A 111,634-nucleotide genomic window follows, 5' to 3' on the forward strand; every position below is an offset into this window, starting at 1 on the left:
TGTATTTTGAATGGCTACACATCGGTTGGAGAATTCTCAAAATTGTAATTTGCTAGTGAGGCTCAAGATTTAAATGAGACAAAATGAGGTCAAAAACTGGTGACTACTTAAACAGATGAGAAGGGACTGATTTTATGTTGAAATCCTTGTTTGAAAAAGATTTGTCACTATTTACATACCTTATATAGTTGTAGATATTGAAAATGGGATAATTTATATAAAGTTGTTTTTAAGCCATAAAACATGATGCTAACATTAGTGTAACATTATGGAGTTTTGACAAGAGAGTGGGTGAGGCAAGAGAGAATGAAAGGGCCTGATATAGATTATGAAAAAAGGGACTTGAGGTCCCTATTCATACATTCATTTTTTCTTTTTTTCTTTTTTTTTTTTTCAAGATAGAGTCTTGCTTTGTCACTCAGACTGGAGTGCAGTGGCACAATCTCTGCTCACTGCAATCTGCACCTCCTGGGTTCAAGTGATTCTCCCACCTCAGCCTTCTGAGTAGCTGGGACTACAGACGTGCACCACCATGCCTGGTTAATTTTTGTTTTTTAAGTAGAGACAGGGGTTTCACCATGTTGGCCAGGCTGGTCTCGAACTCCTGACCTCAGGTGATCTGCCTACCTCGACCTCCCAAGGTGCTGGGATTACAGCTGTGAGCCACTGTGCCCAGCCCATTTGACTATTATTTAGTAGGCATAGAATATATACCAAGGACTGTGTGAAGTGCTGGGAATAAAATGTTGAACAAAAACAGACATGGCCCTTGCTTTCATAAAGCTTAAATCTAATAAAGAAGGCAGATATTTACCAAATAATGACATCAATGAATAGCTAAGTACTAAACCTAAGAAAAATATTCTGAAGCAAAAGAATATAGTTCCATGACAGCACAGAACAAAGGAACCTATTCTAGATTGGTGGAAAGAGGGGAGTGAAGAGGAAAAGAGGGAGGCTCAGGAGGACTTCCCTAAGAAAGTCTTGCTCTAACTGAAATCCGAAAGATGAGTAGAGGTAAATTTGGTCAGGCTGGAGGATGAGGGGTTGGAGAGGAAAATTTATAGACTGAGGAAAGAGTGTATAAAGGCCCTGTGCAGAAATGCAGCATGGGGCCGGGAGTGCTGGCTCAAGCCTGTAATCCCAGCACTGTGGGATGGTGAGATGGGTGGATCACTTGAGGTCAAGAGTTTGCGACCAGCCTGGTCAACGTGGTGAAGCCCTGTCTCGACTAAAAATACAAAAATTAGCTGGGTGTAGTGATGGGTGCCTGTAATCCCAGCTACTTGGGAGGCTGAGGCAGGAGAATCGCTTGAACCCAGGAGGCGGAGGTTACTGTGAGCTGAGATCACGCCACTGCACTCACACCTGGGCCACAGAGCAAGATTCCATCTCAAAGAAAGAAAAGAAAAGAAAAGAAAAGAAAAGAAAAGAAAAGAAAAGAAAAAGAAATGCAACAAGGTGTATTTGAATTAAAATCAGGCCAATGTGACTGATTGACAAGAGCAGAGACAAGACTATATAGGGCCTTGCAAATCTTGTGTGTATCAATTAGAAACTGACTGCAACTCCTAGTGCCAGAAATCCAACTAGTGAATGTATTATGTAAAGATTTTGTTCTCTTGCATAGAAGAAGCCCAGAAGTAGAAAGTCAAGTCTTGTAGCATGGTTCTCCCAAGTCACTGGAACCCACACCTCTTTCATCTTTCTACCTTACCATTTCTGGTTCTAGCCTCTACCTTCAAGGTCTCAAGGTGGAGACTGGAGTGCCAGTGATCACAACCACATTTCAAACATGAAGAACTCAAAGGGCAAGGGTAAAAGGATTTTCCTGGGTACTCCATTTAACAACTTCTGCTTATATCGCATAGGTTATTCCTCTCTGTAAAGGAGGTTAGGAATTATCTTTTTTTTAATTTGTGTCTGAGATATATTGCTGTCCCAATAACGAAAGATTTTTGTGAGATAGAAGGAGAAAACAGATACTATGGAAAGGCTGTCTTTGCAACACAGTGTTAAAGATTTTGATCATTTTCCTGTGATCCATAGGAAGTTATTGGCAAGTCTTAAGGAAGGACATGGTGGGACTGGTTGCAATGTGGAGAAAGGAATTGGGGCTGGGAAAGCAGAATGAATGGAGAGAAAACCCAGGAGAATAAAGAGATGATGGCAGCATAGATTGATGCTACAGTGACTATCCTATGGTGATGACTATGGAAATATTGGAATCAAGATTGTTTTGAGAGACGTTTAGGAAATGAAAGAGATAGGCCCTAGTGATGAATTAAGTATGGTGAGTGAGGGAGAAGAGGGCATCAAGAATGATATATGCTGGCTGGATAATGGTATCATTAATTGAGACAGAGAACAAAGGAAGAGGAGCAGGTTTGCTGAGGAAGATCATGAACTTGGTCTTAAGCAAACTGAAGAGGAATGCCTTCCAAATGGAGATGTGGTAAATAAATAATTGGACATCTGGGTCTGGAACACAGAGATCTGGTCTGGGCTGGAGATGTAAGCTGGTATCACATAACTGAAATCATGATTCATAATGATAGTCAGGAGAGTGCAGTATACAAAGTGAGAAGAGGGTCTAGGACTGAGACTTGGGGAACTTCAGTATTTAATGGAAGGCAGAGGAGAAAGAGGCAGAAATGGAGACAAAACAGGAGCAGTCAGAGACTTGGAAGGAAAACCAAGATGTAGTGTCAGAGGCAATAAAGTCCAAGCAAGAGGGATTGTGCCCAGCATCAGCAAGAGGGCCAATGAGATAAAGACCGAAAAAGTTTTTTGGATTTAGCAACATGGAGACCACTAGAGATCTTTGTGAGGGCAACTTGGAATATTTGGGCTAGAAATCAGTTTGTAATCAGTTTGTAATGTGCTCAAGAGTGAGGCAGGCTTGAAAAAAATGGCAGCAGTGAGTACATAATTTGTTAAAAGACTGGCTTTGGAGGAAAAGAGAGAAATAGAGTAGAGATAGGAGGGATATTATTTCATAATATGGAAAGGCCTAGAGTGATCTAGGGCTTGATTACTTATGGAAAGGACCTAGATGAGAGAAGGGGTAACTGACACATGGAAAGTTTCTGGAAAGGTGGGAGGATATGGGAACCAAAGCACAGGCTATGGGATGACCCTAATGAGGTCTAAGAGAAGGTATAGTGAGAAGTGCAGGATAGATAAGGATTTGAAGCCAGAAAGTAGGATATTGCAGTTCAGGGTAACAATTTTTCATCTTACACTTTCCAAAATACTAATAATATATTATCTTGGGGAAAATGAAGTCATACAAGTGTTACAATTTTTAGGAAATGTGCAGATCACGTTAAGGTTGTCACAAATGTTAAGCACTTCCCTTTCATTTTCTCTCTCTTGGGTGTCTAATTCAATGAGACCTCAATAAAATAATGTAGTAGGAGTTAGGATTTACTAAGCCTTCATGAGAGCATGTAATCCTTCCAACATTCCTGTGAGGTAGATGCTATTATAGTCTCAACAGTAGAGATGAGGAAATTGAGGTTTAGAGGGGTTAAGTAGCTGGTCTGAGGTCACTTGCTATTCTGTGGTAACAGGATTCACAGGATTCAAAGCTTTAACTGAGGCATAAGTTCTGGTGATCTATTGCACAGTGTAGTGACCAGAACAATAATGGATTGTATATTTCAAAATTGCTAAAAGCCTAGATTTTAAACGTTCTCATTGTAAAGAAATGAGTATGTAAGGTAATGGATATGGTAAATTAGTCTGATTTGATCATTCCACAATATATGCATGTATTGAAACATCACATTGTACCCTGTAAATATATACAATTATTATTTGTCCATTAAAAGTAAAATTAAAACATTTTTAGAAAGCTTTATCTGCCTGCTGCAGGATTCTTTGCTGCCATGCTGGGCTACATGCCTCATCAGAAAAGACGCTGATAGGCAAATCCACTCAGACATAAACCAGTCTGCAAGGGAGGCAGGACTTCCCTGGGGTAAGATTAAAACCTGTGTTTGTGACTTGGAGGTTATCACAGCAACATCCCTTGGTGAAAGGTTGTCTGTTCTTAAAGTATCACAGAGTGAATGAAACTTATTATAAAATAGAGGAGAAAAGCAAGAGAAACGAAACAAGAAATACCATATCAAAATGGAACACGTTTATTTAAGGTTAATCTACACAGAGAGACAATTTTCCATAGAACCTTAAAATACTCAGGCAAATATGTAGCAGGTGGGATTTCCAAGTTGCTGCTCTGGGATTTCCAACTTTTACTGTGCAGCCTGAGGGTAAGTTTCCTTGGTGACTGTATACTTCAACTTCACCACAGAGTACTTCACTTTGTTCTGCGCTATGATATTTTTCAAAGAGTTGCCTATTTCAGGGAAATGCCATATACAACCGAGAGACGTCCGGAACTACTTTACATCAGATCTGGGCAGTTTCCTTGAGACAAAATGGCTGCCCACGGGGTTTTCACAGGGGCGGGTCTTTGGTCATTTTTAAGTGACGTCAGTGAAATTTGACCCGTGGCTAGAGGTTACCAGGATGTGCGCTTGAGTTTACTTCCCCTTCTTTAAGCTCCAGCGACTCCACCTAGCAAAACAAGCGATGGAATGATTGACATCTGTTTGCCGAGGGCCCTCCCGGGAACTTCAGGAGCATTCTATTTCTAGGAAGAAAGCAAGACCCTAGGGTCGAGATTTTCCATTACTGCTTCTGGAAGTCTAAGAAATGCTTTTTAGTCTCTCTTCTTCTCTTCTATTCCACCGAAAAGAAAAACTTTCCCCCAAACCTATAAACCCTGAAAGTGAAGAGATAACACAAACACACATTTTTGTTGACGTTCCTTCTTTCACTTCAGCTTCTTTGTTGGAAGCAATTCGTGGCCTTTGAAGATTGAATCAGGAAAGTTAAAGGACTGTAATTATTCAAAGTGTACTTTTCTTCCGGGGATGCTTGGGGGTTGACTCTCGGGTTCTACAACCTGGAAATTTAAGGCAATAAAGAGCAAATGACAGTGACTGCCTCACGAAAAGTTTGCTTTCTCAATGCTCTGACAGGGGCTATAGAATAAAAAAAATCCTTGCATGTCACTTATTCATAATCTTATGAAGTAGATTTCTTTGTCCTATTTATGTTTCTTTAGATTATTGGGGAACAGCCTGAATCCAGGGAGGGTGATGTTTCTGGCTTCTTGCCTTATAACGAACTTTTTAGCAACTCCCAGTTTGTTGATTTCACTAACCTTTCCCAAGGCCTTAAAATCTCTTTCTAAGATATTGAACTTTAACTGACAACAAGTATATTTGAAGATAGGGCTGGTTGAAGAAAATTATAACTATATAAAAAGAGTAATTATAACTGTATGAACTATACAGTTTATAGAAAATTATAACTATATAAGCAGTAATTATAACTATATATGCATATTAACAATGGCCTACATATATTTTCTAGCCACTGGGGCTAAGCTCCTTATAGGAATTGTCTTGTATAAAAAATTTACAATAATCCTATAAAGTTGGCACTATTATCATCTCCTTATTTTCTGCTGAGGAAATTGAGATTTAGAATGATTGAACAGCCACTGCAAAATTGTAACTGAGATAGTGTAAGAGGTTTGACCTAACCAACTCCATCTTGCTTCTAACCTCTCAGCTGTCCTTGTTCATCCTGGGTATAGGCCGAACTAACTTTGGGAGAAACTTAGTTTATAGTTTAAAACAAAGATGATAACAGCTCTTTCCCAAAACAAACCTCCTTCTTGCCTGGGGACTAGACTGCCATTGTAGGACTAAGAAATTAGCCATAAGATTAAAAATTATGATTTAGAAGTCATGCAGCTGGAGGTTACAAAATTCTGACCCTCCCTAAACTGCTCCTGTGATTAGTGCTTGAGATACTTTGCAGACCCTGCACTTAATGGATCAGCTGGCACCACCCAATCGATAAACTGGATCATATGATCTTATGGCCCCCACCCAGGAACTGCTTCAGCACAAGAAGACAGCTTTGACTCCCTATGATATCATCTCTGACCAATCAGCATTCCTGGCTCACAGGCTTCCCCCCCACCCACCAAATTGTCCTTAAAAACTCTGATCCTGGGGCGGGCGCGGTGGCTCAGGCATATAATCCCAGCACTTTGGGAGGCCGAGACGGGCGGATCACGAGGTCAGGAGATCCAGACCATCCTGGCTAACACAGTGAAACCCCGTCTCTACTAAAAAAAATACAAAAAACCAGCCGGGCGAGGTGGCGGGCGCCTGTAGTCCCAGCTACTCGGGAGGCTGAGGCAGGAGAATGGCATAAACCCAGGAGGCGGAGCTTGCAGTGAGCTGAGATGCGGCCACTGCACTGCAGCCTGGGCCACAGAGTGAGACTCCGTCTCAAAAAAACAAAAAACAAAACAAAAAGCAAAAAAACGAACTCTGATCCCAGAATGCTCAGGGAGACTGTTTGGGTAATAATAAAACTCCTGTCTCCGGCACAGGCAGCTCTGCGTGAATTACTCTTTCTGTATTGCAATTCCCCTGTCTTGATAAATTGGCTTTGTCTAGGCAGCAGCAAGGTGAACCCATTGGGCGGTTACATGTAAACCAAAAAAATTGTCTCAATAATAGGAATTCCAATCCAGACCCTATTCTTGACAGTTATGCTATCTTGCCCCTAGGAAATGTCACTCGTTAGGCATGAATTGCCAAGCAGAGAAGGAAGATGACAAAGTTTACAGGAAGAAAAAGTGTCAAGGCTCCTTTCACCAAACAAGGAGATCCTGGAACTCAAAGCTGGAGAGAACTTAGTATCACATCTTTCACATCCCACTCCAGGCTTTCAAACATAAAATGGGAATTGGCCAATTTAAGGCTTCTAGAATCCACAAGACTCTATCGCTTCATTTGTCCCCTTCATTCATGAAATCATGCCCAAGCACTCAGCTCTCAGGGATATCCACTCCCATGATTTTCCTCAGCACTCTCAAGGAATGAAGCTCATAAAGAAAGTTGCATAGCACATTTTAGGTTTTCGTTTTGTTTTGTTTTAAGATGGCGTCTTGCTCTGTCACCCAGGCTGCAGTGCAGTGGCGCAATCTTGGCTTACTCCAACCTCCTCCCGGGTTCAAGCAACTCTTCTGCCTCAGCCTCCTGAGTATGTGGAATTACAGGCTTGCACCCCACACCTGACTTTTTTTTTTTTTTTGTATTTTTATTAGAGACAGGTTTTCACCCTGTTGACTAGGCTGGTCTTGAACTCCTGATCTCAAGTGATCCACCTGCTGTGGCCTCCCAAAGTGCTGGGATTACAGGCATGAGCCACTGCACCTGGCCATAGCATGTTTGTATAGTTACTGCATTTCATCTCCACTAAACTTTGTGAAGTAGGCTAGGGAATACATTAACTTTTATTTTTATTATTTCTTTTCTGTAGACATGGAAATTAATCCCCAGAGAGGTAAGTTAACTTGTCAAAGGCACTGGACAAGTTTGGGGTAGTGCTGGGACCAGTACTCAGGACCTTCAGCCATAAGACCTGATTTGTTCTATGACACCATGTCCCTCCCGTCAGAATCAAGAGATGTTTGTCCAGAGCCTGGGAGGTATAGGCCTTTGAGCAAAGCTCTCAGGATAGGAAAACAGATGTGGTCTCCACCCTGGGAAGGATTACTATTTTCTTTGGGAGATGGCCCTTATTCTAATCCAATTACTAACCACACAAATAGTTCATTGATTTTTTGGAACTATCTTGCAAGCACAGTCAAGTTTATACTTCTTTTCTGTGCCCCCGGGGATTTTATACATTGCCCCACACCCAGCAGGTGCTTTGTGAGTTGGTTCAATGAAGCTTACATTAGAGACTAACAGTGGCAGCTTGGTAGAAAGAGTGGAGACGTTGGAACCTGGTCAATCTGCGTTCACGTCCTGCCTCTGCACTTTCTGGTTGTGTGACCTAGGCAGGCACCTGATCTCTCAGTGCCTCAGGTACCTCAACTATAAAAGGAAGATCTTAGTACCTACCACACAGAGTGATGCAAGAACTCTGACATAATGCAGGTATGGTCTTGAGTATACTACCTGGCACAGAGTAAGGAGGCAGGAAATGTTCTCTGTTAAGTTACTATTATTAGGATGTATACGTTATCATTTTCCTAATACTTTCAGTTTGTCATTGTTGAGCCTGCAAAACTTCCTGTATGTATTTCAGCACATGCTTCTGTTGAATCTAATTGCAGGTGGTTCTCTTTTCTTTTCATTCAGGCGAGGAGGATGATCACATTCAAAGCTATAGTTCAACCAAGTGCAACTTAGCACTGTAACTTCCTTAGCTTCAGTGGTGCGTATTAATAGGATCAACCTGGGACCTTCTTGGCAGGTGTCAACTCCATCCACAGCCAAGTTCACCAAAAACACAAGTTAAATTTGGAATGGGAGGCTTTGAACAAGATGCCCCTGTTTGCTATGTGTGGTACCCTTACCCTAAATGCAGTGGCTGAGGAAGCTGCATTTTAGTGTTATGGATACTTCCAACAGGACCAGCAAATACTAGAAACTGCTAGAATCCTATTCAAAGGATTCCTGGAGCTCCTTTAATAGAGCACATTAGTGTGGACCAAAATCATTTTTCAAAGAGTGGGACCCCCCGGCCCCCTGTGCCAAAGTTGGACCCAAGGGCTCATAGAGTCCGTCTGCTATCTCACGAGATGCCTCTGAGCCCAGATGATTTCAGCTCAGTAATGTCTGATCTGCCTGCTTGTTTTCCCTTTTGCTTTCCCTTAAAGCAGCCTCAGAAATAAGGAAATTTTGCCTGTGTTGAAATAGGGCCTTTGTTGAAAAAAATAAAACACAGTTTCACTGCAGGTCAGCATACTCAACCCTACGCTCTCCTCATGATGGAATATAAAGCAACGAAACTCTTTCAGGTTCATGACTTGGAACTCTACCAATTTGTCTCCAATTTACTCATTCCTTTGATTCAGGTAGGAGAGAGCAATGATGACCTTGACTTTCAGAGTCACCTCCCACCTGGGACTTCCCAGGCCCTGAAGCACACTCCTTTCCGTTGCTTCAACTCTTAATTCCTCTCCCCTGCCCCATTGCATAGAAATTAGCATGAGCAGACGTGTCTATCTCTACTGTGGACTATGTACTTAGCATAAAATACCTTTAAAATAACTTGACAGCAGCTTAGCTGTCTCTGGAAATATACCCAGTTGAGCCTTTTAATTATAAGATGTTTGTTGTTCTCCCTGGCATTTGAGCAATTGCTTTTCTAATTTCTGAACCTACCTTAGCTATATTTGAACTCTTAGGATATGCTAGGCTCTGCACTATCTGACTTAAACCTGACAAAGACCCCATGAGGTAGGTACCATTGTTATATCCATTTTACTGTTAAGAAAAAAACAAGGGAAATTAACCCATAATGCTAACTTTTCTGCCTCAGTGCCTCTCAGTTATAAAAGGCTGTGGGCTTTGTTCTCTCTCTCTCTCTCTTTTTTTTTTTTTTTTGTTGTTGTTGTTGAGACGGCGTTTCACTCTGTCGCCCAGGCTGGAGTGCAATGGCGTGATCTCGGCTCACTGCAACCTCTGCCTCCCAGGTTCAAGCAATTCTCTTGCCTCAGCCTCCTGAGTAGCTGGGATTACAGGTATGCACCACCACGCCTGGCTAATTTTGTGTTTTTAGTACAGATGTGGTTTCACCATGTTGGTCAGGCTGGTTTCGAACTCCTGACCTCAGATGATCCACCTGCCTCAGCCTCCCAAAATGCTGGGATTACAAGCATGAGCCACCATGCCTGGCCAGGCTTTGTTCTCTTCACGGATGAAAGTACCTTGAGGGTGGGGACCAAGCCTTAAAACTCTGTGCCAAGTTTTCAGTTGTATTACAACTGTATTCAGCACACTCCTTTCCATTGCTTCAACTCTTAATTCCTCTCCCCTGCCCCATTGCATAGAAATTAGAATGAGCAGAAGTGTTTATCTCTACTGTGGACTATGTACTTCGCATAAAATACCTTTAAAATAACTTGACAGGTATTTTAAATTTTAAAGGTATTTTAAATACCTTTAAAATAACTGTATTCAGTTGTAATACAGACATATTACCAGGCGGGAGTTTCACAAATGCTAGAATCAGTCCACTTCTCAACAATAATTTATACAAAGTGCATATCTATTTAGAACTTTCTAGGTTTGAAACTTAGTATCAATCCCTGTGGAGTACACAAAGGAAGTACATCATCTATTTGGGGGGTATTAGTCCCTATGAAACAGGAAAACCAATTAAATGTTTAAACTAAAAATAAATGTTTCAGCCTTCAGAGAAAGGGGAGACCAGAACCCTGGGGAGGTGGTGGGATTTCAGGTGGCCCTTGAAGAACCAGGCCAATGTCAAGAAGCGGAGAACGGGGAGAATGAGGAGTAAGGTGTGGGAAAAGGCAGTTTTGGGGGAAGGAAAACGAGGAGTTGGCCTGTAACAATAGAATATGCACATTGTAATTTCTTTCACCATCAAGGATGAGAATTCTAGGCGCCTTATAGAGACTTCTCCTGATTAGAAAAACAAATACTTGTTAGCTCACCAAACAGATTTTCCTCCAGGGCCTGGTATAGGAGGCAAAGGACCCCTATAGGGCAAGTTCCAGACACACAAGGAACTGGTCTTCGCCTCCTTCCGGTTCTGGTGTTCTCTTTGACCACTCTTTTCTATTTCCAGTTATTTTTCTCTGAATTTAGTTTTTGCAAATGGAACATACAGAAGCTTTACGAGCAGAATGAAACAACCAGGGTTGGCAGCCTTGCTCTCAATCCTCTAGCTGTGTGTGGTCTTTGAGGAGAATGATGGCAAACCTTGGTTCAGCGTGTCTTGTGTGCTAGGTAATGTGTTAGATGATGTGCCAGGCATTGTGTGTGTGTTAACTCATTGCATCTTCACAAGTAAGGTGGGTCATGACCTATTACCACTGCCCTTTTGTGACAAAACAGAGGCTTAGTAGAGACAGGGTTTCACCCTGTTTGCCAGGCTGGTCTCGATCTCTTGACCTTGTGATCCACCTGGGTCAGCCTCCCAAAGTGCTGGGATTACAGACGTGAGCTACCACGCCCAGCCTGTGATTTTTTTTTTTAAATGACACACAATTATTTTTTAGCTTCTCTCTTTCTCTTTTTCTATTTGTCTTTTGCGTTGCTTATCAGATCTCATAGAAGGTGAAACCAGGATAGTACTTCACTCAGGTGAGTGTATAGGCAATAAATATGTGGAACAAGACTCTATTGTCCTCAGGTAAAGGTGGGTAACCCTGGGTGCCCTTAGATAAGCTATTAAATACTGTTCTACCAAATACTCACATACTGGGCAGGTGTTTGAGCAGGTGTGGCAGCCTTGGGGCAGACGCTGAATGTGGTACACAAGAGGTTAGTGGATATAGTTACACCTTCATAAAATGAATGCTGGACTATCTCCCCTGCTGCGTCTTAGCTACAGGGGCGAAAAAAAAAGATTTTAATTAGTTTCAGCTTCCAAAAGAGTCTCAGGCCAGACTTCCGAATCTGCCTCCTATAGGGAAAACACTTTCAAATTCTAACACTTGGCAACAAATCCCTCCCAAACAAAACCCCAAAACAAAAAATTACATTTCTAACTAAATAAGTAACTGTGCTTCTTAGATAGACAGCTTCATTATGCATTCAGCAGCTTGGATTGACACAATCTTGGGCAAAAGTGGAAGAGGCAAGAGGTGAAGCTGAGCTGTTTGGAAGTACAGCTCAGAATGATGGCAGAGAGATTGGAAGGGGTGGGGAAAAATCAAAGCTGATTCCTATTTTTTTCCCCCTGGGCAACTGGTTAGATTATTTGGGTCAATGATGCTTTTAGGAATTAACATTTTGCATTGTAATGTCACTTTCACTTTTTCAAAGAGCTTTCATCTCTCCACCCTTGTTGACATAAATGATCACACTGAGTTGTATCTAGGTTAGTTTTAGAAGAGACTAAGTTCAGGGATTTCTGAGATAAAGAGAGGATTTTTATTTTACTTCTTTGCCTCAGGTAGCATTCAATATATAAATATTTCTCTTCATTAAGTCCCAATCAAGTTTAACTAAACTTTCAAGACAGATGGGGAGATGTTATTTTAATTATAAAAGGTACCCACACAAACTTCTCTAAAGCAGTGAAGTTTTCTTGGTATTCATTTATTTATTCAACAGATATCTTTGAACTCTGACAATGTCCAAATACTGCACTGAGTGCTCCATGCACAGTGCTGTAGTGAGCAGCCTCTGAAGCTGTGTGTTAATCATGCAGATACGGTTCTGAATCATGATAGATAGAAGAAGCGGGAATAATGGTGGGTGGAGAAAAGCCCCTTTGTTTTGGGTGGTCAATCAAAGCTTCTATGAGGAAAGAACATCTATGCCAAGACTTGACAGATACCGGGGACCCCGTTGGGTAAAGAATGAGGCAAAGAGAAGACAGGAGAGCAGGAACGCATTTCTGGAATAGTGAACAGCATTTGTAAAATTCTGGAGGTGTAAAAAGTTTGGCAAGTTTGAGAAACAAGCAGTGGGGCTGGAGCGTAGGGAATTGGGGAGAGGTGAAGATGAGGTGGAAGTGGGGCTACACTGACACGACCTACTGATAGATAATCACTTGACAGAGGATGAAGGAAGTCACGGCTATCTCATTAGGGACCCACTGCTCATGTAAGAACTATCAGAAATGAAATGATCATTTTCTCTCTGAAATTATAAACTCAGTCAGCAGAGAATTGATTCGATTTTCATATAGTCATTTTACCACACTGTTGAATAAAATGTGGCAAATATTTCTATGCAAGTTAAGAACTTGTTGGGTGGCTTGCTAGCAAAATTTTTCACCCTCAACTCTAGGGAATAATATCTGGGTCACAGGTTCCAAACTGGTGTTCCATAAGCTGACTTTGGTCCGCAAGCATAGCTTCTTTGGCCTGGACAGTATTTTTACAACATCTAAATAAGTTGCAGACTGGGAGCAGTGGCTCGCGCCTATAATCCCAGCACTTTGGTAGGCTGAGGTGGGCAGATCACTTGAGACCCGGAGTTCAAGACCAGTCTGGCCAACATGATGAAACGCCCATCTCTACTAAAAACATAAAAAAATTAGCTGGGTGTGGTGGCACATACCTGTCATCCCAGCTACTCAGGAGGCTGAGACAGGAGAATCATTTGAACCCTGGAGGCAGAGGTTGCAGTGAGCTGAGATCATGCCACTGTACTCCAACCTGGGTGACACCTTATTGAGATCTGTCTCAATAAATAAATAAGTAAGTAAGTTGCAGCAGCAGAAACTGCTATGTGTTCAGCAAACCTATTTCCTTCTACAGTTGATGCACAGCTGCACTACGTTTCCCAGCGTCCCCAGCAAGTAGGAGGGACCATATGACGAGTTCTGCCAATGGATATGAACGGAAGTGCTGGCCACCATTCCCAGGCCTTGACAGTAAAAATCCTCCTCCCAGCCCTTCACGTTCTCTCTCTGTCCCCATCTGCAACTGAATGCAGAGAAGGAAGGTGTCATAGAAGATGCAGAGCCACATTATGAAAGGAGCCTGGCTCCCTGGATGATGGAACAGTTTCCACAGTGACCCTCTTTGGATTGTGATGTGAGTGAGTTTGAAATGTCGTTGTGTTCGCCACTTGGATTTGAGTTTGTTTGCTACAACAGTGTCTTTGTTTGGGTTCCTCCCCGGATCAGGTTCTGAGATATGGATTGGTGTCCAAGTAGTTTATTGAGAGGTGATCCCAGGAAACATCAGTACACAGGCAAGTGGGAAAGTGAGAAGGAAAAGGGATGGATTCCAATGAATGGCACATTATCTACCAGATTGTACTGTGGCAGCTGGAGCTCAGTCACACAAGGAAACTCTGGGAGGCAATACAGAACATATCTCAGAGCTATCCTAACTGAGAGGTAAGATTAGCATATTTATGTACTTTCCTCTCATTGTTTGCGAGCTGCTTGCAAGGGCATTAGCGTTTTGGCAGTCCCACATGCTTGCATGCGGGTCAAATGTGTGCACAGTGTCTTCAGGCAGAGTTGAAGGCAATCACAGTAGGCAGCCTCACCTGCAGAGGGGAGTGCTGAGTGGATATGAGTGGAGCACCAATAGCATCTGCTAAGAATGTTTAGCACACACTGTGGCCAAGACTTAAAATTAGGTGACTTAACATAAAATTGGAGTTTCTAACTTCCTCCAAAAAATAAGAAGATGGTCAACATTGAGCCTACATTTTTGTATGGCGATAACTGGCTGGAGCTGACTAGTTGGGGGTAGGGTCTCTAATCTCCATAGTCCTCATAACCCACCACCAATCCTCTCCGTTACCCAGGCTGGAGTGCAAAGCCACAGTCTTGGCTCACTGCAACCTCTGGCTCCTAGGTTCAAGTGATCCTCCCACCTCAGCCTCCTGAGTAGCTGGGATTATAGGCATCATCACACTCAGCTAATATTTGTATTTTTAGTAGAGATGGGGCTTCATCATGTTGGCCAGGCTGGTCTTGAACTCCTGATCTCAAGTGATCTGACCGCCTTGGCGTCCCAAAATGTTGGGTTTATAGGCATGAGCCACCGCGCCGGGCCTACTGGCCCACCTTATGATTCTTTCTGTAGGCATTTGAATCTGTAATCCCAGGCCTTTTACTAGAACAAATCTTGTGTTTCGTTCATTTCCTCCCTTCTTTCTCAATCCAGTTGCATTTTCTTCCCTCTGTACCCCACTTCAAAAGCTCCTCGGACTGTACTTTCTTGATGAGGACTTCCCTGACCACTTCACCATACTTCTATGGCCATCCATAGCTGTGACGTCCAATATGGTAGCCACTGGCCGCATCTGGCTATTTTAATTTAAATTTCAGTTAATTAAAGTTAACTAAGCTAACAAAGATAATTAAAATTTAAAAATGAGTTCCTCCACCATACTAGCTACATTTCATGTGCTCCATAGCCATAGGTGGGTAATATATTGGATATGTCACATATTGGACAGCACAGATATAATACATTTGCATGATGACAGAAAGTTCTGTTGGACAGTGCTGACCTGTATCATAATTCTTTTAGTTTTACTTGTAGGTGCTTTTTTGTTTTCCGTAAGTTTTTACCTCTTAAGGTGAAATCATCTTTAAAAAATGAGAGTCAGTATGTTCTACTTGTCTTGTATTCCTGCTCACAGTCAAGTACCTAAGCAATGGCTTGTAATAATATTGCTGATGTATCTCAAGTTGCTGAATGAGATGTGGTTACCGGAGTTCCCTGTAGTCCCATTCAGGGAGACATTGCTCACTCTTCTGTCCTCTTCAGGCTTATTTGAAAGCCTGAAGACGCTGCCTAGGGGGAAAAGAGACAGGGATTTCAACATTATACTCTTTTAGGATTGGAAGGAAACTCATTAAGGCCACTTATCAGTTGCCTACTTTTTAAAAAAAAAAGTAACCCATACTTTGGTGATTTAATTTTTTATGTCTTTATTGTATTTAAAATTCAGTAGGAATTGGGACATGACATCAAGGTAAAACATCCTGATTTGGGAGTTTGACAAACAAGGGTGGCATCCCAGCTCTGTCATTTATTAGCTACAAGACTTCACACCATTTACTTGCCTTCTCTAAGGAGAATAATAAAAATATCTACCCAATGGAGTTTTGATGAGGATTAAATGAGATGAATGCCATAGGAATTATTGTTATCAACAAAAAATCAAATCCAAAGGAAAAGCAAGCAAGAATAGACCTCCAGTTGTGTGCCTGTTGGAAGGGACCAAAGCAGATAATGCATTCAGAAAATTCCTTCCAATAGAAACGTGTGTACAGTTGCAGGGGATCCATTTTACAAACACCAATTTCCTTGGAAAATAGTAATGTATTTTCATTAGCATGAAGACTAGAGACTAGAGTTATGGGGCAGGCATTGCACTCTCCCCTTGCCCTACTCTGCCAAACAAATGATATCTCAAATTAAATCTGCCTTTTGGGGGAAAAAAAAAAAGGATAATGGAAATAGGATGACCAGGAATAAAAGGACTGGAGAGTTCCAATCACTCAGTTTTGGGTCAGAAGGTAAAATCATTATGCGGAATGTCTATCTCTTTTTCTGTCTTCACTGTCCATATGTTTTATATGTTTGTAAATAATAGAACATTCTGAATGCAATTATTGCTTTCTTTGTCCAAAGAGGTAAACAATGCCTTGGAAGGTTAATGTTCTCAAGCACCTCTGAGGCATGACTGTGTCCTTTTCTTGGTCATCAAGCTGTGAAAAGTCACAGTGCTGTCCAATAATCTCATGGAGAAACAAGCTAAAGGCACTTCCTTCTGGACAGAACAGATCATGCTAGGCCTACCTACAAATGGCATTTTGGCTGGTGGCCATAATGTCATGATGAAACTTGGTTTGGGCAGAGGCTCAGAAGTGGCATTTGGGAGATATTCCTTTTTAACTGTGTACATTTGATTGTTTGGGAAAGATGCTCAAAATCAGTTGCAAAGTGAAATAAAGTAGATCACAAAAGAGGATGTGTGATATGATCACATACTGTTAAAAGAATGAGAGACTAGTTGGAAAGTGTCTAATAGAGTTCTTTGTAGCTATAGAAATTCACACAAAAAGGAATTTATCGGAAAGATGTGGAAGTTCATAGAAGTATGAGTTAGGTATTGCTGCATAACCTACCACTTCAAACTCAGAGGCTTAGAACATTTATTTAGCTCGTGATATAAGGTAGTCTTCTTCATGTATCTGAAGTCAGCTGTATCTACACAAGGTGGTTCTGCTTCTGAGAGTTGGCCGAGACCCCTGTGCTCTCCTCCAAGTGGTTTGTCATCGTCCAGCAGCTGACACCAGTTTTGTTCTGGTGGCTCCAAGAGAGACTGGAAGCACACAAGCCCTCTAGAAGTTGAGGCTCCGAGCTGACACATCTTCACTGTTCCTGCATTCTATTGGCTAAAGCAAATCCCAACGCATCCCAGATTCAAGGGGTGGGGAACTAGACTTCAGTTCAGTTGATGGGCCTCTGTCTCTTGCACAGGGCATGGTATGGAGGCCACTAGTTGAGGCCATGAATACAATCAATTTACCATATTAGAATTGAAGGAAACGGTGAAGAATTAGCTCTCAGGAGGCCCAGGACCCAGAGCTGCTCCAGGTGTCTGGGTGATACGTGACAATGAGTGATCTCATTAGTGTTCCCCTCTCAGGAGGAAGAAACTCCAGCATTTTCAGTCTTCAAGGGTCACTTAGCTACAGACTGAAATCACAGCTTGGTCACCTGCCTACTGCTTTGCCAGCAGAGGACCTGACACCTAGGTTGGTAGTCCCACTAGAGATGATATTCCACTGATTGAGTGGCTATCTCCAGAGCAAAATGTGGGTGTGGCTCCCTGAAGAAGGCAGAATGAATGCTGGATCTTTCACACCAAAGTACTTTCTCTATACGCTAAAATGTTAACAATAGTAATATCTGCATGTTGGATTCATGGAAGAGGTTTTGTTTCTTTGTTTGTTTGTTTGTATGCAATCCTGAATTTCTCTAATGAATGTGTATTATTTGTGTACGTTTTTAAAAAGTTATAGGAAAAACAGTTGTAGAAACCCATAATCGTGTAGCAGGACAGGTGTAGTGGAAAGGTATTTGTACTTCAGGTCTTTTTGCCTCAGTTTCCTTCCTCCCTCCCCTTTTTCCCTCCTCCTCCTTCTCCTCTCCCTCCTCCTTTTTCTCCTTCACCATCTCCTTCTGCTACTACTGTTACTACTACTGCTAGACTTATGCACACACATGCACACACACACAGACATGCACCCCTTCCATCACATTCCAGAAAGGAAACTGCTTTGAGTCTCTGTCTTCTCATTTGTAAAATGATAGGAAGAGAGGAGATTGTCTCCAGAATCATTTCCATTTATAAGTAATCGTTACATACATAATTCTGATTTTCCAGATAATTTATTCCTATATCCTATTTGACACTTTCTGTTTGATTGTCCTAATATGCTATATTTTATCTCTAAAAGCAACTCATCTCTGTTCTAAAAGCACATAGAGGGAAGGGTTTTCTTCAGCACCCTCCTCATTGGTCCCCGTCACCAGATGCCATGATAGTTGGCTGGAAGACCGTAGAGATCTAACAGCTGTTAGTGCTCAAGGCTCAGGTCTTACCTATCAGAAATCAGTCTCTGAAGAAAATACACCTCCTCAACCTCCATGACACCCCAACATTAATGAAAGAGCTCTCTCTCCGCATACACTTTTGGAAGCCACTGATGAGGGCTTTTGCCTTGTGGGTTGTGATTAGGGTTGCCAAATAAAAATACAGGATGTTCAGTGAAATTTGAATTTCAGATAAGCAACAATAGTTTGTTAGTATGAGTATATCCCATAAATTGCAGATATTGCCAATTTGAATCGGGGCATACTTATCCTAAAAACTAACTCGTTTTTATCTGAAATTCAAATTTCATTTGCTAAATCTGCCAACCCTTGTTGGAATAGATTCCTACTATTCTGTATTTCCCCTTTACCACCCCAGACTCAGGAAGAGAGAAAATATATGACCTCAGCCAGACTTTGGCCAAAGAAAGTCCTAAAACTTCTAAATATTTTGAAGCATCTGAAAGAAATCATGAGGAAATATTTCTCATTTCCTTGTAGTCATGACAGTCTGAAACAGAAATTAATATCTGGTTCTAAATTCAGAAATAAAGCAGTTCTTTTTTTTTCTTGTTTATAATTTTTTCCTTCACAAAGGTATCACATATATATTTTTTAAATTTAAAGCAAGTAAAAACTATAATCAACCAGATGAAGCACAAGGGAGGCCAAGTGAGATGTCTGCAGTTTCTTGGACACTCTAATATTGAGAGTGAGTTGCCTCGGTTTAAGGATATAAATAGTTCCACCTGGACATCAATGCACGCCCTAAAGAAAAAAACACATAGATGTTAGGTTTCATGTCCCAGTTGCATGTGAACTCCACAGGAGTTCATTACTATGTGTCTCCTCATTTCTGAGTGTTATAATGAAGTTATTGCTGGACTGGGAGGCCAAGGGTCAGATCTCAGAGTGTGGGATAACATGAAGACAAAGCCAGCGCAGTCTTGGCAGTCTTCCTCTAGGTTCACCCACCATATCTTCATGCTTTTATCTTTCTAACTTCAGCTTGCACTTGGACACCTCAACACTTTGAACAAGAATAAACTGGGGGAAAAGTGTTGCTGTGAGCACTCTAGGATAAAGTGGGCAGGATATGTACAGAAAGACTTGAACTTCTTTAATTAATAATTATTGGTCATAAGTTTACATTTTTCTAAAATCTTCATAACAATCCTGGAGACAGGATTTTATAGATACATAAAATTGAGTCTTAAAGACCTTCATTAACTTACTTGAGGTCATACCACCAGTTTAAACATAGGCCAGTTTAACTCCAAAATCTATTTTCTTCCCCTCTACCATACCATATTGCTCTTTATTTCTGAGAGTTGCAAGCAGGTGTTTTGTAGGTTAAATCTCGTCCATGAACTAATCTGACATTAGGCAATATTGTTTCACCAGTATCACTTTTTTTAACCCTTGAATTTGAATGTGTTTAGGCTGGACATACACTTCCTACTTTGTCAACCGTCATCACCACTCTCTGCAGTGTTACACTTTCCGCTAATCACATATTTATGTTACCTCTCTGGCTGCCACAGGCATTCGAGTTTGCAATTCCAGGTTTGGTGTACGAACAGTGTTTTTACCAATACCATTTGATACTCAGAATGACTGTATAGGAGAAATTGTAGATTTTATAAAGATTGATGAAGAAATGTGCTCAGTAGTGCAAGATGGTTTTCCAGAGGAGTCCCCCACCAATAATTAGCAGAACCAGTGCCCTTTTCAATGCATCAAGATCAACATCCTACACTGAACATTCTTAGCGCCCCATAGTCTGGGTGAAGGTCATTACACTCTCAGGGATTTGAATTAGAACACAGGAAAAGCTAAAGAAAGTGGGAGAAGAACTTGGAATTAGAAAAGACACAGTTCAAGGATAATTTGTATTTTACTGATATATTCAGCATAGTATGAACTCTGGTTCTGCCAAACATCCAGTTTGCCTCCTTCACAAAAGTTGCTGATCCATTGCAGGAGAAAATTATAGAGAAATGTACTTCAATTGTGTGCCCTAGATAAACTCTATGGGGCCCCATGTACATGAAGGAATGGCAATAACTAGGAGTGGTAGTTGTTTCCCTTTCAGTCATTGTACTTTTGAATGGGATTCATTGTACCAACCGTTTAACATATTCATATGTTCCTGGTACTAATGAGGTTGGTCTATTTTAGCCTTTATTGACAAGGAAGAAATGGCAGGCAGGCAGGTGTCCAAAGCACTAATCTATGAAAGGACAATTTCCTCTGTGTTTGCAACAGGTGGAATACTTCAGCCGATAGAACTCTATTCTTTATTATGTTTCCTAAACAGAGCACAGTTTAATCCTCAAATTTGCCAAGCAGGTCCATTAGCACACCTCTTGTTTACATTATTTCCTCTGACCATTCCAGTCAGAAACCATGAAATCAGTCACCTCATTTGTTTTTTGTTTGTTAGACACTTAAGTAGCATATCTTATGTGCCAGAGACACTTTTAAAGGAACAGCTCATTTAAACCTTGTGTTAGCTGTATGAAGTAGGGACCACTATTATCCCCATTTTACAGATAATGAAACTGCGGCACAGAGTGGTTAAGAAACCTTCCCAAGTCACACAGCAAGTATGTGGAAGAGCTGATCCTCTTGACTGCTTTGCTATGCGTTCTTATCTTGGTCATGTGCTGCCATAACATCCTTATCCTGGCTATACCATTGTTAATTCTTCTGATTACCAGGGAACATTTTCCTACTATTCCCTTTATACATTTTCCTTGCTGTTCTTCTCCTGAGTTGACATTGATAAATCAGCCAGGTTTTATAAGTGTTGGGGAAGCTCGCCATGGTGTTCTGATTATAACTGCAAGCGTGTCCTGCACACCTGCTTTCATCCATCACCGATGCATGAAATAGAGCACCTTTAATATAGCACCTGAGACCCCAAAAACTTAGGCCAAGTTGGTGCAAGAACACAAAGAACCATGGACTTGCTAATTTTCAACAGATGACCAACTGCCACCTGAACTTCTGAATGGGTTTTCCTCTGAGCCCACTTGATATGCTCTACTTCACTGGGAGGGGGGCAGTGACAAGAAGTCAAGAAGACTTGAATTCCTGCCAACTGACAGACAGCTGAAGGAAATGGGAACATTTATCTTGCAGAAGAGAAATATGGAGGCCTCAAGGACTGGCATCAGACAGCTGACTTGCTGCTATGTGCAAGAAGGAGTGGGTTTATCTTAAGTTGTCCAGAGTGCAGTAGAAAATGGAAACTCTGGGCAATCAGATTTCAGCTCAATGTAAGTGATTTCTCTTTTTTGTTGTTTTGTAAATTTTTGAGAAAATGGTTTTCAGTGATAAAAATAGCAACATACTGTTTCTTTCTTTAAAAAAAAAAAAATCAAACAATAACAAAATATCTAAGGTGGAGAGTAAAAGCCTCTTTTCCTTTACCCACTCCCAATCCCTAGGAATATCCTTGATATCTATCCTCCCATGTCCCTATCTATGCACATGCAAATGTTCTATCCATACATACACATATGCCTACTACGTGTCCATAGAATTTTCCTCTATTTTTGTTTGTTCAAATATATGGCCATAAAATGGGTATATCTCAGAACGTAATGAACAAGAAAGGCCCTTTAAGAGTAAATTTCTGTGATTTCCAAATGTTATTTTATAGAGATGCCCTGCTGAAGGATCTGAAACATATGACTTTAGTTATTGACTGTAAATATTCAAGGTGTTCCACAGTTTTAGTTAATCTGACTTGACTTTTTTTATTAAAAAAGTTTACCAGATACCTACAAAATGGAAGTAGGCATTTTGTACTGATACTTATTTTTAAGAGAAAGGATATCCAAACAATTTAAGCTATTTAAAAATGGGTGAGCTGCTTAGACGTTTTAGCCACTGGCTATGTTCAAATAGAGGTTGGTTGACCAGTTGGTTACAACGTTATAGAGGTGATTAATGCCACAGATGGGAAGGTGGGGAGAGTTGGACTGGGTGCTTTCCAAGATTCATTCAGTGCTCTGATTCCCTGACTTCCTGCGCTCTGCTCACCTGGGCAGTGAAAGATCGCAGGTGGTACCCTGTGAAGAGGAGCAGCCAAATGGCTCCTGCTCCCCATGGCAGGAACTGCAGGTGCACACACAGTGGCTGGGTCCAGGGCCACTCACTGATGCATGGCTGGTGGACAGAAGCGCCTGCAGGCAGCAATTCTTGTTCCAGCTACTCTCTGGACATTCGGGGCTTTCAACTTTGGTACCTGGATTTAAAAGAAAACAAATTCCTTTCTAAACAGTGCAGGTTGGAAATTGAAGCAAATACTGTACATTCTTATAAGCCTGGCAGTGCAGGAAATTACTCCTTCACCTGTTTCCTATTTTGACGTTTCATTAAGATGGAATTTAGTGGTTAGAAAAAATAATATTAAAATATTTGACCTTAAAAATAAAAACAACACTGGTTAGAGTCTTCAATGTTTAGAACTCCCTCTGCTTGTGCTTCTTCTCCTTTTGAAAAAAAAAAAACAAAACAAAAAAAACATAACTCCCAGAAAAGCCACGAAAAGAATACATCAAACACTTGTATACTCTCACCTACCTTCACTAGTTATTGACATTTTGCTATATTTGCTTTCTCTAGATGTACATTTATTATTATTATTATTTTTGTTAGGAACTATTTGAGATAAGTTGCAGATATCATGACCCTTCCCACCTAAACATATCGGCAAGTGTTTCCTAAGAACAAAGACATAGTGCAATGATCAAATTTAGGAAATTTAACACAGATATGAATCTCTTACTGAATACAATCATATCCAAGTTCTGCCAGTCTTTCCGATATTGGGGTTTATAACATGTTTTCCCAACCCAGGACTTTGTATTTCTACTTAGTTGTCATGCTTCTCTTTTTTTCTTTTTTTGAGACAGAGTCTCACTCTGTTGCCCAGTCTGGAGTGCAGTGGTGCGATCTCGGCTCACTGCAACCTCCGCCTCCTGGTTTCACGCCGTTCTCCTGCCTCACTCAGCCTCCTGAGTAGCTGGGACTACAGGCGCCCACCACCACGCCCGGCTAATTTTTTGTATTTTTAGTAGAGATGGGGTTTCACCATGTTAGCCAGGATGGTCTTGATCTCCTAACCTCGTGATCCACCCACATCGGTCTCCCAAAGTGCTGGGATTACAGGCGTGAGCCACCGCACCCAACCAGTTGTCATGCTTCTTTAGTCTCTTTTATTTGAGAATGAAAAGGCTCCCAAGTTTTGTCTTTTAAGACATTGGCATTTTTGAAGAGTGCAGGCCTATTGTTCTCTGACATGTCTCTGGGATTTGTCTGGTGTGAGATTCAAATTATGCACACACTGTGTCCTTCTCAGTGTGTCATATTAGCGGGCACCTGATGTCAGTTTGCCCCACTGGTGGTGAAGGTAAATGTTGATCATGTGGTCAAAGTAGTATCTGTGTGATTTTTCCACTTCTGGGGAATCTCTCCCTCTTTGTAATAAATAATCTATAGGGAGGTACTGGTGGTGTTGCCCAGATTTCTTCACTCTAAAACATTTTTCCTTTGTGGTAATCATCTTCAGGAGGATAATTTTAGACTGGGTAAATAGCTTGTTTACAAACAAACTTGTTTTAGCATCCATCAATGGCCCTTGCCTGAATCAATTACAATATTGCTATAGTGGATCAATGCTTTTGGAAATGAGAATATTGTCATATCAAGGTTTCCTCGCTGCGCTCCCCACCCCAACACATTATCTCCCCTAACACCAAAAGGGATTCCCCAGCCAAACCATCTGGGCCAATATATGCCAGCTATGACTAAAGATCCCTGATAGCACCTCCTCCCCTCCATCCCCAAGTCTGAGATGTGCTTGGGGCATAAAGCAGCTATGGAGCAGCAAAGAGAGCCCTAGACTGAGAATCAGAGAGCTGACAACCTGCATCTCTACTTGGAGGTTCCATGGGTTGCTCTAAGTGAGCATGTCCTAAACTGAACTTCCTGGCTCCTACCAACCTGTGCCTCCACCAGAGTTCCAATTTCAGTGAATTCACTGGCATTTACTCAGATGCCCCAGCCAAAAATCTGAGCAGCATTCTCTTACTCCTTCCTCTTCCCCATTCTCCACATCTAATCAACAACTTAAATCCAGTGTGATGAGACTTTCCAAACATCTCCAAGAATTTGTCCCCCTTTCTCCATCTCTATCACCACTGCCTGGTCTAGGCTACCTTCACCTGTCACTCAGTCTTCTGCAGTAGCCTTCTGCCTCTCCTCCTGCCTCTAAGGTTTTCTGTGCTGTAATCCATTCTTCTCACTTCAGCCAGAGTGACCTTTCTGAAGTATAAATCTGATCATGTCTTCCCAAACCCAACCCCCATTAAACCCTTTGGTACCTCTCCATCGCTTTAAGGACCATTGGTTAAAGTGGTAAGTCTAAACTCTCTAACATGGTATACAAGGTCCCTACAACCTTGTATACCATGAAATTTCTCACCGGAGAAATTTTCCATCATGGCACCTCTTTCTTGCCTCGTTTCTGGCCAGACAGATCAAGATGGGCACAAGCTGACATACGTCTGGAATGTGTTTTTGAAAAAACATGTGCAACTTTGCATTGTAGGCATACAAGGTAATCATCTCTTAGGAAATCATGGAAGCATTCTTGGCTTGGTCATTTCCAGAACTCTAACTGGAGAAAGCTGCCCCCAAGCTGTGGATCCTCTTCTTAATTGAAAGAGAAGTACCTCAAACAGTTGGTTCTTCAGGACAGGTGAAGCCCTTGAAAATGATAAGCAACCATGGGCTGCACCATGATCTCACAACAGGCTTGAGTAAGAATGGCTACCACATTTATTACATCTTTTTTTTTTTTGAGACAAAGTCTTGCTCTGTTGCCCAGGCTGGATTGTAATGGCACAATCTCAGCTCACTACAACCTCCACCTCTCGGGTTCAAGCGATTCTCCTGCCTCAGACTCCCAAGTAGCTGGGATTACAGGCGCCTGCCACCATGACAGCTAATGTTTGTATTTTTAGTAGAGACAGGGTTTCACCATGCTGGCCAGGCTGATCTTGAACTCCCAACCTCATGTGATCCACCCGCCCCAGCCTCCCAAAGAGCTGGGATTACAGGCATGAGCCACTGCGCCCAGCTCACATTTATTATATCTTGAGAGAAAAGATATTGCAAACACATTGGACATATTTGTCTTTTTTTTTTTTTTTTTTTTTTTTTTTGAGACAGAGTTTCTCTCTTTTGCCCAGGCTACTAGGGTGAAGTGGCTCGATTTGGGCTCACTGCAACCTCCACCCGCCAGGTTCGAGTGATTCTCCTGCCTCAGCCTCCCAGGTAGCTGGGATTATAAGTGACTGCCACTATGCCTGGCCAATTTTTGTACTTTTAGTTGGCCAGGCTGGTCTCAAGCTCCTGACCTCAGGTGATCCACCCGCCTTGGCCTCCCGAAGTGCTGGGATTACAGGTGTGAGCCACTGTGCCCGGCCTATTTGTTTACTCTTTCTGACTAGCATGTGCATCCCAAATCTCAGAGCAAGCACAGTCCTCTATTTTTATGCTGTATTTGTGGTTTCGGGACAAACATGCTGAGAAATATGAAGTCTTGGCTACTTTTTCTCTCCAAAAAGTCAGACTACATTTTACTTATTCTCTCCTTAGGCCAGAACTCTTCATCCATTGAAGAAACTTTTAAAAATCGATAAGGCAGGGAATTTATATTTCTTATAAATATTTAAAAATCCTAAAGAATATTGAGAGCCAGGCAGAATAATAAAGTATGATTAATAGCTACCTCTTACTGACTATTTACTGTGTCCCAGGTACTATGTTAAGTGTTTTCTTTGTATTTAACTCATACAATAAGCTTTAAAGTTAATTATTTTGTTCCCATTTTGCAAATGAGAAAACTGAGGCCCAGAGCTCTTCAGCAACTTGATTAAGATCACAAGATTCGGATTTTTTAAATTATTATTTTTATTTTGGTGGTGATGGAATCTCACTGTATTGCTTAGACTGCTCTTGAACTCCTAGGCTCAAGTAGTCCTCCTATCTTAGCCTCCCAAAGTGCTGGAATTACAGGCTTGAGTTACCATGCCTGGCCCAAAAAATTAGGAATTAAAAGCAGGACTATCAGATGTCAAAGACCATGTTCCTACTCAGTGTGTTGTATGTCTTGGCAAGTTCTCATCTTTCTCCTAGAAGCCCACCTCCTTCATTTTAGGACTTTCTTTCCTTCTTTCCTTCCTTCCTTCCTTCCTTCCTTCCTTCCTTCCTTCCTTCCTTCCTTCCTTCCTTCCTTCCTTCCTTCCTTCTTTCCTTCCTCCCTCCCTTCCTTCCCTCCTTTCTGCACATTTACATTTCTAGGTGTGACTTCAGAAGCCATCTACCACACTCTATTTTTGCTTTTTCTTTTCTTTTTTCTTTTTTTTTTTGACAGGGTCTGTCTCTGTCTCCCAGGCACCATCTCTGCTTACTGCAACCTCCACCTCTCGTGTTCTAGTCATTCTTCTGCTTTAGCCTCCCGAGTAGCTGGGATTACAGGTGCCTGATATCACGACTCGCTAATTTTTGTATTTTTAGTAGAGACGGGGTTTCACCATGTTGGCCAGGCTGGTCTGGATCTCCTGACCTCAGGTGATCCACCCACTTTGGCCTCCCAAAGTGCTGGGATTACAGGCATGAGCCACTGTGCCCAGCCTACTCCACTCTAGATCCTAATTGTCCCACTGTTTTCTAGATTTTACCTTCTATTCCCAATCAAAAGTGGCCTATCCTGTGCCTCATTCTTTTAGGACTACTGTTTCATGCTATAATACCTTTAGTGTCTGGTAGTCAGGTATTCAATTAATACTTATTGAACATCACTGTGTGAGACCACTGTGATTCCTATTCACATGGGGCTTAGCAAATACTTGCTGGATAAATGAATGAATCCTGGAATAATCAAATGAGCAAACAAATACTAATATGCAATCAGTGACAATAGAGGAAGTTTTGAGAAGACAAAACATGAGTTCTGGAATAAGAAAGTTGGATTTGGATTCTGGCACTACCATTTGGGTTGTACTTATTTCTATTCACCAAATATTTCTGGCTGTGGTCATTTCAGGCGTTTGGTAGTACTCTATCTTGCACTGCTTAGTGTTTTCAAATTTCCAAGAGGCATAGATCTTTGGGATTGGGGAACAAGTCAGGATTTTTAGTTCTCAGGAATCCTGAAATCATAAATTATTGTTTTTCATGATCTTTTTTTACATGTATTTATATAATAATTAGCAGCCATTATAGTGAATACTAAGTCATCTTTCTGTGATAGGGTTATGCTATCGGAAGTTTTCTATTAGAAATGACATAATAATAAATGCATGGCTTATTATTACTGTGAATTGCTTTATTGCAACAAGAATATATGTTTCAATAACATGTAAAAATAATCTTCTTTATATAGACATCTGATACTAGAAAATATTAAAAGATGGAGACAATACCATAAGATAAATAGCAAGTAAAAATTATTACTAAAATGAAATATATTACCGCAAATATTTCTATAAGTTATCATTATTAAAATGAAAATGTAGAACACACAAAGAATTATTTGTCTAGCCAATTTCCTGTCTTTCATGGACATTTGTTCAATTGTGAGGAGTGCGTCCAAAAGCATCTTCAAGCTGAGCTTTAGAACACCTATTGTTTCATGTAAGTTATTTGCTTTTTAAATAATGAAAATAAAAATATTTGTTTTTCTTGTCTGCTCATTCTGGTTTTGATTTTGCCGTTGAAATTGATATCGCTTTTGCTAATTCAGGTTTTTGTTCAGTTTCTTATTTCCTGTCGGAGTCTTCACAACATTCATATCATCTGCTCCTTGCATTTCTTCAGTTAAAATATTTACAAAGAACTGTAGCCTAGAGGGAATATTCAAAAACTGAAAAACACCAGTCAACATTACTGGATTATATTCAAATAATATAACCCTCAGATCCCTTAGCAAAGTTAACAGCACTAAATAGAACCATGCATTGAAACTGCCAATTTAAGGACATTTGTTTTCAAAACTGGTTTCTTAGAACATCACTCATAGGATTTGTTTTTTGTTTGTTTGTTTGTTTGTTTTTTTTTTGAGACGGAGTCTCCCTCTGCCACCCAGGCTGGAGTGCAGTGGCCAGATCTCAGCTCACTGCAAGCTCCGCCTCCCGGGTTTACGCCATTCTCCTGCCTCAGCCTCCCGAGTAGCTGGGACTACAGGCGCCCGCCACCTCGCCCGGCTGGTTTTTTGTATTTTTTTAGTAGAGATGGGGTTTCACCGTGTTAGCCAGGATGGTCTCAATCTCCTGACCTCATGATCCGCCCACCTCGGCCTCCCAAAGTGCTGGGATTACAGGCTTGAGCCACCACGCCCGGCCTATAGGATTTGTATGAAGTACACTACACATACAAACTTAACGATGTTTATTTTATTTGCAAGAATGAGTCATCCAGCAGCCAAAGTCATGAATACACACTTACAATATAACAATGCTATAAGCAAGACTGATTAGATGATTCTCACTTCTCTAGTCCATCCTCCTACCCTGGTTCCCGGAAGTGTTGACCTTAACCTTTGATTTTGCACATTAGCGTTTTTGGTCTTGCTTTTTAAATCAACATGAGTAACATGTCTATGTTGATTCCTATTCTTTAATTTTTATGGAAAAATCATAATACTCGTTTTCTGTTTTCCCAATTTGTCAACTAACTTTCACTGGGACTTGGGATTTGGAAAAACATATATATTTACAGAAAACTGCCAGGAAGGCATTCCCTCGTGGAAATACTACCTCTCCCTTTAAAGTTACATGTGGCCATGTCACAGGGTTTAGGCAACTGGACATGGAAAGGAGTGGCCTGTGTTACTTTCAAGCAGAAACTCTGATGACCATTAAGTGATTTGCCATGTTTCCTTTTCCCTGCAGCATTGAGCATGGATGCACATGTTGTTAGAACCTCCAGAACTAGCGTTCCTGACTGACTTTGATAAGCTGAGACTGCTAATAACTCATGTCAAACATATAATATGCATGAGCAAGTTGTGTGAGGTTTTGGGGTTGTCACTACAGCATAATCTACAGTGACAGGCCCCATGCATCAGGCAGATTACATACCGTCCCTGAGTTTCAATTCCATTACTGAAAAAGAGGAAAAGTAATTTTCACTTCAGTTTTGTTTTGTTTTTCTTTTTGTTTTTTTTGGTAAGGACTATCAAGAAAAGTGCATCGCTTTGAATTAGGTCTAATACATAATAAATATTCAATACATTTTTCCTCTCCAAAGGGATAAAGATAATATTCTGGAAACATATTATATTTCAAAAAACGGGAATCAGAATGACATCAGAATTCCGAAATGCAACACTGGAAGCTAGATATCTAAGGAGCAAAGCCTTCAGACTTCTGAGGGAAACGTTTAGACATAGTTAAACTATCAGTTAGGTAGAAAAGTCTATACCTAGCCAAACTATCAATTGAATATGAGGGTAAAATGCAGTTATTTTCACAAAAATGTGTATGCTGTGCATCTTTTCTCTGGCAGTACTTCACCAAAATGAATGAATAATTTGTCCAAGAAGAATACATGTGGTCTAGGAAACGGGAGACTTCAACCTAAGACAGAGGGCATTTCTGTGAAGGGTTTTCCCAGCTCGAAGTCTGGGCAGAGCCTTGTAAGTAACTGGCTAGTCTGCAGCAGGAGAACAGGACTCAAAGGGAGACATAATCAGGAACAGTGTTAAAACTGGTAGGGAACCACACGTGTACAGAAAATAGTGCTGAGAGGGAGAGTACATTCTGTTGGAGAGTTTGAGAAGAATTCATGACAGTACACAGCTAAGCAAAAGGAAAAATATATACATAAGGCAATTACTAACTCCATAAACAAGAAAAAAATTCAACAAGAAAAAAAATGAAGTCATAATAGACTCAGCAGAGAAGATTTGCAGGGTTGTAATAATTTATTTACTAATTACCGATTGAATCAGAAATTTTAAAATAACTGCCAAATATAGGTAGAACAGGGGAGGAGAAGTTAGGAGAAGCTAACTCTTCATTTTTCAAATTAGGATATCAATAGATTATGCCTAAAACTGGTAAAACAAGAAATCTACTCTCAGCAGGTTATTTTAAAATATGGAGGCAGCCATGCATGATGGCTCACACCTGTAATCCCAGAACTCTGGGAGACCAAGGCAGGTGGATCCCCTGAGGTCCCGAGTTCGAGACCAGCCTGGCCAACATGGCCAAACCTGGTCTCTACTAAAAATATGAAAAATTAGCTGAGATTGCACCACTGCACTCCAGCCTGGGCAACAGAGCGAGACTCCATCTCAAAAAAAAAAGCGGGGGGGGAGGCATGTGTCAGAGGAAGCATGGGACAGATTTGAAAGGAGTTGCCCCTGAGGAGCTGCATTTAGGGTTTGAGACCACTGTTTTCTGTTATAAACCACATAGTGCTGTTTGATTCTTTAAAATATGGACATGTACTTACTCTGAGATGAAGATTAGTTACTACTTAAAAATTAATAAACACATACCTGAACCCATAAATATTTACATATTTACACAGAGCCCTGGGCTCCAGACCTAGGTCAGCCAGTGGCAGTTTTTGTGACCTGGGTAAGTCCTTTCATCTCTCTGGGTCTCAGTTTCCCAGTTTGCAAGCAGAAGGTTTGAACTCTCTGGCTATTGCACCTTCACTATTATCAAGTGATAATATTAGATACCACAAATTCACCATCATCAAAACACAAACTTGTAAAATATCTTGAAAATTTACAGACACACTCTTTTTATTTTTATTTTTATTTTTTGTTTTTTTCTTTTTGAGACGGAGAATATCGCTCTGTCACCCAGGCTGGAGTGCAGTGGCGCAATCTCGGCTCACTGCAACCTCCACCTCCCAGGTTCCAGCAATTCCCCTGCCTCAGCCTCCCAAGTAGCTGGGATTACAGGCTTGTGCCACCATGCCTGGCTAACTTTTGTATTTTTAGTAGAGACAGTGTTTTACCATGCCAGGCAGGCTGGTCTAGAACTCCTGACCTCAGGTGATCCACCCACTTTGGCCTCCCAAAGTGCTGGAATCGCAGGCATGAGCTACTGTGCCTGGCCCCAAACACATTCCTTTTCTTAGATAGAATACTAAAACAAACCAAAACATCTTAGATTACAAAAAAGGAAGTACAAAGGCCTGGACATATTGGCCATGATTTTTTAATGAAGTGCTTTCAGTAGCCAGGCAAGCTTTGTATGAGCTACACTTTTCACTCTAGACAATGCGGATTAATATGACCTTGAGTGTTCTCATTTTCACATGCCCCATTTTCTCTCAGGACAGTTTTAATAGTGATTAAACCAGAATTCAGTGTCCAGATGAGCACACGCGGAACAATCTTTTCACTGAAGAGCCCGTGTGTCCATTGCACGCCTTGGAGGTCTTGTGTGGAACTAATGAAGCACTTTGATGGTTCAGGGATTTTCATTAGAGGGAATTCATCGCCGCCTCACCTCAAGCTTCATGAGCCATTTCTCTAGCTGTGCTAAACTCCCAAACAAGTAGCGGCAGAGAGCATTTCCAAAACAAGAGAGATATCAAAGTCGCAGCTACTCTAAGACAGAGCCTCCCCTCCCGTTTCTGCCTCCTGCAGCTTCTCCTTTCTTCCTTCTTCTCTATTCTTTTCACGCACACCACCCACACAGTCCGTTGCAGATGGATATGTGGTTCCGGTGATTTAACCTTACGTTCTCCGTTCAGGCGCCGCAGGCGTGATTTGTTCTTCCGCGTCAGAGCTCGCTTCCCCAGCACCAGGTGGTGTGGCTGTGAGCAGGTGATGTTAGCTGGGTATAATTTTTAAAGTGCCATTTATTTATCTGGAAAGAGCAAGCCCCAGTGACCTACCTCCATTAAAAGTTCAATCCAGAAGAGTGAATCTGACAGCTCCAGACTTCTGGCCTCAGAGCTCTTGATTAATTTGTGTGCCCAGAGTCTGAGGTGAAAGCAAGAGCGGGATTTCCTGGGTGGCTGTTGGAGGTGCATTTGGCGGCCATTACTGCCCTTCCAGCTTCTTCACTCAGTTATGCTGAGCTGAGGTTCGTCACACTTTGCATAAGCCAACTCAATGAATACTTAAACAGCCTTATTCCCATTTTACACGTGAAGAAAGTGAGGCACAGGATGGTGAAGTGGCTTTCCCAAGTTTGCACAACTAGCAGTTGGTGACATCCGGTTGGAGCTGAGGTCTGTTTTGCTCTAAAGCTCGAGTCTTTTCCACTTGGGTTGTGTCTCGCATCTCCTTGAGGGCACTGCCTGCTCTGTGCCGCCAGGACTGGGCTGGAGGTGGCCACTGGGGTTTCATCCTGAGGGTCAGAAATTTGGTGAGTGAATGTGGACTGTCCCTGCTTTGGCTGCAGAAATATCTTTCCTCATTCTTGATCACCCTCATCTTTTTGAATCCCAGGTACAGGCCGAGAAGTGTCTATAGCTGACATGCAGAGTTCACCAGGATAGAATTCCAGTCCAACTTGGTCACAAAATGCATGTGCTTTTATGCCAAGTTATTGGACATGTGTCTAGAGGCATAAACTGACTTCGCTGCTCTTTAATTGTCTTCTTTGCTGTGCCTTCTGTTTTCATTCCTCCAGCTCTGTCTTCCTGCTTGCGGTGGAGCCGAAAGTCTCACTCTCCATTCTGGTTTGTAAGCCAACCCTGATTTTGCTGAGACGTAGGATAGCCATGTGCTATGCAGAAAGCTGGGACCTTCTCCAGCCTGAGGGAATGAAACTTAATTGGTCTGGGTCATTCTTAATCATTCCTCTCACCTTGTCGGTGATTGACTTGGGAGTAAGCATGTGACATTATTCTGGCCAAAGACACATCAGGGAAGTCCGTAGGGAACTTCTAGGAAAAGTTTCTTTGCTCTTAAAAAAAAAATGACTTGTAGAAAGAAACTTCCCTTTCCAAAGCCGGGTATTGTCTGAATGTATCTTAAACAATGGCAGCCAATTTGCAAACATGGCTGATGAGGGAGCAAGCCTAATGAACAAGCTCAGAACCAGGACTGCTGTTCCTTTGTTAAGCTTCTGAATTAACCAATGCTGCAACCATTCCCAACCTGTACATCTTGATAGATGGTAAAATAAATAGCTATATTGTTTATGCTGTTTAAATTTTTCTGTTACTTAGAGTCAAAAGCAACTTATCTAACAGAATTTCTCTTGTCATTAGATATTCCTTTTTTCATAATAGAAAATATTTTATTAGTCACTGGGCCTACAACAGTTTTCCATATAAGGAAAATACAGTATTAAATTATCTGTAATTGTCTTACATATTGAACAACCAATGAATGCATACAAGTAACCAATTATATGTGTGCAGAGACCAGCATCAAGGAAATGTTCATTCATAGATACATGTTTTCTAAAAAATATATATTTTAAGTTCTTGACCATCTTCTGCTATCATTTTTGCTATGTTACCTGAAAAGCCATCCAGATCTGTAGTAAAAGATCTTGTTAGCTACATAACTAAAGAAGTATTTCCCCAAGGAAGCTGGCGCCATCATGCCAGGACTTACAACATTTAGCTTTATTTTTTGAGACAGAGTCTCGCTCTGTCTCCAGGCTGGAGTGCAGTGGTACAATCTTGGCTCCCTGCAAACTCTGTCTCGCTGGTTCAAGCGATCCTCCTGCCTCAGCCTTCTGAGTAGCTGGGATTACAAGTGTGCATCACCATGTCCAGCTAATTTTTGTATTTTTAGTAGAGACAGAGTTTCACTATGTTGGCCAGGATGGTTTCCATCTCTTGACCTCATGATCCATCCACCTCATCCTCCCAAAAGTGCTGGAATTACAGGCGTGAGCCACCGCACCCAGCCAACACTTATCTTTCAACATGACTATACCATTAACATTTTTAAAATATTTCTCAGAATTGTATTCTTCAGTCTTTTCCATAATATAGTACATGGAAATTGCTAATAGCATTAAATTAATATTAATAAAACCTAATTCTATCTAAACCTTTTTCTCGTAAGAAAAAATATTACTTTAAAAAACAGACTTTTTGTTTCTTCTAAAAGAAGAAGTACTATATGGACTGTTCAATTGCAATGTCAAATACTTCCAGAAACACCATAGGACTACCAAGCTATTTCTATCGCTTTGATAAATTCCTTTCCTGCTCCAGTTTCTCCATGTTCTTGCTTTCTTGTGTCAAAATATCTTCCCTTAATTTGTTAAAATGAATGTGAGGGAAAAAATCTGATAAACTGGGGTAATAAAAATTTTTTGTGATCACAAAATGACTGGGCATCTATAGCTTCAGGGCTAACACTGTGGTTGGGAACAAAAAGAGTACAACCACAATAAAATATAGCTATCTATTAGAAGAACTGCATAAAGACATCTTTGGCCATGTAGGTTCTGGGCCCTGTGGAAATAAGTCAGTTGTATTGCCAACATGACAAAGAAAATAGCAATGTTCAGGATGAGGAACAACCTGTTATAGGAAACAGATAGTGATGAGGCCCTGCTATAAGTGGTTGCCACCATCCATGCCTGTCCAACCCGGCCTTTCATCAAGCCCCCATTTTTATGTTTCTCATATGTTACATCTGCAAAATCTAAAAGGTTTTTCTTCATCTTCATCTATGGGTAGTTCTTTCTGTGCCAGAATCTGAGCTTTCTGTCTAATCTTTTTCTCACTGACCTCAATCTGTGCAAAAATATCAGGGACGGCATCGACAAATTTAGAGCATTCGCCTGCCCTTCAGTTTTTCTTTGACTTCCTTTGTTGCTGCTGTTGCTGTGTTATGGCAAAAATCCTGTTGATGGCCTCCTCAGCCTGTCTCTTATCTGAAAATGTCAGCAGGCGGTCAGCAGTCTTCCTAAAGCTAGCTGGTTCCGGACTCGGGACAGTATCTGCTTCTCTAGCAGCTGAAACATTGGCTTAAAATGCTGCAGGTTCTGTTCCACAACAGCAGCATAGTCCTTCACCTGAGGGACAATGCTGCTCTTGATGACTGAATTCCGGTCAAACAGAATTTTGTGACAATCAGCAAGGACCTGTGCAAAGGCAGACTGTCCTGTGGCCTCACCTGTCCACAGGTATGTTGCGTAGGCATGTTTGCTGGTGGCCACGAACACATCCAGTTGCTGAGAGTCTCCGCGGATGGTGAACCTCTGAACACCTATAGATGACCCTATGAAGAAGTAAGCTGCCCTGGTGATGGAACTTCGGAGGTACATGGTGAAAATTCACAAAGTTTGTCCCATTGTAGGGATAGCCCCGAGGATATGTCACTGAGGCAAATGTTGCTTTCTTGTTGTAGCCAGTATCGTCCATCCAGTACTTTTTATAGAGACCATTTCTTTGCCTGATGAAAGCCCCATTTATGCCATCTACCACAGTCTCCTCAAAAGGAACATCCACATTGTGGAAGAAGCTCGCTGCTGTCTCCAGGGGACTCTCCTCTCCCAGGTGTATTTGGTCTACAAGGAGAAGCAGCTGTGGACATAGGAGGATCAGATTCCTCTGAACGTTCTTTAGGTTGAGTTGGAATTATAAGCTCCCACACCTTCTCCTTACATGAAAACCACCCCATTTTTCTCCTCTGCTGCAACCACTCTCCCCTAGCAGCTAGCTGCCAGATCATGCTGGTATTTAGATCATTTTGATGAGCAGTCTTCTGTGACCTGACCCTTCCAGGGAGAAAAGCAGCTCTTTGACACAGCTGCAGAAAACATCAAAACATTGTTGAAGAAGGTGTACTTTGACCCGTACAGAGCCTCAATAATTAATGAAAGGCATACAATTGGGAGCAAAACTAAATGAGTTTTGATCATAGTATTCATGCCCTGCATTAAAATTTCTCCATCCTTTGATCCAATCTTTGTATTTGTTTCTGTGGACAATGTCACATATTGCATGTTCCCCTAGTTTTCCAGACTTGAAGGAGAGGAAAGATTTATTGATTTCAGCTGGTAGTGCACTTCCATAAGTCACTACACCCAGTCGTCAAAATAATGCAGTGTGGGGGTGCCAAAGTCTGGAGGAGGAACTGATTTCAAGCTGGCATCATACCAGAGAAATTCTATGTGCAGAGTGCACCAGTGCTGCCCTTTGGACGGTGTTCCTGGACCTTCCACCACATGGTTCCTTCTGATTTGGTCAGCTAGCCAGTTACCACTGCCGTTACGCATGACAAATTTATCAAGGAACACTAATTGGCTTTCTGGACCATAAAATCAGTTGTAATTTGAGTCCACAGTAGCCACAGTCCTTTGAAACTCTGGCAGGATGGTTCTATACATAAATGCAAAGTGTTGTTTAAGCCACGGATGGCCAACATGGTTGATGTCAAAGTGCCTCTGGATGAGTAACATGTATTGGAAGAGTGATCTAGTGGTGTAGCTGCCATACGCAACTCCTTCATAGAGGGAGCCATCCATCACCTCCCTGAGCAAGACCAGAGTTTTTTTCACGATGGTCAGAACTTGTCTGATTCATAAGTAGGCTTCTTGAAGATATCCTTGTTTCGTCAGGACTAGGCATCCTGTGAGCAAAGCCATTCAGTTGGTGGGCTGATGGTTGTACAGGTACTGAAATCCCCATCCTCTCCTGTATGAGGTTTCATACATATACTCCGAGGCACTGGCAATCACTTCAAGAAACTTCTCCTGTTGTATCTTGCTCAGGTAATTGTATGAGAAGTCATAAGCAGTGGCAAAACCAAACAGGGAGTGAGCAAGCGGGACCTCATCCCAAGGAGCATCTTTCACCAACCAACTAGGCTGCGCTGCCATCTTCTCCATGTAGACTTTGGCCATGTCTCAGGCTTCAGTGTTCTCAGGATATAGCACACAGAACATTGCCAAGGCACCCAAGTTGTTTCCATAGATTTCATTCTAGCGGGCACTGTAGTCCTTGGGATCCCAGGGAGGGAGGTATTCCCAGGGACTGGACAGCATCGTGTGCACAGCCTCCATGAGGTGGGCTGCAGTGTGCTCATGTGGGCTGGCTACCCTGAGCTGCAGCTCCGCCACCTCTGCCCTGGAGAAGTACAGCATGGGGTGGCTGCCATAGTTGGCACTGGTGAAGGGAATCATGACTTCTGGGTTCTGGTCGGTGATATAGGCTGACACAACGCAAAGCAAATATATGAAAAACACACTAGGAGCACCCCTGTGTGTGAGTCCTCATTGTGGCATCAGATCTCCAAATCTCCAAGCCAACCAAACCATCTTCAAAAGATCCGCTCCCCACCGAGGCTACATCCTCTCCGGCGTCGCTTCCACAGCCTCCAGAGCCCACTCTCGGGCTCCCTCACTCCAGGGCACCCGGGCTCCCAGCCCCTTCGGAGCCAAGCTGTCACGCCATGGGTGTTGGTGGGCACTGGAGCGGGGATGTGCTGCTGCAGCCTCGGGCTAATATCATATCTAATAATATCATTAGATATTATTATACAATATTATTTTAGATGGTCTTGTACTATTCTTTTTACTCACATACCATAATTCATGTAACCACTTCTTTTTTGTTGTTGTTTTAGATTCCCATGTTCCTGCTATTATAGCATTTCTGAAGTGGCACACTTGTGCTCTTTTCTTATGTCCTTAGTTTAAATTCTGGGTTAAATGTTATGAACAATTTTAAGGCTTTTTGCGCATATTCTAAGTTTCCTAGAAGTTGTTATTAATGTATTTTGTTCTAACATTTAAAAATCTTTCCAGTTAAGGTCCTAGCCTCTCTCTCTCTCTCTTTTTAAACAGTGATGTCAATCACTATTAAAAGAATCATTGACAAAAAATACTATTCCTGCAAGTGTGAACTTAGTTCCTAAAATGAGTTCTGCTTAAGTAAAGTATATCTTGTAATAAACTTTAACATTGTATGTGCTTCAATCACATTACATTGAGTTCAGATGATTAGAATCTTATGATGTTAGATTCCAGGGCCAAGTAAGGTTATATGTTGGGGTGGATGGTTCTTAACTCTGGCTATATGTTTGGAATCACCTGGGGAACTTAAAGAAAACTGTCTTTAATGGTGCATGATCGATGTACAATAAACTACACGTATAAAAGGTGTACGATTTTCTAAGTTTTAATATGTATATATACCCATGGAATAATCCCTACAATCAAGATAAAAAGCAGTATTCCATCACCTCCAAATTGCAGGGTTCACCATCCTCGGTTGCCAGATAGTCAGTGTCTTAAAGCCCGTTGTTTCATATACTTTGTCTGCTTTTCTTTTTTTTTTGGTTGACTCAGGTAGGAGGGAAAATCCACTCCCTGATACTCCATCTTAGACCAAAGCAGATGTTTTCCATCTGAGGAGCTTTTAAAAAATAATCTCTAGGCTCCGCCAAGACCAAATGAATTGTGATATTTGGGGGAAGGCCTTTTGTATTAAAGTATAATTTATATGCAATAAAATTCATCTTCTTTAGCGTACAGTTTTGTAAATTTTGCCACATGCATACAGTCATGTAACTATTACAATCCATATAGAACAGGTCCATGCCTTCTCCCAAATTCTTTTGTGCCCCTTTGTAGTCAAACTGTCCTCACACCCGAAGCTCTTGGCAGGTGTTGATATGTTTTCTTTTCCTATAGTCTTGTCTTTTCCAGAATGACAAGGGAATGAAATCATGCAGTATGTAGTTTTTCAGTGTGGGCTTCTTTCACTTAGCATAATGCATTTGAGATTCATCAGTTTGGTTGATACAGTGTGTCCATAGTTCATTTTTATTGCTGAGTGTTACTCTGTATAGATGTGTCACAATTTGTTTTTCTATTCCCCTGTTGAAGAACGTAGCCTTAAAAAGCTTCCCCGGTGATTCTAATGTACCTCTGAAGTTGAGAATCACTGAGCTAGATAAAACTGCTCAATAGTCTATTAAGGTAAGTATTAGGCTCTTCCCTTGTGGCCTGTCTCCTTCAAATCACATCATCCTGTATCTGTAGCCTCCTCTGCCTTATCAAATAACTCATGATCTAATGTGTCCCCCGGTCAACCCAGACTCAGCTCTTAACAGCCTATCCCTTGGAAACATTTGCTTGTCCACCCCATGTGCCAGTCTCCCTCCTGCTCAGTTGCATGCACTCATCAGAAGGCAGATCTCTCATATCCAATTTCTCAGAAGATCCCTCTTAGATTTCTAAGATGACAGCATCCAATTGATAATTAATGTTAATGCTTTAATGGTATACTAGGATTCTCCAGAGAAACAGAATCGTACATGTGTGTGTATGTATACACATGTATTTATGACAAGAGTTGACTCTTGTAATTATGGAGGCTGAGTACTTCCACGATTTGACATCTGCAAGCTGGACAACCAGAAAAGCTGGTGGTCTGAATCAGTCTGAATCAAAAGGCCTGAGAAGCAGGGTACGGTTAGTGGAAGTCCCAGTCTGTGTCCAGAGGCCAGAGAACCAGGAACGCTGATGTCCAATGACGGGAGAATATGAATGTTCCAGCTTAAGAAGAGAGCAAATTTGCCTTTTTCCCCACATTTTTGTTCTATTTGGACCCTCCACGGACTAGATGATGCCCAACCACATTGGTGAAGATAATCTTCTCTATTCAGTTTACTAATTCAAATGCTAAATTCTTCCAGAAACACCCTCACAGACATACACAGAAATAACATCTTACCAACTATCCTGGCATCCCTTAGCCCAATTGAGTTGACACATAAAGTTAACCATAAAAAATGGGCAATGTTGGCTGGGTGTGGTGGCTCACACCTGTAATCCGAGCACTTTGGGAGGCCGAGGTAGGTGGATCACCTGAGGTCAGGAGTTCAAGACCAGCCTAACCAACATGGTGAAATCTCGTCTCTACTAAAAGAATACAATTAGCCGGGTGTTATGGTGCACACCTCCGGTCCCAGCTACTCAAGGGAGCTGTGGCAGGAGATTCGCTTGAACCTGGGAAGCAGAGGCTGTAGTGAGCCAAGATTGAACCGTTGCACTGCAGGCTGGGTGACAGAGCGAGATTCCATCTCAAAAAAAAGGGTAATGTGACAGAGGTTAATATCAATCTGGGTTTCTTGGAAACACTCAAAAAGTATAGCATGGAGATGCAGATCCTCTCAAATCCTCTCTTCAGTTTTAGCTGTATGTAATCCTGAAGCTAGACTAGTTGTAATCCAAAAGGATGATGATTTTTAAAAATTAAAATACACACACACAAAGTTCAACAGTAGATGAAAGTGTTAAAAGACCCTCCCCACGCTGTAGCACCAGTTCCAAACTCAGAAGTAACAACCATATATAGTTTTCTAGTATCTCTCCAGGAAATCTTTCATGTGTATATCAGCATATAAAAATAGATCTATATTTTATCTTTTAAAAATTATTTATCTATACAAGAGGGATTTTACTGTGCAGAATGTTCTGTGCCTTGATTTTTTTCCCTTAACATATTATGGAACTCCTTTCACATTGTACCTACCTCATTTTTATTTTTCAGTGTGTCAAATGAATATGTCATAATTTATTTAACAAGCTTACTGCTAATAGAATTTAAATTGTTTCCTTTTTCTGTTTTTGGTATTACAGTGTTCCAATGAATACAATGCTTGTACACAAAGCTCAAAAGTATGTCTGCAAGACATCTGAAAGGTGAATTCCTAACAGTGGACTCTTTGGGTCACAGGGACTATGTATTTACATGTTTTAAAGCTACAGCCAAGTTTGAAAAGTGAAACTTTTTAGAATCCAATTTTTGTTTTAGAATAGTTTTAAATTTACAGAGCATTTCAAAGATAGCAGATCCAGTTCTCATACACACTTCATGCACTTTCCCCTGTTATTAATATCTTACATTATTAGTATGGTACATTTGTCACAACTAATGAACTAATATTTATACACTGTTACTAATTGAAGTTCATACTTTATTCAGAGCTCCTTAGTGTTGACTTAATGCATGGTTTCTGACCCAGGATCCCAGCCATGATATCACATTACATTTGGTCATCCTGGTCTCCCCAGGCTCCTCTAACTGTGACAGTTGCCACTTTCCTTGGTTTTGATGACCTTGACATTTTTGTTTCTGTTTTTGTTTTGACAGAGTTTCACTCTTGTTACCCAGGCTGGAGTGCAATGGCATGATTTCAGTTCCCTGCAACCTCTGCCTCCCGGGTTCAAGTGATTCTCCTGCCTCAGCCTCCCGAGTGGCTGGGATTACAGGCATGAGCCACCCTGCCTAGCTAATTTTGTATTTTTAGAAGAGACAGGTTTTCTCCATATTGGTCAGGCTGGTCTCGAACTGCTGACCTCAGGTGATCTGCCCACCTCGGCCTCCCAAAGTACTGGGATTATAGGCGTAAGCCACCGTGCCCAGTCTGACCTTGACAGTTTTGAGAAGTACTAGTTGGGTATTTTGTATCATGTCCCTCTACTGTGGCTTATCAAATGTTTTCCTGCTAGATTGGGAATATGGGTTTTGGGAGGAAGGCCACAGAGGGAAAATGCCATTCTCACCACATCTTATCAGGGACATGTACTGTCAACGTGACTGATCACTGTTGATGTTGACCTTGGTCACTTGGATGAGGTGATGTCTGTCAGGTCTTTCCATGCTAAGGTGACCTTTTTTCTGTTCTTTCCATATTGTATGCTTTGGAAGAAAGTCAACATTTGCAGCCCACACTTAAGGGATAGAGAGCTCTGCCCCACTCCTTGAGGGGAAAGTATTATTTGGATTTTGTTGTATGAGAGGTTTGATTATACTTGCCTGTTTCAAAGGAAGACGCTCTGAGGGGATTCCAGATATATGGGATATATCCTGGAGATGATCCCATAGATTATGGAGAGAGATTTGTTATTCTTTTCCACAACTGTATAGCACTGTATTGAGTATATTTGTCTAGCTTCATCAAATAATTTTTTATACTTGGGCATTTTGGTCTTTCCATTCTTTTGCCATTATGAATAGAGCTGCAATGAACAAGTTTCCACATACACCTTTTTTGCCTTTGTATTTTTGCAGTGTAACTTTGGGATAGATTTCTACAAGTGTGTTTACTAGGTCAAAGGGTGAAGGAGTGTGCACAAGATGCTACAAGATCCCTTCTGTAATGTTTCTAATGTTTGGCATTTCCTCCAACAACGTATGAGAATGCCAGTTTCCCCATAACCTTGCCATAAAGCATTTTGCTAAACATTAATATTCTTGTTCATCTGGTAGGTAAAAAATGTTATCCCCAAAGAGTTTTAATTTGCATTTTCCTAATTCTGAGTAAAGTTGAACATCTTATAATAATAAGTTTACAAACCACTGATAATTCTTATCTGGTCTGTCTACTTGTTACTCCTTCCACTCCCCCCCCAACTTTTCTATAGGATTATTGGGTTTTTCTTCTCTATTTTTAGTATTTCTTTATATATTAGGAACATTAACCTTTTGTGACATAATTTTCAAAATGTCCCCATTTGTCAAATGCCTTCTAACTTTGCAGTGGTGTCTTATTGCCATGGAAAGTTTCAGAAAATAAAATTTATCCATATTTTCTGGCTTAACTTCTAGAAGTAGACTGAAAAATCTTGGCTCTGAATGATTTCACCACCTTCTCAGCAGGAGGTCCTATGAGCATCACTTGTTATCCATCAGTCCTTTTTGCAGATACTTTTGGCGCAGATACTTGGATGCACCTACTATAGATCAGGAGTTGCACCTGGTTCCTTCCCTCAAGCTGATTATGGCATACAGAAGGAGGAAAAAATGAGAAAACACATATGGATGGTCCAGTGTGATAAGTCCTGCAATGGAGACAAAATGTTAAGGGGCACGCATTTATGGTGGGGTGACAGTTGGGACAGGATGAGGGAAGGCTTTGCAGAAAAGCTGATATTCAATTGCGGTTTTGAAGAGTAAATGGTGTGAGCCCAACAAAGGGCATTCCAGGCAGAGGGCACAGGCCGTGTGTGCAAAGGCATGAGGAGTGTGCCATTGGGAAACTACCTTGATGTAATGGCAGCCTCACAGAACACTACCAGGCAAGCTCTCTTAAAAACAGGGAATAGAAAGCCTCCCAGAACAAGTAAAATACTTGAATGAGCTGGTTTATTGATTCCATTTAAAACACATAGTGAGAAACAAGGAGACATGTGGAGTAGGCTAATACACTTAGAGAAAGATCTCAGTGGATGGAAGATCCCACTGTCTGCACCCTGTGCTAGCAACATTCTAATTGTGGAAAATAATAACCATGATACATAAAGCATATTATAGTACTTTCAAAGGTTATCTTGTTTAGTTCTCACAAAAGCCCTATGAAGGAGTCACTCTTATTCCCATTTTCCAGCTTCATTGTTCTGGCTCCAGGTCCATCTCTCTTTTTACATATTGCAGTGGGGATAAAATGGTCTTCACCTTCTCAAGTTCTTTAAGAAGATTAATGGCCCTAGCCCTTCAAACAGTGTCCAGAGATGGGTAGATGGGCACATGTGAAGTGAAAAGGGAAGAATTCTAACTCCTTCCCCAAGGCATGAGGGCAGCCTCACAGAATGCCAGTGACTATATCCAAAGAAATTCTCCATCCATTTGCCAACTTTCCCTCACTCCTTAAAGTCCTCTTTATAAGCCAGAGGTGATTGGTCAGCTAAGATGAGTACAACTGGATTATTCAGCCCCCTCCTTTGTTTGGGTGGTTCAGGACTTCAATTTGGAATGTGAAAGTGGCTGCCAGCTATTGGTCCAAGCCCAAACTGAGAGCGAAGATTTCCAGTGCAACAGCCTGTTTCAGCCTTCCTGAGCTCTGTAGACAGGCTTGCTGGATTACACATGGAGGCTTCCATCCATTTTGGAAGTTGGCTTACTTCAGTCTTTTCTCTGTGCTTGTAACTAAAGTCAGTGCTTCTCAAAGCGTGGTCTCTGGACCATATCAGCATTACCTAGAAACTATTTGTTGTTGTTGAGGTAAAATTCACATAACATACAATCAAAGTGAACAATCCACTCATGTTTAGTACATTCTCAGTGTTATGCAACCATCACCTCTATCTAGTTGCAAAATATTTTAATTACTCCAAAAGGAAAGCCTATACACATTAAGTAGTCAGTCCCCATTCCCCCCTCACCTTGGCCTCTGGAAACCATGAATCTACTTTTCATCTCTACGGATTTGCCTATTCTAGGTGTTTCATGTAAATTGAATCATACAATCTATGACTTTACGTACGTGGCTTCTTTCACTTAGCGTAATGTTTTGGAGGTTCATCCATGTTGTAGCATGTGTTAATACTTCACCTTTTTTTTAATGGTTCTAGGAACTTTTTAGAAATGCAAATTTCCTGCCTTACCCAGACCTAGTGAATAAGAAACTCTTAGAGGTGTATGGGGGCAGCAATTTGTGTTTTTGTAAGTCTCTTGGTGATTCAGATGCATGCTAGAGTTTGGGAACCACTGACTTAGGGGATGCCAGTCTCTGATGTTTAACTCAGAAGGAAGTTGTTGTCTTCCTAAATTCAGTATATTATGATTCAGTTGAAGACCCATAGTTGATGTAGGCATTTTAAAAACAAAATATATTTTCATTTTTCTTGATGTAAGAGAGAGCTCTCAGGATCTGGCAAATTCATTTTTTGTCTTAAAATACATATATGTCAAAAACTACAGGGCTTCCTTTTGAAATAATTCCAAATGATTTTGAATCTCTCCATGTTAACTTTAACCTTTCCATTTTGTTTCTATCCTATGTTGGGAATGGCCGGTTGCTTCTTAAACATCTCCAGATGTGCTTTCCATTACCCAAGCTGTGCATTACAGGTGGCTGCAAACAGGACCATCCCAGTGGACTCCTTCCTTCCCTCCCTCCTCATGCTGTAAATGGCATGCCTAGACCCAAGAGACCACTTACAAGGCTTGAAGTTGCAGTCAAACCTAGAGGAATTTTTATAATTTGTCACCCCAATTCCAAATTTTATCTCTGGCATTTCCCCCTCATGCTGGCTTGCGTAGTAATTTGTGTTTTAGGAAGAGAAGTTGTCTTGGATGAAATGGGAACCTGTAGGAGAAAATGCAAGGAACTGGAGTCAAATGATCTGGATTCAAGTGCTGACTTGCTTCATGTGCTTGTTTATCCAACAAACACAGTATTTATAAGTGCCGTGTAAACTGCATATTGGGTAAGAATACAGCAGTGAACAAGATAGACACTGTTCTCCTCCTTTTCAATTTGGGGACTTTAAAGTCTAGTAGGAGAGTAAAACCAGCAAAGAGGTGATTTTAGCACTGTGTGATGATGCTGTGATGGGGGAGTGCCTGTCAAATATGCTACAGAGGATATGGAAAAGGTACTTACTCCAGTGATGATGGTGGGTGTCGGGGGAATGGGAGCCAAAGAAGGCTCCCAGGGAAAAGAGGTGACTACATTTAGAGTTAATTAGGGAAATTTGGGCTTAGGTGGGGCAGGAGTGGTTTTGATAGAAAGAGCATTCCAAGGAGAGAAAATGGTGTATACAGAGGGTGAGAGAAAGGACTTTTGTAGAAAAGGAGCTGAGAGGATTCTGAAGCGTTAGTTGTAATGTTGAGGGTGGGTCTGGTCAGATGTAAGGACAGCAAGAGCTGAGGCTCTGGAGCAAAGTCAGGGCCCAGTGAGTCATTGCGGTCTTGTTAGAAATCACAGTGGAAATCCATGGGAAGGTTTAAAGCTGAGATGTGATTTGATCTTCTGTGTGTTTTAGTGGTAACTTGGGCTATGTAAGGGAGTAAGTTAGAGGGAATTAGAGAGGAGGTTGGAAGTTCAATGAAGAGGCCCTTGAAATCAGGACCTCTTGTACAGGAATAATCAGATTGCAAATTTGACACATTGTAGAATGATTTGAGAATGTGTATTAAGTCAGGGATGTGTATTCTTTGTGATTCAGAAATTCTATTCACAAGGAGCTCTGTACAAGATACCCATAACTATGTTCTTTGAAATTTAAAAAAATGGAAGCAATCTAAATGCCCATAAATGGGAGAATGGATAAAAAGGATATATAAAACATGGTATATTTATACAATGGGATGTTATATGGTAGTTAAGATGAATGAACCAGGCCTAGATTTAGCAAACTGAAAAACCTCAAAAACATAATGTCAGGCAAACAAGTGTGGTTTACAGAATTATAAATACAATTTGACAGTATTTATCTGAAATTTATAAGATAGCCGGGAAGGCTGGCTCACACCTGTAATTCCAGCACTTTGGGAGGCCGAGGTAGGCGGATCACCTGAGGTCAGGATTTCAAGACCAGCCTGGCCAACATGGCAAAACTTCGTCTCTACTAAAAATACAAAAAATAGCTGGGTGCAGTGGCGCGTGCCTGTAATCCCAGCTACTTGGGAAGATGAGGCGGGACAATCGCTTGAACCAGGGAAGTGGAGGTTGCAGTGGGCTGAGATGGCGCTATTGCACTGCAGCCTGGGCAACAAGAGTGAAACTCTGTCTCAAAAATAAATAAATAAATAAATAAATAAATAAATAAATAAATAAGAATAAAGTTTATAAGATAGACTATTATTTTGTGCACCATTAAGGCAGAAAAATTGCTGAGAATTAAACTCTGACAAAATGCTTTCTTATCACTTATAATTCAACACTGATTTGACAGTTTTTTAACCATGTATTACTCTTATACATGCATGAAAGAGGAAAATATAAGTAACATAATCAATTAAGGTATTCTGTAAATTTTTCCACATTTAACATTTGACTTCTTAGAATTCTTTCCTGCTGCCTGTGTTTTTCGGCACAATAAAACCTCCATCCAAATTGAGTATTGGTAATAAAGTGTTTCTGAAAAGAATCTATAAAAGAACAAAGTCATTGGCATTGTGCTCTCAAGCTATTTTTGCAGTTAGGTACAGCTAATCTACTTATGGTTCCTGCTTCTGGAATCTTGCTAAAACATTTCTGATTTGCCACCCCTTCTTCCTCTACCTTCTCTTCATAGCCATTTGGTTCCTCAAGGTAAGAAGAGTACCCCGCCATTGTCTCCAGAATCTTTTCCCACACTTCCAACACCAATTCTGCAAGTTTGTTTCTCGTCCCTGTGATGCTGGAGAAGGTATGGCCATGATGGTTATGATACAGCGGCCATCTGGCTGATTGCTTTTGGAAGATGTCACCAATGATGACAGCATCCTGATTTCAGAGAGATGAAAATGTGAAAAAACAAATGTGCCTTAGAAACAATGAAGTATGGTAGTTGTAACTGATGGATAAAAACATATGTGGAAAAAAGGCCAGGCATGGTGGCTCACGCCTGTAATCCTAGCACTTCGGGAGGCCAAGGCAGGCAGATCACTTGAGGTTAGGAGATCCAGACCAGCCTAGCCAACATGGTGAAACTTTGTCTCTACTAAAAATACAAAAAGTAGTCAGGCTTGGTGGTTCACATCTATAATCCCTGCTATTCAGCAGGCTGAGGCACAAAAATCACTTGAACCTGGGAGGTGGAGGCTGCAGTAAGCTGAGATTGTGCCACTGCACTCCAGCCTAGGCGATAGAGCAAGACTCTGTCTTAAAACAAACAAACAAAAACAAACAAAACAAAAAAGAAGTCAACAACAACAACAACAAAACATATGTGGAAAATGTGTAACTTTATGCATGGACATGATAGACACCAAATCCAAGATGGCTATTATCCTAGAGAAAACAGTTATGTGGAAATGAAGGCTGTGCGATTGGTAACTGATGTTCAGGAAGCTTCAGTGAATTGCAAAAATCCTATTTCTTAAGCGAGGTGGAAGATACATGGGTGAGTATTATTTTTCTATATTTGTTGTAGGACTGAAATATTTCAAAACAAAAAAAGGAAATTGCCGCATGAGTGCAATTCTATTAATTAGCTGTGTGAGTCTGGAGAACCTGTGCAAATTTAGCCTTCTACTCTACATTTTGAAGATAGTATACCTCTCCTTCCTGCCTCAGAGGAATTTTGAGTTGTTATGAGGCTCAAATAGCAAATGCTTGTGAACACCTTTGTTCAACTGTTCAACTGTAAAGCATGACATAGAAAGATTATGAAGATTGTCATCTCATAAACTAACCAAACTTCTTACTAAGGGTGAGTTACCTTCAAATGGTGATGTCTATTTCACTACCGCCTTGAATTGGAGCCAGCTTTGTGATTTGCTTTGATCAATAGAGTGTGACAAAAGTGACACAGCAAGTTCCAGAATCTAGATGTTGATGTTAATATACCTTTGATTGTAACATTTTAAAAATCCTGAGTCACCACCATGCTATTAAGAAGCCTAGTCTAGCCTATTGGAGCATGAGCAGTCACATGAAGAACCATGGAGTCCAGCCACCAGCCAGAACCAAGGGCTAGACATGAGTGAGGCCATCTTGGACCCTCCAGCCCCACCGACCCTCCAGCTAAATGTTGCAAACTAACAGAACTCCCCAGCCAACCTGCAGAATCATGAGAGATAATAAATTGCCATTGTTTTTAGGCCGTTTTAGGCTGGTTTGTGTTGCAGCAAAGTCTACCTGAAACTAGAAGCCTTTGAGAGTTATCCTGATCCATGACTTACATTTTGGTACGATCTATTTTGCAGACCACATGACACTGCTATCACTATATTGTATTTAAACAGTAAGTATTAAGCACCTACTGTGTGTAGGTTACTGACTAGGTGCTATGAAGACTACAAAGAGGACCATCAATAGCTTACTTACAGCACTCAGAGGACCTCTAATCTCATTAAGAAGACAATATGTATACTATGTAAAGTTAAATAAGAATAAACTAACCTGAAAAATCCAAGCTTTCCAGAGAAAAGCTAAGATGTATGAAGTTCTTAGTATGCAGTTGAACCTATGACCCAGTTCATTTAATTTTACAATAACTCTCCAAGGTAGGCATGATGAGCATTCCCATTTTACACATAAGAACACTGAGGACACTGTGGATAAGTCGCCCAGGGTCACACAGCCTGGGTCCCGGCAGCCTGCCTATAGCCTATGTGCTTTAGCTGTGAACTAAATAAATGAGAGCCAGAGCCGAGAGTATGAGGAGACAGATGCTCTGGGGCTGGGAAATGGTCAAGAAGGCCCTGGGGGAGGTGAGACCTCAGCCAGCCTTGGAGGATGGGTAGGAGTTGGGATGAAATTAAGGTGGGGGGGTTCCAGGTGGAGGTCGTGGCATGCGCACTGTGGAAAGAATGGGAAATCACATGGAGCATTGGAGGACCCATGAGCGGGACGCCCTCTGGATCAGGATCTGCCTCCCCCCAACCCAGAAGTGGCCCTGACTGTCCTTACTGGCTGCTTGCCTCCCAAGGAGACCCTCACTGCCTGACAGAGGGGACACCTGGGGAGGAGGCTGGGAGGAGCTTGGGAAAAAGCAGAAGATGGCAGTGTCACTGGTTGGACTATAAGACAGAGCCAGAAAATGGATGGGTCCACTAGAGATTCTCCGCATCAGCTGGGTGGGAGGGAGTAGTGATCTAGCAGGAGCTGTCTTCCAGCTGCCCTGGGGAGCCCCATGTCCCCATCTCCATTGGCCAGGACAGCACAGAGGCTGGAATAGTATTGAGGCTGAAGAGGGCAGAGGGCAAGTTGCTAGGCCTGAGGACAGCCTCATTTGCACCAGTGGCGGGGGTGGGGCCTGCAGAGGAGTTTCTACTCGTGGCCCTGCGTGTGATGGGGCCTAGGTCACCTTTTTTTGCCATCCTACACCACCATCAACAAACCTTGTCTATGGCTCTAGAGCAAGCTTGTTCAATCCACAGCCCACAAGCCGCATGTGGCCCAGGATGGCTTGAATGTGCCCCAATACAAATTTGTAAACTTTCTTAAAACATGAGATTTTTTGGTGACTTTTTTTTTTAGCTCATCAGCTATCATTAGTGTTCATGTATTTTATATGTGGCCCGAGACAATTCATCTTCTTTCAGTGTGGCCCAGGGAAGCCAAAAGATTGGAAACCCCGAGAGGAAATGGTGTGCTCAGATATGCTTTTGAAATTTACACTACTTAATAATCTCTGATTCATCATGAAATATGTTAGTATGAGGCCAGTTCTTGTTTATTGTATGTATTTTTGGCCAAACTACGTTACTCAACATTATAAATGCCCACTGCATCAGTGGGGTTGCTGGTTGTTTGCAGAGGTGGTTGCTGTTCCTGGAAAGGATTCAGACTGCACTGTAGGAAAAGCAGGGAACCACATGAGGCACCATCTGGCTTCATTACTCCTTCCTTGAAACACTGCAGAGCTCATGTCCTATTGGGCTTCAGGAAAGTCTCCAAACGAAGGGGCATTTGAAGTGGCCTGGAAGGATGAAGATGTTACCAGGTGAGGCCAGAAGGAGGAGGCACACCAGGTGGTGGAGGCAAACTCAGCAAAAGCCTGGGACCCACCACACACAGAGAATGATCAAGGATGAGGAAGAGGTCTAGGTAGGTTAAGGTTGGGAGGTGAGAAATAGAATACACTGGGACAGAGAAGATGGTTGGAGTGGTGCTGTGAGGGAGGACCCTGACCACGGACAGTTTGGAGTCACGGCATTTCATTCCAAAAGCAAAGCAAAGAAGTTCAAGATTAGGTGAAAGCAGCAATTACACCTGACCAGTTCTTTATTCAGCCTTGAGAATCTAGGGTAAGAACATATGGATAGAAATCATATCATTATGAGAATATCCTGTTTAAAAAGATCAGAAGGCAGCCAGGTGCAGTGGCTCACGCCTGTAATCCCAGCACTTTGGGAGGCTGAGGCAGGCAAATCACCTGAGGTCGGGAGTTCAAGACAAGCCTGGCCAACATGATGAAACCCCATCTCTACTAAAAATACAAAAATTAGTTAGGCATGATGGTGTATGCCTGTAGTCCCAGCTACTGGGGAGTCTGAGGCAGGAAAGAATCATTTGAACCCGGGAGGCAGAGGTTGCATTGTGAGCTGAGATTGCGCCATTGCACTCCCGCCTGGACTACAAGAGTGAAACTCTCAAAAAACAAACAAACAAACAAACAAACAAACAAACAGAAGGCTCCACCTAAACAAACCCTTGAAATGCAAAAGATATAAAAGATATAAAGTCCATGTAGTGAATGGCAAGATGGTTGAATAGGAAGCGCTCTGGTCTGCAGCTCCCAGCAAGATCAATGCAGAAGGTGGGCGATTTCTGCATTTCCAACTGAGGTACCTGACTCATCTCATTGGGACAGGTTAGACAGTGGGTGCAGCCCATGCAGGGTGAGCCAAAGCAGGGTAGGGCATCGCCTTACCTGGGAAGGGCAAGGGGTTGGGGAACTCCCTCCCCTAGCCAAGGGAAGCTGTGAGGGACTGTGCTGTGAGGGACTGTGCCATGATGGATGGTACATCCTGGCCCAGATACTACACTTCTCCTGCAGTCTTCACAACCCACAAACCAGGAGATTCCCTTGGATGCCTACACCACCAGGGCCCTGGATATCAAACACAAAACTAGGTGGCTGTTTGGGCAGGCACCAAGCTAGCTGCAGGAGTTTTCTTTTTCATACCCCAGTGGCACCTGGAACACCAGAGAGACAGAACTGTTCACTCCCCTGGAGATGGGGCTGAAGCCAGGGAGCCAAGTGGTCTAACCCAGTGGATCCCACCCCCATGGAGCCAAGCAAGCTAAAATCCAATGGCTTGAAATTCTCGCTGTCAGCACAGCAGTCTGCAGTTGACCTGGGATGCTCAAGCTTGGTGTGGGGAAGGGCATCCACCATTACTGAGGCTTGAGTAGGTGATTTTCCCCTCACAGTGTAAACAAAGCTGCCAGGAAGTTTGAACTGGGCAGAGCCAACTGTAGCTTGGCAAAGCCACTGTAGTCTCACTGCCTCTCTAGATTCCTCCTCGCTGGGCAGGGCATCTCTGAAAGAAAGGCAGCAGCCCCAGTCAGGGGCTTACAGATAAAACTCCCATCTCCCTGGGACAGAGCACCTGGGGGAAGGGGTGGCTGTGGGTGCAGCTTCAGCAGACTTAAATGTTCCTGCCTGCTGGCTCTGAAGAGAGCAGTGGATCTCCCATCACAGCGCTCGAGCTCTGCTAAGGGACAGACTGCCTCCTCAAGTGGGTCCCTGACCCCTGTGCCTCCTGGCTGGGAGAAACCTCCCCGCAGGGGTTGACAGACATCTCATATAGGAGATCTCTGGCTGGCATCTGGCAGGTGCCCCTCTGGGACAAAGCTTCCAGAGGAAGGAACAGGCAGCAATATTTGCTGTTCTGCAGCCTCCATTGGTGATACCCAGGTAAACAGGGTCTGGAGTGGACCCCCAGCAAACTTCAGCAGACCTGCAGCAGAGGGGCCTGACTGTTAGAAGGAAAACTAACAAACAGAAAGGAATAGCATCAACATCAACAAAAAAGACGTCCACACCAAAACCCATCTGAAGGTCACCAACATCAAAGACCAAAGGTAGATAAATCCACAAACATGAGGAAAAACCAGCGCAAAAAGACTGAAAATTCCAAAAATCAGAATGCCTCTTCTCCTCCAAAGGATCACAACTCCTCACCAGCAAGAGAACAAAACTGAATAGAGAATGAGTTTGATGAATTGCCAGAAGTAGGTTTCAGAAGGTGGGTAATAACAAACTGCTTCGAGCTAAAGGAGCATGTTCTAACCCAATGCAAGGAAGCTAAGAACCTTGAAAAAAAGGTTAGAGGAATTGCTAACTAGAATAACCAGTTTAGAGAAGAACATAAATGACCCGATGGAGCTGAAAAACGGCATGAGAACTTTGTGAAGCACATACAAGAATCAATAGTCGAATCAATCAAGCAGAAGAAAGGACATCAGAAATTGAAGATCAACTTAATGAAATAAAGCATGAAGACAAGATTAGAGAAAGAAGAATGAAAAGGGACAAACAAAGCCTCTAAGAAATATGGAACTATGTGAAAAGACCAAAACTACGTTTGATTGATGTACCTGAAAGTGACAGGGAGAATGGAAACAAGTTGGAAAACACTCTTCAGGATATTATCCAGGAGAATGTCCCCAACCTAGCAAGACAGGCTAACATTCAAACTCAGGAGATACAGAGAACACCACAAAGATACTCCTCAAGAAGAGCAACCCCAAGACACATAACTGTCAGATTCACCAAGGTTGAAATGAAGGAAAAAATGTTAAGGGCAGCCAGAGAGAAAGGTTGGGTTACCCACAAAGGGAAGCCTGTCAGACTAACAGTGGACCTTTCTGCAGAAACCCTATAAGCCAGAAGATAGTGGGGGCCAATATTCAACATCCTTAAAGAAAACAATTTTCAATCCAGAATTTCATATCCAGCCAAACTAAGCTTCACAAGTGAAGGAGAAATAAAATCCTTTACAGATAAGCAAATGCTGAGAGATTTTATCACCACCAGGCCTGCCTTACAAGAGCTCCTGAAGGAAGCACTAAATATGGAAAGAAAAAACTGGTACCAGTCACTGCAAAAACATACCAAATTGTAAAGACCATCTACACTATGAAGAAAATGCATCAACTAACTGGCAAAAAACCCAGCTAGCATCATAACAACAGGGTCAAATTCACACATAACAATATTAACCTTAAATGTAAATGAGCTAAATGCCCCAATTAAAAGACACAGACTGGCAAATTGGATAAAGAGTCAAGACCCATTGGTGTGCTGTATTCAGGAGACCCATCTCATGTGCAAAGACACACATAGGCTCAAAATAAAGGGATGGGGGAATATTTACCAAGAAAATGGAAAGCAAAAAAAGAGCAGGGTTGCAATCCTGGTCTCTGATAAAACAGACTTTAAACCAACAAAGATCAAAAGAGACAAAGAAGGGCATTACATAATGGTAAAGGGATCAATTCAACAGGAAGAGCTAACTATCCTAAATATATATGCACCCACATAAAGGAGTACCCAGATTCATAAAGCAGTTCTGACAGAACTACAAGGAGACTTAGACTCTCACATAATAATAGTGGGAGACTTTAACACCCCACTGTCAATATTAGACAAATCAATGAGACAGAAAATTAACAAGGATATTCAGGACTTGAACTCAGCTCTGGACCAAGCAGACCTAATAGACATCTACAGAACTCTCCACCCAAGATCAACAGAATATACATTCTTCTCAGCACCACATAACACTTACTCTAAAACTGACCACATAATTGGAAGTAAAATACTCCTCAACAAATGCAAAAGAATGGAATTCATAACAGTCTCTCAGACCACAGTGCAATCAAATTAGAATTCAGGATTAAGAAACACACTCAAAACTACATGGAAGCTGAACAACCTTCTCCTGAATGACTACTGGGTAAATAACAAAATGAAGGCAGAAATAAATAAGTTCTTTGAAACCAATGAGAACAAAGACACAATGTACCAGAATCTCTGGGACACAGCTAAAGCAGTGTTTAGAGGGAAATTTATAGCACTAAATGCCCACAGAAGACAACAGGAAAGATATAAAATTGACACTCTAATATCTAGTTAAAAGAACTAGAGAAGTGAGAGCACACAAATTCAAAAGCTAACAGAAGACAAGAAAAAACTAAGATCAGGGCAGAAATGAAGGAGATAGAGACATGAAAAATGCTACAAAAAGTCAATGAATCCAGGAGCTGATTTTTTTTTTTTTTTTTTTTTTTTTTGAGACAGAGTCTGGCTCTGTCACCCAGGCTGGAATGCAGTGTCCGGATCTCAGCTCACTGCAAGCTCCGCCTCCTGGGTTTACACCATTCTCCTGCCTCAGCCTTCCGGGTAGCTGGGACTACAGGCGCCTGCCACCTCGCCCGGCTAATTTTTTGTATTTTTTAGTAGAGACGGGGTTTCACCGTGTTAGCCAGGATGGTCTCGATCTCCTGACCTTGTGATTCGCCCGTCTCAGCCTCCCAAAGTGCTGGGATTACAGGCTTGAGCCACCGCGCCTGGCAGGAGCTGATTTTTTGAAAAGATTAACAAAATAGATAGACTGCTAGCCAGACTAATGAAGAAGAAAAGAGAGAAGAATCAAATAGACAATAAAAAATGATAAAGGGGATATCACCTTTTTTCCCACAGAAATACAAACTACCATCAGAGAATACTATAAATACCTCTAAGCAAATAAACTAGAAAATCTAGAAGAAAGTGATAAATTACTAGACACATACACCCTCCTAAGACTAAACCAGGAAGAAGTCAAATCACTGAATAAATCAATAACAAGTTCTGAAATTGAGTCTGTAATTAATAGCCTACCAACCAATAAAAACCCAGGACCAGATGGATTCACAGCCGAATTCTACCAGAGGTACAAAGAGGAGATGGTACCATTCCTTCTGAAACTATTCTAAACAATAGAAATAGAGGGACTCCTCCCTAACTCACCTTATGAGGCCAGCATCATCCTGATACCAAAACCTGGCAGAAATGCAACATAAAAAGAAAATTTCAGGCCAATATCCCTGATGAACATTGATATGAAAATCCGCAGTAAAACACTGGCAAACCGAATCCAGCAGCACATCATGAAGCTTATCCACCATGATCAAGTCAGCTTCATCCCTGGGATACAGGGCTGGTTCCACATACTCAAGTCAATAAATGTAATCCATCACATAAACAGAACAAATGACAAAAACCGCATGATTATCTCAATAGATGCAGAAAAGGCCTTTGGTAAAATTCAACACCCCTTTGTGTTAAAAACTCTCAATAAACTAGGTATTGATGGAATGTATCTCAAAATAATGAGAGCTATTTATGACAAACCCACAGCCAATATCATACTGAATGGGCAAAAACTGGAAGCATTCCCTTTGAAAACTGGCACAAGAAAAGGATGCCCTTTTTCACCACTCCTATTCAACGTACTATTGAAAGTTCTGGCCAGAGGAATCAGGCAAGAGAAAGAGATGATGGTATTCAAATAGAAAGAGAGGAAGTCAAATTGTCTCTGTTTGTAGATGTCATGATTTTATATTTAGAAAACCTCATTGTCTCAGCCCAAAATCTCCTTAAACTGATAAGCAACTTCAGCAAAATCTCAGGATACAAAATCAACGTGCAAAAATCACAAGCATTCCTAAACACCAATAATAGACAAACAGAGAGCCAAATCATGATTGATCTCCCATTCGCAATTGCTATAAAGAGAATAAAATACCTAGGAATATGACTTACCAGGGATGTGAAGGACCTCTTCAAGGAGAACTACAAACTACTGCTCAAGCAAATAAGAGAGAACACAAACAGATGGAAAAACATTCCATGCTCATGGTTAGGAAGAGTCAATATCTGCCAACGTAATTTATAGATTCAATGCTAACCCCATCAAGCTACCATTGACTTTCTTCACAGAATTAGAAAAAACTACTTTAAATTTCATATGGAACCAAAAAAGAGCCCATATAGCCAAGACAATTTTAAGCAAAAAGAACAAAGTTGGAAGCATCATGCTGCCTGACTTCAAACTATACTACAAGGCTACAGTAACCAAAATAGCATGGTACTGGTACCAAAACAGATATATAGACCAATGGAACAGAACAGAGGCTTCAGAAATAATGCCATACATCTACAACCATCTGATCTTTGACAAATCTGACAAAAATAAGCAGTGGGGAAAGGATTCCATATTTAATACATGGTCTTGAGAAAACTGACTAACCATATGCAGAAAACAAAACTGGACCCCTTCCTTACACCTCATACAAAAATTAACTCAAGATGGATTAACAACTTAAATGTAAGACCTAAAACCATAAAAACCCTAGAAGAAAACCTAGGCATGGTTTCAGGACATAGGCATGGGCAAAGACTTCATGACTAAAACACTAAAAGCAATGGCAACAAAAGCCAAAATTGACAAATGGGATCTAATTAAACTAAAGAGCTTTTCACAGAAAAAAACAACAACAAAGCCATCTTCAGAGTGAACAGGCAACCTACAGAATGGCAGAAAATTTTTGCAATCTATCCATATGACGAAGGGCTAATATCTAGAATCTACAAAGAACTTAAATTTACAAGAAATAAACAAACAACCCCATCAAAAAGTGGACAAAGGATATGAACAGACACCTCTCAAAAGAAGACATTTATGTGGTCAACAAATGTAGGAATAAAAGCTCATCATCACTGGTCATTAGAGAAATGCAAGTCAAAACCACCATGAGATACCATCTCACAGCAGTTATAATGGCAATCATTAAAAAGTCAGGAAACAACAGATGCTGGAGAAGATGTGGAGAAATATGAACACTTTTATACTGTCAATGGGAGTGTAAATTAGTTCAACCATTGTGGAAGAGAGTGTGGCGATTCTTCAAGGATCTAGAACCAGAAATAACATTTGACCCAGCAATCCCATTACTGGGTACATACCCAAAGGAGTATAAATCATTCTATTATAAAGACACATGCACATGTATATTTATTGCAGCACTATTCACAATAGCAAAGACTTGAAACCGACCCAAATGCCCATCCATGATAGACAGGATAAAGAAAATGTGGCATATATATACCATGGAATACTATGCAACCATAAGAAAGGATGAGTTCAGGTCCTTTTCAGGGACATGGATGAAGCTGGAAACCATCATTCTCAGGAAACTAACATTGGAACAGAAAACCAAATGCTGCATGTTCTCACTCATAAATGGGAGCTGAACAATGAGAACACATGGGCACAGGGAGGGGAACATCACACACTGGGGCCTGTTGGTGGGTGGGGGGCTAGGGCAGGTATAGCATTAGAAGAAATACCTAATGTAGATGACAGGTTAATGTGTGCAGAAAACCACCATTACATGTGTATACCTATGTAACAAACCTACACGTTCTGCACATGTATCCCAGAACTTAAAGTATTAAAAAAAAGGTTTTCTGACTATACACCCTTAGCTATAGATAAATCTAAATTTCTTTAAAAGTTTGAAGGGCCTGTGAATGCAGAATAGTTTCTTACTAATGCAGTCAGTGAATATACATTTATTATTTGGAAAATGGCAGAGAATCACAACTCTTATCTACCTCAACTGTTTTTCAACATTCATAGAAATTTAATCTGTTAATAATTGAGTGGCAAGGCTGGAGCACTTAGAAAAATGGACTATTTTAGTGTCACAGGTGAGACAAAGAACAGGCTGAGAAGCTCATGAATCGCTGCATTCCTCTTACTGATTGCAGAAAAACAAGAAATTCAGTGCTGCTAAAATTGGCTTCAGAATCATTTTCATGACAATCCGTACACCATCCCTGAATTTCCTTAAAGAACAACTTTAGGTTATGATTGAAGTCAAGTATAATTATTTCAAAGGTTTTCCTTTAAGACATTTTATTAGTAAAATTATGGTTAAAAACATATATAATATATATACAGTGTATGTATAGTACATAGTATAGTATATATACATACATATAGTATATATTGTCACTATATGTACACTATATATATACACACACATATATATGTAGTAACAAAAAGAGTGTACTCTGGTTCTCACCCATAATGTTTCTGTAGATGAATCATTTTGGCTTAGATGAAAGCAAGCAATCAAAAGATGAATCACTCTATCTCTTCCTTTAAAAATAACTCTTTAAAGTGCTAATAAATGCTTATTCAATAAGTTTATCTATATATAAAATGGGAGAATAATACATTGAAGGAATTTGTTGTATTTATCTTATTAATGTAGAATGATAAAAATTCTTTTAGTGTATGGTAATAGTGTAATAAAGTTCCAAGACTGGTTCTTTTTTAATACCAAAAAAAAAAAAAAAAAGATATAAAGTGCATGTTTTGGCAAACTTTAAAAAAATTACACATGTAATACATGGTTGAGTAGATAAAATGTGAAAATACAGATAAACCAAATGGAGGGAAAAATGAGAAATATTTAATATTACTTATAATTGTACCATTCAGGAATAATCATTTTAGGATATATCTGTCAGACTTTTAAAAATGTATGTATGTACACATATATGACATAAACTGGGTCATGCTGTTTTAGAACCTATTTTTTTAAACTTAGCAGCATATTGCGACTATCCATCTATGTCAGTGTACTCCTCAGCATCGTTTAAAAGAGCGGTCCCCAACGTTTTTGGCACCAGGGACTGGTTTCATGGAAGACAGTTTCTCCAGGGATGATGTGGGGCATGGTTTCGGGATGATTCAAGTACATTACATTTATTGCGCACTTTATTTCTCTTATTATTACATTGTAAAATATAACGAAATAATTATACAACTCATCATAATGTAGAATTCATGGGAGCTCTGAGCTTGTTTTCCTGCAACTAGACAGTCTCATCGGAGGTGGGGCGGGTGTGGGGGGTGATGGGAGACAGTGACAGATCATCAGGCGTTAGTTAGATTCTCATAAGGAGCACGCAACCGAGATCCCTTGCATGCGTAGTTCACAATAGGGTTTGCACTCCTATGAGAGTCTAATGTCACTACTGATGTAACAGGAGGTGGAGCTCAGGCGGCAATGCCAGCAATGGGGAGCGGCTGTAAATATAGACAAAGCTTCACTCGCTCGCCCACCACTCACCTCCTGTGTGTGGCCCAGTTCCTAACAGGCCACAGACCCATAACGGTCTGTAGCCCGAGGGTTGGGGACCCCTGAAAAATGATCGCTTATTATTCCATGTTGAAGTACATCTTAAACTTTCTCCAATCCCCCACTACTGTCTATATAGAAACCTGAAGTGTATCCATCCAAGGCATGTGTTCTTAGCCACAAAAACCGGGTGCTTGAAAAACAAATCCCAGCATAATCATTCTTGTCCTTATGTTAATAACTACAGAGCTCTTTTCAGAGCACTCCAGTGGAGCATACTGCAGTCTTCCAAAAGGGTCATTAGGTGGTGCTATTGGATGGAACGGTTTCCTTCAGAACAGAGATGATTCATTTGCTTGGGGGGAGGGTGGTGGGCACATCCACCCCGACTTGACTTCTCCTGTAATCTTCGGGTATTCTATATTAACTCCAGTTCCCTCAAAAAGAAGTGGCAAGGATTGATATTTAGCAATTGTTTGTGACCTACATGCATTCTTGAAACAGGGCACACTTTGATAGGTTTAATGTCTCCTGCAAACTGTTGTGGATAGACTGAGCAGAACAAAATGCCTTTTCTGCTGGGTAAACAGTACCTGGCACCCCCCTCACTACCCCGCCCCCCAGCCCCCACCCGACCTCCCGCCAAAGTCACCTGCTTATGTCGGACCAGCCCTAACGCGATGGAAATGCTGAGCTGAAGTGTGCGCCCGTGGTTTGAAGAGCACATTTTTCACTGGCATCATGCATATTGGACAAAGCATATCTGTTAGATGAAAGCATCTTTAAAATGACATTATAAACAAATACAAATTGGAATCTCAGAATGCAGCTTAAGGACCTCACTGCCCCCCTCTAGTGGTCATGTCGAGTTTCATCGGGTCTCTTGACCGCGGTCCGGGTCCTGTCCTAGGAATTCTGGCGCCCTCTTGTGGAGGGCAGAAGGAGGTCTTAGTAGACTGGCAAAGACCAGCCGGGCCTGCGTGAAAGATGCTAAAGTCGAATTAACTCCTCTCCCTCAAAAATTCCCTTTTAGCAGAATCGAGTCAATTCTCATTCATTCTTTTAGGATTGTATGTCTTTTAAAAATGCATTGCATTCTTCGCTGCCTGCTTGGAGTACAATGACCGATATTAACCATTTTCTTAGAGATTCAGATTTTTCCTTTTAAAAAATTGGCTCTGGCTCCACGGAAAACAGCTGTAAGTGCTCAGAAGCTGCTGAGAGCTGATCACAGTTCTCCTACTTTTTTTTTTTTCCACTACGAAGCCTGCATGCGAACTCCCTGCAGCCTGCAGTGCTTTCTGGGTTTTCATTTGTTTCCGTTTTCACCTTTTCCCTCACTGTCTTGCTGCCAGTCTCTAACACCACTCCTGACCTCTCCCTTCCTTCTAACCTGCTGTGGGATCAGAAGTGAAGTAACAACGCTTGCTATCATTCTAATTTATCAACAGATTAAACAGACTCCCGTCAATACTGGAAATGCTCTCCCTTTTGCAAAATACGAAATCTCTTCTCTAAATACACGCATGCCTTTTAGTGCCTATGTAATCCTTATCCAGTGAGTAGGAAAGAGTTAAAAGAATGAAGGTGTTAAAAGAATTTTCTCTAGGATGGGCAGCTGATCCTGTGAGCTGGGAGCTTTGGAAGCAGCCCTGATTGATTGATTGATTGATTGATTGCTTTTTTTTCTTTTTCTTTTTTTTCTTTCTTTTTTTTTTTGAGAGGGAGTCTCACTTGCCCAGGCTGGAGTGCAGTGGTGCAATCTCGGCTCACTGCAACCTCCGCCTCCCGGGCTCAAGCGATTCTCTTGCCTCTGTCTCCAGAGTAGCTGGGATTACAGGCGTGCGCCACCAAGCCCAGTTAATTTTTGTATTTCTAGTAGAGATGGAGTTTCGCTATGTTGGCCAGGCTGGTCTCAAACTCCTGACCTCATGTGATCCGCCCGCCTAGGCCTCCCAAAGTGCTGGGATTACAGGCATGAGCCACCGTCCCCTGCCTAGCAGCCCTGATTTCATCTTTGCCTCCTTGGCCTGGGTTCTGCTCTCTGGGCCGGAAGCGCTGCCCCCTGGCGGTGGGGAGAGACGTGTGCTACATAGGACTGAGGTTTCAGAAAAAAAGTTCTGCAGGTGTGGATAAACAGAACGCTAAGCGGATATTGCCCAGGACAGCATAAGTGGAGGAGAATCTCAACCAGAGTCAAGGTTTTGTGTGTCTATAACCAAGGGTTCAAATGTCAAGGTGAGAAGTGGTAATGCGGCACCTGGAGATCGCGGCGGGTGATCCAGGACAGAACGGTGGGAGCTAGATAGAATGGCCATGTTTTTTCCTAATAAGCATTTATGTATTTATTTTTGGCAAATAAAAATTGCATACCTTTACAGTATACAACATGATGTCTTAGTATATGTATATATTGTGGTATAATTAAATAAGTGATTTAACATATCCATCACCCCCACATAGCTATTTTTTGTGTGTGGTGAGAATATTTAAAATCTATTCTCTTAGCCGTTTTCAAGTATGCAATGCATTGTTATTAATTATAGTCACCACGCTGTATAATAGATCTCCGTACCCTAATCCTTCTGTCTAACTGAAACTTTGTACCCCTCTCAACTGTTCTCTACCTCTGGCAACCACCATTCTACTCTATGCTTCTGTGAGTTTGACTTTTTGAGAGTCCATACACAAGGGAGATCAAGAGTGGTCCATTTTAATATGACGCTGGCTTTGTTGCATGGAAATAGGCTGTTACTTGGGCAGAGACAGTAGGATGGGGGATATTTGTAACAGAAAAAGGTCTCAGATTGAGATTTTGTGTTCCTTGAGGAGATCATCTTCACACAAGGCTCTCCTGTAGTATTAAACGGAATCCTACAAAACACCAGTGTTCCATGAGTTGTCAGTAGATGGTCTACAACAATTATTTTCTATATTCAGGTAACTTTTGGCAATTACACACCATATGTGCTGAAAAGCTTGTTGACCCATGCAGACCCATACTCTGCCCTTCTTCTCCCTGGACCCCCTGCCAGGTAACCTTGTTCTGGTTCCATCTCTTGATCAAAGGCTGTAACTTCGGTCAGGCTGACTTCTCTCTGGAGGGGGTTCTAGTACCCTGCTGGGGCTAGTGCTGGGGCTAGTGCTGGGGCGTTGCACTCTTCTTTGTGATTTCCCTATATCCTGCCCATACCTTTATAAACAATATTTTTATAAAACTGTTCTCGAATTACCCAAACCAAGTATGCCATCTCTTTCCTTCCAGGACCCTGACTGACACACCATCTATTTCATTAGAGAACCACGATACCTAATGGCATTTTAAAATATATTAATTGTATTGGTTAATTTGTTCATAGTGGCCTCTTCTATTGGAATACAATCACAGTGCCTGGTGCATAGAAGGTGTTTGTCTTAGATGGGCTTTTCTTAGACACTTAACCAAAAACGTGAGTGCGTATGATTTATTAAAGAAGTGCTTCCTGGAGAAACTGCTACGAAAGTGGGGAGGCAGGGTGGAGTAGAGGAAGAAGGCAAGCAATGGAGCAATGGCAGGAGAAAGTCCCAGTCTCAGCCTGATCCCATGGGGCACAATGAGGCACAGCTGTTTTGTTGTTGTTGTTGTTGTTGTTTGTTTGTTTTCTGAGATGGAGTCTCGCTGTGTTGCCCAGGCTAGAGTGCAGTAACCCGATCTCGGCTCACTGCAACCTCCACCTCCCGGGTTCAAGCAATTGTCCCACCTCAGCCTCCCGGGTAGCTGGGATTACAGGCACCCACCATCATGCCCAGCTAATTTTTGTATTTTGTAGAGACGGAGTTTCACCGTGTTGGCCAGGCTGGTCTTGAACTCCTGACCTTACGTGATTTACCCGCCTTGACCTCCCAAAGTGCTGGGAATACAGACGTGAGCCACCGTACCCAGCCTTAGCTGGCATTTTGAATGTCCCCTCCCACAACATCCGTCCATCATTGGTGGCAGAGACCAGGGACCCTAGGGTGGGTCATAAATTCCCAGGCACTCAACTCTCTAAATGGACAAAGTGGCTTCAGTAGCCACAGTCAAATCTCTGAAGGAGGGCAAAACTGCAAGTAGTTAGCAGCAGAGCCCGCAGAAGCTGGGATGTGGGCACACAGAACCAAGGGGGAGTGGGATCTGGGAAGGTTTCAATGGTGTCCCCCAAAGCTCTGATCAAAAAATGAATTCATGAATGAAGACCCCCAAAAGTTCCTTTATATAGAAAAATCTGATTTTTTTTCCCCCTGATACAGAGTCTCATTCTGTCACCCAGGCTGGAGTGCGGTGGTGCGATCTCAGCTCACTACAACCTCCACCTCCTGGGTTCAAGTGATTCTCATGCCTCAGCCTCCTGAGTAGCTGGAATTTCAGGTGCACGCCACTGTGCCCAGCTAATTTTTATATTTATCAGTAGAGACAGGATTTTGCCATATTGGCCAAGCTGGTGTCAAACTCCTGACCTCAAATGATCCGCCTGCCTCAGCCTCCCAAAGTGCTAGGATTACAGGCAGCCACCACGCCTGGCCCCAAAAATCTAATTTTAACACATGGGACATTACTTTTTTGTTTTATATTATGCTTATTTACATCCCACTTGCCCAATGTTCTATTGACTACATTTTGGAAAGAAGCATTGCTCACCTAGAAAGCTAGTTTTTCCTTATTTAGGCCATTGGGTGTATCAGTCAGAAATCTCCAGAGAAACAAAACCAACAGGTTATATATAAAGAGATACGGGCCAGGTGCGGTGGCTCATGCTTATAATCCCAGCACTTTGGGAGGCCACGGTGGGCAGATCACTTGAGCCCAGGAGTTCAAAACCAGCCTGAGCAACATGGAGAAGTTTATGATTCCCCAATCTCTACAGAAAATTAGCCACCCATGGTGGTGCATGCCTGTGGCCCCAGCTCCTTGAGAGGCTGAGATGGGATGATTGCTTGAGCCCACGAGGCAGAGGTTGTCATGAGCTGAGATTGTGCCACTGCACTCCAGCCTGGGTGACAGAGTGGGACCCTGTCTCAAAAAAATAAAAAATAACAAAATAAAGAGATACAAGAAAATATTTATTATGGAAAGTGGCTCATGTGATTATGAAAGCTGAGAAGTCCATGATATGCCATCTGCAAATGAGAGACCCAGGAGAGCCAGCGGTGTAATTCAGCCTGAGTCCATAGACCTAAGAAGCTGAGGGGCTGCTCATAGAAGTCTCCCAGGCTGCAGGCTTAAGAACCTGGAGCTCTGATGTCCAAGGGCAGGGGATGAATGTCCCTGTCTCCAGGAAGCATTTCCTCAGTAAATCATACCTTCACATTTTGAGAGTGTGAATTTGCCCTTTTCTCACCTTTTTGTTCTGTTTGGGCCCTGGATGGATTAGATGGTTTTGCCTACATTGATGAGGGTGGGTCTTCTCTACTCAGTTTACGATTCAAATGCTAACCTCTTCCAGAAACATCGTGACAGACAAACCCAGAAATAACGTTTACCAGCTATCTGGGCATCCCTTAGCCTTGTCAAGTTGACACATAAAACTAACCATCATACTGAGGTTAGGGCAATAGACCCTCTCATGGCTGAGACAGCAGGACTGAGTCTGTTGCCAGAGTCAGAACTTCTGAAGAAATGGAATACCCAGTGCATGACAAGTGTACTATGAGAGCAAGAAAAATGTCATCAGTAAGGTTGTGAACCTAGCATGCAAGTGGACAAGATAACTCCAGGCCTGCACTAATAAGTAGGTGACCAAAGAGGAACTAGGATCCTGGATGTCCTCGGGCAGCTTGAGAAGGTGATCATGAGTACAGCGTGGAGGAGGCAGGAAGAAGAGAACAATGTTATGTATCTCTGTGAGGAACAGGCACATCGGCAGCAGTAATAAAGAGTCTACAAAATAATTTTTATGGCAGTAAATCTCTTGCATGATGATGAAGAGAAGGACATATAAATGAAAATTCAAAAACTCAGAATAACATGATGGCTCTGTCCTAGTCACTCATGAGCAGAGAGGTACTCATCACCCACTGGCCCAGGGGACGGAGTAAACATTAAAACCAGAATGACCTTTGTTCAGGGTGTTTAATTCAAATATGTAAGACTATTTGGTAGAAATTTTATAAACTTGCCTACATGAAGTGATGATGTTCAAATAATATATATATTTGAGATGGAGTCTCACTCTGTCACCCAGGCTAGAGTACAGTGGTGCCATCTCAGCTTACTGCAACCTCCACCTCCCGGATTCAAGTGATTCTCCTGCATTAGCCTCCCTAGTAGCTGGGATTATAGGCGTCCACCACCACGCCTGGCTATTTTTTTTTTTTTTTTTTTTTTTGTATTTTTAATAGAGATGGAGTTTCACCATGTTGGTCAGGCTGGTCTCGAACTCCTGACCCCAGGTAATCCACCTGCCTCAGCCTCCCAAAGCGCTGGGATTACAGGTGTGAACCGCCACGCCCGGTCAATACTTTTCTTTCTTATGTCTCTGTTAAAGGACCTCCAACATAGATGGTAATGTAGTAGAAATATATGTGAATACAAGGGATGATCGCATATCACTCCATTTATCCAGTCTAGACAATCAACAATTGGCAAACATTATTACAGAAACTATACCCTAAAATAATATCCTGGTATACAGACATTATTATGAAAATCTTGTGTGTTTTGAAGTCTTAAAAACAAACAAGGAAACAAAAAAATAGTACATTCTGATTCTCAACTATGGTCCTAGGGTTGAGAATGGAATAAAGGCACTCTGGAAGGCTGAGATGCTGCAGTGTGTGATGTTCCAGAAGGGAGCCCGGGCCATTTCCTTTCTGCCGTATTTGAATCCAGAAGGTCTGTATGTTTCACGTGTCCTTGCAGTGGACAGGTACACATTGATTTAAAAGGATTAAGACCAGAACTCATCTAACCCTTGTCACACCCTTTAAAGGGAGCAGAAATAGAAGCCCTGACCACAAACTTGGGCTGGTTTCTATGGTTTGAAAATGTACAGTTAATCCAGAGTATTATTATTTCTGAGCTTCAACCACTAGTAGTAATATGCTATACCAAGGGAAGTTTGAGATTTTTATTACCCAACCTATAAGTGTAAAAAAAAGGAACTGAAAATGAACTCAACCCATTAACCACTTATTAGACTGTATGGTTTGCTTTGCTCTGTACTTGGGGAGAGTGTTGTGGGGTCAGGGGCAGGGGATTAAAAACATGTGATGGAATCTCTGGTCCTAAGAAAATGAGTGTAAACATCTGTGGTAAAAACAATGGATTAGTAGCAAATTAGAGCCATTCTGTGTGCTAAAAGTTTGAGGAGCTTTCTAGAAAGAAATTTTGTACATATTCCAAAATATTGAAGTGGGTAGGAAAGTCACAAGCATTTGAGTCAATTCTCATCTTCTGATTTCTAAGTGTGGATGAAGTCACTGCCTCTGATCTTGGGGAATATTTCCCGTTGCCAACAAAGGCTGCTTGATGAAGCCTGCAGCAACAAGCCTTTTAGAGGCCCTGCGCAGACTCACCTCATTGCACCAACCAAAGGATCAAAGGATCCAAAGAGAAACTTCCTTGGAGTGGGCTCAGAGCTTCGCTCCTCCCCGTCCATCATCCTCTAGCACCATGGTCTAGTTAATGTCCTTACAACGGACTCATCCTGTGACAGCTCCTCCTCCCTGGGGGTAGCCTGTCCTGTAAAGTGGGCTCCAACCCCCCTCTAGCCACAGTCTTCTACAGAAAGAATATGGTTGCAGGTGGAAACTCGGGAGGGAGGAGTCATGATTTCAGGTATATTACTTGCAGGTTTCTGCTGACTCCCTTAACCACCTTCTACCACCACTCAATCAGTATTCTTCACTATAAGAGAAAAACAATTGGCTGTGCATACATTGTTCTCAGAAGACCCAGGGCTGCATAATAAAATATGTACAAGAGTCATACAAGGAACAGAAATTGCAAAAGCCTGATGGCTATCAGAGCTCCTGAAAAGGCATTCAACATCAGGGTTTGTTTGCCTTTTTAAAATTGCATTTGTTTGCTTGCTTTAACGGTATGCTAGTCAAGCAAAATGCATCTACAGTTTCAATGCTAACCCCGGCCCTCAGTGTGTAACCTCTGAGGTCGACCATCCTTTCTCTTCAGTAAATAGGAATAATGACGAAAAAGAAAGAAGCTGTTTTACCATCTTTGTTTATGCTGATGGTTCTCTCTCAAAGGAAACAAGACATTTTGTCCAACTATGTGTATAACAGCACAATTAGAAAAGAAATGTTTCAAAACACAAGATTTCTTCCTACTGCTAATGCCAAAAGCAAGGATCTAAAGGATCTAAAAATAACATCGATTTTTGAAAATATGTTTATTTGGTACTTCTTGAGGATAGTCTCAGCCTCAGTGAGAACAGTTGATAAAGAAAGTCCCAAATGCCTCTACTGGTTTGCTGCAGGGCCTGAAAGCTGTTGGCATTAGCAGTTCTTATTTTCAAATTTCTAAAAACAGTATTAATTAAATAATCAGATATTGAATGCCTATGAGTCATTAGCGATGGGCATTTTTTACCCAGGATGTTTCTTGCCTGCAGGAATAGAACATTGGTTGACTCAGTAGCAAGGGGTTTCTTACTTGATAGACCAACTGGCAACCTCCATTGTCTAGCAAAGACAGAGGTCTACGGGAAATGGGAGGTGAGTTTTATTGTCTGACAGTCTTCCATTAGGAGCATCTCCACCTCCACTGTCTGTTTTTTTTTTTTTGATGGCACCTTCTGTTGGCAGGTGTGAAATCTGTACAACTTCTGACACTCTTAAGAAATAGAAGATTTTCTCCTTCTTTAAATGATCCCAGTATGTATGCATGGCCCTTAAAGCTGAGAGGCTCTCAGGCAGGGGATGCCGCCCACACATCCCTCAATGGGCATCTCACATGACACCAAACATTTGCAACTTTCTAAATAACTGATTTTTTTTTTTTTTTTTTTGAGACGGAGTCTCACTCTGTTGCCCAGGCTGGAGTGCAGTGGCATAATCTTGGCTCACTGCAACCTCCGCCTCCCGGGTCCAAGCAGTTCTCTTGCTTGAGTCACCCAAGTAGCTGGGATTACAGGCACCTGCCACCACACCCGGCTAATTTTTTTTTTTTTTTAGTACAGACGGGGTTTCTCCATGTTGGCCAGGGTAGTTTTGAACTCCTTACTTCAAGTCATCTGCCCGCCTTGGCCTCCCAAAGTGCTAGGATTACAGGCACAAGCCATTGCGCCTGGCCCTATCTGATTTTTTTAAAGCTTAATTCAGAGTATGCATTTTGCCATTTTCCTTAGAAGACTGCTTATGGCTGTGTAGCTTCTGCAATACCCACTGTGAACTCTGACTTCTGAAACTCTAAAATTGCCTTATGAAAAATCCTGTCCTTCTTGATAGTAGGGGGTCAGGAGGAGGTGGTGATGTTAATGGTTACACAAAGTAGTTTGAGAGAATGAATAATACCTAGTATTTTATAGCACAATGGGTACAAAAAATAGTGTGAAAGAATGAATAATACCTAGTATTTTATAGTCAAAATAGTTTAATTGTACATTTTAAAATAACTGAGAGAGTATCATTGGATTGTTTGTAACACAAAGGATAAACGCTTGAGGGGATGAGTATCTCATTTTCCATGATGTGAGTATGCATTGTATGCCTATATCCAAGTATTTCTTAACCCATAAACATATACACCTACTATGAACCCATAAAAATTAAAAATCCTTTCATTCTTGATTCTACCCAGAAAATTAATATTTGACCAAGTTGCTTGTCTTCTGTGTTAATTTTCTCACCATCTAAAAACACTTGATCCTACTTTCCAAACTATCTTTAAGTATTACATGTGTATAGATATATATACTTACAGACAAACTCACCCAGGGCAATTTGTAGAAGTCCAATTAGTGAGTAAATCATAAATATAGACTCAAAACTCTTTGATCGAAAACCCAAGTAGTTCAAATGCCAGATTTGCCATTTTGAACCATGTAATCTTGGGAAATTATTTACCCCCCTCTGAAATTCTACGTATAAAAACGGAGATAAAACCAATCATCTTGCACAGTTGTTGTAAAGATCATACACATAAGACGATCCATGGACACCAGCTTAGCACTGTTTCTGGTATATTTTGCTTTAAAAATGTTGATTTCCTTTTCAACTTGTATTCATTTAATTTTTTAGAACTTACATTTGCAAGACCAGGCACGGTGGCTCATGCCTGTAATCAGCACTTTGGGAGGCTGAGGCGGGTGGATCACGTGAGGTCAGGAGTTTGAGACCAGCCTGGCCAACATGGTGAAACCCTGTCTCTACTAAAAATACCAAAAAAAAAAAAAAAAAAAAATTAGCTGGGTGTGGTGGCATGCACCTGTAATCCCAGCTACTCAGGAGGCCGAGGCAGGAGAATCACTTGAACTTGGGAGGCAGAGGTTGCAGTGAGCTGAGATTGTGCCAATGTACTCCAGCATGGGCAACAAGAGTGAAACTCCTTCCCTTGCCTCAAAAAGAAAGAAAGAAAGAAAGAAAGGACTTAGATTTGCAGCACTTGAGATATTAAATATAATGTGAAAAGATATCATAGAAGTTGAGTTGGTCAAGGGTATTTTCTAGTTCATCTACGTCAACCATGTCATTTTATAGACTAGGACAATGAATGCAAGGTTACAAACTAATTAGTAGCCAAACCCAAACTTGAATTTAGGTTTCTGGACACCCAAGTTCAGGGCACTTGCCATCACATTGTCATAAAAGTGGTATTGTAAAATTTTTCACTGTTCATTCATCAGAAATGTGATTTGATGTAGAGCATTCCTTCAAATGCTGGATTTGGCGTTTACAGTTGGGAGACAGGAGAAAGGAGTTGACAAATACAAAATGAATGCTAAAGAGAGAGAGCTACATGGGATAGAGAGTAGTAGGAGACAGAAGTTAGAAGACTTGTAAATAATGGCTAGGGCTGCTGGAAGGAAGAAACATAGTGGAAAAATTACAAGGATATTATTAAAGATAGTTTTCAAAAGACTGATTTGCCTGTAGGGGGAGTAAACATCCCAGAATATATTAGGATGTGTCCTTGGTTCATTTGTTCTCTCATCTTTGTTGTCTGAGATGCTGTGAGACAGGGCTCGTTGGTGTTTTAGAATAAACATAAATACTGTCAAAATCCCACAGCTTCTAAGCCCCAGGAAATGAATACTAAACCTCCTTCTCTCCTCCCCACACAATTCTAAATACAAGTTAGTTTCATTTCAAAAGATTTTAAGAGACTGCCCTCCTCCCAGTTGCTTTTCTTCTTCTTATATTTTTAAAATGGACTTATGTCTGAAATAAATGAGGCATCTAGACTTTGAATATTTGTTTTTTTTTTTTTTTTTTTTTTTTTTTTTTTTTTTTTTTTTTTGAGACGGAGTCTCGCTCTGTCGCCCAGGCTGGAGTGCAGTGGCTGGATCTCAGCTCACTGCAAGCTCCGCCTCCCGGGTCCACGCCATTCTCCTGCCTCAGCCTCCCCAGTAGCTGGGACTACAGGCGCCGCCATCTCGCCCGGCTAATTTTTTGTATTTTTTAAGTGGAGACGGGGTTTCACTGTGTTAGCCAGGATGGTCTCGACCTCCTGACCTTGTGATCCGCCCGCCTCGGCCTCCCAAAGTGCTGGGATTACAGGCTTGAGCCACCGCGCCCGGCTGAATATTTGTTTATTGAAATTTGACCTCATTGTCATGTTAACTAAGAAGAAATCTCCCCCAAGGCATTACTTCATAGAGAGGTACCCAGACTTTAAAATCTCAGAGAAATATTGTTCAGTGTTCTTTTAGAAATGCATCCCCTTCCCTCTAGACACAGTTATGATCAGCCCGTTTTATATGGCTGGCAACTGACTCAGGTTACAGAAAGAAATAATTATTGGTAACCATGTCAACCTATTGTGGGACGCAGGCTCCACTTGAGAATACACACAGGCACACTTTGAAGCTGGGAGTCTTCACTTTGCAGGTTATAAAACCCCAAATCATTTATTTAAAGGGAGAAATTTGATTTTGTAATTGTAAAGACTAATGAAATTTTACATGGTTGATGATTTTATCAGTTACCTCAATGTTTGACAACCTTGTTAAGCTGCTTTCTAGAAAGGATAGGTTCAGTTCAGGCTCTCACCCTCTGAAAATTATATTAAACGACTTTGGTGGACTTGGTGATTTGTATAATCAGTAAGCTTCTCTGTAATGACTGTATTTGTATTTCTGTAAGTTTTTTGTATGAATGTGAGTAGCAAGCTTTAGACACTTGCAAAGGGATTAGGCTCACAAAAATGAATCCATGCCAGGCAATAATTTGGAAAGTCATATTTAAATCGTTAATTACAACACTAAGTCCTAAAACTTAGCTTAGCCTACAGAGTCTCTTTATATGAATTAGTTCAGGGATGGTGAAAAATCCAGCAACGATTCTCTTATGTCATGCTCAATCCCCCAGAAAAACTAAGCTACATTTCCCAGCTTTTCCCAACTTCTCTCCTTTTATGAGAAAATGGCATGAATGTAAAATATTAAATATTAAAATAATAGTATTGTTCTATTGCTCAGAACAATTTTCTCCCAAGTATTCTTTAATAGGACAATGGTTCTCAAACTTGGTTGAGCTTCAGTATCATCTGGAGGACTGTTAAAACACAGATTGCTGGGTGCCACCCCCTAAAGTTTCTGATTCACTGTGTCTGAGGTTGGACTCAGTAATCTGCATTTCTAACAAGTACCAAGGCAATGCTGATTCATAGGGAGCACACCTCAAGCATCACTAAAAATTCCATATGTGTATATATGTATATATTCAGGATGTAATTCCCAAATATGCAAACACACACACACATACACGTGCACACACAGACACACACACACACCACAGAAAGAGAGAAAGAGAGAAAGAGCAAAGACAGCAAAATGTTAATAATTGGTGGATTTGGGTAACAGGTATTTGGGAGCTCCTTCCTATTGGTGTGAATTTTCTCTGAGTTTGAAATTATTTCAAAATACAGTTTAAAAAAGTATACCTTATGAAGCTAACACTTGATGTCTAAACAAATAGAAAACCAGTACGAATCAAGTCTTTTTGGGCATTTGTCTTGAGTTCAAGTCATGCTCACCACTTAACAGCTAATGTGGTTTGACTCTGTGTCCCCACCCGAATCTCATGTCAAATTGTAATTCCCAGTGTTGGAGGAGGGGCCTGGTGGGAAGTGATTGAATCGTGAGGGCAGACTTCCCCATTGCTGTTCTTGTGATAGAGTTCTCAGGATATCTGGTTGTTTGAAAGTGGCACTGGCCTCCCCACTTCTCTCTCTCTCTCTTCTGCTGGCCATGTGAAGATGTTCTTGCTTCCTCTTTACCTTCGGACACGATTGTTAATTTCCTGAGGCCTCCCCAGAAGCAGAAGCCTGTACATCCCACAGAACCCATTAGCTGATTAAACCTCTTAAAAAAAAAAAAAAGTATCCAGTCTTGGCTGGGCACAGTGGCTCACGTCTGTAATCCCAGCACTCTGGGAGGCCAAGGCGAGCAGATCACGAGGTCAGGAGATCGAGACCATCCTGGCTAACACGCACAGTGAAACCCTGTCTCTACTAAAAATACAAAAAAAAAAAAAAATTAGCTGGGCGTGGTGGCGGGCACCTGTAGACCCAGCTACTTGGGAGGCTGAGGCAGGAGAATGGCGTGAACCCCCAGGAGGCGGAGCTTGCAGTGAGCCAAGATCGCACCACTGTACTCCAGCCTGGGTGACAGAGTGAGACTCTTTATAGTAGCATGAAAACAGACTAATACAACAGTCAACCGAATTCCTTCTTAATTCATCATCATCAATATAAGACTCCGGAGTGTGAGCACACATATGGATTTCTGAAGCAGGGACTTGTGTAGTGATCAGAATGGGGTTTTTGGCTTCAGACAGACCTGGAGCTGATTCCAGAATTTGTCATTTACCAGTTCTGGGAAACTGGGAGTCACTTAACCCAAGGCTGCTGCATTGTGCTCCAGAAGGTTCTATTTACATAGAAAACAAATAATGTTCCCTGTAGTTGTACAAGGCCATGACCCTGATTTACACTTTCTGAACCTCAGTTTTCATATCTGTAGAACGCGGAGAATAATAACGCTTGGAATGGTTACAGAGATTAAATGACAGTGCTTGTAAAGAGCTTACTTAACACAGTTGGCGGTCCATAGCAAGTGCTCAAGAAATGGTAGCAGTATTGAGGATGATGATAATGGTTCCTACTGGAAATTATGAATTCTCTTGAAGGAGAACTGGTCTGCATGGTCCTTTTCAGTTCCAGTTCCAATGCTGTGATCAGAGATGCTTCTATTTAACAAAGGCAACATGGACTTTTCACCTTTATTATTGTTGTTACTATTATTACTATTTTCTCTTGGGGGGACTTGATGAAAAGTTATTACTAATAATACAATAATTCTAGTGATTTAACTTTTGTCAAAGAGACCCATTCATGATTTTTCCACTCCATAAATAAAAATCACGTCTTCTTTGAAGTGGGCCACTTTTGTAGTACCATTTATTGGGGACATCAAGATCCAGTGCCTTACTGATATGCCTCAGAGGGCATTTTCCCTCCAAGGACATACTGCACTAGAGATTTTTAGGACATAAACATTTATCAGTTATCTACCTGGGGAGCAAACAGGTTGTTGTTGGAAAAGTCATGCTAGGCAGAAAATCCAATTGGCCAGATAAAAATATAATCAGAGAAGCAAGAAGTTAAGAGACAGGAGAATGATGTTCCAAGGGCTGGGAAGAAGTTCAGAATTCTGTCTCTCGAAGAAATTGTTCAGCCCTCTATCCCTGAGTTGCAGGTGTGTGGTGGCAATCTATTTCCAGCCAAAAGACCACTGAGAGAATAGTAGATTGGGAAGCCAGACCACCTGTCTAGTCCCAGCCACATCTCTGAGTATCTCTGAGGCCTTAGCAAATCACTGAAAACTCTTCGTCTACAAAATGAGGGAGTTGGATTATCTCGGAATCTTATCAAAGTATTGTTAAGCCATGAAGTTTGATATGGTTTGGCTCTGCGGCCCCGCCCAAATCTCATCTTGAATTGTAGCTCCCATAATTCCCACATGTTGTGAGAGGGACCCGGTGGGAGATAACTGAATCATGGGGACAGTTTCCCTCATACTGTTCTTGTGATAGTGAATAAGTCTCACAAGATCTGATGATTTTATAAAGGGTTTCCCCTTTTGCTTGGCTTTCATTCTGTCTCTTGCCTGCCACCATGTAAGACATGACTTTGCTCCTCTTCGCCTTCCACCGTGATTGTGAGGCATCCCCAGTCACATGGAACTGTGAGTCCAGTAAACCTCTTTTTCTTTATAAATTACCCAATCTCAGGTATGTCTTTATCAGCAACATGAGAAGAGACTAATACAGAGTCCTTTGTTAAAATAAATTTTATGAGAATCTTCAAAAGAAAATCAAATACATGCAGAGGTGCTCAGTGGAAGTTGGGTTTGTGACTCCAAACGTTCACTCTACTAACGTCTTATCTCTGGCAGCTGCAGAGGGAAATCGGAGGAAACCCAGGGGCTCCATGGAGCACAGATTCAAAACCACTGAACTGAATGAAGTGCCTTCCAGCTCAAACACTTCATCTCCACCTTTGATGTATTTCCTCAAAGAAATGGTCATATTTGACACTAAGTTCCATAAAGTTTTTTTCCTCAGAATCCTTTATAGAGTTCTTTTATCTTCTGACAGCTCTGCATGGAAGCCATTATTAAGCTAACTTTGTTCGTGGGCAAATTTTAAATCTATTTGCCCAAGGCATTTGACAGAGGCACAATCAGGGCCAAACTGAAAAGCAGCAAGCTTTGCCTCTGGTACCCAGACGGAAATAAGAGACTACTTTTAGCATTTGTTTCCACTGTCAGTGCTGTAACTCATCACGCAGATTCCATTTGAGTCATCATTTGTTTTGTTTTGTTTTGTTTTGTTTTTTGATGTTGTTTAATTCTAGCCTTCCACATAACTGAGTTTTCAGAGCTAGAAACCATGTATGGTGAACCAGCCATCATAAATGTTACACAATTTTATGTATTAGCTGCACAGAAGTTGCTGAAAAGCCTGAAGGGAAAGCAGATGGTTAAAAAATACTCTGTCTTAGTGAATTTGGGGTACTTTGCTATGAGAAATTGCAGATAATTATTTTCCTTGTTATACCTTTAGTCAAACAGATGGCACAAGACGGGGAACAGGAATTCTAGACAGTTTCCATGGCAATTGTTGGAGAGCCCTGGCCTATTTGTAATGATGTGTAGTGCGGTATCTAGGGCAAAGGTGAAATTGTGGGGTTTCATTCTGCAATACCTACTGATATTAAGTCATTCAGATGACATTTGTTGGGTTCCCATTGCCTAAAAAGCAATGTCCTAGTTATTGGGGTGGGGTGGGGAGGAAGATATCAAAGAAATTGAAGCATTGCCTTTTCTTTATAGACATTTGCTGTATTGAGTAAGCTACATATGAATAACATAAGAACACTATACAAGATACAATGAAACCAGCAAATATGTCATTAATATAGGATTTTTTTCTTTAAACAACTGCTATCCAATTAAGCAGTAGCCAAACTACAATCCTTAAAAGTTGCGTGAATAATCAGCTTGATTTGTGGACCATATAAGAAACATTATAGCCCTGTGGCCAAGAGAATGGGTTCTGAGCAGACTATCTGTGTTTAAATCCTAGCTCCACTATTTATTAGCAGGGTGACCCTGTATCAGTTGTTGAACTTTGCTGTTGCTCGGTTTCCTCATCTATAAAAATGGGACTGACAATGTTATTTAGCTCATAGAGTTATTAAAAGAATAACATGAGTTGACCAGGCACGATGGCTCATGCCTGTAATCTCAGCACTTTGGGAGGCTGAGATGGGCAGATCACCTGAGGTCAGGGGTTCAAGACCAGTCTGACCAACATGGTGAAACCCTGTCTCTACTAAAAATAAAAAATTAGCCAGGCATGGTGGCGCATGCCTGTAATCCCACCTACTTGGGAGGCTGAGGCAGGAGAATCCCTTGAACCCAGGAGGTGGTGGTTGCAGTGAGCTGAGATCCCACCATTGCACTCCAGCCTGGGCAACAAGAGCGAAACTTCGTCTCAAAGAAAAACAAAACAATAACATGAGTTAATGCATGAAAAAAGCTTAGTTCAGGGTAGGTATTCAGTAGGTGTTGAGTATTAGCAAGAGGTATAAGCCTTCAATATAAGTTCCTTCACTGATTTTCAAAAGGCAAGATGTAACTGAGCTGAAGTAAAGAAAGAGTAGAGTGGTTAAGATGATACTATTATCTAGTTCTGTGACCTTTGACAAGCAGCTTAATCTCTCTGAGCCTCAGTTTTCTCATCTGTAAAATGGAGGCTACTATACTCACCTACTGTAGTCACCTCATGGAGAGAAGATGAACCCCTCACCGAAGATTTGGCTTGGATGTGGAGAGTAATGATCACACACACACACACACACACACACACACACACACACACACAGAGAGAGAGAGAGAGAGAGAGAGAGAGAGAGAGAGAGAGAGAGAGAGAGAGATAAAAGCTTTATATCTCACACAATGAGGCTTTCGGGGGGAAGTAAGATGGGCTCCCAAGAGGTCCAAGAATGGTTTAAGGGAGTGGGAAAAGGAGACTGGCTTTGGGGTTTTGTGGAGGTGGGAGGGTGGGGCTGGGCAAAGCTTCCGTCTTGCAGTAGGGTTTACATGGTTTGAATGTCCCACCAGCGCCACAGGAGGGCACACCTGGGCTCTTTCATCAGCTTGCCCAGATGTGGGGCAGAAGTGGAAGGGTCTGGTGGGGGTTTGAAAGCTTTCACTGGCTAAACATAAAAAATGCCAGTGGATTCTTTATCACTCTGCCATAGAGCGTTGCTGTGAGGACTAAATGAGATTACACAGACTCTCTTTAATTTAGTAGCTGGTAAACAGTAAATGCTCAATAAATGTTGCCCTGTGAAATAAATTTTTTTTCTTAAAAACGTCAACTTTTAAAATTTCTCCTAATACAAGAAGCAACACCTGCTTTTTGCTTGTTCTACTTGTTTATACTAGATTTGTTTTGAAATCTCAATATAATCTCTACATGTGAAGAAACAATTACCAGCAGTCCCCCAGCGATGAAAAGGCTGTGCACTAAGCATTCCATTTTAAATTGATTGTCACTTGGAACGCTCTTCCCCATAGAAACAATGTTATAAATAGAGTTAAGTTCCCAGAGGGACCCACGAATTCTTCCTAAAGTGTAATATAGCTAAAATAGTCCTTGACGGAGCAGGAAACTGAACCCTAGATCACCACCTGGGCCTCTCAGAATCCCAAACTCCACTGGCTCAAGGTGACCCTGGGTGAGACTGTACCCTAGGATTTTTGGAAACCCTGACAAAGAGGAGCTGGCGGAATAGGATCTGAACTGAGCACAGTGTGCTTGGTGGGAGACCACTGGCAGTGATGACTGTACTTCCCAGCAATCCCTAAATCAGACTCTAATGGGATCATGTTGTTGAGCTCAGATCTGTCCCACAGCCCTGTGAGTGGAGTGGGGCTTGTCCTGAAGGGAAGGGAAGCTCTTATTCCCAGCCATCCTAGGAAGAGGTCAATCCAAAGGCAAGAAATGAACTGTGGTGGGCCTTAGCCTAGGGCGAGGGGAAAACATGGTCCTTTTTCCTGGAGCTAGGGTCTGAGGCGTGGGGGGCCTGGATTGGGTGGTTGGGCAGAACTGACTCTGGTCACAGGGAAGATTCCAGGACCAGGTCATGAGCCAGTTCAGGAACCCATCCTAAAATGGATGTGGGCCTGTGTCAAGGAGGGAAGTTACTTTTTGGTGCTATCTCTCTGGTTTCTACCTCCACATGCAATGGCAGAGCTTGGCTCTTCCGAGGTGTGGGCAATTATGGGAGGTGAGGTTGGGTGGAAGAGATACCAGCAGCACCATGAAAGAGGGGATCTGAGGATGGAAGACGGTGAACTTCAGAAGGGAAGAGCAGCAGTGTAGGTCCAGCTGAGGAGGCAAAGGACAGCCAGGGCAAGCTTGCAGAAGCAGAAAAACATCAGCACCTCGCACAGCACTTATGATGTGCCCAAGACTTTTCCAGGCATTTTATGAGCACATTCAAACCTCTTATCCACTCTATGACATATTATTAGTACCCCCTTTTACAGATGGGGAAAATGAGGCATGGAGAAGTTAAATAACCTGCTCAATATCAGACAGTAAGTGACAGAGCCAGAAATTAAGCTTTGGCAACTTGCCTCCCGAGGCTGGCGTCTTAACCAAATAGTTTATTCTCTTCCATACACAAGCATTCACCAGGGACAGCCCCGAAAATATTAATACACGGAAAGTCATTGAATAATACACAAATGAAGTTAGTGAATTAGGGCTTTTTAACATAGCAAGCTCTATGTGTATAAAGTATATGAGGCAAACAGTAAAACCTCTTGTCAACTTTGAAAATTTCTAAAGAACTTACCTTATGTTTAAGAGTACTGTTGTCTTACAGGCACTTCTGGCTGGAATATACATCTTTATATATCTAGTGTTTCTATGTGTCTATCTTTTTTACATACACTCAAGGGTCTACATGCACATCTAACTGGTAAGGATTTTCTTTTTTAATAATCATCATCTGGCTGGAATTTTTAACCAAACCCATGTCAGTTGAGTGATATTATTTTTTGTGAAAGCATTGTCGAGAGGATTCCTAGAAGAGTTCATTATTAATACTCCTCTGACAACATGCCCCAAAGGATTTTAGAGAAAGACTTTTGATGCTCATTCTCTTAAAACCATTTTCTTTACCTACTATTCATATAAATACCCATCAAAAGCCTCATGTTATTTCATTAACTGCAATCCTGTTACTCAGTCTTTCAGTAACCAGTGATATAAGTCATGAGGCAACTTGCCTACTTGTGAAAACCAATTTTTTTTTTTTTTTTTTGAGACGGAGTCTCGCTCTGTTGCCCAGGCTGGAGTGCAGTGGCATGATCTCGGCTCACTGCAACCTCCGCCCCCCGGGTTCAAGCAATTCTCCTGCCTCAGCCTCTCAAGTAACTGGGACTACAGGTGCCTGCCACCACGCCCAGCTATTTCTTGCATTTTTAGTAGAGAAGGGGTTTTACCATATTGGCCAGGCTGGTCTCGAACTCCTGACCTTGTCATCTGCCTGCCTCACCCTCCCAAAGTGCTGAGATTACAGGCGTGAGCCATAGTGCCCGGCCAGAACCAAATTGAAATGTAATATCCCAGGTCGTAAGTTCAGACCTTACTTCCTCCTATGGTTTCTGCACCCACAGGTGATGGTCTGAAGAAGAAAGGCCTTTGGAAACGTGAAAGTTAGCATAAGCATAGAGCTTACTTCCACATCAACTGATGGGGTGGTCTATGAATGATAACGATAACAATGCCTGGCACCTGGTAAGCAATTATTTATTACTATTATTAAATCATCAAATAGCCATTATTAGTATTCCCTTTGGGGTCAGTGCTCTCTACTTCATGGCTGTAGGGATTTTTGTTTGTTTCGTTTACTGCAGAATTGCGAGTGCCTTTTAGAATAGTACCTGTCACATAATAGGGACTGAATAAATATTTGTTGAATATTAGTTAACATAGCTTTATGCCAACTTAATCTACTTACACATGGGGCAATTTGTGGACAGCAGGGCTATCTTTACCTCATTTCCTTTTTTGATCCCATTTAAGTTCAGCTCTGCCCAAGTCCTGACCTCTGACTAGATACAGTTTTCATCTGTGCTACTTCCTTCTGGACTTTCAATTTAATCCTGATTTCCTTGGTTTGACCATGGTACCCTATAACGAGTGACACTCTGTTCTTTTCCTGCCTCGTTACTTAAGTGAGGAAATCCTGCCCTGCCTCTCACCTTGAGAACAAACTCTACCTCCAGCCTCACTGATTTTGTTCAAATATTTATCAACTACATAGCAGGCAATCTGCTAGGCTCTGGAGACACAGTGAAGAAGAAGAAAGGCAGCCTCCCTAGCCTTTGTGGGATTGGGCTGTAATTTGTTTTCTTAATATATTAAGACCCAGAGGTGGGCAGGGACAAAGCCAGGTTCATCCAATGAACAGGTTGCAGAGCCATGAAGAGAGAGAACATGGCTAAACTGATTAGGCACCCAACCCAGCTTCCTGACAAATAGCCTCAGCAAAGCAAGTGAACCCCCCACCACCACCCTCTCCCCTCTCTCTCTCCTCGCTTGTCTTCCAGCTGCACCCCTGTCCCATTCTGAATTGTCCAGGTTATGCGTCATGGACCATGACAGAATGACTCATCTTTTCAGAGGGCACCCGTCTGCATCAGACTCCACACCTTGGATTGCTACGTCTTGAGTTGCTAAAATAAGAATCAGAATGTTCTTATTCTTTGCTCTCTGTGAGTCAAGGCCTGGCCACCAGAAAAGCCCTAGTTGCCCTAAAGAACTTGGAGTCAGCTGGTCACAGTGACTCACTCTTGTAATCTCAGCACTTTGGGAGGCTGAGGCAGGTGGATCACTGGAGGCCAGGATTTCAGGACCAGCCTGGCCAACATGGTGAAATCCCGTCTCTACTAAAAATACGAAAAGCATTAGCTAGGCATGGTGGCACGTGCCTGTAATCCCAGCTACTCAGGAGTCTGAGGCATGAGAATTGCTTGAACCCAGGAGGCGGTGGTTGCAGTGAGCAGAGATTGTGCCACTGCACTCCAGCCTGGGTGACAGAGGACAGAGTGAGACTCTGTTTCAAAAAAAAAGGAGAACTTGGAGTCAGTAAGGCAAAATTGTCCTCCTTTGACCTAGAAGGCTATTGTATTTATGTTCCTCAGGATGCAAAGGGAAGATGAAAAACTGAACTAAAGATCATTCTACATTTACTTGTATCTGTGGGCACCGTATGACAATTACTTTTAGACAGACGCAGTGTCTTTCCCCTAAACTGGTGGGTCTACAACATTACAGAATGCCCTGGAAGACTTGCCAACATACAGATGGCTGGGACCATCTCCCAGACTAGTTTTTTTTTTTTTTAATTTTTAATTTTTTTATTTTTTGATGGAGTCTGTCACCCAGGCTGGAGTGCAGTGGTGCAATCTAGGCTCACCTCAACCTCTGCCTCCCGGGTTCAAGCGATTCTTATGCCTCAGCCTCCCAAGTAGCTGGGACTACAGGTGCCAGCCACCATGCCCAGCTAATTTTTTGCATTTTTAGTAGAGACAGGGTTTCGCCATGTTGGCCAGGCTCGTCTTGAACTCCCGACCTCAGGTGATCCACCTGCTTCGACCTCCCAACGTGCTGGGATTACAGGCATGAGCCACTGTGCCTGGCTCAACTCCCAGTTTGTGATTCAGTGGCTCTGGAGTGGGACCTGAGAATTTGCCTTTTAAATAAATTCCCAGCTGCTGCTGCTGCTGCCAGACAGGAGAGTACATCATCCTCAACAATTTCACTATTTCCATTGTTCCCTAAATAAATAATCCTGACCTAGCAGGCTTGTATACTTTCTCTTCCATGCCCTTTTGGGATCTTTGTACCTTAAATATCAGGGAGAATGCTCCTTTGCTTTCTATACCCGGGTCTTAGTAATGCTCTGTCTACCAAATATCTCATACCTGAGACCCCAGGGAAGTTGCATTTCAGTCTCTGATGACCGACACTGCATACCAAGTTTCTTCCTCGAAAATTGGGTTGGAATGTTGGGTTGTTTAAATTTTATTCCTGTGAAAACCCCATGATAACACAAAAATAAGCCCCACAAACTCTTAAGGGTTTTCTTTGGCACATTGATTCCCACATTGCATTTCCAGAAATGTGTGTGTTTTAGAAGATACCACCAAAGTTTTATCTTACCATAATTATAATCCCTGTGAGTAAAATGCATGATCTAAAAGTCCCTGGACTTTTCAAATTTAAGCTTTGTACCTAGTAAATGATTATTGAAGCAGTCTCCGCGATTTGAGTACTGTTCTCAATTTCCTGTAGACACGTGGGGAGGAGGTGGCAGGGAAGCTTGTTAGAAATAGAGTACTTCAAAGATTCTAAGTTCCTTATAGTAACAAACACAATTGATTACTAAAAAAGAAAGATTGCATGTTAATGACTATACATCACAGTAAAATTTCCCCTTCAACTCTGCAATTTTACAGAGCAGTATGAAGCTAGGCATAGTCTCTGCCAATATATCTACATTTAGAAGTCCGTTGCCCCTGGTTGTCTTTGCTTTACCAGCCGGTCTTTCCCAGAGGCACACAAGAATTGAATTCATGCATTTGCATAAGAACAACACCGGCTAACACTCATGTAATGCTGACTGTGTCCTAGGTACTGCTTTATGTCTTCGGGATAGGTCAACACTGTTAATCCTCACTACCACTTTGTGAGGTAGGTACCATTCTTATCCTGGGGAAACTGAGGCACAGAGCTGTTCAGAAACGTCATGCAAGGTCATACTTTCACATTATTTGCCCAGCCAAGTAATAGCCCAGCCATTTTGGCTATTAGATACTTATTTATTATTTGACTCCATTAATATATATGAACTTGACTCCGTTTTGGTTTGTTTGTTTTTTGTTTTTGACAGGCTCTCACTCTGTCTTCCCGGCTGGAAGGTAGTGGTACAATCGTAGCTCACTGCAGCCTTGACCTCCTGGGCTCAGGTGATTCTCCCACTTCAGCCTCCCAAGTAGCTGGGATGGCAGATGTGTGCCACCACACCCAGCTAATTTTTGTATCTTTCTGTGGAGATGGGGTTTTGCCATGTTGCCCAGGCTGGTCTCGAACTCCTGAGCTCAAGTGATCCAGCCACCTTGGCTTCCCAAAGTGCTGGAATTACAGGCATGAGCCACTGCGCCCAGCTGACTTCATTTTTTTTTTTAACTTAAGTTTATTTTAAAATGGAATGTCATGTCTCTACTGTAAATGGAAAATCAGTATCACTGGTCATAAATAAGAGATAACTATGAAATGGATACAACTAATGAAAAACAATGATATAAATTCTAGCTTGAGGCTGGGCGTGGTGGCTCAAGCTGGTAATCTCAACATTTTGGGAAGTTGAGGCAGGAGGATTGCTTGAGCTGAGATCAGCCTGGGTAACCCAGTGAGACCCCATATCTACAAAAAATTAAAAAAGTAGACAGATGTGGTAGTACACGCCTATAGTCCCACCTACTCAGGAGGCTGAGGCAGGAGGATCACTTGAGCCCAGGAGGTTGAGGCTGAGGTGAGCTGTGATCCTGCCACTGTCCTGCAGCCTGGCCAGCAGAAAGAGGACCTGTCTCAAAAAAAAATTCTAGCTTGGCTCTCTTTTTGCTGAGAGGAAGGGAGGCAGTGGAGAAGGGCTGCTGTTGTAGGGGTGTTAAAAATATCAAAACCAAAATATAAATACAAAACAAAGTAAAGAAACAAAATAAAATAAAAATACGCATTAATACCAGAGTAAGAGTTTCTCCTTAATATAATCATAACGAATGAGAGGTTTCCAAATCTGTTTTTGTCCTTTCTTTGTTCTACGTCATCTAACTGTCCTGAACCTCACCTCAGTTTTCTATCTGAAAATGGAAACAACTTCAGAGGTTCAGATATAACATATAGCCATAGCCTGGCACACGGTAGGTGCTCAGTAAGTCATTATGATTAATGGTCACTTCGTGGGGGCAGACAAAATGTGTGTTGGGTATCTTAGCTCTGTGTTTTTTATCTGGGCTCTCACTTGTACTTATTTTGCTCTAGAAGACCAACGGAGGAGAGGTGGATGGGAGTGACAATACACATTCAGCAGTGACAACAGTGACAAGGCAAAGATGCCTTAGGGCTGTTGATGTAACAAATCTGTTCATCTTCTGGGAGATATTAGAGACCTAGAATCCATATTTCCATGATCTCGGCCCCAGGATCTTAATTTACAAAATTATTATTGGCTTCAGCGCTATCTATTAAATTTGCTAAAATGTTTGTAGCCTTTCTTAAAAAAATAGAAGAACGTGACTATCTTGCCAAGCTCTGATTACATCCATACTCCAAGAAAAAATACATACAAAGGGAAAATAGTTGCTTTGGTCTATCTCAAGGGAATTTTTACTCCATGAGACAGCGCTTGGTGAGCTGCATGCTGTGGAAAGTGACCTGGCCTCTGCAACCCAGCCTCTCCAAAGGGGAAGGGAAGGAGGGCGGAAACAACGTGGGAGGCTGAGTGATAGGTCAAAACCCCAGCCCTGAGTGGTGCAACAAAATGCCAAACCCCCAAACTTCCCTCAGCAAGGGGGCTGGGTGGGGTGCCTGTGGATTGCTCAAGAAGACAGGAGGAGGAGTCAGTTCTGGTAGGAAAAAACATAGTGAAATTATGTTAGCTGTGATGAAAGTTTTGAGCATGAATTCCTGTGTTCATACTGATTCCTGGAACCCTTCTCAAAAAATGATTTGGATCTTTTTGAGGGAAGCAGTTTCCCCCCGTCCCCCTGCCCCCACGGGTAACAAACAAGGGCCTGGCTGGAAAGGTTGATGAGTGAGAGAGCAGCTGGGTGGGGACCTAGTGAACTCAAGGGCACGTGACCCTTTCTCAAAAGGCAGCTCATGTTCAGCTCCTGCCAGTTATTACCATGCAGGCACGTGGATGCAGAATTGCAGACAGGCTGGTGATGAAGCGACCGTCTACCCTCCTACATGCTGCTCTGTGATGCTGGGGCGTTCGTGTTAGGTTCTGCCAACAGGGGGCACCAGAGAGAGACTGGGTGACAGGAGTTGTGGGAGAAGGGACTTAATAGCTTCTTATGTGGTCGCCAGACCCACCAGCATGTCCCCGGCACTTACTTTCTCCCTGGAAGCAACAGCTGGTTTCCGTTTCCTGCTTTCCTTCACACTCCCAGAACCAGCCTTATTGTGCTACCTCAAAAGTACCAGTCACTGCCAGGGACTGCCTCTCCTCAGAGGCCTGAGTCTGAACTCCACATTTTCACTGAGAACCTCCCCCACACTGAAGGCAACTACCTGGACCAAGAATAAGCTCCTTTCCAAGGATGAGCCAGTGGCCAATGGCTGACTGATGCAGGGAAGGAAAGGCCAGGCCCCTAGCTTCAATTTGGGACACCTCTGGAGGACCATCTAGTTCCAGAACTCTCTGAAGGATTGGTTAAGGCCTCTGGGTGGCAGTCCCTTTGGAGATCAGCTTCTCCCCTTACCCAAGTCTGCCTTCGTCACTTCCTTACTGGTGCAGCTCCCTAAAGCACTCCCAATAAACTCTGCACGCAATTCTGTATCTTGGAGGCTGTTTCCAGGGAACCCAATCTAAGCCAAGGCTGCTTTGTTTGATGTACAAAGCATTGCTCTTATACATGAAATAAGTAAAGAAATAGAAATGCTGTCAAATTCACCAAAATATATTCAACCGGAAAGAGGGAGGAAAGGAATGAAGGTCAAAGAGTAAAAAGCAAAGTGAGGAGCAAGGGAGAATGACTGGGAGACTCTACAAGGTATATTAAATGGAGGTGAAGCAAACAGTACCTAGAAGCAGAGTGGTCATTAAGAGCATAATGACTTCCTTGGAGCTTTTCTATGAACCTCAGCATGTGTCATTCCCGAAAGCCAAGAAGACACAGCAGTCATCTCAGCCTTTTCTGGCACCCGAAGGCCTAAATGAAGAGAGCAGGGGAAATACTGCCAGGGACTTTATTTGAATGCAACTTAAACTTGCTCCACCAGCAGAGGCCCTCCATGGCCTAATGGGGGAGTGAGTGCCTTTTCCATCTGCGTCTGGTCTCTGGCATGGGACAATAGCAACATGGCCTGTGCTCCCTTCGTGCTGAGTAGCACTGGATAACAAGGAATAGACATGCTTCCAGAGTCCCAGCTTATGGCAGGGAGGCCACACTTCATCTCTTTCTGACACCTACCCAGCCTAGCTAGGAAAGAGGACCAGCTACAGCAGGAAGGAGTCTGAACTTCCATTGTCTACTGCACTGGTTGGTGTAGAAGAAAAGATAAATGCAGGTTGAGGTTTGGCCTTTGTCGTTTCTGTAGGATGCAGTATGTGAACCTCCATCATGTGTCCCAAGGTAACTCTTTCGGGAAAGTGAAATTGCTTTTTTATTAAAGTATAACATGTCCCTTTCCCTGCTACCTTCCTCCGCAACTCACCCATGCTTGTGTGCTCAGCAGGCCGGTCAGCACAAGCCAGAATCACGTCAAAAGGGTAGCAGTTGGGAGGCAGGGGTCAACCACACTGTAATATTTAACTGTGTTACTTAAAAGCAAACGGAGAAAATGCATTTTAAATTTCAACTTCAAAGAGAGGCCAAGGCCAAGGGGATTATTGTAGTATCTCTCCCCGGGGACATATTGAGGAATAATGTTTGAAGGATATGAGAAAGACGTGAGGCCTCTATTATCAGAAACCAGCAGCCTTGTTATCTCCTTCCTGTTTATAGACCTGGCATTGGCCTGAGAGTGGAAGAGACACAAATAACACACGGAAGTGTGAGAACGGATCACACTATCCTGGGTGTCACCAAGTCACATCTATGAATGTGTATTCTGCTGAACAGCGATATAGTGAAGGTTGAGGGTGAACCACGTTAGAGACTGGATTTGCCAGGACATTACTCTCAGACGAGTGGTAAAATCAGAGCCCTAGTGAACACAGGCTTCTGCTCGGCAGGTGAACTTCAGCTGGAGTTCACAGCCATTTGGACTGCAAAATAGGTCCAGAATATTTCAAATGGCAACAGTCCACTTTTAGACAATCAGGTATCCTTTTAAAGATATAAAATTACATTGGTCACCATAATTCTTTAAAGAAGTATCTTTGACACAGCTTCCTTCATCTGTCTATTCAATAAATAACGTCTATGTCATCATTGCTAAGTACCAGATCCTGGGCTTGGAGCTATGAGTAACCAGGTGAAGAGGGGAGACAGAGTCCTTGCCTTGATGGGGCTTGTAGTTTCATATGGAATCGAGACCTTACAACAAATAAATGCTTACAGTTGTTTTGTGTGTTATGCTGGGAGGACTTAATCTTATTCAGGAGACAAGGAAGACCTCCCTAAAGAAGTAATAGCCTTCTGAGACTTCAATGAATAAGGGGGAGTTGGATACATGAAGACATGAGGGGAGAAGAGTGTTCCTAGAAAGAAAAGCACCTCCAAAGTCCCAGCCGTGAGAGAGTGTGGCACGTATGAAAAGCTGAGAGCAGCCCCAGACAGGAAACAGTGAAGGCTAGGCAAGAAAGACAGTCAGGGACCTTTATAAAAGGGATTCCATGACAGGTTTTTTTTTAATGTATTTTTTGAGACAGGATCTGGCTCCATCGCCCAGGATGGAGTGCAGTGGCATGATCTCAGCTCACTGTAAACTCTGCCCTCTGGACTCTAGTGATCCTTCCACCTCAGCCTCCCAGGAAGCTGAAACTACAGGCGTGCCTCCATGCCTGGCTAATTTTTGAATTTTGGGTAGAGACGGGGTTTTGCCAGTTACCCAGGCTGGTCTTGAACTCCTGGACTCAAGTGATCCTCCCATCTAGGCCTCCCAAAGTGCTGGGATTACAGGCGTGAGCCACCATGTCTAGTTCTATGACAGGTTATTGATTTGCAATTTCCCCTTATATTTAAATAGGGAAGTGACATGGCTAATAGATCCCTCTGTCTGCAGAGGGAAGAAAGAATTGGAAAGAAGGAAGAGATGACATGGGGAGGCGAGTTAAGGAAGTGAATGTCCTTGTCCAGAAGTGGGATGACAGTGGTTTAGATTAGGATGATAGTGTGTAGCGGAGATGGGTAAAAGGTATTTCAAAACTACATTTTGGAAAGGTGAATGGGAGTGAAATAAACAGCATTTGGAGACAGAGAATGTTGAATGTGATGGAGAGGAAAGGGCCAAGAATGACTCCCAGAGTTCCGGTTTCCTTAGCTTGGGTAGATGGCAGTGTCCTTTCCTAATGCAGGAAACATAGGAGGAGGAGATTTGGAGTGGGCAGTGGCATGAGGATGGGGGCAGGCTTGAAAGGGGATAGTGGTGAGTCTGGCTTTGATTTTCAATTGCTCTGAGCTTTCTGAGTGGACATGTTGAGTAGACAGTTGAAGACATGTGCTTGGAACTGACAGATAAATATAGAAGATATACAGAATAGAGATTTGAGAGTCATAAAAATAAATGAGGTCACAGGTACCTGTGGCTCTCTAGATTTTTTGAAGGGGATCTACAAGGTAAAATGTGTTTTGCATTACACATGCACACTCCAAAAATGAAGGTTAGCCTGAACAATTCTTAATCTGGCCATATGTGATGTTCAATCATATGCTATTATTTCTCCTAATGCTGGTGACAACATTCCACATTGATTTAATGATCCATCAGTGAGTGGCTACCCATAGTTTGAAAGGTCTAATTTAGAGAATGCAGAATAAGAAGAGAAAAGGGGCCAAAATAGAGCCCCGAGGAAGTCCATTGTGTAGGGGTCAACTAGAGAAGGCGGTGCCTGAAAGAAGATAGTAAGGCTCCAACGGAGAGGTGAGCAGAAAGAACCCAGGGACCAGCAAGGTCTTTCCTTACATTTGTAAGATGAATAAAGCAGTTCTGAGGATCGCCAGGTAAATTCCAAAGAGAGGAAGCAGTAAGTTTCTACCTTGGGCTCCAGTAGACCAAGGAAGCTCTTCCTAAAAGCTCCCGCCAACCTTCCCTTTTGTTTCATTCACCAAGATTGGTCACACAACTAGGTCCAAGCCAGTAACTGGCAAAAAGAGTGGAATGACCTCACTTGGCTCAGGCTGATTAAAGTCCTCACTCTGTGGGGCTGGGAAGCGGTGACGCTGCCTGAGCACAGGGCAGGGTGAACACCTGAACCTTAAGGCTCTCATTACAGGAAGGAGTTAGCTTCCTTGGGAAGGGGAAGCTGTTGCCTGTACTCCTTGCTACTTAAAGTGTGGCCTGGGGAGAAGCAGCATCAGCGTCACCTGGAAGCTTGTCAGAGATGCAGAATTTCCAGTTCTACTCTCTGCCTGCAAATCAGAGTCTGCACTTTCTTGAGATTTCCCAAATGATCCATGTGGCCACGTGTGAGAAGCCCTGGCCTAGATGCCAAGGAGGCCCACAGTGACTGCTATGTTGACTCAGGTCACCCTGCTCTTTGTCCATTCTTCCTCCCACTTGTACTTCCATCACAAATCCCACAGCACTACATATGCTTTGCAAGGTTTTGCTCCATTAACAAGTCCTCTTTCATTTTCCACAGAAGGAGGCAGAATAGGATCTTAGTGTAAAGGCAGCAACCTTCCAGCTGTGAATAGCCTGAGCCATCAGCGTTGTTCCTTTCAATTACCCTTTTCCTGGGAGGCATGAAATTCTAGCCCAGGGCTGACAGTGTCACTTGGCTGCTGAAAAGTTCTGTATTTAACAACTCTAGGTGGGGTTTGGGGGTTTTGTTGGCTTGTTCTTAAATTTATTTATTTATTTATTTATTTTTTGAGATGGAGTCTCACTCTGTCGCCCAGGCTGGAGTGCAGCGGCGCCATCTCGGCTCACTGCAAGCTCCGCCTCCCGAGTTCATGGCATTCTCCTGCCTCAGCCTCCCGAGCAGTTGGGACTACAGGCACGCGCCACCACTCCCGGCCAAGTTTTTGCATTTTTAGTAGAGACGGGGTTTCACTGTGTTAGCCAGGATGGTCTCAATCTCCTGACCTCGGGATCCGCCCACCTCAGCCTCCCAAAGTGCTGGGATTACAGGCGTGAGCCACTGCGCCCGGTCAATTTTTTCATTTTTTAGTATAGCTCCTTTTACTCAGTGCACAGAGTTGCATGCTCTAGATTAGAACTTCTATACACAGGGACTGTGAGGCAACCCTCACCCTGAGGCCCCAGAAACTATTAAGTATTAGAATAAGCTTGCATGCAGCAAGTTCTCTCCAGTGTTTGAGGCTCTGAGGCTTTAAGAGACACACGGAGGGCCTAGGAAATTTTTGGAGAAGAACAAATTTGCTTAGAGAATGGGAGGACCAAACCTAAGAGGGAATGTTAAAATCATTCACATACCTTAGGCTCAAGAAAGGAAGAAAAAGAAGTAATTAAACATGTAGAATTAGATAACATTTTACTGAGGCATCACCCAACTAGTTCTCTTCAGTAATATTTGCTCTTTCTTTCTTTAAAAAAAATCAGTTGTGCATACTCAGAATTTGATAAATTAGGAAAGGATTAACATATAATGCCTTCCTTGACTTTCTTCCTACCCATACATTTATTCATATTTATTGATTACCTGTTATGTACCAGACACTCTGTTCTGACAATCTTGTCATTTTACTCTACTTAGCATGAGAAGATATTTTTCTAAAAAAACCATAAATGTGTCAAGATGGAAACATTAATCAATTTGAGATAACAACATTTCTGATGTAGTTCTAATAAAATGTAGCGGTTTCAATATAAAGGGCACTGTTTCCGTGTGTGGCATTCAGACTTTTATACTCTGTCCCCAGATGACTTTTCAGTCTCTCGTTTCATTCCTAGTCTCATTTACCTGCCGGTCCTGTCCCATCAATCTACTCATCTTTGCCTTGAACTCACCAGACCCTTTCATGCCGTTCCCTTAGTTTAAGTACTTTTCTCCCTAAAATATCTTTTGATGCTTTAAAACCCTTTAAGCTTTAAGAGTGCATCTGTAGTATTCTCTGCAAAGGCTTCTGGAGTCTCACCATTTTAAGTTAATCATTCTTTCCTCTGTCTTCCTTGAACATGATGCTTCTACTACAGTTTCACACTTACCTGCTTTGCATTATGGTTGTTTGCATGGCTCATGGTAAGTTTTCAAAGGACAAAGAGCATATCTTATTCTTTGTGTTCCCTGCAGCACTTAGTTACATTCCTGGTGAGGTAGAATTAATAGTGCTCACCAAATCTTTCTAGCTATTTGAATCTTCTGGGCCTACAGTAGATTTACCCTTCTTGGTCTCCTGTGGTTGGCTGGGGACATGTGGCCAGTTATTGCTAATGAGTTATAACAAAGCGATGTGTGAACCCTCTGGGCCAAAATTGTAATCGTCAATGCAAGATCCTTCAGTGTCATCTATTCTCTTGGCTAGTGTGACTATTCATGTTCAGGAAAATAGCTACGCCCTCAGCTGCATCCTAAAGTGAAGATAAGGTCAACTTAGAGCAAAGTTTTAGCTGACCTATGATGGACTCCGTGAGAGAACAAGGAATACATCTTTGTCGTTTAAAACCATGGAGATATGAGGTTGTTTGCTACAAAGCAAATCCTAGCCTATCCTGATTGATACACTTGTAAATGACAGGTGTTTGATAACTACTGTGAGTCTAAAATATTTTGCAAATCTATTAGAAGCAGCAATTAATAACTTTAACATCAATTATAAATGTATTAAGAAAAATTGCAAATGTTAAAATCAGCTGTGCAGAGAGGCATTGTGATGTAAGATGAAGAATGTTGGACATAGGGTCAGCAGGGATGTGTTTGTAAAGTGACTCTAAATGACCTTGAGTAGGTCACTGATTCTCTCAGGACACAGCATCCTTCAGTCTTGTAGGGAACTTATTTAATTTGCAATATTGTTGTGAGAATTAAAGATAGCATAAGTAAAATTGCCAGGTACACGGAGGTACTTGGTACATAATTATGATTGTTTTAGGTGTATTTTTCATATTGGACCACGTGAAACATAAGAAACATGAGAAACTGTACATAGTTCAATTTAAACCAAGATATTCCCTGCTAGTCTTTCCTATAGATCAGCAGCAATTTTCTCCCTTCTTCCTTCTTCTACCCATTTTTCAAAAACTAAATAAAGGTGGGCCCCTACTGATTTTTAAAAAATTAATGAACATTGTATATGTATATGAAGATATAATAATTTATGTCTAAGTCTCATTCAGAGAAAAAAATATTGTTAATGAATTATTCAGCTTCTTCTTGGGCTAGACATTAGTGACTCACATTAAATAAACAGATGCATTGAAAAAAAAAGAAAGAAAGAGAAAAAAAACAAGACCCAGGATTTATTTTTAAGCTTTTGTGACTAGAAAATGGGAATCATCTGTTTTTGAGGCACTCAATTATATTTGTGAAATTTTTTTAAAATGTAAGCTTGATGATAAATCTATGTGAGGATAATGTTCACGACTTGATTATACTCCTGGCTATGAGGAGTCATTACTTCAGTCCCTCAACATAAGCAGAGCATGACTCATCTTTCTGAGGCAGTAAATAGCAACTTGGGTAGATCAGCACCATCTTTATACTTCTTAGAATACCTTCAACTTAGAAACACATCCCCTCAGAAATACTTTATACACATTGTGACATGTGCTGAAAGAAACATTGTGTTCCAAAGATAGGTTCTTGTCTCTAGGGCTCTAATAAGGGGGAGGAAAATCTCAACAACCATATTTTCCAATTCAGCTAAGGATTCTGCTTCTGTAATAACAGCACAAAAGGAAAGCGGGAATAAAATCAAAATGGTTTTGCAAAATGAATGAGCAGATTTAATCTTCCCCTATTTCCAAGTCAAACTTACTCCTTTTTTTTTTCCCCATCCATCCCCTCTCTTAAGTTTCTGCCTTGGTCCTTACCTATTCTACTGAAAAAAAAAAACATCAGATTGAATCATGAAGACTTATACAGCTACTACGTGCCAGGAATTTCAATTTGTCTTAAGGATCTACAGTGCTGACATTTTCTCTCAAGGACTTTATTATTTAGTGTGGAAGAAATAAAAGAATATGAGTTATTTTTCTTGAGTATGATAAACAGTGAAGATTCATTCAAAATATAATCATTGAAAATAGTGTTTTCAAAAAACGCATGTCATTATCGTAAAAAAGCAAAATACAAAATTACGTATACAACGTGATCCTAATTTTGTAAACAATACCCACTCATATCCTCATACACTCAGAAAAAAAATGGGGATCGAATTGGCAGACTGAACACATCAGTCTACTTTCCTCCCGCTCTTCAAATTCCATTAAAATACCAAACAAGAAAAGTTACAAAGATCAGAAATTCTGAAGATTTCCTTACATACAGACCAAGGACAGAACCGACTGACAGAGAAATCAAAGCAGAAAAAGACCAGAAGGAGGTTACTGCAAAGGTCAGGGCTGTTTTGTGTACTACTGTTCTAGAGAAATTTCAAGCTCAGGATTAACTTGTACAGTGCAGGGAGGGACCTTGTCAGTAATTATGTGATCAATAAATTAAAAGATTGCATTATGGGCTAGGCGTGGTTGCTCATGCTTGTAATACCAGCACTTTAGGAGGCTGAGGTGGGAGGATCACTTGAGCTCAGAAGTTTAAGACCAACCTGAGCAACATGGCGAAACTCTATCTCTACTATAAACACACACACACACACGCAATTCTAAAATTAGCTGGGTGTGGTGGTGTGCGCCTATGGTCCCAGCTACTTGGGAGGCTGAGGCAGAAGGATTGCTTGAACCCAGGGAAGTCCAGGCTGCAGTAAGCTATGACCATGCCACTGCACTCCAGCCAGGGTGACAGAGCAAGACCCTGTCTCAAGAAAAATAAAAAATAAAATCGAAAGATTGCATTATGAATTGCCTGGCCTGTTATGATCTTCCCATCAGTCTCACGTGCCGCATTTTTGGCAAGAGTGGTGTTTGCTCTCTGGTAAAAGCCTCAGCAACTGCTTTAAACAGTGAACCTGGGGAGTTTCCTATCAGAAGGGCTGGCTCTGGACAGAGAAGCAGAGCAGAGTTGAGTAACTGACATATACAACAAGGCGTGGCCGGAGGAGTGGTGGGAAGAAAAGGAAACCATTAGCTGCTTCTGATGTGAGAAGTTCCCAGACCACTTATGCTGGGGAGAGGAACCTCGCCCACATCAATCAACATGACCTACCTGAACACCTGACAGCTTCTACCCCAACAGTCTAGAGGATTATGGCTCCCATAATCAGAACTTTCATTCACTGGGGTGACTGTCACAGCCATAAAATAGAAAAAGAAATAATTGGATTTCTGGATTATTGAAAATACAATCACTGTTACTTTAAAAATTGGGCAGAATACCCAAATAGATGCAAATAAGTATTAAATTAGCAAGCTGGAACATTGGGTCTGACTCTTCCAGGACACAGTGCAAAGAGATAAAGAGAGTTCCAGAAGCTCCTAAGTCTACCAAAAGGGTTTGTAAGGAAGGGGACTCTGCCGCCCAGGCTGGAGTGCAGTGTTATGATAATGGCTCATTGCGGACTTGACCTCCCTCAGCAGCCCTGTCCCCAACCTCCCCACCCTGAGTACCCAGGACTACGGGCACACCACCATGCCTGGCTGATTTTTGTATTTTTTTGTAGAGATGGGGTTGCCCAGGCTGGTCTCGATCTCTTGGACTCAAGTGATCTGCCTGCTTTGGCCTCCCACAATGCTAAGATTACAATATCCCATATTCTTACTATCCATAAGACTACTGAATGCATATTAGGGTTTATTTGTGGATTTTGTGTTTGTTTTGTTTTTCACTAGAGTCTTTCCCACTGAATGAAAATACTGCAATTTAAATTTACTTAGAATTTTTTTTTATGGCAAGCAATCAAACTGATAAGAAGTTAGGTTCATTTGTTACCTTTTTTAAAGAAAAATTTTAAGGATTGCTTTGCTTTTTAGTTTTGATTTAATTTGGTTTTTAATTATGTAAAATATGCATGTAGTTCCAATGTTATAACTATTTTAAAGACACATTCAAATAAGTCTGTCTTCCAATTGCATCCTTCCTACCCTGTCCCTCCCTCCTCCTAAAGGTAACCATTTTAAAAATTAATTTTATTTGATACTCTCATTGTTTCTTTTTGAAAATATTGACATATATTCATACATATTTGTATCCCCTCCTTTTTTATACTATAAACTTTGTTAATTGATTTGTTATCTTATCAGTATAGTCTAGAGGACATCTTAGTAATATAGAGATATTACTCATTCCTTTTTACAACTGAATAACATTCTGACGTGTGAATGTACCTTGGTTTATTCAACTGGGCCCTTATTCATGGCCATTTGAGTGTTTCCAGTCTTATGTAATTACAAACAATGCTGCTACAATAAGTAAATCTGTACATGTAAAATTTTGTATTTTTGCCAATGTATCTTTGGACTATATTTCCAGAAGTGTGATTTCTGGGTCAGAAGGAAAAATGCAAATGTAAGTTTGCTAGCTGTTGTATTCCCACTTGAGATATACGAGGGTCTTTGCCCTGCAGCCTTGCCAACAGAGTGTGTTGTCACACTGAGATTTTTGCTGATCTGATAGGCAAGAAATTGTATTTTAGTACTTTCCTTATTATAAGTGAGGTTGAACATGTTTTAATTGTTTAAGGGCTATTTCCTATTTCTTTTAAAATCACTTATATGTTTATATATTTTGCTTATTTTTATATTCGGTGAAATTACTTATTATTTGGAAATAACTGACACTGAGAGCATGGCATATAAAAATGTGTGTGATTTGGGTCAAGGTGACACAATGGGTGGTGCTAATCATATTTATTAGAAAACAAGATTGGAGATAAATTAAGCATACTACAAAAAGGATGACAAACAGTCATTAAACATAGACTAATGAAGTTGTTAAAGATTAAAGCAAAAACTGCTGAATCATAAAACTAATAGAATTGTTTAAAAAGGCCTGATTTACTGAAGAGACTACCCCCAAATGACAAAAAATCCAAAGTAGACTGGAGTAACTTCAGAAAATTATGAAATATAAATTTATAAAACAAAATAAAGTCTTTCTTTAAAAAAAGCCTTAATGATTATAAAACTAAATGCTGACGCTTAAGATCAATACATGAACAAGTAGTTTAGAAAAATCTAATGAAATAGCTATGGGTAGTCGCATCAAAAAAAGAAAAAAGGAATAAAGACACAAATAGCAATTGTGAAGAATTGGAAAGGTGATATACCTAGAAAATTAGATGAGATTTTAAAATTATAATTGAATACTGCATATATTATAACCATATATTATATTATAAGTGAATGTCATGTGTGTGTGTGTGTGTGTGTGTGTGTGTGTGTGAAGAGAATTGGTAGGCATATAAGTGGAATTTTTTTTTTTTTTTTTTTTTTTTTTTTTTTTTTTTTTTTTTTTTTTGAGACGGAGTCTCGCTCTGTCGCCCGGGCTGGAGTGCAGTGGCCGGATCTCAGCTCACTGCAAGCTCCGCCTCCCGGGTTTACGCCATTCTCCTGCCTCAGCCTCCCAAGTAGCTGGGACTACAGGCGCCCGCCACCTCGCCCGGCTAGTTTTTTGTATTTTTTAGTAGAGACGGGGTTTCACCATGTTAGCCAGGATGGTCTCAATCTCCTGACCTCGTGATCCGCCCGTCTCGGCCTCCCAAAGTGCTGGGATTACAGGCTTGAGCCACCGCGCCCGGCCGAATTTTTTTAAGGAAATTGTAAATTTAAAAAATAGACTTCAGGAGAAGGGATAACCTTAAAACCTTTAGGAGAATTTGAAAAACGAATTGAAGTTTACCATAAAGAAATGGTGTCAAGGATATCCCCCCTTCTGCCCAGGAGTTTGAAAGCCTGAAAGAGCATTGCTCTCATCTAACAACCAGAAAATGCCTGATAATCTACAAAAATCATGTTTCTTGACTCCATCAGAGAGCTGAGGTTACAGGGCAACGGAATAGCTTCAATCTAAGGAAAGACAGGAGCCTCCAGTGGAAGCTGGGACACAAGCCCTGGCTCTCCTATGACAGGGCCCAGGAATAAGAGACACGAGTGTCATACAAGACAGTAAGAATAATTCAGCTGAAGTTTTAAACTAATTGTTAGATGCCAAATGTGGGCTAATGTGGGAGTACAGAAACACTGGGAGCTGTAGACATGATGGTGCTTTACACCCACTTCTGGGCTCTTCTCCCATGGATCTCCACCCAGCTGCTGCAGGAAAGTGTCAAGCCCCAGCTGGACTCTGTTAAGCTGCTAGAGTTGGGAGGTGGCAAACTCTCTTTCCTCCAGGGCACAGGTGAAACCCACGTGGCTGGGAAAAGTGAAAAGAAAAAGCCCTCTGTCAGGGAGGATCAGGAAACTATCCTGAGGTCAGATTGTTAGAGGAAACTAATGCTGGAGAAAGGGTAGGTTCACTGAGAAAGCACCCTGTCTCCAACACCAGGATCTTAAGGCCTACATAAGACTAAAGTGGATCAAGACAACAGAGAAACCCCCTCCCCCTACCACCCAGCTAGCAAGCACCAGGTAATAAGCATAGTCTACTGCTGAGGGAATAGGCAAGAGTATGAAGACCCACCCTCCTCAGGTGCAAGTACTCAGTGAAGGTCTAAAGTTGAGGATAGAGGAGGAACATGGAGAAAAACCCTTCAGCAAGCCATCCCTCACCCCAAGCACCAGTTAATACCAGAGGAATTTGAAGCCAGTAGTGCACTGAAGGGAACCATAATAACAACAAAACCCAAACTCAGCTCAACTCTTTACTAGATTCGCTCAACTCCCTACACCGAGAGGTGAGCAATGGCAGAGTTGTGCCCATGTTCAGGTATGGCATATCTACTATTTATCTCAGTCTCTACTGTCCTACACAGTACCTAGCAGTCATAAAAAATTACCAGGAAAAAAAAGTAAGGAAAAAAGGTCTTGGACCCAGTGGTTTTATGAGTTCTACTAAATCTTTGAGCAACACATATTTTGCTATCACTTAAGCTATTCAAGAGTATTAAAAATAGGAAGTGGAGAAAAGGGAAACAGAATATTACAGAGAATTTCGTAAAGTGGGCACAGAACCTGCTTCATATTTACAAGTCCCTGCCCATCATGCCAGGTGGTGTCAATGCAGGCAGATTCTGCCCTGGCTTGAGGCTTCTGATTTGATCCAAAATGGCCACAGAAGTGTGGTCTTCTTTCAGTTTTCCAAGGATCCCCAAATAAATTAAATTTGTTCTGGCTTATTTGTGGATTAAATTGACCTCTTTCTAGAACAAAATGTATCTTTCTGTTTGTCCGAAAGACAGGACCAAATTTCCTCACCACAACTTTATTTACAGAAACAGGCTGCTGCCCCATCAGCCATATTCTGCTAATTCGATTTTTTAAAACATTGCTGGAAAATATGATTTGTCTTGATTACTGAGTTCCACCCTCCCCACCCCCTACAATCCCCAACAAATTTCACACTCTAGGCAAGTGCCCCGTGGTTCCACCTAGTCCTGGTCTCCACAGAGTCCCCGTACCGGAGACCCACTAGGTTCTGCCCAGGGTGAGTGGGGCCTCACGTGCTTCTGTCACATCAGCTTACCTTACTGTGCCATGCACTTTGCAAGAAGCTGTTCTTTGCCAACCAAAAAAAAAAAAACACTTCATATAAATCTTCTCCTGACTGGGGGAAAAGGAGGGGTGGGTAGAAAGTTTCAAAAGCAAAGAAAACAAGAATGGGAAAGAGGAGGAAGTGGCCAATGCTCAGTGAACCCTCAAGTGTGAAAGGCTAATCCAGAAATCACTCAGTAATCACCACCATGAAATCAGGCAGGGCTGACATCTCTTGCTACGCATATGCGCACCTTCCCTACCTCCCACAAAGCCTCACTTCCTAAACCAAAGTGACCTTCTGAAATCTGGCCAGTCTGCCTCAGCTCTTGGCCCCATGGCCCTCCTATGCAACAACTTCTACACACCATTAGTTTCCTTCCAAAGTTCCCACCGACTTCTCATTCACAGCAATACTCTTCCCGTTTTCAAAACAAGGGTATTGGCCCATGTGCCTGGTAAACGAAAGCTAGAGTGCATAGGGCTGTGAGACGTTCCAAGGCATTTGTGTATTGCACAGGAGAGTTTGAAAGAAGGATGAGGTTTGGGGGGCTCTGATGTGCAAGGTAAGGCACTCAGTGTTCAAAACAATCCTCATGGGTCTGTCATGCTGAAAGGAACAGTATTGAAAGAGTGATTACGGTTTAAGATAATTTAACTGTCAACCCAATAGCATGTTGTTGCTTACTGCCATGTCAGACACTTCTGCTGATTGGTGAATTTTTAAGAGGAAGAATAATAAGCAAATAGACTAGTTTAAAAGCAAGGTATCATTTCCTTGGTGGATCTATTGAGAAGGAGATGGAAACAGTGATGGGGGACTTTGGCTTGGCCTCCACTGGATCCTAGAACTTTTCTCTCTCTAGAGGTGTGAGCCATACTCCTCCAGCGTATCCATTTTCCCATCATTCCATACTGTGTGTGAACTGCGGTGAATCATCAGTCTCTCTCTTCTGCAGTGTTCCCACCTTTAAATGGCCCCTTACTCTCATAATCAGTGCTGAGTAGTGGCAAGGGGGAGAAAGCAGAAAAGTTGGCATGGGAAAGAAGGCAGATCCAGAAGATAGGATACAGCTCAGGTAAAGGGCCAAAGCCTCCTGAAATGACTCTTTAAGGCAACTTCTTAGTGTTCGACTGCCTCTTTATTACATTCTTTTTATTTTGCCCCAGCCCTGAAAATGTGGCCTGATTTTCTATTCTGTTATCACAACTGCTCTTCTGCTGGGGTTTCTTCCACACCTTCAAGATGGCTGAAGAACAAGATGCTTTCTCTCCATGTCTGTGCTGTTTCACTGTGAGTAAAGCAAGTGTACATCTACTTTCATTTCCTTTTCAAAAATGTTATTACAACTAGTGAGTGTGGGGAAAGAGGGTATACTGCAACATAAATAGGAGGGAAACTGCAAGTAATAAAAATTGTTTAAAATTACAAGTAATTGGTTTTAGTGATTCTTGGTCATTTTTGAGGCACAAAAGGGGAATAATGCTTACACAGCGGTGATCCATGTGGTTTAGAACTGAAGCAGAAAGAAGACATTCATGCAACCAACAATCATGTAAAAAAAGCTCAACATCACTGATTATTAGAGAAATGCAAATCAAAACCACAATGATATACTATCTAATACCAGTCAGAATGGCTATTGTTAAAAGTCAAAAAATAACAGATGCTGGCAAGGTTGTAGAGAAAAAGGAATGCTTATACATTGTTGGTGGGAGTGTAAATTAGTTCAGCCATTGTGGAAGACAGTGTGGTGATTCTTCAAAGACCTGAAGACAGAAATGCCATTCAGTCCAGCAATCCCATTGCTGGATATATACCCAAGGGAGTATAAATCATTCTATCATAAAGACACAAGCACACATATGTTCATTGCAGTACTATTCACAATAGCAAAGACATGGAATCAACCTAAATGCCCATCAATAATAGGCTGGATAAAGAAAATGTGATCCATATACACCATGGAATACTATGGAACCATAAGAAAGAATAAGATCATGTCCTTTGTATGGATATGGATGGAGCTGGAGGCCATTATCATCAAACTAACACAGGAACAGAAAACGTATTTACTGCATGTTCTCATTTATAAGTGGGAGCTAAGTGATCAAAACACATGGACACAAAGAAGAGACCAACAGACACTGGGTCCTATTGGAGGGTGGAGGGTGGGAGGAGGGAGAAGATCAGGAAAAATAACTAATGGGTACTAGGTTTAATACCTGGGTGATTAAATAATCTGTCCAACAAACCCCCATGATACAAGTTTACCTATATAACAAACCTGGACATGTACCTCTGAACTTCAAAGTTAAAAAAGTGGGCACGTACTCCTGATATAGATATAGCTTAATATATAATCTCCATATATGTATGACTACACTCATAGCATATATTACAAAGCACACGAAAAGATCAAATATTTTCAGAAAAAAGAAAGTATGCACAACAATGATAACCTTCATAATAACTCTTCATAATAACACATGATAACAGCATCTTTTGCTTACAGTATGATGTTGGTTTTGTGTTATTACTGTAAAGTACAGTGGTGGTTTACTTACATTTGCAGACTAGAACTCTCTCAAGATGCTATGATGCTCAATTGTGTTAACCAGTTTATAATAAATCACCCTAAGCTTGATGATGGCAAATGAATTTCCAGGTATCCAAATAAATTTGAGGGTGAAGTATAGTTCCTAAAAACTATGCTGATCTCTGTTTTTATCTGCAGCATTGTATGTTATTTGGCAATGAGAGGGAACACACTATCTTTTCAACCTAATTTTTCTTATAATTAAAATTACCATTTTAAGCATTGGTAATTTCTTACCAGCGAGTAAAGTTTTCTTTTTTGTTTGTTTGTTTGAGACAGAGTCTCGTCTGTCGCCCAGGCTAGAGTGCCGTGGTGCGATCTCGGCTCACTGCAAGCTCCGCGTCCCGGGTCCACGCCGTTTCCCTGCCTCAACCTCCAGAGTAGCTGGGACTGCCCATCACCACGCCTGGCTAATTTTTTGTATTTTTAGTAGAGATGGGGTTTCACCGTGTTAGCCAGGATGGTCTCGATCTCCTGACCTTGTGATCCACCCCCCCCCACCCCTGGCCTCCCAAAGTGCTAGGATTACAGGCCTGAGCCACCACGCCCCACCGCGAGTGAAGTTTTAATTACTCATAATAAAGTTTTATGATGGGCAAAAAGAGGAACTGAAGCAGAGTCAAGTTAAAAAAATTGCTATTATTTAGTAACGTATATTTAATAATAAACATAAACAATAAACACACAAAATAACCTCAACAGTATTTCTCTTTCTTTTGCCTTTTAAATTTGTTTATTTACTTTTATTTGTACAGATTTAGGAGGTATTTCAGGTACAGTTTTATTACACAGATAGACTGTGTGGTGTTCATTAGTATTTCTTAGTCATTTTGAAGGAGAAATATGGCTCCCTGTGATACTTCATATTTCCATATTGATTTTTTTTCCTTTTCACGTCTACTTTCCACAGATGCTGCAAATGTTCCCAGCCCTTTCCCCTTGATGCCCAAAATAAATTCCTCAAATACCCTGAGCCCAGGAACTATTCTTAATTTCAGGTAAATTTTATGTAAAGGGACTGAATCTTTCCATCCCCCTGCCACTTCCTGGATTTTGCTCTTCCATACCTAATTTCTCACCAAAAACACACCACCACCACTACCACCACCACCACCACCACCACCACCACCACCACCACCACCACCACCACCACACTGCTGTGGAATGACAGGAGCCCCTTCAAAGGGCATTGGAGGGGAAGGAACTGTCTGGCGTACTATAAGGCAATGGTTCTAGTGTACTTTATTGGCATGGAGGAGGAAAAAGTATAGAGAAACTTATTTGCTCGTATGTTCATGTGATCACAAGAATGAGGCCTGGCCTGTCATAACCCCAGTCTAATTTCTGCCTCCAGTTTTGTCTAAAACAGAGAAGCCCAGCTGTCTGATGGGCAGTTCCCATTGAGAGTACTCTTCTTCCGTCACCTGATTCCTAACGTTATGCTGGGACTTTACCATCTACCTGTTCCTGGGACCCAACTCCTAGTGCAGACATTTCAGCTGGGGGTCCTGGGTCTTCCACAGATTTTTAGAATTATGACAGCATTGATAATAACAATATTGGTGAGGGTGATTACAGGTAACCTTCATAGGACACTCTCTGGGCCAGGTACTGTGATAAATACTTAGCATTGATTGTCTCCTCTGATTTACAAAGTCTTAAGATAATTTTTTTAGTTATCTACTGCTGCCTAAAATATTGCCACAAAACTTAGCATATTTTAAAAATATACATTTTTAAAACTTGTGACCTCTTTTATTTGTTAAAATAGTCACATCCACATAACATGAAATGATTTGATCATAATGTATTCGTTGATTCTAGCTCTTGCCATCTTGTGGCATCTAGGATCCTGGCTGAAACATCTTATCTCACAGCTTCTGTGGGTCAGGAATCCGAGTATGACTTACCTGGGTCCTCTACTTCAGGGTCACTTAGTCAAGGTGACGCTTGGGAGTACAGTCATCTCAAGGCTCAGTGGGACGAGGATTCGATTCCAAGTTCATGTGGTCATTGACAGGATGCAGTTCCTCATGGGCTGATGGAGTAAGGGCCTCAGTTCTTCACTGACTGTTGGCCAGAATCTGCCCTCAATTCCTTGCCTCATGGGCCTCTCCAATATGGCAGCTTCCTTCTTCAAAGGGTGCAAGCCAAGAGGGCAATAGAGAGAGTCTGCTAGAAAGATGAAAACCACAATCTTGGGTAGCCTCCATGGAAGTAACTTCCTAACACCTTTACCATATTCTATTGATTAAAATCAAGTCACTATGTCCAGCCTACACTCAGGGGAGAGGATTACTTACACAAAGACATGAATATCAGGAGGTGGGATCCTTAGGGATCATCTTAGCAATCTTCCATCTCATGGTTTAGAGAAGGAGGGAATAAGAGCTGTTTTAAGATTACAAAGACAATATCAAGACTAGAAGATCAAGGTAGTTCAAAGTTAAAACTGAAGCTAATAAAGGTAAGGGCTAAAGGTTGGAATGGAGAAGTGCCTTATATAGTGTTTGATCCATAGTGTCCTTCCTCTCTAATATCCATGTCTCCCAGCCCTAACATGAAGGCAGAGCTAAGGAGATGGTGGGTATGAGACTAAAGGTTATATGAGGGATTACTAGGGCATGGCACAAAAAACTGCTTCTCTCATTGGGAAAGTAAATGGAAAACAATGGTAACTGAGTAGTGGAGTGGAACAGCCGCAAAGAGGAACTGAAGCTATCTTGAGTAAAAGCAACCCAGGGTTCCTATGGGTTTTGGCAGAGACATGCCACAGTGTCAAATAAAAAAGGGCAGAGCCGGGGCATAAACCAAGTCTGAAATAAGCTATCCACAATCAAAGACAGTCAAGCTAAAGAAAACAAATTCCAGCCAGGAAACAGAAGGCTGGTGTTGGAAAGATTTTTTGAGGCAATGCTCCATAGAGCAGAGGTGTGGAGGAGAGGACAGGGAACAATTTTAGCAGCATCCTCTAAAATGAATTATATTTCATATGTACTTTTTGAAGGGGGAAAGATTGCAGGAATTATAGGCCCCAAATCCCCCCAAATTCCCGAGGCTCTGACTGTTATAGTCCTTCTCTCCAGCACTCTCCTTCCGCTCCCACTCAAGCTCTTCATCTTGTCAACAGAGCAGGAATCACGGAGTTCACATTCTGAACTTTTGTCTTGGAATTATTCCAGTATCATAGTGTGGGGGCAATAAGTGGGGATTCGTTGAGGGAGGCAAGATAAACATGTTAACAACCTTGCAGAAATGCCTTTTTAGTACAGAGAAAGGGAGAAGGAATTAGGAAGGGATTTCTTACCAAACCACAAAGAAGATCGTTCTTTAAAGAATGCTAACTTCTCCAGCTTTTAGTGGGGAATTGCCCTCCATGGGGATTGAGAGACCAGTGCCTTTTAATCAAAGGAGGGCCATACGTTCAAATAACTGGGAACAGCTGAGTGTCCTACCCAACTCTTAAGAGCAAAACAGCTAGACGAAGCCACTCCTTCCTGCAGTATACAATGCTGTTTTTTGGCTGATTCTCCAAGGATATTACAGTTACTTTCAATGGTTAATGAATAGTTTCTAAGTGCCTGTTTCATTTAATTGTCCAAAGGCCAGTGGGTCCCAGAGCATATAAAACTGCAAGCTGGCTAATGAGCTCATTCCCTTGGAGCAAGCGGGGAAGCAGAGGAGCGGCAGGGTCAGGGTGCTGGGTTCCTAAGGTGCAAGGATGCAGAACAGAACTGGCCTCATTCTCTGTGCTCTTGCCCTCCTGATGGGTTTCCTGATGGTCTGCCTGGGGGCCTTCTTCATTTCCTGGGACTCCATATTCAACTGTCGGGGAAGCCTGATTGCGGCCTATTTGCTTCTGCCTCTGGGATTTGTGATCCTTCTGAGTGGAATTTTCTGGAGCAACTACCGCCAGGTGACTGAACGCAAAGGAGTGTTGAGGCATGTGCTTGGACAACACCTTGCTCATGGGGCCCTGCCCCTGGCCACAGTGGACAGGTACTTGCTGACAAGCAGAGGGACCAAGGAGGGCTGAGATGGTCTGAGCTGTATAAGATCTGAGTAATTTCTGATCCTACTATGGAGCAACTTGCATATCCCATGGGCTGTCTAGAACCAAAGCTTTGTTGTCAGGGAATTACTCTGGGGTTGTTATTAGGAAGAATGGTGTCATCTTTGGGGGAAAACCATGATATAGGGGCAACTCATCTCAGAGAAACCCTACCACTACCCCCAGTGAAAACCCACCTAAGCCAATTTAGAAACCCAGGCTCGTTTGTTTTATCATGGCAGCTGTCATTAATTAGTGGCAGGTGATGGTTAGTTACTTCCCATAACCTGGTTCTAAGGTTCTAAGGAAAGCAAGTCCCAGAACAAATTCTGCCACACAACAAATGAGGAAACCGACATGAAATGAGTCCTGGATTCTCTGTGAGCTCAGAGAAGTCCCAGTTTACTCTCCTTTTAGGTGTTGTGATCTCACCTTGCGTAAAACATTCCTTCAGGGTAAGGTGATAATATTCTAGAGGTAAGATTCATTCTATCTCGCCACCTCACACCTTAGGATAGTTATCATCAAAAAACAAAACCAAACAGCAAGTGTTGGTGAGGATGTCAAGAAACTGGAATCCTGTGCATTGCTGGTGGGAATGTTAAAATGGGGCAACCACTGTGGAAAACAGTGTGGAGATTCCTCTATACATTAAATATAGCATTACCATTTTATCCAGCAATTCTACATTCTGAGTTTATACACAAAAGAACTGAAAGCAGGGATTCAAACGGATGTTTGTACACCAATGCTTGTAGCAACATTTATTCACAATAACCCAAAGGTGGAGACAGCCCAAATGTCCATCAAGTAGATAAACAAAATGTGGTATATACATGCAATGGAATATTAGCCTTCAAAATGAAGGAAATCCTGGCACATGCCACCACTTGGATGAACTTGAAAACATTATGCTAAGTGAAACAAGTCAGTTACAAAGGACAAATACTGTGTGATTCCACTTATATGAGTACCTAGCGTAGTCAAATTCGTAGACACAGAAAGTAGAACAGTGGTTCCAGGGGCTGGTGGAAGGAGAGATTGGGGACTTATTGTTTAATGAGTAGAGAGTTTTAAGGTGATGGTTGTGGAGCAATATGAGTATATTTAGTGCCAGAGAACTATACACTTAAAAACAGTAAATTTTATGTTATATATATTTTACCACAAGAAGAAAAAAGATTAAGTTAATCTTATAGTCAGTATCAGGCAACAAGAAACCTCCTAATTCTTGGCTAGCCACAGGACCATTTAGGGATAACACCCTAGGCATCATTCTCAAGATACAGGCTACAAGACTATAAATTATTTTGCCCTCTTTGTGCAAGAGTAGAAAATATCTAAAATATTTTAGCTACTCCATGTATCTTGAATACAAGTAATCTTACCCATGAAGATCCACTTTCAGCATCCTTTATGCTACTTAATAAGATAATCACGAAAACCAAAACTTATTTACAGTGTTATACTGTAATACTGTATGTAAACCAGCAGAGTTTCTGGGTTTGATTAAAAATTATGATAAATGAAGTGATTGTAGAAGATGCCTCTAGAGTGATGATTTCTTTTTGTATAAATGTTAGAGGACTACCTCTAGAGTGTGAATTTCTGATACATGTAACTGATTGCCTTTAGGATATAGCTCAAATTGACTAACACATGCATAGTATTACAGTATACCGAAATCTTTGAAAGTCAATTATGGACATTGTTACACCCCCATTTTACTGCCTCTTCTCGCTGCATATAATTAGATGCTCATCCCATGCAGAATGGCTAGCAAGTCAGCCTGGGAAGTCAGATTTCTCCAAAGCAATTGCACTCAAAATGGATACCCAGGTTGAGATATCAAAGCAAATGGGTCTCCAGTGATGGAATTCAGGGGACTGGGAATGTGGATGGCAGTTGAAAGAGGGTGGGGTTGGGAGAGGTAGCTGGGATTTGGGGCAGGCAGCAGTCATCCTGGAACCTTTCAAATCACTCCAGGGAACAGCTCACCTTTCTGTGTAAAATGCCTTTACACATGTGCCCCATGACTCAGCCTTGGCTATTCCGAGTGAAGGCTGAGATTTATGCCTTACAGTAGACAACTTCTTCAGTGACTGGCTTTGGGCCTGGTAACATTTGGAATGGAGTTGTGGCTACAAATGGCAGTCCCTGTTCTGTTGTGGTTACACACCATAAACACTCCCTGTAAGCACTGGAAGGATGGCTCTATAAATACACAACTCAGCTGAGCTCACCGGTCTCTTCCTCGCCTCTCCCCCTCTCCCAGATTCATTCATGATGGAGAAGCCAGGAGGATTTAACAATTAGCAATGCTGGGCAAGATGGCCAATGAGTACATCAGCCCCCGAACGAATGGCTGCTTTAGCCTACTGTCATAGAAAGGGTTGCAATTGAAATCTACATAAAGTTGTCAGTTGGTATCATGTGAGAAATGAGTATGCTTGTATGTTTTCTTTGAAACTAGCTATTGAGTCTTGAAAGGGTGTTAGGATAGAGACGGGGCATCTAGTATAGTTCAGGGATCAGCACAAAGTAGGTTTTCATTCATTATTTTGTTGACTGTGATGATCAGAGAAAGTGGGTGCAATTGAGGGGATGATGCCATGCGAGAAAGGGAGCAAGGATGTGAATGGACTAAGTACTCGGTAGAGAGAAGTTCCCTATCCAAAGCCTCCACCTCCTCTACTGTTGACAAGGATCTCACTGTTTCCATGAGTGAATGAGCAATAGAGAAGGAATAGCTTGGCATAACCCACTGGGAAAAAAATATGACTAGAGGCAGGCATCCTGTGGCTGATAAAAAGGTTCTTTTGGAAGAACAGCACGTTTTTTTAAAAACTGGTGATGCCAGGAAGAGGTACATCTGTTTCAGAAATCCATGTTTCTTAACAGTTTAGCTTCGCACAATTTGAGCTGAGAGAGGCAGCCGTCTGCCTCTTTGGCATTAATGCCTGAATAACGCATGCATGTTTGTGCTGTTTTGTCCCCTAGGCCAGACTTTTACCCTCCAGCTTATGAAGAGAGCCTTGAGGTGGAAAAGCAGAACTGTCCTCCAGAGAGAGAGGCCTCTGGCATTCCTCCACCTCTATATACAGAGACGGGCCTGGAATTCCAGGATGGAAATGACTCCCACCCAGAGGCCCCACCATCTTATAGAGAGTCCATAGCCGGCCTGGTGGTGACAGCAACCTTAGAGGATGCCCAGAGGCAAGGCCAAGAGTGCTGAGGCAGAGAAAGCTCTCCAGCACTCATGATGCCGCCGCTGTGGGGAGCAGCTACCGATGATAAAGGCAAACGAGGGACTGTGGAAGGAAAAGCCACACCAGGGACCCCACATGAGAGCTTGGGGAGGGGATGACAGCCCTGAATTCCAGACATAATTGGCCATGCCAGGGCAGGGCAGGCCAGGGGCCCTGGAAGGGTGTGGCCAACACCAAGCAGACATTTCAGAGGATTCACACTAATCCTAACCCCGGCAGGCCTTGGGTCCCCAAAGGTGTTACTCTGAGAGCTCTGCTTACAGAGATTCTTTCTGCTCCTACTCAATTTCCCTCCCACCACCTCATCTCCAGCCAGGGAGGAATAGATGCTGGTTGTCAGGACAGCCACATGCCCTCCTGTTCTACATCACCTAGTAATCTCAAAGGGAAGGTTTGTTATTTAATTTATGGATTGTTCAGCCTTTGGTGGTGTTAGCTTGTTTGCTAGTTTCCTCCAGCTGACCATACTACCAGAGTGAAGCAGTACTTCACATCCTGGGAGATATGCCCTTGGAACCCATGAATGTTATTTTGTATTATTTTATTTTCATGATGTGTATTTTTTCTATGTAAAAGGAAAATGACTGTAATATTTGCCTTCAAGATGGTTCAAACACAAAATGTTAAATGAGCTGTTCTTTAAAAAGAGGTCCTTATACAAACAGACATGATAAAATTGCTTATAGACCCAAATGGAATAGACAGAATAGTTAATTCATAATACATGGAATTCCGGGGCATAGGGTGGAATTTGTACTGGCCATAGATGATATTATACCACTTGATATAAATCTTATAAAGTTTAAAAAATATTTTTATGTAATTCAAAGAATCCCCTTATAAATCTCTAGAATTTGAAAGAAAAGAAACTCTAATGATGTATGTTCATCATCAACAGAAATTTCTTGTGTCTCAAGATACAGATCTTGACTTTTAGACTCAGGACATTCATTTTTAAAACTGATGGTTTCTCTTCAACTTTATTATATTGTTTTGTGTTTTAAATACAAGAGGACAAGTCTGGTTGCAGGTTGGTAGAAAGAGGTGCAGCCTGATGCTTTTGAACTTGGGCCAAGGATCTTCATCTCTCCGGGCCTCAGTTTTCTCCTCTATCAAGTGAGGCATTCATGCTGGCTTCACAGGTGTGGAATGCCTGTTATATGGCAGGCTCTGTGCCATGAGCTTCTCATGCATGTTAGCCCTCATTCCATCTTTAAGAGATAGGCACTATGATTATTCCCATTTTACAAGTGCGTAAAACTGAGATTTTGAGACGTTAAGAAACTTTTCCAATAACACAATGACTTCTAGGAGGGTGAAGAAGGGTCCCTAGAGGGACATGGGAGGACTGGCTTACTTCATACTTTTGAGCTAGGTAGCCCTGTCTAACTTCTCTTCTTCTAGGAGACAGTTTGGATTTCTCTCTCCCTTCAGAAAATGGGCTGTAACAGAAAGTGGAGCCCCAGGGTTGCTGCAATATCTTAAAGCCCTTGGAGAAGCGGCAGAGATTGCTTTAGGGCTAATCAGCTTCTTTTAAAATATGCAAAATGTCCTCCAGGTTTTCTGCCTAGAAACTGGTCCCTCGCCTCATAGCATAGTTTCCTCCTGCTCGTTACATGGATGATGAAGAATGATTCACAATGGAGACAGCCCTTGGTGAATGGGCACAGGAGGGGCTTTAGACAGTTGGTGAGAAGGATGTAGATCATTCAAAGAGGAAGAGGGTGGTCAAGATGGGATGGAGCCTCCTTTGTGGCCTCCTCTTCTCCATCATTGCTGAGTGCATAGATAAAGTGTATCCTGACAAATGCATAAGAAGCTTCATAAAAGGAAATCCTTGTCCATGAAGCATGAATTTGGGAATCTGTTATTTAAATCCTTGGCATTGAGGGCATAAAAATATGAAGGTCACTCATGGTTGTCCAATAAGGAAGTGATCATTTATTAGTAATGTAATTTATTATTCCTCTCTTGTCATCTCTTTCTATCTCTCTACTAAGAGAGTTATCCTGAAATTCTCCTTGGTGGTCTGAGCACATTCACTGACTTGAACAAGCACCATCATTGGTGTTTTCTCCAGAGTTTGTATTTGTAATAGATAATTTTTCCAACTACTGGTAGTCAAGTGAAACAAATGTTGATTTTGGTTTACATAAGAAATAGTTTTAATCTATTTACTGCAATAAATTTTGTACTTAAATTTTTCTTTTGCTATTTTTTTTTGCATTGGAAAAAAAATAAAAGATCATAGTTCAAAGTATTATTCTCTGGTTAAACTAACAGTGTCAGAATGAGTTGATCTTTCTGCAAACCCAAACATTATTGAACTCTAACTATTGATCTGGAAAATAACCTGGGTGTGTCTTTTTGAAAATAAAATGCTAATAGTTATTTGTTGATTTAAGCATATATACTCTGAATCATGTGTCAAGAACAAGGGTAGAACACAAAGCAAATTCTACATTCGAGAGACCCAGCAATTAAAATCCACTGGACAAATCAGACAAAAGTATGATTGCGGTTCATAATACTATATTAGTCATCCCCTAGATGATTCACTCAAGATAAATAGATACTGCCTCTGCTCTT

General features: G+C 41.8%; 1 protein-coding gene, 2 long non-coding RNA genes and 1 pseudogene across 3 annotated transcripts; 2 read left to right on the top strand and 2 right to left on the bottom strand.

Annotated features, from left to right (window-relative positions):
* Positions 1-4,135: 4,135 nt before the first annotated feature.
* On the bottom strand, positions 4,136-105,228 carry LOC104662067. Its single transcript, XR_747930.1, has 5 exons — positions 105,033-105,228; positions 103,636-103,900; positions 22,226-22,430; positions 15,133-15,354; positions 4,136-4,978 (listed from the first exon to the last, which is right to left on the bottom strand). It is a non-coding gene; the product is annotated as an uncharacterized LOC104662067 (long non-coding RNA).
* On the bottom strand, positions 34,549-37,471 carry LOC104662066 (annotated as a pseudogene).
* Positions 99,648-102,698, top strand: LOC104662065. Its single transcript, XR_747929.1, has 4 exons — positions 99,648-99,691; positions 100,085-100,204; positions 100,296-100,419; positions 102,636-102,698. It is a non-coding gene; the product is annotated as an uncharacterized LOC104662065 (long non-coding RNA).
* Positions 105,229-105,377: 149 nt separating the features above from the next.
* On the top strand, positions 105,378-111,248 carry TMEM252 (transmembrane protein 252). Its single transcript, XM_010362972.2, has 2 exons — positions 105,378-105,724; positions 108,777-111,248. Exons 1-2 carry the CDS (start codon positions 105,447-105,449, stop codon positions 109,009-109,011), a joined length of 513 nt encoding a protein of 170 aa, XP_010361274.1. The 5' UTR covers positions 105,378-105,446; the 3' UTR covers positions 109,012-111,248.
* The last annotated feature ends 386 nt before the right edge of the window (positions 111,249-111,634 follow it).

The sequence above is a fragment of the Rhinopithecus roxellana genome, chromosome 16 (assembly GCF_007565055.1).
Source record: "Rhinopithecus roxellana isolate Shanxi Qingling chromosome 16, ASM756505v1, whole genome shotgun sequence".
In the NCBI taxonomy this organism is placed as follows: Eukaryota; Metazoa; Chordata; class Mammalia; order Primates; family Cercopithecidae; genus Rhinopithecus; species Rhinopithecus roxellana.

Bases quoted from the DNA above. Each gene is read 5' to 3' on its own strand.
- TMEM252 (XM_010362972.2), top strand. From the start codon at position 105,447: ATGCAGAACAGAACTGGCCTCATTCTCTGTGCTCTTGCCCTCCTGATG. The intron at 105,725-108,776 runs GTACTTGCTGAC...TTTGTCCCCTAG, and splicing joins CCCCTGGCCACAGTGGACAG to GCCAGACTTTTACCCTCCAG.